The sequence below is a fragment of the Harpia harpyja genome, chromosome 6, assembly GCF_026419915.1.
Source record: "Harpia harpyja isolate bHarHar1 chromosome 6, bHarHar1 primary haplotype, whole genome shotgun sequence".
Lineage (NCBI taxonomy): Eukaryota > Metazoa > Chordata > Aves > Accipitriformes > Accipitridae > Harpia > Harpia harpyja.
Window position 1 is genome coordinate 70,770,747 of NC_068945.1, and position 141,002 is coordinate 70,911,748.

General features: G+C 48.0%; 2 protein-coding genes and 1 long non-coding RNA gene across 8 annotated transcripts; all 3 read left to right on the forward strand.

Moving 5' to 3' along the window:
• Positions 1 to 1,204: 1,204 nt before the first annotated feature.
• GOLGB1 (golgin B1) lies at positions 1,205 to 54,003 on the forward strand. 5 transcript variants are annotated; one of them, XM_052788722.1, is made up of 24 exons: positions 1,205 to 1,403; positions 5,186 to 5,322; positions 8,249 to 8,345; positions 8,979 to 9,131; positions 9,903 to 10,055; positions 13,825 to 13,977; positions 16,511 to 16,633; positions 17,074 to 17,187; positions 18,905 to 19,316; positions 19,992 to 20,083; positions 20,382 to 20,478; positions 28,090 to 28,163; positions 29,993 to 30,077; positions 30,815 to 30,882; positions 31,739 to 36,777; positions 37,855 to 39,805; positions 41,409 to 41,587; positions 42,819 to 42,984; positions 44,116 to 44,247; positions 48,151 to 48,309; positions 48,443 to 48,540; positions 49,218 to 49,352; positions 51,567 to 51,672; positions 52,279 to 54,003. In XM_052788722.1, the coding sequence occupies exons 3-24, from the start codon at positions 8,256 to 8,258 to the stop codon at positions 52,411 to 52,413; spliced, it is 9,714 nt and encodes a 3,237-aa protein (XP_052644682.1). In that variant the 5' UTR covers positions 1,205 to 1,403; positions 5,186 to 5,322; positions 8,249 to 8,255; the 3' UTR covers positions 52,414 to 54,003. The 5 variants fall into 5 exon arrangements, with proteins under 5 accessions (XP_052644682.1, XP_052644686.1, XP_052644687.1 ...); XM_052788726.1 differs by having other exon boundaries at positions 29,999 to 30,077; XM_052788724.1 differs by lacking the exon at positions 1,205 to 1,403 and adding an exon at positions 2,790 to 3,280.
• A 5,130-nt stretch (positions 54,004 to 59,133) lies between these two features.
• On the forward strand, positions 59,134 to 78,787 carry LOC128142860 (hematopoietic lineage cell-specific protein-like). Of its 2 annotated transcripts, XM_052789492.1 has the most exons (14): positions 59,134 to 59,284; positions 61,606 to 61,689; positions 63,585 to 63,658; positions 64,467 to 64,596; positions 65,812 to 65,922; positions 66,591 to 66,645; positions 69,887 to 69,997; positions 70,526 to 70,636; positions 71,287 to 71,342; positions 74,880 to 74,949; positions 75,193 to 75,329; positions 76,365 to 76,674; positions 77,432 to 77,503; positions 77,880 to 78,770. In XM_052789492.1, the coding sequence occupies exons 2-14, from the start codon at positions 61,606 to 61,608 to the stop codon at positions 78,014 to 78,016; spliced, it is 1,458 nt and encodes a 485-aa protein (XP_052645452.1). In that variant the 5' UTR covers positions 59,134 to 59,284; the 3' UTR covers positions 78,017 to 78,770. The 2 variants fall into 2 exon arrangements, with proteins under 2 accessions (XP_052645452.1, XP_052645451.1); XM_052789491.1 differs by lacking the exons at positions 59,134 to 59,284; positions 61,606 to 61,689; positions 63,585 to 63,658; ... (1 more) ...; positions 65,812 to 65,922; positions 66,591 to 66,645 and having other exon boundaries at positions 69,384 to 69,997; positions 74,880 to 74,958; positions 77,880 to 78,787.
• A 53,878-nt stretch (positions 78,788 to 132,665) lies between these two features.
• Positions 132,666 to 134,487, forward strand: LOC128143574 (uncharacterized). The gene is made up of 2 exons (XR_008235801.1): positions 132,666 to 132,935; positions 134,038 to 134,487. It is a non-coding gene; the product is annotated as an uncharacterized LOC128143574 (long non-coding RNA).
• Positions 134,488 to 141,002: the final 6,515 nt, after the last annotated feature.

A 141,002-nucleotide genomic window follows, 5' to 3' on the forward strand; every position in this document is an offset into this window, starting at 1 on the left:
CCACACAAGGATAAATAAGTAAAATAAATTACCCATAGACACCTGATAATTAGAGAAATTGCTTTCACAGCTAAGCCAAGTGAAACAAAACTGCAGGCAGGTCATGAAAAATCCAGAGCAGGCCTGGCAAGCCTTAGTCCTGAGGCCTTGCGAACTCAGTGCAGAGCCTATGGCAATACCCAATGACTACAGGGACTACAGAGTCACATCGGAAGCAGGAATACGAGTGCATTTGAATGTATATGCTAACACATGATGAAGACAGCTGGGAGGTGAGGGAGATTGCGCTTCTTAGACTTCATGAAATCTTTGTGAACTTCATGAAGTTCAAAAAAGCCAAGGCCACGCCCCTGGATTGGGGCAATGCAGACTAGGAGGTGACGGGATGGAGAACAGCCCTGTGGAGAAGGACTTGGGGCTACTGGTGGATGAAAAAATGAATATGAGCCAGCAAGGTGTGCTCACAGCCCAGAAAGCCAACCGTATCCTGGGCCACATCACAACAAGCGTGGCCAGCAACTCGAGGGAGGCGATTCTGCCCCTCTGCTCCGGTGAGACCCCACCTGGAGCACTGCATCCAGCTCTGGGGTCTTCAGTATAAGACAGACATGGACCTGTTGGAGCAGGTCGAGGCGGCCACGGACATGACCGCAGGGCTGGGACACCTCTCCCGTGAGCAAAGGCTGAGAGAGTTGGGGTTGCTCAGCCCAGAGAAGGCTCCAGAGAGACCGTACTGCAGCCTTGTGATATTGATATATGAAGGGGGCTTATAAGAAAGACAGAGAAAGCCTTTTTACCAGGGCCTGTAGTGACAGGACAAGGGGCAACAGATTTAAACTGAATGAGGGCAGGTTTAGATTGGACACCTCTAGAAGCGTTCAAGCTCAGGTTGGACGGGGCTCTCAGCAACCCGATCTAGTGGAAGATGTCCCTGCCCGGGGCAGGGGGGTTGGACCAGGTGGGCGTTCAACCTCCCTTCCCCCGCGAACCACCCCGAGACTTGGCAGCCCGTAGGACGCAACGGGGCAGGCCGCGCACGCCCAAAAGAGCCACACTACCCCAGCCACCGTCTCGCCACACCCCTAACTATGCTCCGAGAGCCTTGGCTGATTGGTTGCTTCCTTGTTAGTGGGCGTATCCCCAAGCCCTATTGGGGATTGGTGATTTTGTGCCATGTTGCAGGATAACCGTGGCGCCGACGCGGCTGCTTCGCCGCAATTAGCTGATGATCACGTCGATCTTCCTGTCTCCGTAGCTGACTGGCTATGCTCCTGCTGGGAGGCGGGGCCGCGCTGGAGGCGGAAGCCGCTGCGGAGTGTTCCGGTGCTGAGGTGGCTGGGGGCGGGGTTGACGTTACAGCCACGGAGCCGTCGCTGGGCTCGTCAGGAGTGGGTCGTCGGCAGGTCAGTGTCTCCCCTCCGCCTGTCGGTGTTCTCTTCTCGTTGTGTGGGCTCGGCGCTGTCGCCCTGCTCTCGGCAGCGGTCCCGGACCGGGCTCCTTCCGCCGTGCAGCGCCGGGACACGGCTGCCAGCCCCGCTGGGAGCGGCCCCGCCGGCCTGCGGGGCCCAAGGAACTGGGGCGGGTCCGCAGCTTCTTGGGGTCCAGGGCGGTGAGGAACAGTGGGGCGGGCTGGGCCGGCGACGGCCCTCTCTCTCCCGGGCTCCGTGGTCCGGCGGGCCCCGCCACGCCGGTGCCCACGCTGCGACCACGCTGCCTTTCGCCGGCGGTCTGACCGCGGTGCCCAGATGTAACCGGTAGCGGAGCCCGTTCTGGGAACGTTTCTGCCCTGTGAGGCCCGCCGGAGGCATTGAGGTCAACTAAGCTCTCGTGGGTAAATTTGCGGGACTGGCAGGGCAGCCGTGCGTTCCTGTAGCTGCGTCGGCGCTGGCTTCCCCTTCCCTTCGTGGAAGGTTGTTGCTAGCTCCTGAGGTCTGGGATTGCAGATGACAGCAGTGGTCAAGATGTGATGCGCTCCTTTGATCCTTGTCTCTTTCAGAGCACCTTTGCACAGCGTGAGAGGTTTGGTCCAGGGCTTGTGTACAGCAGCAGTGCCTTCAATGCCCGTTTGCCTTCAAAAGAAGGGAAATGCAAAGAATTAAACTTAATTTATGTATAATAAACTTATAATAGAATAAATCAGGGCAAAAACACTGTCAAGTCTTTCTTCCCTGTGGCTGATACCTAGATGCATGGATTTATGCACTGCTTATTACTCTGAGGCAGACAGTGCTGTGACTAGTAATGGACTTAAGCTGTTCGGGTCAGTAAGGGAATTATATTTCAGAGTAAAGGAGCCTCTTCGAGAACACCACTGGTAGTCCCAGTGTTCAAAGTAAAGTCTCACGAGCAAAAGTTCATTAGTCATAGGAATGCTGAGCGAAACATTATTTTCAACTACAGCCAGAACACAAACTATACTGGCTTACATCATGAACACAGTGCAGGTCTTCTGTGTTCTGCTATTAATTACAAAATTGGAAATCCATACCAAAGTCAGTATGACCCTGAAAGAGCAATAGTCTGTCTTGTCTCCAAGAGCTGTACTGTTTACTTTATTTGGGTGAGGCAGTGGAACAGTGAATAGCCTCTGTCCTTTTGTGTTTGTCTACTTCTGTTTATGATGAAATTGGCCAGCATTGTATAATGCTTTCCTGCTATAAGCTCAGAACTAAATACGAAGTGCAAGCACTAGGGTATTCCTGCCACAAGTCCTTGAGGCTAATTCGTATGACAGCTACCACCTTGTGCGTGGACTGTTGGCTTTGGGACAGTATTTAAAGCTATGTTATGCTTGTTCCTGGAATTATTCTCAGGGAGGGTTCAAAGAAGACTGAGCCAGGGTCTTTACAGTGGTGTCCAGTGACCAGATGAGAGGCAATGAGCACAAACTGAAACACAGGAGGTTGCCTTTGAACATCAGGAAATGCTTTTTTACTGTGTGTGTTACAAAGCACTGGCACAGGATGCCCAGGGAGGTTGTGGAGCCTCCATCTTTGGAGATATTCAAAAGCTGTCTGGACACAATCCTGGGCAACTGGCTGTAGGTGGCCCTGTTTGAGCAGGGACATTGGACCAGATGACCTCCGGAGGCTTCTTCTAACCTCACCCATTCTGTCATTCTGTGATGAGATCCTCCCTGAGCCTTCTCTTTGTTGTCTTTCACTGAATTTGCTCCAACAAGTTCCCACCTCTCTTGTTCTGGGGAGCCCAGAACTGGACACAGTACTCCAGATGTAGCCTCACCAGTGCTGAGTAGAGAGGAAGGATCGCCTTCCTCCTGGTGAAGTTCCTAATGCAGCCCAGGATGCTGTTGGCCTTTGCTATGAGGGTGCATTGATGGCTGTGGTCGGCTTGTTGCCCACCATGATTCCCAGGTCCTTTTCTGCAGAGCTGCTTTCCAGATGGTCTGCCTCCAGCGTGTACTGGTGCATGGCATTATACTTCTCCAGGTGCAGGAGTTTGCATTTCCCTTTATTGCACTTCATGAGGTTCCCATTGGCCCATTTCCCCCGCCTGTTCAGGTCCCTCTGGATGGCAGCACACCCGTTTGTGGGGCATCAGCCACTCCTAGTGTCAGCTGCAAAGTTGCTGAGGGTACACTCTGCAGTGGTATCAGCCAGCTGCCTCTGCACTTCTGGGTGCATCCTGTCAGGCCCGGTGGACTTGCGTATGACCAGTTTGTGCTCCCTAGCCCGGTCCTTTTCCACATAAGGTAAGTCGTCTTTGCTCCAGACTTTCCATCAGGTGTCAGTGGACTGGGATTCCTGAAGCCTGGTCTTGCTGCTAACAACTGAGGGAAAGAAGACAGTGAGAACCTCAGTCTTTTCTGTGATCAGGGCCACATTTAGTAGTGGGCCTATGTTTTCCCTGGGCTTCCTTTTGCTGTTATAGAATCACTTTTCATTCCCCTTCACATTCCTTGCCATATTCAGCTCACCTGAGAATACAATTTAAAAGTGAGTTCAAAAGACATGGATTTTTAAGGCTTGAGTTCAGGTTATTAAAGTCCATGCCTGTGCAAATAGGTGCAGACAGGCCTCAGTTCCTCTGTTTGCATTTTGAGGAGGCCAGCTGTGAGCCAAGCCCAGCAAGGCATATTAGCTTGAGCTCAGTATTGGGTTAATGTAGCCAGCCTGGACAAATGCCAGGGAATTTTTTCTCAACGTAGTCCATGTACACATGCTTGAAATTGTAATGCCTGTAGCATGCAGGTATGCGCTGAGCCCCATACATATTTCTGGTTACAACGGATGTCTGCAGATGCCTAGATTCTACTTTTTTTCCATATTTCTAATACCACTTCTAATAATTCATCTATTGGTTCTATCAGTCCTAAATCATGTTATCTTATGTTACCTTACATCACATCTCAAGCATATATTGTACATTTGTGACTTTAAGAAGCTGTGGCCTAATGCTCAATAGGAAGATCAGATCTATCCTCTTCAAATATTGACGACAGTCAGAAAGAGGCATTTTTGCATTTGAATGACTGTTTTCTAAAATGTGCTTTTACCACCGCCAAGACAGCAGGTTCTGTTCCTCCTTGGGGCATTGTGGAGGTGGTGGTTTACAAAACTATAAATACTTTATTATTCTTAGAATGAACCAGGGATTCCAGGTCTTTAAATGAGTCTTTTATATTACCAGCTTGGTGAATAGTTGATGTTGACAGAAGGAATTTCTCTAGTAGGAACTGTAAAACTATATTATTCTGGAATTCCATGCCTCAGTCTCACCCAGGGCCAGCTGAGAAGTAAGCAAAGTACTAGTACTTTTTTCACTGGCTATTGTATTGATACAGAATGTGGACAGTCCTGGCTTTCTGACAGTATGCTTCTTGAGTAGTTTCATCCTCTGGAACTCTTTGCAAGAGACTGTCTGAGGCCCAGCTTCTTCTCATGTCTTTTTGCTTCACTAACTGCTTCTCGAGCATTTTATTCTGTAGGCTGAAGAGACTAAGCCCATGCCATAGAGCATAAGAAACCAGGGCATGTCTCTGCAAGAACAGGAAAAATCCCCCAAACAGGGAAGACTTTTCACTTTTTATGCTTATTGCAAATGACTGACTGTAATAATCCTAAAGTGTACTGTGTAGGATGAAGAATGGGCTTATTTCTTTACTGTTGGATAAATTATTTTCCTCTTTTTTTTTTTTTTTTTTTTTTTTTTCCCCTCTGTCAAGAGTCTTGGTTCATGCAACCTGTCGGTACCCAAGAGATAAAAAAGAATGACTGAAGGATCTGCGTATGACTGCCCTGCCTTGGAAACCTCTTTACTACTGAATAAGCAGACCTACGAGTTACTGAGTGCATGAAAGAGGTTGGTGTTCACATGCCCTTTTCTGCTATTGATACTCTAATGTGCATCGTGACATTTTCTGCTACTGCAAAATCAGGTGGTTAGAAGGTGTGACTGCTACAGAAAAATAATGCACTACTGTTCTCTCCATTGTCAATATTTCCACAATTACTAAGATAAAGGAGGTCAGGAATGAGTGCAGCCAGCTTTAGAAGCCTACCTCTAGCTAAACAGAGACATCTTGTCAACAGTAAAAGGTTCCTGCAGGAGGTAGAAATAAACGGATGCCTGTAATCTTGAAAGCAGACGACGTTTATTGCTAAAACACACACATATTTATAATCACATATTCTGCAGTCACTGTACACGCGCACAAGCATAAAATATGATTGGTTATATCAACTCTGTATACGCGCATAAACATAAGACATAATTGGTTATACCAACTCCGTACACGCGCATAAACATAGGACATAATTGGTTATACCAACTAAAACACGCGAAACTTGTCTCAGTCTAATTGGTCAAGATAAACTGCCAAACTGAGGTTCTTTGTGCCAAGTTCCCTTTATCATGGAATGCGCACCTGTGTTCTTCTGATTGGCATCTTTCTTTTTTTGTCTTCTTGTTTATTCTGTTCAAGGTCTTCTAAAGGCATCTGAAATGCTCTTGCGACCGCTAGCTAAATATGTGTCCACAATTCCCCCTTTTTTTGTTTTTCGTCAATTAACACCTGCTGTATTGCCCTTTGCAAAGATCTATGAACACAATTAATTAAACACGGTAAAAGCAACATTATACCTAATAAAATACATAAGAATAAAAGAAACCCCAATTTTTAACAAAGATACAAACCAACTCCTAAGTCCCCATCCCACAGCTAAATGCTCTAAGCCGAAATGACAGCTTTCTTAATTGCGTTAAAGCTCTTGCAGCTCCTTCTTGCCTCTGCAGTTCTGTTATCTTGTTTATTAATTGCTCCACTGTCCAAGTTCCTCCTGTCCATTGTTTTTCTGGTGGTTCAAAGTCCTTTCATACTGCAGCTGTCACGTACTCTGGCCCACTCATGCTAACTGCAGCCTACTTATGCTGACTCTAAATAATCAGGCTCAAAGAAATGTCCCCCCATTTTCCATGAAATCTCCCACAGATTCCGTTTGATGGAGATAATTATTGTAATGTAAACCTGATCTTATGGCTAATGTGAGTTTGCCTAGTTTCAGTTTGCACTATTGGTGTTTCTTTTAATTTGTACAAATTATTTTGCCATTTACAGGCATGGACTTACAGTTGCGATAGATCTATAGCTTTTCTCTTAAGAGATATGTCAAGTGTCACATGTGACCCTTCTTCATAGAGTACTAGAATGATTTAGGTCTTAAGGGACCTTGGGAGTTCATTTGGCCAAACCCTCTGCACTTAGCTTGGCTAACTTCAAAGTTAGATCAGGTTGCTATGAGCCTACTCCTATTTTTATCATCTTCCCTGTGCATAGTTCTTTTTTCTGATTGAAATTTCTTATGCTGCAACTTGTGTCCACTGCATCATGTCCATCTGCTGTGCACCTCATAAGAAGTGTCTGGCTCTGTCTTTAGCTACCTAATAGGCGATTATAGGGAAGACAGCAATTATATCCCCCTCCTTACCTGCTGTTCTCAAGGCTGAACAAGCCCAGCATTCTTAGCCTTTCTGTATATCTTATAATCCAACCCCAAACCATCCTGGGGGCTTTCTGCTGTACTTGCTTCAGTTTGTCCCTGTTATTTTTGTGTATCAGGGAGCTTGAAAGTGGACCCTGTACTTCAAATGTAATCTTACAAGTGCTGAATAGAAAGGAATAATTGCTTCCCTCAACCTGCTGGCTGCAGTCTTACTAATACAACTCAGTACCTAGCTGACCTTCTCTGCTGTGAGAGCACACTGCTGACCGATGTTGAGTTTATCCACCAGCGTCCGTAGGTTGTCTTCTGCAACACAGTTTTACAGCCATTTGGTCCCCAGCATATGTTTGTTCCATCCCAGGTGTATGGCTCTGTATTTGCCTTTTCTGAACTTCATGATGTTTCTATCCATCTGTTTCTCTAGCCTGTTGAGATCCCTCTGGCTGGCAGCTGTCTGCTTAGGCTTATCAAATGCTCATTACAGTTTGATGAACTTACTAAGGTGGATTGCATCCCATTGTCTGGGTTAATAATGGAGAACTTGGATCAGCCACTCTCCCCAAAATGGCAAATTACGTATTGCTGGCTGGTACTGCTGCATTTTTCTGGTTCTTCACCTCCACTTGCTGGATCAGTTTGGCTCCTGAATTTCAAGGAAAGGAAAGGTATGCTAAGCAGCAGACGGGGAATATATGCTCTCTCCAGACTATTCCCCTATGTCGAGGTCCTGTCCTGTCACATATGTGACATGCAGAGGTCTCATCATCTCTCTAATGTGACACACTTGCATCTACTCAGCAAACATCAGGGGTGAGTTCACCATTCCCACTACTTAGTAACAGAAAGCTTCTTTTATGTACTTACAGGACATGTTTGGCCTGTAAAAAAGTGACTTCATTTAAGAATCACTTACTCTTCTTTTGAGTAAACTGAACAGATCATGGTTCTGTAATGCCATTGTTAAGAAAGATTAAGAATTACCTATGAGGGTGACTTGAAATCTGGTATAAAAATGTATTTTTCAATCATACATGTAGAGTGGTAAACGTATCTTCATGTGTCTTAACCAGCACACCCTCTGCTTTTATGTTCAGAGAGTCTGGCTGCGTTTGTTAACATGATCATTTCTTTATTCCTGAGGTTTTACTTTTGCTTATCTCTCTTAGCAGAGGAGATGTATTCCCTGTAAGCCTGGTCACCTCTATAACATTAAAGATCAGCATGAAGGGATGCTTATTCTTCTTGGCAATTTTGACTCTGTATTCTGACTTTTTCTTTTGTTTTAGTCTGAAGATGCTGAGCCGTTTGTCGGGTTTAGCAAGTACTGTTTTACAAGAGCTGTCAGGTGATGATGGAGATGCAGTTACTGAATCCTCTATTGCTGTAAGTACAGTGTTATTTAAAGACTTTCAGATCTTACTGAGCGCTAGTTTGGGGAATGTGAATCATTTGACTGCAGTGAGAACTGTTTCCTGCTTCTTCATTGCTGAGCACTAGAATGAGCTGTCATTCCACTCTGCTTCTCCTATATTCCTAACCTCTTAAGTCAGCACTTTTGTGGGGCAGACCATAATCTCCTTAGTTTCCACATCTCAAGATGATCCCAGAAAACAAACTAGAATTAAGGTGAAGAAGGACTGTTATGAGTACTAATGATTCTGTGTAGCAGAAAGGGGAGCTCTGCATGATTGCGTGACAGTGGAAGGCTTGATCTGTATGTTGCCCTTTGGCACTTGAGATGGTGGATAGTGTGTGAGTGGTAGAGTGTTTCCAGTGCCACTCTTTTCAGATTTGCTCATGTCGTGTTCATCAAAGGTGCTCTCTTTTTGAGTATTGGCTCATGGGTATCCTGAGGTTTCCTCCTGGTATCGCCTAATTGTGTATAGTTCTATAGGCTGCATGAAATGCTTGCAAGTAACAGAGTGCAGCATTTAGGAGTATGAAGATATCATCTGGATGCTATGCTGCAGTCTGTTTAGACTTTTTTCCTCCAGAGCACTCATTTCACTGTTTCAGGTACAAGCTTTAGAGCCAGAAGCAGAAAGCATGGAGGAGGCACCTGAGGAGCTATTGGAGCGCCTAGCCCAAACAGAAAAACTAGTTGTTCAGCTGAAGGATTTGATCCGAGAAAAGGATGCCCTGCTCCAGCAAAAAGAAACTGTACTCAAGGTATCATTTCTTTCACCGAGGACCTGGGAGCAAGAGTAAAATGCTGCTTCAGCTTTCTGTGCAAGCCAGTCTCTAGTTTCTTTTGAACATCTGAGACACCTGTGCTACTAAATGCATCAATTCCAGAGAAGTATTGGAATCCAAAGAATGGACCCTAACCCAGGAGATGTAGTATAGCATCTGTTCATTGTTCTGAGGGGTAATTCCTTCTAGAGTAGATAAGTTACATCCAAGTTAGGTAGCATTTTGTCTTGGAGCTCCTCAAGGCCCCTGCAGATTCCTGGTGGCTCTAATAAATACTAACATCTTTTGTGTGAGGTTTTTCTTTCCCCACTTCAGAGTGTTTGAGACAAAGAGTAGGCTGTGCTGCAGTCACCCAGCAGTCCAGTGGGTTTATGGCACATAACCAAAGATACATATTGCTTACTTTGAAGTGTGACATGAAAGAAAGTGCAGTTACTTGCGATAGTGTTGAGGGACTGCATATAGTAGAGGAAGTCAGACTGACTTTGTACTAGGTGCTAGGAGAAGTTGCTTGCGTGATCTATCCCTTGAAGAAAAAGTACTAGAGCAGAAGCTAACTATTTTGCTGTGTATAGTGTTTCAGAGCAAATTTGTTTCCTGGATGTGTTTTAATTAGCACTGTTACGGGGGAGGCAGGTTTGGACAAAGAACAGCAGACTGTCAAATTATGTAACTTTTCCAAGTGGTGCTTTCAGGGTGATAGCACTGGAATTTTAAGTGCAGTCAGTTTGTATCCTTCTTTTACAGGAAGAGCGAGAGGCTGCAGATGCTAAGCTGATGAAGCTTAAACTTCAGGCCAAAGCCAAACTGGCCTCTCTGAACAAACGCATTGAGGAGCTGACAGAGAAAGGATCACCATTGCCTGCACAGACCTTATCAGAAGAGCAAGCGTATACCAAGGTTGGGAGAACAGGGCTACTTAAAAGATGTTAGCCTCTACTGATAATCTGGTACCACCCTACAATTTAGGTCCCAGTGAGCTAGCAGGTCCTATCTCTCTTGTTAGCAGGACAGTTACAACATTCATAGTTTCAGCAAGGATGTCTATGCTGTAGGAAGCCAGTCTGTCCAGCTTCCTTGTACTGCAGATGCCCTTGGAGTGCACAACTTGATCTCCTCAAGGGTATGAGCTGGTTTCACTTTGCATACCTTCAGTAATCTGTTGTAGCTAAGTTCTTTCCTGCAGAAATCACATGTCTATCTGAGCTGTAAGTTTCAAAATGTTATCTGTCATGTGAGTACAGTGAAGGAGAAGAAGGTTGGCTGAAATACAAGAACAACGAGGTAAGGAGGTCATTAAAATTGAAAGGCAGTAACTTAAATGTAAATATATATATTTTTTTTTTCCAGCCATGTAGCTTCCTGTGCCGCCACAAAGTTTTATGGTTAACAAGCCATAATTGTGTAAATCTACGTAAAAAATGAGGGGAAGGTGTCCTGTATGAAGACATTAAAGAAGCTATTAGCTACTATCTAGAAACTCCCACTGAGGCTGGTAATTTTTGAAAACTTAAAATTGTTCTGCTGACCACATAGTTTTCTTTAAAAAGTTAGTAATATTAGGCAAGGGAAATGTGATAGAAGTCCAAACAGATTGCAGGGCATCAGATGACGTTCATTAAAGCAGAGAAGGTAAGGGTTATTTGAAACATTTTAAAAAAAATTAAAAGATTATAGGAAACATTAAAGGGTGAGTGTGAGAGCTGTCAGGTGAGAGGTGACTACTAATAGAGTAAAGATTGGTTCTGTGACCTGTGCTTACTATTTTTGATTGATGGCATCATAAAATCATAGAAATGTGCTACTGTAATTCACTTTACAATACAATCTTGAGAATCTTTCTCAATGCAAAGCAGCATTTGGTTTTCGTACAGGAAGAACTGGATGATCTTGAAGATTGACGCAATATAAAAATAAAGGAAAATTTAATAAGTGCAAGATCAAGCACTTGTGGTATCCTGCCACTGTATACTGCAAGGCCATGAAAAAAAATCCCCCAGCTGCAGAGGACAGTGAAGGCCCTGGAGGCTGTTTAGCTATGTCACTTTGCATTGCTGTCCTGCTGCTGAGGCTTTTTTTTAGCTTATTCATACGTAGCATGTGTAGAGCTGTGTGCTGTTACATTACTTTGTGTAGACTTGCTGTTAGGGACTAGTGAGTGTTCTTGCTTCAAAATTGAAATTTATCAGTTGAAGAAGGCAAAATGAGACAAAGCTTATCATCAGTTAATCAATGTGATGTAGATTTTAAACAGAGGCCTACTCTTTTTTATGTAAGGCAAACAGTTATCCTTACAACTATTGTACTAAGAGTGGCAAGGCCTCGTGTGGAGTGTTGTCATTTCTGTTCACCTGAAATTAGGAAAGATAAATTGAGAGCAGCAAAAGAGTTTCCATTCTCTGGTCATGTTAGTAGCTGCTTTTACTAGACACTCAAAATAGCTTGGCTATTTAGTCAACCAAAGGCAGAGAGGAAACATAATTTCTGTCTACAGTTGTACGAGGAAGGTAAGCACCAAGAAAGTGGGAGAACAGTTAAAGTGAAAGGACAGTACTGACAGGTGAATGGATGGAAGTAAATTAGCCATTAAGAAAAATGGCCTTCTAATTAGAGGAATGAGGTCTTGATACAGTCTCCAGTGGAAATGGTGTGGACCATTGCCTTATTGGTGTTGAGTTAGAACATCATTTAAGAGGTATGATGTTAGGGCAGTTACCTGCAATATCATGTATTTGACCCAGAAAGCACTTTTCAGATACTTTCTTTTAAGGTTAGACCTCCTGAGAAGCTATAGATTCCTTTATTTACTTATGATTATTTCCCTAAGTAGATGCTGTCTTGAGTAATGGTGATGTTTCCTAGACAGATACCCCGTCATTTGAAGATGAAAAATTTAGGTTAGGGTTGCACGTTGTGTTGAGGTACCGAGCATTAGTGTTTCCTTTTGGAAATCGTGAGGGGTAAATATAGCAAAGGGCTTTTTTTTTTTTTTTCTCTCCATGATGGGGTCCCCATGGGAAGGCTGTATTTTAAATATCTAATTGGTACTATTACTTCCTGGGCTTTTAACAGAGTGCCTCATTTTCAGCAGAATCGAAATATCAGCTTATGTCTTTTTATTAAGCAGTTGGTATATGTATACAGAACAATTGAGGCTCCTCTTAAACTTTTAAAGTGGGTAAACACAAATTATGTTCAGTGTAAGAGTATACATTTTGGAAGAACATGATATTTGAAAGCTTGGGCTCTGGGAACTTTGTGACTGTGCTACTGTCCTTAATTGTGGTAGTCCATGTAGTGGCCAGTGTGCAAGGGCTTTATCAGAAGCTTTTCCAAATCCGACTGTAAATATCAGTCCTGAAAGCTAATCCCAAGTAAGCAAACTAATCCACCCATCTTTCCCCCCTAGCAACTGCTTTGCCCCAGCCTTATAAATTATGTATATCCCTGGCTTCTTAAAGCTTCCTGCACTTCTGTTGTTTCTTTGTTTTTCCTGTCTTACTTCTAAGCTTAAGTGCAATTAAAGCTTTCCTTGTCTGTGTATTCAGCCTGCTTCCAAAGACATTGTCTGTAGGTGACATCTTTTGAGGAACAGTAGCTTCTTAATTATTACACTGACCTGTAAGTCCTTCTAAAAGCCTTCATAAATTTTTCAGAATGGGTTTAAAGGACATAGATACTCTGTAGACTCCATATGTTAATTGGTGATCTTTGATTCAATACCTGTAACAAGGAAAAGGAGAGAGATACGTTTTGTATATATTCAGTTAAAAATCCCCAGCACTAAGTGCTTGAAGTAGTTGGGAGTGCTGAGGTGATAACAGTAGAAGGATTCTTTTCTTGCTTCTCAGTGACAGTGTTGATACGCTGGACCTAATATCTGACTCTGTGTTAAGTAGGTGTACAGCTGTGGCATTAGAGAATTGCCTGCCATACAGACAGTCTTTGAGAGACAAAAAAAGAGTGCAGGCGTAGTGTGATAGTATGTCTGAGTAGACATAGCCTAAGCACGTTTTATGGGAAATGTTGTCTGAGTTTAAATTTCATGGTCATAAACGGTATTTTAGTGCCTCAGAGTGGAGTAGAACTGATTATTGTTTGCATGTTCCCTTTGCTTATTTCTAACAAGTTCATTGCTATAAATCGCTTTAGTCTAAAGAGATTTCCATGAGTGTTTTCTGTGGTCTAGAATGTTTAATGTCTGCCCCTTTGTCATGTGGAGAATATTCTTCTATTGCTAATTGAAAAATATTTCATTTCTGGTGTTAGAGAAATCTGTGAAATTAAAAAGCCTCACAAATCAAGGTGGTAATATCATAGATTACATGTTATGTTTTATTTAATAATATGATTTACCTTAGTTTATATGGTAAGCATTCATGGATAATTGGCCATTCCAAAGTGATTTGATACTTCCCAGTTAAAGACATCTTGTGCATATCTACAAAGAAATAGGGAAAATAGTTACTTAACATAGGACAACTTCATTTAAAGAAACAAAGAAAATGTAAAGTTAAAAAATTAAGAAATGTAGTAGAAATAAGCATCTGGTTAGGAGTCAAGAGTGCAGTAGCATTCTAATTTTTTTTTCTTTAATTGTCCAGTAATACTGATTAGTTTACTTTCTTCTGTTTCTTTTCTTCTCACTTCTTTCCTCTTGCAATGTCAGAATAACCAAAATACAAGTGAAGGGCATAGAGATGAAGCCGAAGCACTGAAAGAGCAGCTCAGGGAGCGAGAGGAGACTGTTCAGGATCTGAAGGAACAGCTGGCTCTAGCCAAAGTGAATCTGAAAGATGCTGAAATCAAGTATGCAACACAGGTACAGAAAAATGTTTCTAGTCATCAGTTTGTGTATGTGTCTCTGTTTCTCACCCCACCAGTTACACTAGCATGATAGAATAGAATAGTTCAGCTGGAAGGGACCTACAATGATCATCTAGTCCAACTGCCTGACCACTTCAGGGCTGACCAAAGGTCAAAGCATATTATTAAGGGCATTGTCCAAATGCCTCTTCAACACTGACAGGCTTGGGGCATTGACCACCTCTCTAGGAAGCCTGTTCCAGTGTGTGACTACCTTATTGTTAAAGATATATTTCCTAATGTCAAGTCTGAACCTCCCCTGATGCAGCTTTGAACCATTCCCACGCATCTTGTCTCTGGATAATTTAAGAGAGACAGTTGTTCCTGAGGACATGCTGCTGCTAGGGAATATGGCTAAATCCTGCAGCCTGACAGAGGCAAGGTTGCCAAAGCCCCATGCCCCTCAGTTCAGCCAGTAGCATGGCTGAGAATGTGTTCCCAGCATGCATGCATGTACAACTCCTGCATACCGGTATAGATGGCCAGCCACATATATAACACAGACAGAAGCACCTAGCACTCCCGTGAACACAAACAGCGCCAACAGCCTCATGCTGTTCCCCTCTGTGGCAGCTTGGATTAGAGAAGAGTAAAAATATATACAAATGTACATTCTGGGTCTTGCCAGCAGCTGTGCTTAGACACAGTTTACCCATAACTGGCCCCTGGATCCAAGTCTCCCCAGTTGCTGGCATGTAGACATGCAAAGCCCTGGGGCCCACAGCTCCACTCCAGCTGCTGGTACAGACACATTGTTCACACGCATGTACACAGAGCTGGCTGGGACTCCCCTGGTCCCTCCAATGACCAGCCCTCCTGTGCTGCTTGCTTTTAGAAAAATGCGCGCATGAGTGCACGCATGCGCGTGCGCACACACCACCACACCTAACCAGGGCTCCCCTGCCCCCTTCAGTAGCCAACCCCCTGTGGTCTTATCCTTGGAGAGACACGGACACACACGTGCACCCTGACCAGGACTCTCCTGGTCCCTTCTGGTAGCCAGCCTCCCTGTGTTCTCACTCTGAGACACACAGGCATGCACATGCACGCAGCTGACCAGGACTCCCCTGATCTCTCTGGTAGCCAGCTTCCTTAGAGATTCACACATACACAAAAGCAGGTCTTCTCCTTAGAGACCCCCCAAGACCCTGTGGTCTCTGGCAGCTGGCCAGAACTCCTCTTGTCCATCTAGTAGGCAAGTCTGCCTGTGGTTTCACCCTTGGGCACCATCCTGGCTCCCAGGCTACTTCACCCACTTGCCAGCTAGTCCAGCTTGATACTTGCTAGCAATCATACCTTCACTTGCACACTTGTACTTGTTTGTGTTTCTGGCACCGTGTACACACAGGTCCTCTGACCTGTGGTTGCACTGCAGTTGCTGGCACTGAAGTTCACTTGCTCTAATCTCTCCAGTTGCTGGCACCATGGACACACAGGCCTTTTGACCCACAGTCTGATTCCAGTTACTAGCACTTAGACACCCCCCCCCATACACACACAAATGCACACTGAATAGAGACTCTCTCCCACAGTGAAAGAGTTAAAAATGGTGTTCAGTAAAAGGACAGGACAGACTGCTGATCAGGTGCAGGGCATGACCAGACAAGCATATTGAGCAGCCACTGTTGACACAGGTGGCCTTTTTTAATTCCCTTATCCTCTATTTTTTTGGTTTTGTTCCTCCCCAAATCACCTAGGTCCATCCATTTCCCTGCCTTTGATTCTTCCTCTAAACATTCCAGAAGTCTTTCGCAATCCCAAAATTCTCTTCACCTGCGTCCCATAATATATCCTATAGCCCTAGGCAGTAACCACCCTTGGTGCAAAAGGTGCTCTGCTGTTAATTCATCTTAATGGGTTTCACACTTGGACAACGGGACCGGTGGCTCTCTGAGGAGGGGTGGAACAGCCCCTGGAAGGACCTGGACAGGGTGTCCCCTGAGTCAGAATTTGGGTTCTTCCCTGCCTGCCATTGCTGTTCTGTGACAGGCTTTGGAATAGCTAGGGCAGACTGTTCTTTCAGCTCCCAGACCTGCTGTTGCCTCTCTGTGTTCTACTGTGGATGTGCAGAGGGACTTTTTATCACATAATGTAACAGCTGTTATGTTACATTGTATTTATTTATGGAAAGATTTTTGTTAATACTCTGAATTGCAGGTTTAGGTTTTGATCTGTGACTTGGGCTGCGTCCTATACAAATAAAAACCCAGAAGTTTTATGAACTTGTAATTATAGTGATCGTATCTTTTATCATGCTGCATATTTGTAGATGAAATTCTATGGGTTTTGCTTTCTGGGATCTGAAATATTATCAGTTAATATATATGTATTAGTAGGATAAAGTTACCGTTTGACCAAAGTGACATATAGGATTATCAAGCTGAAGACCTCATCACACACATAATACGCTGGTGCGTGTTGAAAGCAAGCCTGCATGTCTGTCAAGCTCATAACCTTGGGTTTTTTTATTTTGTGGCTTATGTTTTCAGCTGAGCTCCTTGCAGGAAGTGATTCAGGAGAAGGAAGCTCTCCTGGAAGAGCAGGTTCACCAGCACCAAGCTGAATTACACAAGATAGTGGCCCAGTCAGATCTGGAAGTAGAGATGCAGCAGGTATATCTGATATAATAATCTTATTATGGGAGGAGAAAGGGAAACAAATTTTACCAGTCTCAAGACACCCTGAGAGAGCAGTTCTCATCAAAGTAACTGAGAAGGGGTGAGAAGAGATACGATTTGATTGTTTGGTGGTTTTGGGGATGCTAGTTTGGACTTTCAGAGTCCTGGCTTCAATCTGCTGATTTGCTATCAGTTGAAAAGAAAGCATAGTTAAAAAGAAGTATTAAAGTATTGTGCTCCGGTTCCCTGTTTGTAGAGCAATGGTGAGCTCTTCCTACTGCACCAGGGCTCCAGAATAAGTGTCAACAAAAATGAAGTTATTCAGGCTATTAAAGTAACTGTGTTATGAAAACTAGGTGTATGGATGAAACCAGGAAATCTAGCCGCCTTATGTTAGCCTCCCAGATACTGGTATAGCACTCTCTCTCTCGCAGAACCTGCGTACACTTCAGAGAAAGCTAGAGGAGCAGGAAGCAGCTCTGCTAGGACGAACTGAGGTGGTAGAATTGCTGCAGCAGGAATTACGTACTGCTGAACAACAAAACCAGGTACCTTTTCATGCTTTGCTTATTGCTTTACTCTCATGTGCAAGTGGTGGATGGGGCTTTTGTCAGTAGCTCAGAAATCACCAGATTAGCTTATTTCTGGCACCAGGTTTCCAGAATGAAATCAGCTGGGGGGCTCCCTCAGGTCAGGTTTTAGAGCTGCAGGTCTGTATGCATAGCTTGTAGTAGGTCCAGCCAAACAACGGGGATAGGGACGCTGCAGCAACCATCTCTAGTAACCCAGATTCTGGGCAGGTGGACAGGGACAAAATCTATCCATACTCCATGCCTCTGACTGATACATTCGAAGCCATCAAATACACGATGCATCACCTAAGACAGAAGTGCCTAACACAGTGCTGCTGTAGCTACACTGTTTCTGGACTGCAGTATCCAGACCAGATCAGAACATAGACAGATATACTTTGGTATGTCTTGCTAAAAACTTCCTAATATGATGACACAGCTTCTGGAGTGGTATTGGCTCTCACTTAATCATTTTGCAGCGTAAAGAGAATGAGATCAAATCTGTGCATATATGACTATATATACATGTGCCCCTTGAGACAGGGTTTAGTATGCAATCTCTTAAAAGGCTTGTTTGCAGATAAAGAGTGAGTGTATTTTTAATTTTTTTCCAATATCTGAACTTCTGAAAATAATTCTCCATCCCTTTGGAAAAGGCTTATACTATATCAGTCTCATGTTAGTAAGCTGCACAATCTCCAGCCAGTCTAGTGCCGAACCTCACTTTGATAACTTTTACGCACTCATGCATCACTCTATTTTCTTGTCCTGTGTGTCCCAGCCAGGCACAGTGGTGGGGCCTCTTACCACCAGGAAGAGGTGAAGAACCTCAGTGAGCTGACTTGTACTCACTACTGATTACATTGCTCACCAGTGTGTTTCATGGAGTGGTGGCATGGATATTTTCATGGCTTGGTTGTTGGGGTCCCCAACTCCTCCCTTGTGTCTTTGACTCCCCTCTTGCACATTATGTGGTCAGAGGGAGACCTTGGTACACATATAAGCTTGAGGCCACGTGGCTGAAGCTCTCTTCCTACCTATAACGAGAGCTCCTCATCAGCCACCTGGTGAAACTAGCTATGCTGACTGTCCACAGCTCCAGGAGAAGTTTGACAAAAGGAATTCTGGCAAGTGTAGGGTCTGTTTCTGTTCCTTGGTTGTCTTAAATCTCTGGTCAGTGTCGACCAGCTTTCTGGTATCTTTCTTGAAACAGTGGGTACTGTGTGGAGCACTCTGTTACCTCCAGTTTCCTGTTTCAGCATTTTTGACTCCCTATCACATACACGCTTTGGTTCTGTTTTTTAACTGTACTCTGTAATTGTTGAGTTCCCCTTATTTTGTTGTAGCCCTTCCTCTCCTTTTTGGGAAGCTTTCTTTCCTCCAAAAGAGAACTCATGGCCACTGTTCTATTGTTTTGTTCCTCTACATCCCCCTGCTCTAAATTAAGACTTATCTTTTCTTTACCAAAATTGAGAGTTCTTGTTTCACCCAGCATTGCTTTCTTGCAATTTGCAAATAGTAGGGCAGTTTCTTTGTAACAAATTGAGATTTCTGCCATGTTTATTTCCTCCTTTCTGCTACTTAGATGTTTGAAAAGGATTTAATGACAATTTTAAAATATAATTCGGGTACTTTGCTTTGGCAAGGTATTGAACTAGTTGAGAGTTGAGTTCATTTCCATATCCTTTTACAGATACTCCTAGATCAGTGCCAGAAGATGGAAGTGGATCTAAGCTCCCTGAGGGATGTGCTAGATGCAGAGAGACGAGAGTCTCAGGATCTCAGAGAGAAGGTGGAGCTGGAACTAGCTGAGAGGAAGCTGTCCTCCCATCGCTTTCAGGAGGAGGTGCAGTGTCTCTTGGAACAGCTGGAAGAGGCGAGAAGAGCACAAGATGAATTAGAGGTGAAGTACAAAGACCTGGAGCAGAAACAAAGGCTGGAGGTGGAAGAGAAAAACCTGCAGATCCATTGTCTTAAGGTGGCTGAGCAAGAGCTGCAATCTAGCCATGCTGCCCTTGTAGCTGAAAATGATCAGCTGAAACAGGATGTTGACCAGCTGTTGGTGTTGTCTGCTGAAAACAGTGCTACAATACAGAAACTACAGGGTGAGCAGGCACAGCAGTTTGGTGAAGCACGTTCTTAAGAGCCTAAGGATTATTGGGTTGCCTTCTATTTGGCTTTGTTTTTATAATAGCTCATGAGAAAGTCTTGGTATAACAATTCATAATTGCCTAGGAACATAGGAGTGGTTGTACTGTATCAAACTAAAGGTCTCTAGTGCGATCCCACCTTTCTGTCTTTGGCAGTGACCAAAGCCAGTTACAAGAGGAGGAGCATAAGACTAGGGCAGCATATGTGGTGCTTGCTTTGTGCACTGTCCCAGCCTATAATTTTTTGAGGCTTATGGATTTCTTGAGCCAGATGTAGTTTTTAAACTAATTTTAATAACTCATTGGATTTTTTCCATCAACTTATGTAAGTTCTTTTTAGATGTGCCATATTCTTCAGTGTCTGAATTTCTACTGAAATTATAAGTAAAACAGCCAAGGAAAGCAAAGCGTACCATTTTCTCTGTAGGCTTGTATTTGAACTAATAACATTGATCTTGCCTCAAGCTATTATTTCAAATTGATTTTCTTCCAGCTCCTTTACAGCTCAAAACTGAAGCAGTGACTAAGAGATAAGGGATCTCATATACTGTTGTGCATATGTGTAAACTGGATATATTTCAGCAAAAAAGGCAAGAATGCACCTTAACTTCCTTTTTTCCCCTCCATTAGATGAACTTGTACAGAAATGTGAAGAATTTGCCTGCTATCAGAATGAGCTGAAATCCCAGTCAGTAGTGCAGGTCTCTGAATTGAAGAAACAGGTACGATCTTTTCTTACGAGTCTCCTGAAGTTTTCCTGTATGTTAAGGAACTGAAACAGAATGAAATGTTTGGAAGTCCTTTTTTATGATGTATTGCTTAAGAAAGGCTTTTATGGGTTCTCTCAGCTGATGGGCAGACATGTTATGACTATGGAAGCCTGGAAAGAGGAGTCAATTTGAGTAATTTAAAAGTTGCCAATTGATTTGTTAAAAGGTTAACTGAAAGATCAAAGACTAATGTGTTTGCATAAACTGTACTGAAATTCATCTTTCTCCCCTCCATCCTGTGTTTAAACAGGATGGAACAAATTCACAGGAAAAAATAATAGATCAGGAAGACAGGAATGGGACTTCACTCCTACCCACAGAAAACTTGGAAAGACAGAAGACTGAAGGTAGTATGATTATCTTACCTATTTTAATATTCTTCAAATATTTAAGAATTATCCTTGCCTATTTTTAGATAATAAACATATCCATGGTTACTGGTTCATTATGCTTTTGTTGCCAAGATCTTAAAAAATACTATATAATTCTTTCCAGTGGTTAAAGTGGAATTTAATTCTAAAGGGAAAAGGAACTATTTGAATCTCAGACAGTGAACAGACTGACAGAAACAAATAAGTAAACTGTCTGGAATTATTAGAAAGACTGGGCTGTGCATCATAGGCCTGCCTGCATAGTGTTGTCTTGTGATATGAAGCAATGGTTGGTGTTTAGGCCATGAGACAGAGTGGGCAGAACTTGTTACCTGTATGGTTCACTTGCTTCATGTTCCTGCATGGATGATCCATAGTGATAGGTGCAAAGAATGCGGGGAAGACATGAAAAAGCTAGGGTGAAGGCAAGGATGGTAATATGGGATTGCAGGCTTTTCCAGAAAAGGGTGCCAAGGCTAGCTTCATTGTGATAGGGCATATTAAGTTCAAAGAATAGTTTTGGTTTATTGGATTTTTTGTTCCATTAATGTTGGTTATGCTTAAGGATGGTAGAATAAATTTTGTATTCCAGGACACTGTGCACTTGCACATTCTTAGATTGTAGAAAATAAGATATAACTGAAGTAGTAGCTCCTCCCTGATACAAAATGCTGACAATCTGCAGGTGGTGCTTCTGGAGACATTATTTTTGATAGCTTTTGCTGAAACAGTAAAGGGCCCATACATATGCCACATTAAAAAAAAAAGACAATTAATTTGGTTTTGAGTGTCTAGGCACGTAGACTGGTAGCAGTAATATCACCACTCTATCAGAATTATAGTATAAAAAGAGGGTTCCCACATTTTTTGACTTTAGGGTGTGGTGCGCTATGGCAATAGGCTGTCTTGATTTTTGCAGAAATAAGATTCCTTTTGCTTCCCATCATTCAGAGTTATACCCTCTTTGTAAGAATACTGGTGGGGGAATAATCACCAATAAACCGGATTCCTGCAGTCCTAGAACATCTCCCTTCTCTTTTTTTTTTTTTTTTTTTTTTCCCATGGACTCAGAAATGCAGGTCTTTAATGGACTTCAAGACATCATTTAGACTCATAGAATGGTTTGGGTTGGAAGGGACTTTCAAAGATCACCTAGTTCCAACCCCCCTGCCCTGGGCAGGGACATCCTTCACTAGATCAGGTTGCTCAGAGCCCCATCCCACCTGACCTTGAACACTTCCAGGGATGGAGCATCTACAACTTCTCTGGGCAACCCAAAGAGAAGAAGCCCTCTTGAAAGGCTGCAATAAAGCCTCCCTGAAGCCTTCTCTTCTCCAGGCTGACCAACCCCTACTCTCTCAGCCTTTCTTCATTGGAGAGGTGTTCCAGCCCTCTGAACATTTTTGTGGCCCTCCTCTGGACTCACTCTAACAGATACATGTCTGTCTTGTACTGGGGGACCCCAGAACTGGACACAGTACTCCAGGTGGGGTCTGACAAGAGGAGAGTAGAGGGCAAGAATCGTCTCCCATGCTTCTTTTGATGCAGCCCAGGATATGATTGGCTTTCTGGGCTGCAAGCGCACATTGCCAGCTCTTGTCCAATTTTTTGTTTATCAGTATCCCCAAGTCCTTCTCTGCAGGTTGGCTCTCGATCCATTCACCCCCTAGTCTGTATTGCTACTGGGGATTGCCCCAACCCAGGTGCAGGACCTCGCACTTGTTTAAAGCCCTTACGCCTTGTCCTGTCACTACATGCCCTTGTAAAAAGTCCCTCTCCACCTTTCTTGTAGACCCCCTTTAGGTACTCGGAGGCTGCAATAAGGTCTCCCCAGAGCCTTCTCTTCTCCAGGCTGAACAACCCCAACTCTCTCAGCCTGTCTTCATAAGGGAGGTGTTCCAGCCCTCTGATTATCTTCATGGCCCTCCTCTGGACTCGCTCCAACAGGTCCATGTCCTTCTTATGTTGGGGGCCCCAGAGCTGAACGCAGTACTCCAGGTGGGGTCTCACAAGAGCAGAGTAGAGGGACAGAATCACCTCCCTCAGCCTGCTGGCCACTCTTCTTGTGATGCAGCCCAGGATACGGTTGACTTTCTGGGCTATGAGCACACATTGCTGGCTCATATTCAGTTTTTCATCCACCAACACCCCCAAGTCTTTCCCCACAGGGCTGCTCTCAATCCACTCATCGCCTGGCCTGTATTTGTGCTTGGGATTGCCCCAACCCATGTGCAGGACCTTGCACTTGGCCTTGCTGAACTTCATGAGGTCCGCACGGGCCCACCTCTCAAGCCTGTCAAGGTCCCTCTGGATGGCATCCCTCTAGCAAATCAACTGCACCACTTGGTGTGGTGTCATCTGCAAGCCTGCTGAGGGTGCACTCAATCCCACTGTCTATGTTGCGAATGAAGATAGTAAATAGTATTGGTCCCAGTATGGACCCTTGAGGGACACCACTCGTTACTGGTTTCCACTTGGACATTGAGCCATTGACTGTAACTGTGCCCACAGCCATCCAGCCAGTTCCCTATCCATCTAACAATCCATCCGTCAAACCTGTATCACTGCAGTTTAGTGGTAAGAATGTTGGGGGGACCGTACCAAAGGCCTTACAGAAGTCCAGCTTTTAATCTGATATCATGCCCTGAGTTAAGATTGAGTATATCCAAAATGTACCTGGAAGGCTTTCATCAGCTTTCTTAAAAAGCAGGTCCTTCCTCCACTGAAAGGAATTCCACGTGAAAAATGCAGTGACTTTTAGAGCTTCACTGTCATGTTACTTAAAAGGTCTTTCCCAACGCATGCTTACCTGAATGTTTACTTCAAAACAAGCTTTTTTTGTTGTAATTCTGTTTCCAGTATGTGTGTTGAACACTTGGTTACTGACATTTTTTAACATTTTAAACACTGGGAGATGTAATTTCTTAAAAAAAAAAAAAAAACAAAAAACCAACCCAAAAAAATCATCATCTTTCAGACTTCCTCTGTAGGTTCTTGTAATGGTTTAACCCCAGCCGGGAACTAAGCACTACGCAGCCACTCGCTCACTTCCCCCCCACCCAGTGGGATGGGGGAGAGAATCAGAAAAAAAGAGGTAAAGCTCGTGGGTTGAGATAACAACACTTTAACAGGATAGTAAGGAAGAAAATGATAGCAACAATAATAATAATAATAATAGGATTGGAATATACAAAACAAGTGATGCACAATGCAATTTCTCACCACTCACCAACTGATGCCCGGTTAGTTCCCGAGCAGCGATCTCCCCCCAGGCCAACTCTCCCCAGTTTATATACTGGGCACGACGTCACGTGGTATGGAATATCCCTTTGGCCAGTTTGGGTCAGCTGTCCTGGCTGTCCCCTCCCAACTTCTTGTGCCCCTCCAGCCTTCTTGCTGGCTGGGTGTGAGAAGCTGAAAAATCCTTGACTTAGTATAAACAGTACTCAGCAACAACTGAAAACGTCAGTGTGTTATCCACATTCTTCTCATACTAAATCCAAAACATGACACTATACCAGCTACTAGAAAGAAAATTAACTCTATCCCAGCTGAAACCAGAAAACAGTTCTAAATACTTTTATACTCCTCTTGATCTCCTGATGACTTTCTAATTTGTCGGTCTTATTTAAAGCGTGATGCCTAAAACTGCCCACAGTACTCCAATCCTAACTTGAGTAGAATGAAATAAGGATTTACATATAGTTACCTTGTATTTTGATTTGTTAAGCAGACCTCAACAAATGCTTCCAAACTACTTAACTATCATTTTCTAAAATACAAGCACTTCTGAAATCTTTGTATGGTCTTTTAATTTTCATGGGCTTAGCAGTACGTTATACCATTATATCTGCTGCTCTCTTTACTAGTCACATGGATTCCTTAAACTTCTCTTGAAGCAGCTCTTTGAGTGACTGAATGTCTCTCCTCCTGCTACATAAGAGACCTTTGGATTTATCTTTTTTTACTTTGCCCTCTACACTAAGAAGATAGACAAGAATTAGGTTAACAGTTGGACTTGATGATCTGAAGGGTCTTTTCCAACCTAAATGATTCTGTGATTGTGTCATCTTCAGGAAAAGCCTATGAAGTTCAGCCAATTTCAAAGAAAGCAAACGTCTGGATTGAGAGCTAGAGATTGCTTTTCAGAGTCAATGTACAGATAATTTAACATTAGATATAAGGCTTTCCCTAGTTCACTTAGTGGAAGAAAACGTTGTTCAAAGACTATGAATTGATAAAGGAAAGCTGTTATCACAGAAAACGGACAGACTGCTTTCCAGATGTTAGAATTCACAACAACGATTAATCTGAACCTCCTCAAAATACATAATACTTCTAACTTAGCAAATACCATTTTGTATAGTCGATTGTATATAAAAAAGAGTTTAAAGGGGCACAAAAGAAAACCATATACTGTATGTTAATGCTATATTCTCTCTGCATACTCAGAATTGGAAAGTACAAAAATTCTTATCCCTAACAGAGCTGTTTAACTTGATCCTGAATTTTATTTTGCATATATATTAACATATGTTTCATATCTATCATTGATAGTTATGCGTTCACAAAAGTGGAGGCTGTTTTTTAATGCTTCTAGGTAGGTTTATATTTCTGGGGAAGAAAGACATATAAGTTGTTTTACTGGCTCTTATACTAAAAGGCTGAGGCATCACCTCTAATAGAATTAGCTAGAACTGAGATGAGTCACAGGATAATTTACATTGGAAGGGATTAAAGGCAGATTTTAGTGCAGCTTCCTCCTAGAAGCAGGATCAACTGTGAGATCAGACTGGGTTGCTCAAGCCTTTATCCAGTCAGGTCTTGAAAACCTCCAATGACGGTGACTGCACAACCTCCCTGGGCAGCCTGTTATGACACTTGACTGTCCTCATGGCAAAAAAAGGTCTTCATTACATCCAGTTGGAACCCATTTTGTTTCGGTATATGTGTGTTGTCTTTCGTCCTCCTGCCTTGCACGATTGTAAAAAGCCTGGCTCTGTCTTCTCAATAACCTCTTCATAGTTGGAAGGCTGCTTTTAGGTCTCCCCAAAGCCTTCTATTCTCCAGGGTAAGAAAACCTTGTTCCCTCAGCCTCTTCACACAGGGCAAGTGCTCCAGCCCTGTGACCATCTTGGTGGTCTTCCGCTGAACTTGCTTCAGATGATCAATGTCTTTCCTATATTGGGCGTCCAAAACTGAAGCAGTACTTGAAATGCAGTCTAATGAGTGCCCAGTAGAAGAGGATAATATCTTTGATTGATCTGCTGGCTAGACTGCTATTCATACAGTCCAGGATGCTGTTGACCTTGTTTGCTGCCAGGCACACTTGCTGGTTGATGTTTAGCCTAATGTCTAGCAGATCATCTTCAACCTTTCTTGCAGAGCTGGTCCCTAGCCTGCATTTCTGGGGTGGAACTTTACATTTTTCCTTTCTGAATTTCATGAGGTTCCTGTTGCCCCATTCTTCTAGCCTGTCTAGGTTGCTGTAAATGGCAGCCCTGCCAGTGAGGGTATCAGCTGTTTTCCCCCACTGTGCTGTGTTCTCCAAACTTCACTGTGGACTCTGCCACCTGCTGCACCACTTGGACAAACACGTCTGTGGGGCGGAATGGGATCCACCCAGGGGTACTGAGGGACCTGGCAGAAGTTCTCCCCAAGCCACTTTCAATTGTTTACCAGCAGTCCTGGCTAACTGGAGAGATCCCAGTTGACTGGAGGTTAGCAAAATGTGACGCCCATCTACAAGAAGGGCCAGAAGGAGAACCTGGGGAACTACGGGCCTGTCAGCCTGACCTCGGTGCTGGGGAAGGTTACGGAGCAGATCATCTTGAGTGCCATCATGCGGCACACACAGGACAACCAGGTGATCAGGCCCAGTCAGCATGGGTTTATGAAAGGCAGGTCCTGCTTGACTAACCTGATCTCCTTCTATGACAAGGTGACCCGCTTAGTGGATGAGGGAAAGACTGTGGATGTTGTCTGCCTAGACTTTAGTTAAGCCTTTGATGCCGTCTCCCACAGCATTCTCCTGGAGAAACTGGCTGCTCATGGCTTGGACGGGTGTACTCTTCGCTGTGTAAAAAACTGGCTGGATGGCCAGGCCCAAAGAGTGGTGGTGAATGGAATTAAATCCAGTTGGCGGCTGGTCACAAGTGGTGTTCCCCAGGGCTCGGTATTGGGGCCAGTTGTCTTTAATATCTTTATCAGTGATCTGGACAAGGGGTCAAATGCACCTTCAGTAACTCTGCAGACAACACCAAGTTCAGCAGGACTGTTGATCTGCTTGAGGGTAGGAAGGCTCTCCAGAGGGATCTGGACAGGCTGGATCGATGGGCTGAGGCCAGTTGTATGAGATTCAACAAGGCTGAGTGCTGGGTCTTGCATTTGGGTCAGAACAACCCCATGCAACGCTACAGGCTTGGGGAAGAGTGGCTGGAAAGCTGCCCGGTGGAAAAGGACCCGGGGGCGCTGGTCGACAGCCAGCTGCATATGAGCCGGCAGTGTGCCCAGGTGGCCAAGAAGGCCAACAGCATCCTGGCTTGTGTCAGAATTAGTGTGGCCAGCAGGAGCAGGGAAGTGATCGTCCCCCTGTACTCGGCACTGGTGAGGCTGCACCTCGAACACTGTCCTCAGTTTTGGGCCCCTCACTACAAGAGAGACATTGAGGTGCTGGAGCGTGTCCAGAGAAGGGCAACGAAGCTGGTGAGGGGTCTGGAGCACAAGTCTTATGGGGAGCGGCTGAGGGATCTGGGGTTGTTTAGCCTGGAGAAAAGGAGGCTGAGGGGAGACCTGATTGCTCTCTACAACTACCTGAAAGGAGGTTGTAGCGAGGTGGGGGTCGGTCTCTCGTCCCAAGTAACAAGCGATAGGATGAGAGGAAATGGCCTCAAGTTGTGCCAGGGGAGGTTTAGATTGGATATTAGGAAAAATTTATTCACCGAAAGGGTTGTCAAGCACTGGTACAGGCTGCCCAGGGAAGTGATTGAGTCACCATGCCTGGAGGTATTTGAAAGACATGTAGATGTGGCACTTGGGGCCATGGCTTAGTGGTGGACTTGGCAGTGTTAGGTTAGTGGTTGGACTTGGTAATCTTAAGGGTCTTTTCCAACCTAAATGATTCTATGATTCTACAAAAATATTCTGAGTCAAACAGCAGCTGAATTCTTGTACCAATCTTGACTTGGACTGTGGCCTTTGAGTGTTTTATTCTTCTCCAATTTTAACAATTTCTCATTTCATTTTTATCCAAATGAAAATTGAAACATTCTGCTACAATATTTCCTTCTTTTCCCTCCTTTATAAAATGTTTCTTTAAACTTGAAACTATCAGCTGTCCTTTTATTTTAGTCTGTATAACAACTGTTCTTTTCTAAAAGGTGCTTAAAACAGCATGTTGTTTTGGTGGTTTGCCTCTTAAAAAAAAAAGAAAATACATTATCCAATGACAATGTTAGATATCTCCACTATATAAGTGTTACTAACAGTCATGTGCCCTGTTCTCTAAAGCTCCTGGGAAAATATCCTGTTACTTTCTAAATCAGAGTTTTAATTTTCAAAGAAATTGTTTGTGTTTGAATATTTCAGAAATACCACACTTGCAACTTGTTCTCCAGGAGCCTCAGCAGGAAGCTGTGGTGGTCGCAGAAAATGTAAAGCAGGTAATGATTAAGTAGCTGAAATAAGCTAAAACTAAAACAGGTCAAGGACTGGCCTTAAAACAGCTAAGCTGTTATGGTCTTTTTTTAATAATCCTCTTTGGAAGGTTATTATTAACTGGATTAATGGTTAAAGACAGAAATAGCTTCCAAATACTGCTTGTACTGTGTTCTTATCAGACTGTATTTCCCTTTGCTGGCTGTGTGGAATTCTTGTGTCCTTCATCCACCCGATCCATATTTGTGCTATTTTCTGCCTCTTGTGAGTTAGTTCTTCAGCAAAACCATAGGCTAAACTGGGGCAAGACTCAGGAAATACAATTCCAAAGGCTCAGCTGTCATTATAGGATGCCTTTCAAACCAACCCTATTCATTCCCCCTGCCCTGATGGAGATCTGGCAGACTGACTGGAGGAAGCTGTGTTCTCTTTGTTAGGTGGGAGACAAGTAGATTCTATCCTTACACTCTTCCACTGTGAACAACTGCAGGTACAATTGCAGTCAGTCTATCAGTGAGAAGAGTGCAGGGTTAGATACCTGCTGCTTTGCTTTATACTCGGTCAGCAAGGTGATGGAGATGACTGCCTCTGTATATCTGTACTAAGAATTTGTTGTAGAATTGTTTGTTAGCTTAGAGCAAGGTCTGGGCTCTTTCCAGACTGCTCCACACTGTTCCAACCTGCCAGCAGGGGGAAGAAGATGATGCTGTGTTTTGTCTAATACATTCCTCTCCAACAGAGAGTTACTTGGATGCATACCATACATTCCATTTCAGTGCTTGGAGCTTGCAAAGGCAAAGTGCTCTAGACCTTGGGGCTGGAGATTGTTTCCTTATGATTGTGAGACTCGTTAGTGCCCTGTACTTACATTTAGGTAGCTACAGAAAATGTTAATTCTGAACACTTCATTTTGTTTTCAGTCTTTAAATTGTTGGGTTGGGGGTTTTTTACTTGCTTTTTTGGGGGTGGGAAAGAGTAGCTTTTTTTAGAGACATTTTACTTAGTTCTGACTCGTAGTCTCTTTGTACTCTAGTTCAAACCTTTTCCCACAACAGTAGTACTAACGGTGCCAGTTGTTTCTTGAGGTGACAGACAACATGTTTTGGGAACTAGCCAGAAATTAATTGGCCTTAATTTTAGGTGCATGTTAACTTATAAGTGGACTTAAGAAATTAGTAGATGAAGTCTTAGTTCTTGTATGGATGTCAACAGCAAACTAACCAATTTCCTGGGCTTTATTCAGCATCTGTGTGTGGGCAAAAAGGACCGCTGTGAAATAGCAAAATCTCCTCTCTCTTTCCGATGTGTTCCATCTTCAACAGTCAGGTTCAGTCCTGTCTGACAGAGAAGTGGGAGACATATAGCAGTTAGTAGATTGTTGTGGGGTGGTTTGTTTGTCTGTGTGGTAGGGCCTAGTGTAACTTTCCTGGGAAGACTGCACATTCTTTATCTGCTGGAGTAGTGAGGCATACAGTGACCAGCACATGACTTCTCACCTTCTCTGCTTGGGTGGTTCGGTGAAAGGTTATGAATCTGTAGTTAGTCCCTTTGAAGCAGTGAAGACAGAAGAGGAAGCATCTCAAGGTGGGAAAGAAGTTAATAGAATCATTGCATTCATTGATATCCTAATCTGCTGAGATGTGTCTTAGTCTCTTGCTTAACATCAAAACCAATCTTTTTTTTTTTTACTTTTTCATTAGGCATCAGAGTTGTGTCTAAAGTTTGGACTGATAGTTTTTACTTAAAGCATGGCAGAGCAGCAGGCAGCTAAGATAGCTGTCTTCTAATGCAAAGATCATGGCTCAAAACCAAGTATTTTTTCTTCAACCAATAGAATAAGAATGTTGGACCTGAGGTGAAATTGCAAGACTTGCAGACTCTGGAAGCTCCAGCCTCTTATGTAGACTGCTCTTCTACAGGTGAGGACACAGAATAAGGCATGTGAGAATAAAATTGTTGAAATTTGAGAAGTCTCAGGGTCAAATCTAAGGTGATTTGGAAAGAGGAGCTTTGAGGTCAGAATCTGAAGATGTACAGGAGATCGAAAGGGTGCACATGACATAGAAGAGAACATTCTAATGTGGGACAGATAGGATATATCAGAAGAGAAGAAAGAAGTGGTTCCTAAGATGAGAAAGAGAGAAGGATTTGAAGGAGAGTGTGTTTGTAGATGCAAAGGCTGATGTGTAAGACACAGAAGAGAGTTAAGATAAGATGAAGAATTGGGTTCCTCTCCGCAAGCTAATAAATTTCTTTTTGTGTCTGGAATTACCACCACGACCCCTGCCCCCAAATTATTAAAAAAAACCCAAACAAACGAAAAACAAAACAAAACAAAAAAAACCCCAAAACAACCTGCTACCTAGTTCACTTGTCTCTTTGCCTCTTCATTCTTCTGTAGAGGTTAGATATAGTGTAGACTTAGGGGATGTCGGCGTGCAGCAAATGCAGGAGGTTTTGCACGTGCAGAGCTATTGGGGATGTCTAGGTGCAATGCATAAAATGCATAGGCTCAAATTTTTTTGTTGTTTTTCTTTTTCTTTCTCACCTTGGAAACTAGAGAAGCTCCAGTCCCATATATTGTCTCTCCACTTACCTGCTGACTTTACATGCAACTCCTTATGCTGATGGTGACAAGTGTACCTTTTATCACTAGGTGTGTCAGGAAAGCTGGTGAATTCTGAAGTGCAAAAGCCTTTTGATGACACTTTGGTGCTCCCTGAGGTACAAATTTAGTCTGGAACTTTTTTTCCTCTCAGTATTGTATGCATCTGTGGATATGAAAACTTTTAATTTAGTTTAAAAGCCCCAAAGTTGGTTTTTTAACATCCCGTAACTTAAAGTGGTTGTTGCAACTCTGCAACAGGCTTTAAGAGATAGCTGTCTTTTAATGGTTCCCCATAAATTGTTTCTGCCCTCCAAACTGATGAACAGACAGCCTTTAAGACATAAGATGTTGACTTATTTGTGGGCTGCTGATCCATGCTTTCTGGGAAGGATTTGTGACTGCTTTTCTTTTGTAATCTGTTTTTGGGGGTGGGAGGAAACCTTAAGACAGTTATTTGGAAAAAGCCAAGCACTTTGGTCCAGATGCTTTGTCTAGTGCTGTCACTTTGGAGATGGACACAGACTGGAATATGGGCTTCTACACTGTTTCTTTGCCATGTTAAATGGACAGATAGAACAGGGGACAAAACCTGCTCGTTCAGAGACTATGGATAGGATGCCAGGAAAATGTGGCTGGATAAGTACACTGGAGGGCTTGTGAGAATCGCAGGAGAACTGAAACACTTCAGAATCATACTATCTTGTAATCAAGAGAGAATGGGAAATAAGGGAATAGGAAATTACATGTATGGTCTAATCCTAAAGCCAGGATCATTCATGCTGCAACTTCAGAAACTGAAATGAACAGAAATGACCTGAGGAGTCCTCCTGTTATTAATGAGGCTACTGTTTATTGCAATAGCCAGCTCAAGAAAGGGTATCCTTACAGTACAAAATGTGGAAAGCAGGTACTTCCAAAAGTGACCCTTTCCCAGGATTCAAAGGAAAATTGAAACCTATTATTTTCTTTTAGGCAAGAACAGATGGCTTTCCCAATGGAAGCGAGCAGTTTACTGAGGAAAGTTGTCCGCCTGGAATTCTAGAATATCTTGCTGCAGAGAAACAGAAGGAGCTGTCAGTTTTGCTGCTGGAACTAAAAGAAGCCCAAGAAGAAATAACTTTTCTGAAAAGGCAGCTAAAGGGCCCAAATGGCCAAACTTCTACAGGTAACCAAACAGGAGAAGCAGCTAACCAGCTGGAAGATAATTCCCAGATATGGTTTCTTGAGAGGGAAGAGCAAAAGGCTTCGGATACACAAAATGAATTGGGCAGTAGCTCATTACTGAGAGAAATAGAAATGCAGCAAATTGGTGTGCTTCAGGAAAACAGAATCAGTCTTCGGGAAGTGCCCCAGGGGATCACTGTCCCCTGCAGAGGGGAGATGGAGGCAATGCGGGAAGTCTCTACAGCAGATCCAGAGCCTGGCACCTCTGAATCTCAAGAACTGATAAAGTTAAAAAACCAAATTATAGAACTGCAAATAATTCTGCAGAAATCAGAAGAATCCTATAAGAAAGATCTAGGAGAAAAAGGTGCAGAAATAAATAGGCTAAACCAGTTGGCTGAGGAATACAGAAAAAAAATAGAGGATTCTGACAGTGCATTTTGTGTTTTGACTGAAGAACGCAATCAGCTCCTGTGTCAGGTGAAGGAACTTTCTACCATAACAGAACTGAAAGAGCAAGTGAAGCAACTTGAGGAAAATTTAGCTCTTTCAGAAAAGCAGAGACTGTCAGACAGTGAAAGCAGTCTTCTGAGAGAACAAATCCAGAGCCTTAAAAATGAATTTAAATCCAAGGAGATAAAAATTGAAGCTTTGCAAAAAGACTTGGATGAAGCACAATTTCAGCTTTCTGACCAGGACATGCAACTAAAAGATCTGAGAAGCCAAATCAAGAAGAAGGAATGTGAAGTACTTGATCTGGAACAACTCTTGAGGAAGAACACAGCTGAGATAGAAGAGCTTTCCCAAAACTTAGCCTCAAAGGGACGCGAAGCAGCAAGCCTAGAACAGCTTGTTGCTGAACACACCAGGTCTATAGAGAGCCTGCAACAAACCTTACTGGAGAAAGACCAACAGATGACAGAGATCAGTGTCAGCATGTCTGAGAAAATGGTCCTGCTGAATGAAGAGAAATTTTCTCTAGGAAATGAGCTGAAGAGTCTTAAAGAGCAAACAAGTCTATTATTAAAAGCCCAGGAAGAAAAAGACCAAAACATTGAAGCAAAACATATATACCTGAAATGTGAGGCATCTGAGCAGCAGTATGAGACAGATGCAGCACATAAAGAAAGTGAGGTATTAGTAAATAAACTTGAACTTCTGAAAAAAGAAAACGAGCAAGTAAAGCGGAAGCTGCAAGCAGCACTTGTTAACAGGAAGGAGCTTCTGAAGAAGGTTAGCAAATTGGAGAATGAATTAGTACAATTGAGAAGAGAACATGAATCAGAAGCCTCAGTGGCTCAAGAAGCTGAAGGGGAAGAAAATATGACAAGCGTGATAAGCAGACAAGTGAAACTTGAAAGCCAGCCCAGTGAGGAGTATCTAATACAACTGCTTTCTGAAAAGGAATCTGAGTTGCAGAGCATCCGGAAGGACCTGCTGGATAAAGAAACTACTGAAGCACAATTGCAGGCAGTGATTGAGGAAATGAGGCGAAGTTTGCAAGGTAAGACAAACATTGTTTCGATTAGAGAGGAAATCATGGAGAGTCAGCCAACTGCTGACAAAGTAACTGAAACCAATAAAAGCCCAAAAGATTACGAAGAAAAGGAAAAAAATAGTTCAGCAGCTACAGATCTCGAAGAAAACCAAAAGTCTGCTCTGAAAGAGAGGATTTCAGCTCTTGAACAAGAAAAAGAACAACTTCAAAAAAAACTTCAGGAAGCCCTGTTATCTCGCAAAGACACTATAAAAAAGGCTCAAGAAAAAGACAGGCATCACAGAGAACAGCTGAAACAGCAGAAAGATGATTACAACATCCTACAAGAACAATTTGATAAGCAAAGCAAAGAGAAGGAGAGCATCCAAGCTCAGCTCAGGCAGCTCCAAGAACAGAAAGGATCAACGGAGACTGTTCTTGGGAATCAAGGTGGGTTGGATTCTTCATGCATGGAAGCAGAAAATACAACAAATAACAAGCTTGTACAAGTTGCAGATGTTTCTGGGGAAGAGTTTGAGAAAAAACTTGAAAAATTGCAGATGGAGAAAGAGGAATTGGAATATAATGTTAGCCATATGCAAAGTGAACTTGCTTGCAAATCAGAATTAGTCTTTCATTTGCAAGAACACATAGCACGGCTGTTTCTGGAGATAGAAGGGCTGAAGAGAACCTCTGACCAAGCTGAAGCTAAGGCAGCAAGTCTTCAGACAGAATTGGAGGAGAGTCGAGCAAAAATTTCTAGAGAGGGCAGTCTGGAAGACCTGAAAACACTTATGCACCAAAAGGATGAAGAAATGGAGTTTCTTAACTTGCAGTTAAGGGAGAAAAGTGAAGCTCTCAATAATGTGCAGGCACAGTTGCTGGAAAAAGAGAATTCAGTCAAGAGACTATGTAGTCAGTTGGAAACTCAAGCTCAGGTACATGAGGAACAAAGCAAGCGACTGCAAACGGAGTTGCTTGAAATTCAGGAGAAGCAAGATGATGGTGCAGAAGCAGCTAAACAGAAGAATCAAATGCAGAGAAAGTTGCAAGCTGCACTTATCTCTAGAAAAGAGGCACTAAAGGAGAGCAAATCTCTAAAAGAGGAGCTGGCTAATGCTAAAACTACTATTGAAGACCTTTGTGTCAAGTTGACAAATACGGAAAGCCAAATATGTGGCCATGTTAAAGAAACAGATACTTTAACAGAAAAGTTAGCAGGCCTCACTGAAGAGCGAGAAAAACTTATTGCAGAAGTCGATAAAGTACTTACAGAAAATCAGAATCTTGATGGATGCTGTAAAAACCTGACATTTACTCTAGATAGGGTTGTTCTAGAGAAGGAGAAGCTGGAGAAGGAGATCGAATCCTTGAAATGCTTTCAAGCTGCTGAGAGTTCTGAGTGGCATGAGAAATACAGGGAGCTTCAGAAAGAATATGAAACTCTCCTGCAGTCATATGAGAATGTGAGTAATGAGGCTGAGCGGATTCAGCGTGTTTTGGAAACTGTTAGGCAGGAAAAGCAGGAAATTTTCATTAAGCTGAAAAATGTTGAAGCAAAAAAAGAGGAAATAGATAAGCAGCTACAGGAAGCTGGACAGGAAATTGATGGAATGAAGGAGAAAATGAGGAAATTTGCAAAATCAAAGCAACAAAAGATCCTGGAACTAGAGGAGGAGAATGAGAAGCTTAGAGCAGAGATGCGTTTTACAGATGGAGAGCTGCACAGGACTGAAGATGTCTTTACAAATACTAGCCTGAAAGAAGATCTGGAGAGCTCTAGAAGGGATTACCAGTCTCTTTCTACTCAGCTTGAGACAGTAATGGCTGAAAAGGAGTCTCTTAATCAAGAGATCACAGACTTAAAGTGTCATTTGCAGTTAACAGAATCTAAGCTTAAGGAAAGCAGAGAACTGGTAGACAAGTATGTTGCTCAGAAGACAACAGGGGAAGAAACAAATCAGGCAGTTGCCACACCACCACCAATGGAGAGGCCTGAAAACCAAGCGGACATAAGTTTTAGACCAGAGTCTCCTACTGCAGAGCTGGAACAAAAAGCATTTAAAGGTAGTAGCCCTTGTGAAGATCTTGGTACCTACATACAGCAGATAGCTGAGCTCACAAAGCGAATCACAGAACTAGAAAGTAATAGGAGGGCTTCAGAGCAACAGCTGGGTGACATCCGCATGTGTGTTGAGACTTTAGCAGGTGAGAAAAGGGCTTTAGAGACCCAAATGGAAGAGAAAGTCCATGAATTGAATGCTCTTCAGGACACGGTAGCAAAGATGGAACAAACAGTCCAAAAAACCAAAGATGACCTTGTCAGGATGACAGAACTGAAGGACACACTAGAGGCTGAGAAGGATGATTTGGAAGAAAGGCTCATGAATCAGCTGGCAGAACTTAATGGGAGTATTGGAAACTATCAGCAAGATGCAACAGACTTCCAGATCAAAAATGAGCAACTAAAACATGAGCTTCAGAGTTTGCAGAGAATGGTGCATGAACTTGAGGAGGAGAAATGTCAGATGGCAAAGGTGAAAAGTAAAGAAAGTTCAGAAAAGCAAAAGGAGTTTGTAGAAAAGCTAAAATGTAGTTGGAGGGCAGACAGCAGCACACATGTAAAGGAGCTTCAGGAACTGCTGAAACAGAAACAGCAGGAGATTAAGCAGCTGCAGAAGGACTGTATTAAAAGCCAGGAAAAGAACAGTAGTTTAGAAAGAACTGTTAAAGCTCTGGAATTTCTGCAGAGTGAGTCTCAGAAAGAGGTAGATGCAGCCAAAGAGACTTTAGCTAAAGCAGTTGAAGACACCAAGAAAGCCCAAGCAGAGCTTGCTCTCTGCAGAGTAGTATTGGATGACACCCAGAGTGAGGCAGCAAGGGTTCTAGCAGAGAGTGTCAAAGTGAAAGAAGAGTTGCAGGCAAACAAAGAGAATATTAAAATTCAAATGAAGAAAAAAGATGAGGACTTTGAGAGAAGACTGGAACAGGAAAAAGATAAGCACTCAAAGGAAATTAAAAACCTGGAAGAAAAGCTGGCAACTTTGCAGGGGGAGAAAGACCGTATGGAAACAGCTGTTGGCAATCTTCAAGACTCATTGAAGACAAAGGATCAAGAAGCTGAGCAATTGGAAGGCAGCCTAAACAAAACACTAGCCCAGCTTGCAGCCTTCACCAGGAGCATGTCTTCCCTTCAGGATGACAGGGATAGAGTGATAGGTGAATCAAAAACATGGGAGAAGAAATTCACTGAAACTATTCAAAAGAAGGAAGAAGAAATACGTTCAAAAGAGGAAACTTGTGTTGTGCTAAAGGACCAGATGAAGCACATGACCATACGTGTGGAAGAACTTCAGACTCATATATCCAGGTAAAGAAGGTGATAATGACTCAGCTGGTATTCTTGTATTTCCTTTTGACAAGGCAGCAGCCAGAGGTGAGGTAGGATTCCCCTTTCCTTTTGCGGTATACCAGAAAGAAAGAATTGTGAGTATGTAAATATGCTAAATGTGACATGTGGTTGGAAAAACTAATGAATGCCTAAGATGGAGAGCAGCATTAGTCTTCCTAATAAAGCCATAAACATAAGGCTCATCTCCTGGTTTGCTTATGTTTGGATAGAAAAGAGGTTTGGAGTTATGTTGCTGGGAGTTACTATGTACTTGTTGTCTGCACAAGGAGATTAACACTGTAAAATATTCCTTCTCATCATTAGAGTACTCGTGTTAAATCTGTTTTCTGTGACAAGCAGTAGCCGTCTGAGTACTATCTACAGTCTTTATTAATCTGCAATTTGAAATAGATTTCTTTGCATAGAGTTGTTGCATTCAGAGATTAAACTTGGCAGGCCAAGAGAACGTTGGGATACATAATTCCAATTTAATTCAAAATAGATTTTGATGGAAAGATGAAGATATGGAAACATACCAAAATGTAGATCTGGGAATTTCCAAAACCAAACTGTTCTTACGTGAGTAAAAAATAATGTTTGTGATCCAGCATGCAAAGATATAGCATTTTGAACATGAAATGAACATCAAGCATACGAGAACAGTGATTTCACTGATTTGTTTGTTTGTTTGTTTTGTTAGCTACAAAGGGTGAGAGAAGGAATTATTTTAATGAAAAGGAGGTGACAACATTCAATGCTTAACCTCCTCCATTTTTTCAATATTGACATAAAGATTTATCTCATTGGACAACTTTTAAAAAATATTCCCCCAGCACCACCCCCTTCAGACAGTAGTGCAGTCAGAACTTTAAAAGATGCCTTGAATTTTAAATTGAGGGAAAACTAATCATCTGGATATTTCTAGCTTGCTTTCTTAAAGTAAAACTAATTTTGTGGCTTTTCTAAATTAGTATAATCAATGAAAACTGTTACTGTGGTTTTGGATACTGTGATACTTCATTGATTTGTGACTGACTTTCTCTTCTCTGTTTTCAGGCTGGAACGCAACAAGAAAGACTGGGAGTCCGAATCCAGGAAGGAGATTCAGCATCATCAAAAGACATGTGAAATGTTGCAAGAGGAAAAAAAGGAGCTTCTGACGCAGCTTGAAGGGTCTCAGAAGCTGTACAGCAAGTCTCAAAATGAACAGCAGAAACTGGAGTCAGAAATCAGCAGCCTGAGAGACCAGCTTGCTGACTTACAGAATTCCTTCACCAAATGTGAAATGGTCAGAGAAAAGCTGGGGAGTGTGGTCAAACAACAAGAGACCACTATCCAGAATTTTAAATTCAGCTATGAACAGCTTGAGGCTGATCTGCAAGCTTCCAAGGACCTAACAAATAAGCTGCATGAAGAAACTAGTGCCAAGGATCAAAAGATCATTTGTTTGTTGTCTGCCAAGGAAGAAGCAGTTATGGCTGCTCTATCTGAACTACAGCAGCAACATTCTGAAGAGATGAAAGAGTTGGAGCATAGGCTAAGTAAGGAGGAAGAAGATAAAAAAGCCTTGGAAAATGAGAAGAACAAATTTCTTGACAAACTTGATCATCTTACTGAAAAGATGAAGATAAGCAGAGAAGAAAGTAAGCAGCAGAAGGCACAGCTGGACTCCTTCACCAAGTCCATGTCATCTTTGCAAGATGACAGAGACCGCATACTGAGAGACTACAAGCAACTTGAGGAACGTCATCTTGTTATAATCTTGGAAAAAGACCAGTTAATTCAAGAGGCTGCTGCTGAAAACAATAAGCTCAAGGAAGAAATCAGGAGTTTTCATAGTCAGATGGATGACCTCAACTCTGAGAATGCCAAGCTGAATGCAGAGTTGGTGCGGTATAGAGAAGACCTGAACCAAGTGATTTCAATAAAGGACTCCCAACAGAAACAACTTCTCAAAACACAGCTTCAGCAGATCCAAACTCTGGAAAAGGAGAAGGCAATCATAGAAACACAGCTGAAGGAGTCCAAGCATACTCAGGATGATCTCAGGAAGTGCATGGAAGCCTTGAGAGAGGATAAAGTCAGTATGTCTCAAGAGATTGAAACCCTTACGTCCTCTCTGTCTCGTGTGCAGAGTGAGATGACAGCATTATGTGATGGGGGTCCTATCATGGAGTGTCAAGCACAACTAAGGGCCCGAGAGGAAGAGGCACAAGAACTGAGTCATAAGCTTTCCCTCTCACAGGAAAGGATAACAGAACTTGAGGGGGAGCTAGTATGTGTTCAAAGGGATGCAGCCAAGAGAGTGGGAGAGGCTGAGGACAGGCTTCGAAAGGAACTGAAGCACCTACATCATGATGCAGGGATAATGAGGAATGAAACAGAAACAGCGGAAGAGAGAGTAGCAGAATTGGCACGGGACTTGATGGAGATGGAACAGAAATTTCTTGCAGTCACAGATGAAAACAAAGATCTCAGAGCTCAAATTCAGTCTTTTGGGAAGTCCATGAGCTCTCTTCAGGATAGCCGAGACCAGGCCAATGAAGAACTTCATGTTTTGAAACAGAAATACTCTGCAGACTTAGAGGAACAAAAGAGTCTAGTGCAGAATCTTCAGAAACAGATGGTTCAGCTACAAGAGGAGCAACATTCCACTGCCAGGGACCGAGATACAGTGCGGTCTGAGCTGACGGAACTGCAGAAAGCCACTGATGAAAGAGGTCTCTTGGCCCAGATTGAGAAACTTAATCAGAAGCTCAGAGCCAAAGATGATGAGCTTCTCCATTTGTCTTCGGAACTGGAAGGCTCTTCCAACCAAGTCAAATCTTTCTCCAAAGCTATGGCAAGCCTGCAGAATGAGCGAGACCATCTGCTGAATGAATTGGGCAAAACACGTAAGGTTGAAGAAGTGAAGCAACAAGCGGAAGGGAGCACTTCCACAATTCCTTCAGAAGTGCAGAGTCTTAAGAAGGCACTGTCCTCCTTGCAGAATGACAGAGACAGAGTAGTAAGTCCTTGTTCTCTCTTCCTGCTCTTACTTAAAGCCCCACAGGAGATTTGGATCTTCAGATCTTAAAATTCAGCACACTTAGATCTGGTATTTGCAATGTGAAACATAGATAATTGTCTTCACAGAATCACAGAATAGTTGAGGTTGTAAGGGACTTCTGGAGGTCTAGTCCAACCCCCCTGCTCAAACAAGGTCAGCTGGAATAGGTTGCCCAAGGCAGTGTCCAGTTGGACTTTTAATATCTCTATTGGTGGATATTCCACTTCTCTGGGCAACCTGTTTTTTCATGTATCTGGAAATGGTTTCCGTAATTAGTTGCTCCATCACCTTCCCAGGGATGGAGATGAGGCTGACCAGTCTGCAGTTCCCCAGTTCCTCCTTCTTGCCCTTCTTGTAGGTAGGGATGACATTTGCTTTCTTCCAGTCTCCAGGAACCTCTCCCAGTCACCATGACCTTTCAAAGGTAATTGAGTTGCCTCCCAATGACTTTAGCACTTGTGGGCGCACTCCATCAGATCCCATGGATTTAGTATGTGCCATCTATGTTATCTTCTCTGACATACGGAAGCAGTGATTTCATTGTTAATTTTGCAGTGTGGTTTCTCTTGTTAGCTTGATTTAAAATACGGAATCATAGAAATAAAATATGGGTTCCCTGTTAACCTCCTTAGTCCACAACTGTGGAAGCTTGTGCATTTGATTTGTCTTGGATTTCTAGAAGAGACTAGAGCAGACTTGGGTCTGTTTCTCCTCTTGGCAGCTGATTGTCAAGACAGCTACAAGGCATTGCAGCTTCATTTTGACATCCTCGCTTGCATACGTAATGTGTTTCTTTGTAGTCTCTGGCACAATGCAGCTCAGCAAGTTTCAGAGTTCTAGTTGCTGGTCAGGCTTTTACAATCGCTTTCCACTGTCACTTTGTCTTAGTTTTCCCTTCTGTGAATTCACAACAGACTTTGTGATACTGTCTTAAACACATCTTCCTTCTTGTCCGTTTTTTATCTCATTTATTTGTAGATTTATGTCTCCTCTACCGCTGTTTTTTTGAACTTGCATATCTGTGTAGTGGTGCTAATACTAAGATAGATCCTCAGTAGAGGGGTCTACTGACTGTCTCCAGAGTCAATCACGTCGTCTTGTCTTCAAAAACTGATTGCAGTGATGGATGTGTAATGACAACTTATTTCTAATTCCAGTCTGAGTAGACTGTCAAAAGGATTTTAGTTCCTTAGTTCCCTGGTTTACAGCAAGTATCAACTTCAGGAGTTATTCTTACCCAGCTCCTTCTGTCTCACTTTGTCTTCCTCTGAATAAGGGAATTAATGCTGTAGTCTGGCATCTTTTTGTTACTGTATGTCAAATCTTCATGGAAGGTCTCAAAACTCACTGCTCTCATTAACAATAGAATTCTCTGAGGTTTTTTTTCTGAGCAGTTTTTAGTAGACCGTTGTAATCACTGATTCAATTTCTAGTTTCTGTCATCTGAATGTGACTTTTTGTCCAGATGGCCACAGTGAGAAATGCTCTTAAACGCTTTAAAGTAATAAACCTAGCTGCTTGCTCAGTTGTCACACACTCTGATATTTCCCTTTAATTAAAGGTAAGAGAGCTGAAGAATCTGCAGCAGCAATACATACTAGTCGGGGTAGAATCAGCTGAAAATTCTCGCTTAAAGGAACAACTGCAGGAATATCGGCAAGATGCAGATAAACAGCACCGTCTCCAAGAACAGCTGAAGCAAGAAAGTATTTTCTACCAGGAGGAGCTCCAGCAGCTTAGGTGAGAATTGTCTGTCTTCTCACTGCCTCAGAGATGCAAATGTGCTGTTTCTTTCCTTCAAAGAGCAGTTGTGGGCAGAAGGCAAAGGCAGCATTGAGAACCTCAGCCTTAGCTGTGTCAGCTATCGCTAAATCACTTTACCCTGTTCAGGAGTGGCCACACGTTTCCCTTGTTCGGCTTTTGCCTTGGACTTAGGGTAAAGGATTACAGCCCGACATATTGGAAGGAAATGGCTGTGTGAAATAGATTAATGAGCTTTTAATTTTTATTTCCTTCATCCAGTGGTGGCCAGTATCATCTGTCTGAGAGGAAACTTAGGCTGTTTCTTGTATTGGAGCTTATGTATATAATTACAGAACTCTCCATTCCAAGCTGATGATGAACACCCTTTATTATCACACTGATTTCGTTGTTTAGAAAATACTCATTTTGTATGACTGTCTAATCCTTTGTTTCATTTGCTTTATGTCTTCTATTTTTAAAAAAGTCTGTAATTCAAGTCTAGTAAATTGTCATCTCCAACTGGACTAAAACTAGTCAGCCAAATATGCTCTGTTCTAAAAATGGGGGGAAAACCCTTTCGGGTACTTGAGAGATCCATCTAAGAATGGCTGAACCTGGAGTGAAAGGGGTGGGATTTTTTTGTGGAAAGATATACGGCTTATCTTTGTCCAATGTGATATAAAAACTTGTAGTCTCCTTCCCCCTCCTCCTGCCTCCAGTCTGACCCTCAAACTAACTTCAGATCTCATACAGTTTGAAGCAGCTTACAAATTCTATTTATCTCCTGATAAAAGAAAAGGAGATTTATTTCCTGTCTAGCTTCTACAATGTAAATAGGTTAAGGCCTCAAGTTTCTGTGTTGGGATCAATGCTATGGTTCTGGTGCATATTTGACTGAGGCAGTCATACTGTTATGATGATAAGTGGCATTGTCAATTACTTACTTGACAAAACTCTCTGTACAGCAAGATCAAAACAATGTCCAGGAATACCAAAAGTGTGAGCATTGAACAATCTGCAGTGTTGAGCCTAATACTGAATACTTCCTTAAACCTGCTTTTAGGTTCCTGTACTTAAGTGGGTTGGTTTGGTTTAATTATAAAACTTTTCTGGCATGGAGTAATGATAGGAAATAGAATCATCCTCAGTTCATTCTGAGATGGATACCTGGATATCATAAGTAATACTGATTACTTCCTGGTAATTTCCTTTGTGTCATACTGGGCAGACAAGAGAAGACTACCTGGGAAAAGCAGAACAGCAGCATAAAGGAGCAGTATCTGATGGTCATAGCAGAAAAAGACAAGCAACTGAGCCATTTACAAAGGATCATGCAAGAAACAAGACTGCCCCTCAGCAAGTCTCAAATTGTAGAGGAGCAGTACCAAATGAAGGTGGGTAGAAATACACAGATTTTTTTGTTGCATGGAAATGTGAGGTTTGAAATTCAGCCAAAGTAGCCTGTGTTGCTTGTATTCAGCTTGTACAGACTGCAGTATCAGATTTTGTTGTATGGCCTCCAAGGACTATACCAACATTGCAACCTGGATCATTGAAAACCTTTAGAAAACTCTGGCATACCCTTATGTGCTCTTCCCTTAGTTCATGGTTCCTAATATTTCAAGAAAGAGTAAGAGACGGAGCTTCCTAGGCACCTTAGGTCCTTCTAAGCAGTATGGAACTTCTCAGGTCTTTCTGGCTATTTTAGAATTGTTTCTTGCACTGTGTTTGAATCTAAGATCTTCTGATTTAGTTGTCCTTTTAATGTCACGTTCTAATTTTAAGTTTCCTGTTGAATTTTTATTGCTGTTTTTACCGTGACAGGGATCTACAATCCTGACTCAAGCCCCAAGAGGCTGAGGATTGAACATGGCACTTTCTGCATTCTTTCCCCTGTATCACAGTCCTAAATGTGGAGTGAAATACGTTGAGTATTTTGCTTGGTCTAGGGAAGGATGCTTGCCTGCTGCATGTACAATACCATTACATTATGAGCAAGGAAAGAACTCTTCTGCCCACATCTGTAATGTTCCAGTGGGAAGCTTTTATGTCAGTGGAGGAGGGAGGAAATCTCCCCTTATCCCTTTGACACACACACACGTATATATGCAAAGAAAAAGCTAGAACAATGTGCATGTGATGCTTTCCAGGAGAATGCTTCAGTGCTGACCTTTCAGTCTGTGTTGAATAAGAGCAGTGTGGACATTGCTTTGGTTTTTTGTTTGTTTTTCTTGTTCTCATTCATACGCTTTTTTTTCCTTCCTGTATTGTAGACAGCTTTAAGACAACTTTTGAGAAGCACTCATCGTATGTGCAAGTTCAGTGATCTTTCATAATTGTTTGGATTTTCAGATGGCTTTTAGGATATTCTTGTTCATTCCCTATTTGCTGTTTTGCTTGAGCAGATCAAGTTCCAGGCCTAGGAATAATGTTGGTTTTGACCTTGGAATAGTAAACAGAGAGGACTAATACGAGAGTGGGTTGTCACGTGTGCAGTATATTTTTCATTGTTGTTTCCCTGGCAGATTTCTTCAGAAGTTCTGAGAGGGGACTTTTCAAGCCTAGAAACAGAGACAAAACATCTCCAGGACCAGCTAAGGGACAGCCTGAAAGAACTTCACCAAAAAGAGCTCAGAATTCAGCAGTTAAACAGCAAGGTACTGATTATATCTTATACTTGCTTGCAGAGTCTGGGATGAGGAATGTGGGGAAGAGGGTAGGCTTGAATAGGGCTCAGGGAGCAGGAATGAATCTTTCTGTTCTTGTGGACATTTAGGGAAGTAACACAAATTCAGAAATATTAGTTAGAAGAGACTTCTGGAGATGATCTAGTACATCCTTCTGCTGCTCAAAGCAGTACTGTCTCCAACATTTGATCAGGTCAGCCATGACTTCACCTAGCTAAGTGGTGAAAGAATAGAGATTCCAGAACCTCTCTGGGCCTTTGTCCAGTGCTGCTCTACACTTTTCATGCAAATTTTTTTCTTAATGTTTAGTCTTGCTCTTCCAAGCCACAGTCTGTGTGGCTATGGTGCCTTATTACATTTTCTGCCCCTATAAAAAAGAGTTTGGCTCTGTCTACTTTATTAGTCCTTTTAATTTAATTGTAAGCTATTGTAAAATGACCATTTAGCTTCCTCTTTCGCAGGCTAAAGCAGACCAACTCTCATAGGCATCATCTGCTCCAATCCCTTGACAATCTCAGCAGCCTTTTCCTGCACTCCTTCCCATTTCTCTATCCATTTTAGAATCATTTAGGTTGGAAAAGACCCTTAAGATTACCAAGTCCAACCACTAACCTAACACTGCCAAGTCCACCACTAAGCCATGGCCCCAAGTGCCACATCTACATGTCTTTCAAATACCTCCAGGCATGGTGACTCAATCACTTCCCTGGGCAGCCTGTACCAGTGCTTGACAACCCTTTCGGTGAATAAATTTTTCCTAATATCCAATCTAAACCTCCCCTGGCACAACTTGAGGCCATTTCCTCTCATCCTATCGCTTGTTACTTGGGACGAGAGACCGACCCCCACCTCGCTACAACCTCCTTTCAGGTAGTTGTAGAGAGCGATCAGGTCTCCCCTCAGCCTCCTTTTCTCCAGGCTAAACAACCCCAGATCCCTCAGCCGCTCCCCATAAGACTTGTGCTCCAGACCCCTCACCAGCTTCGTTGCCCTTCTCTGGACACGCTCCAGCACCTCAATGTCTCTCTTGTAGTGAGGGGCCCAAAACTGAGGACAGTGTTCGAGGTGCAGCCTCACCAGTGCCGAGTACAGGGGGACGATCACTTCCCTGCTCCTGCTGGCCACACTAATTCTGACACAAGCCAGGATGCTGTTGGCCTTCTTGGCCACCTGGGCACACTGCCGGCTCATATGCAGCTGGCTGTCGACCAGCGCCCCCGGGTCCTTTTCCACCGGGCAGCTTTCCAGCCACTCTTCCCCAAGCCTGTAGCGTTGCATGGGGTTGTTCTGACCCAAATGCAAGACCCAGCACTCAGCCTTGTTGAATCTCATACAACTGGCCTCAGCCCATCGATCCAGCCTGTCCAGATCCCTCTGGAGAGCCTTCCTACCCTCAAGCAGATCAACAGTCCTGCTGAACTTGGTGTTGTCTGCAGAGTTACTGAAGGTGCATTTGACCCCTTGTCCAGATCACTGATAAAGATATTAAAGACAACTGGCCCCAATACCGAGCCCTGGGGAACACCACTTGTGACCAGCCGCCAACTGGATTTAATTCCATTCACCACCACTCTTTGGGCCTGGCCATCCAGCCAGTTTTTTACACAGCGAAGAGTACACCCGTCCAAGCCATGAGCAGCCAGTTTCTCCAGGAGAATGCTGTGGGAGACGGCATCAAAGGCTTAACTAAAGTCTAGGCAGACAACATCCACAGTCTTTCCCTCATCCACTAAGCGGGTCACCTTGTCATAGAAGGAGATCAGGTTAGTCAAGCAGGACCTGCCTTTCATAAACCCATGCTGACTGGGCCTGATCACCTGGTTGTCCTGTGTGTGCCGCATGATGGCACTCAAGATGATCTGCTCCGTAACCTTCCCCAGCACCGAGGTCAGGCTGACAGGCCCGTAGTTCCCCAGGTTCTCCTTCTGGCCCTTCTTGTAGATGGGCGTCACATTTTGCTAACCTCCAGTCAACTGGGACCTCCCCAGCTGTAAATGAGTGACCTAAAACCAGTCCCAGTATTCCAAGTACAGTCTTATTGGTACCATGCAGAACAGGTTATGACTTCCCTCAATCTGCTGGCCTTGCTTCTCCTAATGTAGCCCAGTAGACAGTTTGTCTTGCTCACAATGAGGATGTACTTTCGGCTTTTATTCAGCCTGGCAGCTGCTGTAACTCGCCAGTCCTTTACGGCAGAGCTGTTGCCTCGGCAGTCTCTTCCCATCCTGTATTGATGCATGGGTTTTGCCTCAGGTGCAGAAGTTTACACTTCTCCTTATTGAACTTGTGATTTCTGTTGGCCCGGTCCTCAAGTTTCTCAAAGTCCCTCCAGACTGAAGTTTTGTCTTTGTCATGTCAGCCACTCCCCAAAATTCAATACTGGCCGCAAATTTGCTGATGCTATACTCGATGTCATAACTTACATTGCTGTCAATGTTGAGCAATATGTGCGCCAGGTAGGCTCCAGGAGTATTCTGCTCATTGCTGGCTGTCAGGCCATTGATCATTGCCTTTGAGTCCAGCAGTCCAGCCAATTTTTGACTATGTAGCAGTTCATTTGTCTAGTTTCAGACATGGGAATAGGCTGCCCAGGGAAGTGGTTGAGTCACCATCCCTGGAGGTATTCAAAAAGCGAGTAGACGGGGTACTCCAGAACATGGTTTAGTGGGCATGTATGGTGGTTGGACTCGATGATCTTGAAGGTCTTTTCCAACCTAAATGATTCTATGATTCTATGATTCATAGCTCCTTCTTTTCCAAATGCAAATACTGTGAGTGATGATGTTAAAGCTTTGTGTACTGGAGCTGGCTGGGACGGAGTTAATTTTCTTCATAGCAGGCCCTAGGGTGCTGTGTTATAGATTTGTGACTAAAGCAGTGTTGATAACACACCAATGTATTAGCTATTGCTGAACAGTGCTTGCACGGCGTTAAGGCCTTCTCCATTTCTCGCTCTGCTCTCCCTGCAGTGAGTAGGCTGGGAGTGGGCAAGAGCTTGCGAAAAGTCACAACTGGGACAGCTGATCTGAATGGACCAGGGGGATATTCCAGGCTGTATATAGATCACATTCAGGAGGATCAGTGACAGTAGTGTCTGAATCAGCAACTTTTCTGCCACTGAATTTTAGTGCCCTTTCTCTAAAGTGACCAGAGGGAGAAAGGAGGAGGGAGGAGGGAAGCAGACAGAAGAGGGGAGGGAAGAAAGAGAGGAGAGAGGGGGAGAGGGAAGAGAGAGGACAGACTTGGGGCGGGGGGGACGACGACAATGGGGGAAGGATGAAGGAGAGAGAGGGAGACCAGACAAAGGGACCAGAGAGTGAGATTATGTGAAGAAAGTTGTTTCCAGGTTCCATTTCTACTGTCGGGAGTTCTTTCTAGCCTCCTGCTTTCTAGTCTCCTGAAGGAAGTCCCTCCTTCAGAAGCATGCTTGTGATCTTCAGTGCTGCCTGCGATCTTGAAAAAGTTTCTGTATTTCAGTACAGAATCACAAGCAGTCCGATTCCCACATTGAAATGGAAGACTCAGAATTTAGCAAACTTCAGAAAGAGAGCTGAATTCAAGGAGAAAGCAAGGATATAAAATCATAATTTATTGATGATGTTTCTGAAAGGTTTAAGTCAATCTCAGCACTTACAGAAATCTTGTTTTGGAAGCGTGTTATTCTGTACGCTGTGTGGATATTTTGGGACTCTGTTCTGGAAACCTTAGCAACAAGCTACTGTTGGAGATTATCACTGATGTTTGGACCTTAGTAATGTGCAGTGTGGCAGTTCCCATGTTCTCAATAGAATTCTTACCCTCAATTACACAGAGAACAATTTTGCTTTCACAAAAATATGAGTTCTTTACTTAGCAGTTGTGTTCTCTTCTCAGCTATCTCAGGTCTTTGAAGAGAAAAATGCCCTCTCCCTCCAGCTGCGTGGTAACAGTCGGAATATCTGTGAGAGCCATCAGCACTACAATGAGGTTCTGAACCGCTGCTTGGTGCTTGAGAGGCAGCTCCAGGAGCTGCAGTCTGCAGACAAGGGCATGGTAAGGGTGGTTGTCTTGGTGCAAGGGAGGGGAAAGCTTATTGCAGGTGGCTCCACTTAACTGCGCAGCATTGTAGCTACTTTCTGTCCTCTTCATTCAGTGCTATCTGCTATACATTCATGCTTTCTTTCAGGAGTTGTTTGCAACAGATGCTGCTCCAGGAGCACCCCAAGAAAAGAATGAGCCTCAGAGAGGCAGTTACACACCAGAACTGCAGGAGTTGCAGCTGAGGTAAAGAAAGCCTGAGAAAACAGGGGTGGGGATGTTAGTCGTGATGGAGGTCTTTGGGTTGGTGATGAGCCTATTTCTGTTACTCTCTGTCAGAGTGTTGGAAAAACTCAGTTCCTCACTAGGACCTTGTGGAAGTGGAGGAACTGTTATATGCACTTGACAGTTGTCGTTAGTTATCTCTTTGGATAGAACTTCAGAAAATGAAGAGGCAACATGCAGCAGCAATTCCAGTTGACCATCACCAGCCAAACTAGCATCTTTCATTTGATGGGCTGGGTCCTCAGTAACTGCTTAAGTATATCAATAGTCTGGGTCTCAAGGCTGTTAGCCTGAGAGTGTCTGGAATTGAGACCTAGCACATGATTCCTTGTAACCTTCTGGAACTAAGATCTAGCACGTGATTCCTCATACCCTTTCAAAATCATTTTCAGAAGGTGGGGCCATGGGTGACAGAGCCAAGGAACAACTTCTTGATGTGACACAGAAGCTTCAAGAGATTTATCTTCTCTCTTGCTTTCCAAATAATTTAAATCCATTAATAAAAGATAACTAAGTCTTCTCTGTGAAGTGGAAGGATATTGGAGTCTGTTCACATACTGCATCAGTGAACACAATAGAAACAGAATAGTCCATGAATTAGCCCTTTTCTTGGCATATGCTTGGTTATTTTCTGACAGGTTGTCCGAAACAGAACATTTACATAGCAGCACAAAGCAGGATCTGAGATACTTAGAGGAGCAGCTGGAGGAAGAACGGGACCGTCGTCTTGCTGTAGAGGAGACACTTTCTGCAGCACAGGATCAGATCAGGAGGTGAGTGAGCTTGAGCAAACAGGCAGTATCACCATAAAAGTATGGTGATCCTAGATCTGTGTTCATCTGCACTTCATTACATTCTTCTGTAGAATGTCACTGGGGGCATAGAAACGCCTATACCATGTCTGTCACAGAATGGTTGAGGTTAGAAGGGACCTCTGGAGGTCATCTGGTCCGACGCCCCTGCTCAAGCAGGGCTACCTAGAGCCAGTTGCCCAGGACCATGACCAGCTGGCTTTTGAGTATCTCCAAGGATGTAGACTTCACAACCTCCCTGGGCAACCTGTGTGCCAGTGCTCAGTCACCCTTACAGTAAAAAAGTGTTTCCTGACATTCAGGCTATCCTTCAATTGTAGACAAAGATAGAATGAGACAACTGAGTAGACATTAAGACAACTTCTGACTAGAAATGAGATGCCAGCTTTCTCAATGAGTTAAATTAACTACCGGAAAATATAATTTGGAGACTGGGAATTGGATGAAGGCAGAACAGGAGTTTTCATACTTCCAGGGGATTTGTCTCCTCAGTAAGCACCTATCTGTCATGGCCAAAACAATCTTGACTTGAAGAATGTCACTCAAGTTTAATGTATTGCCAATTAACATAAACTTTTAATTACTTTGGGTATTGAGAGACAATTAAACACTTAGGGAAAACACTTCCCCCCGCCTTTCCCAGGCTCAACTTCAGTCTAGACACCTCTCCTCCCTGCTTCCTACTATCCAGTCCCATTGTTTGCACTGAACATTACACTCAGTCCCTTTGGTGAGGCAAAGGGCAGCGTAGGAGGCTGGGGTTAGTATGTAGTGATTTCTCTCTGCTGTTTCTTGTTTCTTACTCATTTCTTCCTTCCCCTACCAGCTACCACCCTTTGTTAAAAGTTTGAGCAGAGGCACCATATGCTCCTCTAGTTGTAGTTTTGGCACACAGTGAGGCATCATCCATTGCCAAGCCAGCTGGAACCAGCTGTGACTGGTACAGGGCACTTCATGGCCTCCTGCCACACAGCTCTCCCTTGCAACTCCCTGTTACCAAAACCTTGCCGTTTATACCCAATACACTGTGTATCTTGGGTTACTTGACAGCTGTCCTTATAGTCAGCAGAGAAAAGGAGGCTGACCTAGACTAGATGTTAGGATTAGGATGCGTGTCAGAAATGCCTGTTTCTCCTCATTGACTACAGATGTGGGTTTTGTCACTACTTGATTGTAGGCACTTGTGCTGTGCATTTCCTGGCAGTTGAAATAAACCTCACTATTGGAGTCTTTTACGTGAAAACAGTGGCTTTCTTCTGACACATTTGCTGATTCAGCCAAAAAAATAATGGTCTGTATGGAAGAATTCTGGATGAAGTTCCCTGGTAATTGCTACACAACTCAGACAACTGTATCACCTTCTAGCATTAAAGTCTATGAAAGCCTCCTACAACTGATTTCACTTCACTAACTAATGCTAGCCTGAAGATTTGACAGTGCTGCTTCTGCATTTCATCCTTTAATAACATCTTACCAATCTTGAATATCTGTCACTAGAAAACAGTTAGCAAGAACCAGCACTATTGGGACCAGAGTTGGCTTCCAAAATAATTTCAGAGAATTTAAAATATACAGTTAAATCATTTGCCCTGGCTTCTTTCAAGTCACACACTATGAAATTTCACTTGAAAGACCCCATGTAGAACACAGAGACCTCAGTTAAGGTAAAGAGTTTGAAATTCCTGAAAGACAAAAGGAAAAAAACAGCACCAAAAAAATCATGAGTTTTGAAGTGGCGGGATATAAATTAGGTAAGAAAGGACTCCACTGCCAGCAGCTGAATTGTCCTCTCTACTGGAGAGGAATGGTAATCTGCACATCATGCAGTATGGAAGTTTTACTTTTCTCTCTGTGGCTATGGGCACAGGAAGTGGCTGGCACAGAGCAAGTATAACTTGCGTAGAGACCACAATATGCCTACTCTGTTACAGTTTCACCAGTCTCCTGGTGGAGGAAGGAGGACTACTGCTAGTTGGATCACCCAGTCCTGCTCAGCTTGAGCTCAGGAGGCACTACAGTTGTACAAATGAAACCAGTTCTTGTCAAGTGAGGCCATGGCTTGCTTGCAATGGTTGATTACTTTTTGAAGAAATATCTCCTTTCCTAAGCTTGTCTACAGTGTTGGTTTGTGGCATCATAAGAAACTGAATTTAACTTCATGGTTTTTTGTGGCAGGTTGCAGTCAAGTGAGTGGACGTCTTCCTTAAGTGCTAGCATTGATATGACTCCAGGTCATGAGCATTCCTTGCTGATTGACTCCGTGGATAATAATTTCATCAAAGTAAGAATTCACATTCATGGCTGTCAATGATGTGAGCCCTGGCTGATGCAAGAAAATGTGAACTGCAAACTGTGAACCTATAGCAGCTAAATCCTCCTGTAGGCACATTTAACTCTGTTCGGGTTTGTGTAGGTTTCTGCTCTTGTCTTGCTCTGTTTTCTATTCCAAAAGCCACATATTGTTCAGCTGCAAGGGTGAAAGAATGCAACAAATAAGTAAGAATTTTCTTCTTCTAGGCCAGAGAGTGAATCAGGATTCCTAGTAGCTCGAGGCTCTAGCAGAAAAGTACCATTGATCCGTTTGTTTATATTTCACTCGGGGAGGCTAGAAATTCGTAGGGACCAAATGTTAGGGAGTGATGTTCTGCATTCTGTTGCCCTTTCTCAAGCAGAATTGGTTCACGAGAAACCTGCAGAGAGTGGGGGAAGGGGAATGTTTCACTGAGGATTGGCTCTGGAGGTCAAATCTGACAGTGGAATGGGTTTGGGAAGGTTCATGCTGATTAGCTTAAACAAACTTACCTTCATGGTCTGGAGAGCTCTGGGTGAAGGCAGCTGGGGACATACCCAGTCCTGGTACTGACTGGTCTCTCTCTTACTCTTCCAGACTCGGAATATCCTTGGACTACGACGCCTGTTACGCTCTGTCTTCCGTTCCCGGACTCACTTGCCTCTGCTAGTGGCCATGTATTTGCTTGCTCTCCATGTCCTGCTCTTCCTGTGCTTTACAGGGCACCTATGAACAGGAATAACAGCCTTTTTTTGAGCCACAGCCCTCTGTGTAGTGAGGGCCTGCATTCCCCATCGACAGGGTAGCGCTTCACCCAGCTGCTGCCTTTTTCCTAATCAGCCCTTAAAGAGCACCCGGCAACTTGCACCTAGGTTGCTTGCTGTCTAAGTATGCAGCAGCCAGTGCTGATGCTTGGGATCTGTTTCCAGGACATCTGCCATTACTTTGGTGTTTTTAAATGAGTGGTACATTTTCTGAGCCAGGGTCCTCACGCTACGTGCTTCAAGGACAGCATCTGTTCCTGTACCTGGAGGTAGCACCACTCATTTTATATAGTATTGTGCTGGTAGGAATAAGAAAAATATTTTTGAGTTACTGCAGTACTTCAACACTTCTAGGAACTGCAGGATCTTCCCCCTCTTAGACTGAATCAGTGAATTGGGCTGGGGAAACCCTGTAGCTAGATATAAGAAAGAGAAGCTTCTTCCCTTTCTTCCATTCCTTAGATTTGCTCCATGGCTCAGTGCTGTTTGAAATGCATATCCTAAGGAAGTTGTGGACACTTCAAAGAACATGAATTGAATTTCAAAATTGTGTTTCCTGCTCAGTTGTATCTCCTGTTGAAGAAGGGCCAAAATTAGTATATCTGGACCTGCTGAGCATTCCATGTAAAAACAGTCATATGTCTGCCCTGACAAGCCTGTAAAATAATGTCAGTAATTTAGTTATTGAAAAGGAATTGGAAACAAGAAACTTTTTAGCTCTAAGATAATAACGTTGCTGTTTACAGCATTTGTGCACCTCTCACAATGGAAGATGCTTGCATATCTCTTGAAATGAGAGCAGCCATGCTCCTGCATTCTTGTCCACTGAACCCTTGTCACAAGATTAAACCTGTGCAGACTGTGTTGAAGGGTTCCATAATGTGGTATGTGGGCCCAAATCAAAGGCAGAAGCTCCAGAAATAAACTGTCCCCCCTATGCTGAGAAAGGGACTAGAGTTCTGAAACATTCTGGCATCTCTGCTTTAGGAAAAGCCTGTTGTAGAAAGCTAGTGCTGGTCATTGGACTTTTTGAATCTAAAACAAACTGATGCAAATGGACTTGATCTTATAGGATATATGGAAAGCTGTGTTTTCTAAAGAACTCCTGAATATGTCCTGGAATTGAGACTGCCCTTTTGCAAAGGGAGAATGCTGAATGCAAAGAAGATAGTTCCAGTCAAGTTCCCTGTCAGAGACCAAGTGGTCGTTCTGTTCAGAGTACTTGCCAGGATTGTATCTGCCTTTTGCTAGAGTATTAACAGTCACATTTTTCCCATGGGAAAGAGGTAGTAGTTCTTTTGATATTGCTGGTAAACTAAGATTCTCTAGCCAGTGAACAAAGCCTGTTTGAGGATGGATTGATTTCATCATGGTAGCTAAAATAACTGGATCTCTGGCAGGTCCAGAACATTGGCACTATATATTCATTTGTGCGGTACCCTTGATTACCTGTGTGGACGTCCTCAACTATATAAAATTCAGTGACCAAATACTTTGCCTATAGCTTCCTGGGGCATGTGCTTCTGTATATATAATAAAGATTATTTTTCAGATGGAATTTGTGTAATGTTGTCATGTAAATGTCAGAGGTCTCTTGAGGGCATAGTACTGCTGAATCATACCTTTTACAGGACCACCATGGGACTGTAGGTCACTTTTGTGTACGCATCCTTGTATGTTGATTGCAGAAGCTCTGTTTCTTCATATTTTTTGAATGCCTATGGAGATGACCTTTTTCCACTATCTCACCTCTCTCAGCCTTTTCCAGCTTTTGCTGCAATGACAAAAGAAGGAAATAGCACTTTAATAGTGAAATCAATTCCAATAAAACTAGATCTACTTGGGTTTACTTTTCTTTGCATTTAGGCACATTTGACTGAACACTGCATGCTGTTAAGTGTTGTGCAACCCCAGGAAAGACACAGGAGTTAGCAACAGCAAGCTGGAAGCACGCTACTGACTTAGGTGGGACTAGTTAAAACATACTGTCCTCTTCCAACTTTCTGTAGCCAAAGATGGGTACCTTTGTTCATATTCACTACTACAGTCCACCACCACCATTAGAACAAAAGCTAGTAATGGGGTATTGTAAGACTGAAGATAATGTTTCCACTGTATTTCATGGGAGCAAGAATTATGAACGTATGTTTCCTTAAAGTCCGTGATGCAGGTTTTCTTGAGCTGAAATAAGACAAGCTTCTGCTGGTTCAGATACATTTAAATATTTCATACTTTCAGATGGAACAATTACAGCTTAGATTAAATATATAAATAAATAAAATAAAACCTCAGAAGGAACTCCTGATCTGAGTCTGACCTAACAGCTTTGTGGTTTGACCTAATGAAAGATGTGGCATTTTAGCTGATGTTTCCTGTTTCAAACATGTCGCCTTTTTGTTTCTTCTCCGATGGACCTGTCTTGCCTAGTTTTTTGATCTATCTGCAATAGAGTCTGAGAAGGAGATTGACCAATGGAGCTGTGCTCTGCCATCTCTGGTACACACAAGCCAATTCAGCATGGCCACTACTGAGGCAGGTCCAGGATCTGTTTCTGTGTCAGGAGGAAGGCAGCGTTACAAGGGATAGGGAGGAGTGGAAGCAGGTTACTGCACAGAACTGTAAGAGGAACCCCTCCTTACCTTCTCGGCTACCTTTACAGAATAGGTATGAGGCTCTGGGTATGGTAGACAAAGCGCGTGGTGAGATAGAAGAGGAGGAACCTATGCAAGTACTCTCACCAAAGTCAGATCAACTGACCCCTTGCAACAAGAGCCGCATTAAGACCAGTGCTAAGAAACAACAGTGAATTACGGTCACAGGTGACTCCCTCCTGAGGCACCCATTCACAGACCACACCCTCTTTTCAGGGAAGTTTGCTGCCTCCCTAGGGCCCAAATCAGGGATGTCACCAGATGACTGACAAGCTTAGTACAGCCTTCAAACTATTACCCACACCAGCTCTTTCATGTGGGTACTAATAATATTGTAACAAGAACATTATTAGTTGGTTGTGTTTTCCTTAATCCTCCCAGCAATGGAGAGAGACATTAGAAGAAACAGGTGTGCCCAAGACATCAACACTTGGCTCCAGGACTGATGCCTCCACCAGAACTTCATTTTTTATAACCATGGGAGAGTCTTTAAAACACAAGGCATGCTGGGGCCTGATGGGATCCACCTGTCCTGATGGGGGGAAACACATCTTTGCTTGTAAACTGGTGGGACTCATTGAGAGGGCTTTAAACTAGAATCAAAGAGGGGAAGGGGATACCTACAGGAGAGCTGAAGGTAAGCCAAGGGTGAGCATGCCATCACCTGAAGGTAGCAATGCTAATGGGAGCATCTACACTGCTGCAGGGAGCACTGAGGGCTGGGGAGCACATCTGAAATACTTGTACACCAATGCATGCAGAATGAGAAAAAAGCAGGATGAACTGGAAGCATTGGTCAGTTTCCAGAGCTACGTTATCATTGGTATTAGTGAGACTTGGTGGAATGAGTTCCACAACTGGAGTGCTGGGATGGAGGGCTACAGGCTGTTCAGGAGGGCTAGGTAGGGCAGGCAGGGTGGAGGAGTCACACTATAGGTAAGGGAGAGGTTTGACTGTACAGCCCTTACAGTTAGGGATGACGTGGTTGAGAGCCTCTGCGTGAGGATTAGGGGGATGGAAAACAAAGCAGATGTCATACTGGGTGTCTACTATCGATTGCCAGCCAGGATAGCACTGATAGCACTAATTCTCTAGGCAATTAGGAGAAATCTCTGGATCAGTAGCCCTTGTCCTTGTCCAATCTATGGGAGATTTCAACTTCCCAGACATCAGCTGGGAAGTCTGTATTGCTGTGATGAGCAAGTCTGGGAAATTCCTGAAGTTTGTGGAAGATAACTTCTTGTCACAAGTACTCAGTGAGCCAACTAGGAAAGATGCCCTCCTAGACTTGTTTGTCAATAGAGAAGGGCTCACAGAAGATGTGATGGTAAGTGTCCGTCTTGGCTGCAGTGATCATGAAATGGCTGAGTTTAAAATTTTTGAGGTAATGAGAAAAGAGGTCTGCAGAGTTGCTAGCCTGGATTTCAAGAGAGCAAACTTTAAGCTATTCAGGGAACTACTGAGCGGTGTCCCCAGGGAATCTGCTTTTGAGGGCTTAGGAGTCAGCGAGTGCTGGTCAGTTTTGAAGCACCTTTTAGAAGCACAGGAGCAGGCAATTCCACTGTGTCGAAAGTCAAGCAAGCAGGGCAGAAGACCAGCTTAGCTGAACACAGAACTCCTCGTGGAGCTCCGGAGGAAAAAGGAATTGTATGATCTCTGGAAGCGAGGACAGGCTTTGCAGGAATAGTAGAGACGTGGTTCGCATATGCAGGGAGAAGATGTGAAACACCAAATCTCAGAGTTGAAACTGGTTAGTGTTGTGTCAGACAACAAGAAAGGCTTTTTTAAGTACGTTAATAGCAAGAGAAGGTCTAAAGAAAGCATTGGAGCGATCCTTGTTGAAGATGGTCACCTGACTAATAGGGATGAAGAAAAAGCAGAGGCGCTCAATGCTTTTTTTGCCTCAGTCTTCAATTATATTGATAGACATTGGGCTGCCCAGTTCCCTGAGTCAGAGGACCACGAGTGCAGGAGCAGTGATTTTCCATTTATGGACACTGAAATCGTAAGGGACCAGCTATATCAGCTGAATGTTCACAAGCCCATGGGGCCTGACGGGATTCACCCCAGAGTACTGAAGGAGCTAGCGGATGTTACGGCAGGACCCCTCTCGATCATGTACCAAAAGTCTTGGGGATCTGGGGAGGTGCCCCCTGACTGGAAGCTAGCCAGTATTATTCCAATTTACAAAAAGGGTGTGAGGGAAGACCCAGGAAACTACAGACCTGTTAGTCTAACCTCAGTTCCTGGAAAAATTATGGAGAAGATCATAATGGGTACTATTGAAAGACATTTAAAGAACAATGCAATCACTAGGCACAGTCAACATGGGTTCACAAAGGGAAAGTCCTGTTTAGCTAAGTTGATAACCTTCTGTGATAAGGCCACCCACCTAGTGCATCAAGGGAAGGCGGTGGATGTAGTTTTTCTGGATTTTAATAAGGCTTTTGATACTGTCCCTCACAGCATCCAACAGGTCCATGTCCTTCTTATGCTGGGGGCCCCAGAGCTGAATGCAGTACCCCAGGTGGGGTCTCACGAGAGCAGAGTAGAGGGGAAGAATCACCTCCCTCAGCCTGCTGGCCACTCTTCTTGTGATGCAGCCCAGGATACAGTTGGCTTTCTGGGCTGTGAGCACACATTGCTGGCCCATATTCAGTTCTTCATCCACCAACACCCCCAAGTCCTTCCCCACAGGGCTGCTATCAATCCACTCATCGCCCAGCCTGTATTTGTGCTTGGGATTGCCCCGACCCATGTGCAGGACCTTGCACTTGGCCTTGTTGAATTTCATGAGGTTTGCATGGGCCCACCTCTCAAGCCTGTCAAGGTCCCTCTGGATGGCATCCCTTCCCTCTAGTGTGTCGACCGCACCACACAGCTTGGTGTCGTTGGCAGACTTGCCGAGGGTGCGCTCAATCCCACTGTCCATGTCACTGACAAAGATGTTAAACAAACAGGGGTCCCAATACTGACCCCTGAGGAACACCACGCGTCACTGCCCTCCACTTGGACGTTGAGCTGTTGACCACAAGTCTTTGAGTGCGACCATCCAGCCAATTCCTTATCCACCGAGTGGTCCAACCATCCAATCCATGTCTCTCCAATTTAGAGATGAGGATGTCATGTGGGACAAGTGTGAAAACATTTCTTTACCAAGGGGGTGGTCACACACTGGAAGAGGATTCCTGGAGAGGTGGTCAATGCCCCAAGCCTGTCAGTGTTTAAGAGGCATTTGGATAATGCCCTTAACAACATGCTTTAACTTTTGGTCAGCCCTGAAGTGGTCAGGCAGTTGGACTAGGTGATCATTGTAGGTCCCTCCTAACTGAACTATTCTACTCTATTCTATTCTAAGCCCTATATACCTTGTCATTATGTCAAATGGAAGCGACTACTCTAGGAGCTTTTCTTGCTTCACTTATTCAGAAAGGAAGTTATTTTGGTTTGAGATGTTTATCTAGTGTCAAACTAGTGTGAGTCACGCTACTCATTCCAAAATTGTGCACTTCCCACCAGAAAGCAGTGTACCAATGTACCCTTGCAGCAAAGAGTTTGATCTGTAAGTGCTTAGGATTCTTTAACTACATGCTTTCCATCTTCCTAGTTCAAGCTATTTGCTTTTTTTTTTTTTTATGGAAGAGTTTTCATGTATGTATGTATATATATATGTGTGTGTATGTCTGTGTGTTTATAAACATTTCTAATTGTGCTGTAAAGTACTGAGTCAAATTTCACAGCAATTTCTGTAAGCAGTAGCTTGCTGCCTTCGGATCTCATTGTAATTGTCAAGCCCAGGGGCTTCAGCCTTTTAACTTTTTTGTACTTTTATGGCATAATGGTTTTTTGGAAGAGATGAAAATGGAGATCACAATCTGGTTTTGCACATGAAGAAATGTAACTGTGCCCCATCAAGCGCTATTCATGGAGTCCGCAATTTGTATCCTGGGTACGCGCCTTGTCCGTGTCCCAGAGCACCGGCAGCATGCAAGGGAACTGCAGCGCACTAGGGCACGTTCTGGGACTCAGGACTTGGGCAGTGAGCTGGGGGCTGGGGCAGAGGAAGTGAAGATAGCTGAAGTTAAAACAGGAACTCGGAGAACACAGCAGTCCAAAAGCTGCCGCGAGCAACAGGTGCCTGAGCAAAAAGCAGCCAGTTTGCCAGCAGGAGCTGGTGAGCCCTTTAAGGTAAGAAAACTGAGTGGGGTTTGGGAGTGGAAAGTGAGAAACAACAACAAAATGTCGGGTTTTGGTGGGCAGACAACTCCTTCCTGACCCAGTTTGTGTGAGTTGATAGCGCTGGGCATTTGCTTATCGGTCTGTTCTTTGGTCATTGTTGTTGCTTTTGTATTTGAGGCTCTGAAGAACAATGTTTCCAAGTCAACTAGCATGACTGTGCTAAGTGTAGTAGGCCCATATTTGTGCTGTAGTGGATGTTTTCAAGGGGGAAAAAATGGGACAAACTAAAGGGTTGAGATCCTACTCTGGCTGATACTCGTCTTTATAGAGGGTGTCTGGAGCCTTGTGGTGTGATTACAGTCTGTGCTTTGTCACGGTTCCCCAGTTGCATGGTGGGTGGCTTTGGAGAGTAGGTGGTCAAGAACCATTTACAGCAGTATTTAAAACCCTGAACAACTTGCATTTGAGCTAGCTGCTCAAATCAGCTGCCCTGTTGAACAGCCCTGTGATAGCTGGTTATTGCTGCTGTCTTATCATTAACAAAAATGAGGCACAAACTTTAAAAATCTTTGGAGTAAGAGATGCTAATAAATTAGGGAGGGGAAAAGGAGATGAAAGGTATTGTTAGATTGTGCTATGTTGTTCCACATGTGCCTTCCTGCTTCCCCTGCTTCTATTTGCAGTTAGCTATATTGAGTTTGTCATAAGATTACCGTCAGTGCATACAAGCACAGCAGAGTATGTCACAGAGCTGCTGTGTTCCGGAGTACGACAATTTTTTTTTTTCCTTCCCCCTGAGACATCCTGGGGAAGGCCTAAAGCCAGATCTTCACAGTAAATCTGCCTTGGTCCTAAATCCTCTCCCTTAGCTAACTATCTGGCTTTTGTTTAACAAAAGAAAGACTCATCCCTTCTGTGCTCTTTCAGTTTCTGTTGTCTTTGCTCCCTGGTCTTACAGTGCTGATTCTCTAGACAATTGGTAAGGGCAGTGTGAGGCTGAACTGAACACTGCACTGTGCTGAACTGGAAGGTTATTATTCACTTAACAGCTTTTTGTGTTGTACAAGTAATTACTTGTTCAGCATAAACATTTTGCTTGCACAGAAAGCAACTCTCCTGAGCACTTGGGGCGAGTTTGTAGGCTACTGTATGGTTGTGGGATTGTGGGGTTAGTGCTGTTGAGAAGCACATAATAAAAGTGTGCTGTTAAATGAGGATCCACCACAAAGCCGTTCTCTTCCCTCCTGTTGGTTTGTTCACAGGTTTATGTGATGTTTGCAGTGGTGTGAAACATGGCCCAGCAGCCCAGTCTTTGCTGCACATTCTGTTCAGTCTTTCTGCCCCAGTGAAAAGCTGCTTTGGGCGACAGTAAGAACAATTTGGGGCTCCTCAACACCACAGGCAGTAATAGGTGGTGGGACGTGAGAGCTCTGCTGAGAATGATTGCTCTGTTGTGCAGGGGCAGGCAAGCCATGTAATCTTTCTTCTGTCTCTCATTTTGTAGCAACCGTGTTGTTTGGGAGGCACTTTTTTGTCAGCTTTTTTCACAGTAACCTTGAAAATGAAATGCAGGAGTTTTAGATTTCACATTACTTTAACTTCCTCTTCCCGGGCCCATCACTTCCTCCAGGCCTCTTTGGACAGCCTGTACAAGCCCTACTACTGCAGCTTCAGCCTTTTCAGCCCTGCACACTTAATTAGTTTAGCTCCATTTCCTGTTTTTACCATATAACGGACCTAAACACCACACAGTATACTGTACCAGCACTGTCAGATCAGCGTACAGCTTTTCTGTGAACCTTCTCTAGCACACTAGGCCGTGATTAAAAGGTTGGAAAACAGACAAGAGAACTGAGGAGTCCGACCTCAGGTAGATAAGCATTGTATCATGGTAGCAGAGCAAGCCACAGCCTCTGGTGGTGTGCTGTGACTGTGCTTAACAGAAGGGAGCTTAAAGCAGGGAACAGTCTCCCACAGCACAGAAAATTAATCTCTGTTGGAAAAGCAGAATCTGGTAGTTGGATGCTAGCACTAATTTACATTAAAATAAGGTGTGCACTTTAACTGTGGAATCTATGTGCATGAAGACGGTGGTTTACACTTAAAACCCCTGTGTGTTTTGCTGAAAGAGGTGCTGGGGCTCAAGAGCAGCTATTCTGGGGTGCCCTGTGCTGTATGAGGAACAGAGAGTTCAGCAGGGCAGATGGCCTGCAAGGGTCCCTTCCAGCCCGAGTTATGCTTATGACTGCTGTGGTCTGATGTGCCCATGGCCGTGAGCCAGCAGTACCCACATGCCAAGCTCTGGGTGATACCGTGTCCTCCTTGTGCAGATGTGGAAAGCAGTCGTGGGACATGACGTGTCCGTGAAGGTTGAGGCTCAGGGAGACGACTGGGACACTGACCCTGATTTCGTGGTGAGTGTCTGGTGTGCTAATCCGTAATACTGGTGGTGGTGCTGTAAAGGGTTCACTGGCCCTAGGCATATGCTGGTCAACCGGACCGGGGCTCGGGGCTCGGCATGGCATGCAGCACCGCTGGCTGTGCAGGATCAGCCAAGTCTCACCAACCCCTCACAGGTACTGCCAGGTCATCTGTCTAAGCCATTTCTGACCCATATGTATGTCTCCAGAACTTCCTACATCAGTGTACCCCACATCTGACTACAAGTAGTAGCACTTAAGGAGTATAGAATATTCAGTTTCTTTTAAACCTGCTCCCTGGTAACTTCACCGAGTCCTCCCCATGACTTATGTTACAAGAAATAGCAAAGACTTGCATTTTCTCTTTCCCACACTGTTTGGAATTTACAGGATTCCAGCATTGCCCTCATTTTTTCCAGACAGAAGAATCCCACTCTATTTATGGTCACCCTGTGCAGATGCACCTCCATGCCTCTGAATAGTCTTGTTTTCTATGCAGTCCAGTTCTCTAGGTGAGATGTGGGAACCCCATGCATTCACACGGTGTCATGATTTTCATTTTCTATTTGATTCTCTATTCCTTTCCTAGTAAGTCATTCACACTTCAGCTTTTCGGCCAATTCTGTATTTGCTACTCTTCTACATAATCGCACATAATTCCGTATTTTGTACTCCTTCCTGAATGGTAAATATTTTGGAACCATTGTTGTGCAGATATAATTCAGTGTATTTTTTTTTTCCATATGCCTTCCTTTTGTACTTATTAACACTAACCTTCGTTTACAATTTTATCACTCACTGATTTGGCATCACAAGACTTTCCTGCACTGCTTTGTCTCCTGTATTTGGTTAACCTAGACAGTCCTTTACTATCTCAAGACTTTGACATCTCATTCTTCATACCCTTTTTCTAAACCTCTTAGGAGCACATAGCACAGCAAAAGTCCTGCTCCTTCTGGTGCCAAGGAGCGGCAGCCATGCTTTACAGCCACAGGTCTCTCTGAGCTCTGCTGAGATTCTGGTTTCCTTTGCAAGATACATTTCTTGCTGGACAGCCTCTTCCGTTACTCAAGAGTCCTGTTTTTGAGGTTCACTCTTGCCTAGTTATTTCCAGTAAGAAATTCTAGTTTGGGACAGAAAAGCAAGTCCCCTCCTCAAAGTTCCAAATTATTAATGCTTAAAGAAAATCCCAGGCTGTCAAAATTATTTTTTTGTTTTTACTTCATTTCTTCTCTTTGTGGAAGCATTTAAAATAACCCTCAACAGAATAAGGCTTTGTATTAATTTTTTAAGTTCTGTTTTGTATGTACATATTTTTAGCTTTACCTTCTACTAGGTAAGCGTTTATCGATCCTTCAGTTTATCAGATACACGTTCAGACCTTCCAAAAAGAAGACAAAACAAGTGCTCTCGGAACAAAGCTGAGGCAGAGCAGCGGACCCTGAGCGAAGCGCTCGCTTCAGCGCTCTTCCAGTCGTTTCCCAAACGACGGGTTTCCGCAGCATTTCTGTTCGCTAGCTGCTCCCCGAGGAGGAGGGACGGGGCTCCCTGCAGGCCCGCGCCCTGTCCCCGCGGACCCGCCGGCCCCGGGCGCCCGGCCCTGCAGGCCGCCGCCGGTCGCCGGCGGCGATGGGGCGCCCGGGGCCCCCGGGCCGTCCCCGCTGGGCCTTGCCCGCCGTCCGCTTCCCGCCCGCGCCCGGGAGCCGTCCTCGTCTCTTCGCTCGGCCCGGGACGTGCGGGCTCGCTCGGGGCCCGGCCTGGCCCGGCGGAGCTGCACCGGGCGCCGTCCTCCGGGAGCGCGGCGCCCGGGGCGGGGGGGGGGGCAGAGCCCCGTTTCTGCGGGGCGGGCGGGCCGCGCCGGCCGCTGACGGCTGCGGTTCGCTCTGCAGAACGACATCTCCGAGAAGGAGCAGCGCTGGGGAGCCAAAACCGTCGAGGGCTCCGGACGCGCCGAGCACATCGAGTGAGTGCGGCCCGGCGGGGCGCGAGGGGCGGTGGGCGGGCGGCCCGGGCCGCGCTGCGGCTCCGACGGGCGTCTGGGGACCGGGACCTGCGGGCGGGCCGTTACCGCGGCCGGGTCCCGGACCCGTGAGGGGGAAGCGGCAGCGCCGGCCGAAGCCAGCCAAGTAAGGGGCTCGTTGCGCAGCGGGGCCGCGGCGGGGGCGGAGCGGCCCGGGGCGGGGGGGGGGGGTGGGCCACCCTCCCGTGGGGCGCTGGGAGAGAGCTTTGCGGGCGGCGCGGGCTGCCTGGCGGCTGCCCTCGGGCTCGTCCCCCGCGGCCCCTCTTCCGGGGCTCCCCGCGTGGGGTGCACCTCCGGCCCCGGCAGGCAGCGGGGCGGCAGGGGAGTGGAGACCTCGCCCCGGGCGAGGAGCGCCTCGGGGCCGCGCTGCCCCCCCCCCCCCCCCCCAACCCGGGGGGCTGCGGGCTGCCCGGCTGGGCTCTGCCGGCTGCGTGCAGGCTCTGGGCTTGAGCTGCGGGTGTTGCACCGGAGGCAAAATTCGCAGGCCGCCTGTGATGCTGCGAGGGGTTAGCTTTCAAGTACCTCCAGACGGCCGCTGTCCCTGTGGCAAAGACTTTCTGCTCCTTCCCTGTCTGAAGCTGACCCTGTCCAGCAGATCCCTCGGTACATCCCAGTACTGCCCTGCACAGTGGGGCTAGTGCAGCGCACACGAAAAGGAAAGCGTGGGTTCCTGTTGAGGAGGGGGTATAGCCCTGAGTGGGGGCCTGCGTGATCCCACGGGCACTTGCCCTGACTCTCTCTGTCTCGCCAGCATCCATCAGCTGAGGACCAAGGTGTCAGAGGAGCATGACGTCATCAAGAAGAAGGAGCTGGAGACTGGCCCCAAGGCCTCCTATGGCTATGGGGGCAAATTTGGAACAGAGCGGGACCGAATGGATAAGGTAACAGTTGTAGAGGGCTTCCTTGGGCCTCAGTGGAAAAGGCTTTTTCTCATAAAGGAAGGAGCATCCCTGTTTCCTGGCCTGACCCTAGAGGGAGAGAATGGAGAGCTGGCAGGGCTGCACAGATTCACACATACCTAGCCAGCCCATAATCTGTCTCCAGGATCTGTTTGAACCCATTTGTATAACTTGCCTCTGCAACTTCCTTGCAACACTCCCCTTAGCTGTGAAGAAGGACTTTCTGTGGCTTGTTTCAAACCTGCTGCATAAGAATTAAATTAGGTGCCTCCCTGCTTGTGCTTGGAGAACTAATGAATAATACATTACAGACCTCTGTCACATCTCCCCAGGATGAAGCCCTAGTTCATATTCTCTGTTCTCACATCAAACCTGGTTTATGTTTTCTGATAATCATCATCACGCTTCTTCCTGTACCTTTCAGCATTTGATACTTGTTTTTTTTCAGAAGTGAGATGGTAAGATTGCAGTAGTATTCAATATATGGGGTCACTGTGGGTGTGCCTGATACCAGGATGGCAGGGGGAGAAACAGACATTTCCAGGAGGCCAAAATGGAGCAGCCATGCTCAGACCCTCCTGCCGGAGCAGAGTGAGGATGTTTTTGTTGAGCAACTCTTCGGCCTTCATCCAGTCTTACCAGGATGTTGCAAGCATTCAGCCTCTGGCCCTTCTCCTGAGGAGTGTGTGCAATACCTGGCCACACCGCCTCCAGCAGGGAGCAGCGGGACCCTGGCCTGTAGTAGGCATAAAGGGTGATCCCAGCCAGGTCTGCTGACCCTCACTCTCAGACACAGAAAATAGGGAGCAGGTGCCGGACCTGCTGCCTGTAGGTTTTCAGTTGTGCGTGCCTATCCGTCCTTTTCTCCTCAGTTTCCTCGTGTGAGTATCCACCATTCCACTGGCATTCAGGAGCAGCAGGTATTCAGCATCCCACAGTTTGCATGATGAGCTGGCAGTGGGGCCGGTTATGTCGGGTAGCTGCCCTTGAAGCTGCATCACAGGTCTCAGAGCAGAGCTGGTACTGGCAAAGGCTCTGCGGAAGGCATCGCCACCACCAGCACAGTCAGTTTGGACCTGTCACCTCACGGCCACAAGCATCTCGGCCGCGGGGCAGAGCAGCTGTGTGGTGCCTATGTCTCTGTCCACCCTGCCAGTCTGACCGTGGGCGCTCATGTCATGCTGTCTCTCTTTTCAGTGCGCAGTGGGCCACGAGTACGTTGCTGATGTTGGGAAGCACTCCTCGCAGACAGATGCAGCCCAGGGCTTTGGGGGGAAGTACGGAGTCCAGCGGGACCGAGCTGACAAGGTGTGTTGGACAGGGCAGCTGAAATACGTGCTTGCGGCCTGTGCTCAGTGCTGCCTGTAAAATACTGTGCTATCTTAGGATTGTGGCTGCAGTTTTCAAAGTGCTGGTGGGTGCAGGTCTAGGTATGCCATGCACCACGGTCTCCACTGAAGCACGCAGCTCACCTCCTGTGTGCAGGATGATGACTGATGACAAATTGCAGGGCACTTGTGAAGGCTAACTCTCTGCATGCTTGCACTGTCCTGTGTTTGTTTTGGGGGCTGTGGTGTTTTACATCTCCAAACCCCCAAGCTGTGCCATGCACAGTGACTGGCCCTGGCAGGACTGAATGGGGACAGCAGGATGCCGTCCCTCCCATGCACATCCTGGTGTGAGATGCTGCCCAGCTGCCTTGCATCATGACAGGGTGTGGGCTCAGGATTGTGGCCCTCTTACCTGGAATGCATGGGCTTTTTTGAGGGCCCATTCCTGGGCACGCTGCCACATGGATAGCAGGGGTGGTGTGAGAGGCTGAGGAGGCCTGTACCAGCCGAGGAGGGGCCAGGCACCTGCATGTTGGCAGCACAAGGCAGGGAGCAGGGTCCCAGCCCAGACCCTGGGGGAGGGAGGGTGGGTGAGACCTGGCTTGGCCCTCAGGACAACTGACATTCCTCCCCTTCTTTTTCCAGTCAGCACTGGGCTTTGAATACAAGGGTGAGGTGGAGAAACACTCATCCCAGAAAGGCAAGTCCATGTGTACGCGTGGCCCCTTGACACTTTGCCCAGCTTCTCTTCTGCTCCCAATATCCTGTGCTGTCTGCTGTGGCACAGTCTCCTTTGTTATCCCCCTCCTGTCACTTGTTTCAGATTCCTGTTCCCAGTCAGTCACCCTTGCGGCCCTATTCTCTGCTGTCCTATCACCACCCTTCTGTTGTACATTCCTCTTGTCTCTGTGTTTTGCTTTGACGGAAACCACGTCACGGCTGAGCAGAGAAGACACCCCCACACACGCACCCCCATGTATATCCTCTAAAAGTCCTTCTGAGCAACTGCTCCAGAGGGAACCCAAGCACTGTAGGACGTAAGAAGTGATTTCTGAAAAAGCAGCATAGAAGAGAAGGTACAACAATGGATATGGAAACAAAAGCCTATACAGCACCCAAACTTTTGCAGAATTCTGGAGATGATTCAACCAAACTTTGACATGTACATACAAGCAGCAATATTCATTAAGAACATTGCAAGAACTGAAACTAAAGATATTTTAAATATTTTGCAACCAAGAGAAGATGAGAGGGCAAGGTCTGTTACTGTTTCAGATAAATGTGAGGAATACTGCATTACCAAGAAAAGAACTGAATCGTGTTCATTTCAGAGGAAACTATAAAAGAAGGAAGATGTTTTGAGGCATTCTTGGTTGGCCTTAAATTAATGAATCGCATGCAGTTGTGCTACATTAACATATTCCTGTATAAGAGTTTATATACTAGATTGTAGCCATAGAAATTCATCAGGCTGTGTAAAAACACAGAAATCTCTCAGGACAAAATGAAAATATTAGAAGTAGGGTAAGGTGTTTGGATTGTTTTTCATAAAAATGTGTCCATAGTGGAATCTCCAGCATCAAGGTAACAGTCATAAAATCTATAATTGCTGAAAACAGCATCCTAAAAGGTCTGTTTCATAATGGCCTAATGGGTAAATAATAGTTTAATCAAGATAAGTTTAAGAAATTTCTAGGACTTACAGACTCATTCTTAAGTGACTGAGCTTCTATGAAGCAGAGAGCCATTCTTCAATACAAAATGTTTTCATGCATATTTCTCTAGATCACAATCTTCATGGATTGATAAGGTTGAAGTTGCTGGAGAAGCCCCACCTCATTCCTGTGAAATGCAGACCTGTACGAATAGGGTCAGGGAACAAAGAGAGGTAACTGTGATTTACTCCTTCTGAAGGGTAGGATTTGGAGCTGGCAGACCAGGTCCTTGAAAGGAAAGTGTCTCTCTACGGCCAGCGGCTAGGATAGAGGCTGAAATTTCTTAGGACATCAGCCAATAATAGCAAGGTACTCCTTAGAGAATAACTGAACACAGCTGAAGTGGTTAATACATTACTAGTTTAGAAGATGGAAAAAAGGGAGGCATAAGGAAGATGTGCTGTGCCTCTATCACATTAATGATCGAGCGTGCCAGAGACAGGCTGGGGGGAGAGCTGGAGCAGGTCTCTAGAAATGTGGGTTTCAGCCTTTGCAGCACCAAGAGTCAGTGGCTTCCTTGTAGAAGTTGAGATTCCATTACAGCAAATGTAAGCTGTACAACAAAAGTTTGCCATTTCTTCTGTACTTTCAAGGGCTCAGTATACTTAGAGACCTTTTCAGAGACTGGCAGACCACAGGTTGAAATCCTTGCTCTGGAGATGCGTGAGTGGGTGGATGCCCAGGCTGTCGGTGCCCAAGTCTTGCCTTGGCTTTGCATCCTTGGGTGGCTGAGCTCACACTGCCGGCCCAGCTGCCCTTGGCATGTCACTTTTCTTCCTTGCTGTCATGGTTTAACCCCAGCCAGCAACTAAGCACCACGCAGCTGCTCTATCACTTCCCCTCTCAGCTAGACAGGGGAGAGAAAATATAACAAAAGGATCGTGGGTCAAGATAAGGACAGGGAGAGATCACTCAGCAATTACCATCACAGGCAAAACAGGCTCAACTTGAGGAAAATTAACTTAATTTATTGTCAATCAAACCAGAGCAGGATAATGAGAAATAAAACCAAATCTTAAAACATCTTCCCCCCACCCCTCCCTTCTTCCCGTGCACAGCTTCACTCCTGAATTCTCTACCTATCGCACCCAGCAGTGCAGGGAGACAGGGAACGGGGGTTGTGGTCAGTTCATCACATGTTGTCTCTGTTGCTCCTTCCTCTTCAGGGGGCAGGACTCCTCACACTCTTCCCCTGCTCCACCATGGGGTCCCTCCCACAGGAGACAGTCCTCCATTAACTTCTGCAACGTGAGTCCTTCCCACGGGCTGCAGTTCTTCATGAACTGCTCCAGCATGGGTCCCTTCCATAGCATGCAGTCCTTCAAGCACAGACTGCTCCAGCATGGGTCCCCCGCAGGGTCACAAGTCCTGCCAGCAAACCTGCTCCGTGGACTCCTTTCTCCACAGATCTGCAGGTCCTGCCAGGAGCCTGCTCCAGTGTGGGCTTCCCACGGGGTCACAGCCTCCTTCGGGCATCCACCTGCTCCGGCGTGGGGTCCTCCACGGGCTGCAGGTGGAGATCTGCTCCACCATGGACCTCCATGGGCTGCAGGGGGACAGAATGCCTCACCATGGTCTTCACCAGGGGCTGCAGGGGAATCCCTGCTCCAGCGCCTGGAGCACCTCCTCGCCCTCCTTCTTTGCTGACCTTGGGGTCTGCAGGGTTGTTTCTCTCACATGTTCTCACTTCTCTCTCCAGCTGCAGTTTCTGTGCCCCAGCAACATTTTTTTTTCCCTTCTTAAATACATTATCCCAGAGGCGCTACCACTGTCACTGATGGGCTCGGCCTTGGCCAGCGGTGGGTCTGTCTTGGAGCTGGCTGGCATTGGCTCTGTCAGACATACGGGAAGCTTCTAGCAGCTTCTCACAGAAGCCACCCCTGTTGCCCCCCTGGCTACCAAAACCTTGCCATGCAAACCTAAGACACTTGCCCTCTCAGCCTGCTGTGTCTCCTGCAGCCCATGGCCTTCAGGTTCTCTTGTTGCCATGACCCATGCTTGCCATGTGCACCCGTTCCCATGGGCCCTCATCCTCAGTGGCCCTCGTGGTGCTCCCTGCCATCCACTCTGTCCCCTCCAAATCCCTTGCTTTTTCTAGTGTTTTCGATTGTCGCTGCTGCTCTTCCTCCTCCCTGGTGCTCCTCCCCAGTGCTGCTCCCCATCTTTACCCCCTCCCCTCACCAGCCCCATGCTCAGGGCAGCATTTCACTCCATGCATCATCTCAGATTACTCCAAGGGCTTTGGTGGCCGTTATGGTGTGGAGAAGGATAAGGTGGACAAAGCGGCAGTGGGATTTGACTACAAGAGCCAGGCAGAGAAGCACGACTCTCAGAAAGGTGAGCTGGGGGGGGGCAATGCAGCAGGCAGTGTCAGGACTGGAGCTTGGGACTATACCCACTGGGGCTGTGGGGCACTGTGCTTCGTTTTTTGCAGCCTGCTGCATGAATGGTGGAAAAGCTGTGGGGAGCTGTTGGGTGCCCACTGCTTGCAGCAAGGGAATGGGTCAGGTGAGGAAAGCCATTGCACACGATGCATGACTGCTGGAGAAAGTTCAGGCTAAATGAAGAGGAGCAGCAGATTTCTATGGGCATAGGGATCTCCTGGGCGCATGGCACCAAAGGAAGGGTACAGGGGAAGCCCAGGCAGGTGCTAATAGCAGGCGGACTGTCCCAGGGAGGAGGGAGGGCTATTGCTGCTGCCACCAGTGGGGAAATCTGGCCTTGCTCCATGTCTTTCTCCAAGTCCTGGGAAGGGAAATCTGCTGCCCCTGTGAGGACAACCTGAGCTCAGGGCGCTGCCACTTTTCTCTTTCCTTCCCTTGTCTGTTCTCTTCCATGCCATGATCTGGATCCCTGTGGCTGAAGACTATTCTGTGGGCTTTGGTGGGAAGTTTGGGGTGCAGAGGGATCGTCAAGACAAGAGTGCCCTTGGCTGGGACCATCAGGAGGAAATGCAACCCCATGCATCCCAAACAGGTACGGCAATGCCGCCAGACGTGGCAGCACAATTTCTATGGAGCACACATGGACCTAGAGCTAGTGGTTCATACTTGACAGAGATCCAGCTGCTGAAAACTGAATGCGTATAGCATGTTGTGGAGCAGCTGGGACATTGTGAACCCCCAAAGCGCAAGGGTAAACTCTGCCAGAGTAGGTGCATGCTTGGATCGGTGGGGTACATTGAATGCAAGTCCCTGAATCAGGCTTCCCAGATTATACTGTGCTTTCTCTGTGAGGTACATTCCTGATCATAAGCTCATTCAAAAGGTGAGCACATGGGGATGAGGCAAAGCAGATTCCAGGAATGGCTTGGCTACTGTATGTTTTACTTCAGTGAACAAGGCCACATTGCACTCAAATGGCATGACTGGCTTCTCACCCCAGTGCCTTGGAAGCAGATTTGCCAGCATATAGCACTGAACACCTGTGCACTTCACTGAAAGGAATGAAGGATTAGTCTTAAAAGCTACTGTCCAGAGCATTCTGCATGTATTTTTCTCTATTTAGTTCCATATGTGATAAGAGGCAGACAAAGCTAACTCATTTCACTGGTCATAGCATACTGAAGTTGGAGGTGCACGCAGAATATAAACCATCATAAAATAGCCTCATTTTTTTCCATACAGACTATGCCAAGGGGTTTGGAGGCCGTTACGGAGTCCAGAAGGACAGAGTAGATAAGGTAAGACTGCATGCTGCAGCCTGCAGTTGCTTCTTGCTAATCACTGCTCTGCACTGCTGCAAGAGAAGAGACTTCCCAGATGGAGATGAGGTCCCACTGCTCAGTGCATAACTATTGCAAGGGTGAGGGAACTGGCCCAGTGTAAATACCAGAGGGTGCAGAGGAATGCAGCCTGGGGTGACCATAATGCAAGGAAGAAAAGGTTTTTTCCGTTCTCAGCTGCTTTTGAATCATTCCACTCTTGGACTGAACAGTCATACACCTGCTTTTTTTGGGGCAGAATTTAATAGCAGAGCCAGTGAAGAGCTTTCTAAGGACATCACACTGTGCCCTCGTGGATATCTAGTACCATTTGAGATACTGGGAGTGTTCTGTCTGGCTGCTTGCCATCACTCCTACAGGCCCTGTGTGTACCAGTACCATCAGGATGAACAGTGATAGCTCCTTGGAGATGAAATTTTGTGAGAGTGCAGCCTTGTGAGAAGTCTGAGAGGCCACAGGCTATTGCACCATGCAGGAACTGTCTCTTACACAGGAGAGGTGCTGGATCAGACTGAAGGCCCATCTGGTGTCAGGTCCCCGGCACTGACTGGTAGGTGATAATAGTGCAGAAAGCAGTATGCATACAGAGTGGTTGTTGCCTTGGACTGCCTCCAGCAGGAAGGTGGTATCGCTGTGGCTGCCATTCCTCTAGCTGTTCTTACTCAAGGCATAAGGTTTGTTAGCTGTCACACCCACACACAAACAAGGCTTCCCAGAAGCTGGCTTAAATCTTTAGTCCCTGTTACGAATGCACGACTAACCAAATCCAACAGGTGTTAAAACTCAGATTTATTCTTCAGCAAAAGTTAGTTAGAAGTCCGGTAACATTTTATAAAACCACAGGCTCAATGATGTAAAGAGAATTAATACTACACGGCCGACTTAAGAATCCCCAAGATTGAAAGTGATGGCTCAAAACGCGCGTATCACTCACCTAAAAGCTGAGGGCTCTCTCCCTCGAGGAGTTACCTCGGGCGGTGCCCCGACCCGAGGGGGAGTCCCCAACTGCAGACTCGCTGCTCTGAGGAGGACTGCCAACGTGTCCTCCGGCGGGACCCCGTTTATACCCCTGTCGAATCTGACCGGTGGTCATTTAATCCTATCGGCTAGGAGGGTCACCTCGGTGTACCTGGCGCATCTCGACTGGCCAGTTCAAATTTCAACCTGCAGCCTCCAGGGTTTCCTTCCCCTTCTCCCTTCCTGGAGAAGTTTCGTTTCCTGCTGGCAGGATGGGGGGGGTGGGATGTACTGCCACAGTCCCTCAAGTAGCCAACTTGCAGACCTCCCTGGTCTCTCCAGTATCTGATGCAGATCTATGGCCTCTCTGGTAGCTGGCTCCTTGTCCTTTTATACTACTCACCAGCTGGTATGGCTTTGTGTATGAGTGACTGGCCCCATATCATTCCCCCTTAACTACTGGTGAAATCGGGCCATTCCTCATGGCGCTGTCTGTAACCTTGTTTGTTAACCTTCTGCAGGTTTTTCTGTCCTGTCCAGGAGTTTCTTATGGTCTGTTCACTTAGCCAAATCTCAGGCCAGAGCCTAGTCATCTGCCTGCAAACCTTAACAAAACCCAGCAGGGATGGGATTGGTAGGGATCAACCTTGCATGAGAAGAGGTCATCCAGTTTGCTGGTTCAAGTTTTCTGTCTGGGCTGAAACCAGGCAAAGGCTCATCTACAGTCAAAATGCAGAGTGTCTCAGACACTTGAATCAACATTGTGCTTTGGCAGGCTACCCTGCAAGCTTGATCAGGAAAGGGGGTCTTGCCAGTGGATGATAGTCTGCATGGATGGGGAAAACCTAAAAGATGAGAATCCTGGATGGTGGTGGGGCTTTGCGGCATTTGGAGGAGGAAGCGAGGGTGCCTTCCCTGAACCACGCTTTTTCTGCTGTTGGGCACAGTGCTAGGGGCACAGTGTTGTGCCTGGTACAGTACCAACATTGCCATACTCTGGAGCTGGAGGAAGCAGATAAGGACCTTTCTGCAGGGCCCTGAGCCAAGGAAGGACATAAACACATACCTGTAACCACCAGGCATGTTCCTTTCTATGCTGCACGTGTAGGCTGGGCCAGTAGCAGAGTGGGAATGGCATTCTGCCCATGGAAGAGATTAGCATGGTCTATGAATTTAACAACAGCAAATGGAGGTGCATGGTCAAAAGGCAAGGCATCATGTATGTGGCAGAAAAAGCATGCAAAATCAGATGAGCAGCTGTACAAAAGTCAGGGCTGTGGGTCATTGGAGGAGCAGGGTGCAGAGAGGGGATAAGCAGTTCTTATCAGCTCAAAGTGGAACATGAATTTGTGTATTTTGAGAATATTGAAGCATAATCAAACATGGTAAAAATAAGGATATTTGGGCAAGTACCTAAGTTCTTGATTGCCTGGTTTTCAGACACTGGAGTAGTGCTGAATTCATTGCTCCTGAGTAGAGCGCAATATACCACCAGGCAATCTTAACTCCCCTTTGATAAAGTTTTGAATGCGAAGTGTAGGATTCAGCTCTCACACTAAGACTCCTAAATTTAAATGCTGTCGTATAAACAACATGTCCAAGTCTCTGCTGTGGTCTGTGTAGACCTGGTTCTGAGCCTGTAGTGCTGTTTGCCTGCTCAGCTGTGTTTTCTTTAAGGAGAGCAGAGCTGCTCTCTGGGCTCCACTGACTGTAGTAGGAGCTCGGGCACCCAGCCCATTGGTGACACCTGCAGGTAGAACCCTAAAAGTAGCTGTATTAGTCTGAAAGCTGGATCCTGCCTGCAGTTTCCTCTTGGTATGAAATAGTTTTCTCATGAAAGTAGATGAACCCACTCTATCTCACTTTCTGCTGCAAACATCCCATCGATGCTATTACCAGTTCAGCCATCTCTTCACACTTCATAAAGCTAGCGGTATCTCACATGTTCACACATGTTTTCACTTTGATGCTTTCTAGTCTAGGCTACTGTATACACATACTGCAGGCAACAACCTGCTGAAGGGACACACGTTGTTAGTGGTTAGGCAGCTGCAGCTGTGCATCCAACAGGGAAGTGCTTCCATGCCTCATACCACTGGGAGTGCAGGGGACGGATGTATCGGGCCCCCGCACCTCAGGAAGTGATAGACTGCCGGGCATCCACTCGGCTATTTGCTGTGTTACCAGTGAGCGCTTCTGCCTTGAATGCCCAGCCTTGCTGTCCCATGCAGAAGTTGCCTTGCCACTGTGCAGCCTCCTCCGCTTGGCTCCACGTAGCCTTTTCAGCCCTCGGAGCACCACTCCTCTAACAGCAGCGGCCCTTGCCTTTGGCTGGAGGGCAGCAGGCACTCCCACAGCGCAGGGAGGCATCAGGAGAACAGGGCTGCAGCCAGCAGCCTCCACGGGGCTGTGGCAGTTGTACAGAGGACAGACACAGCTGGGAACAAAGCCTGCAGTCACCAGTAGCCAAACCCAGCAGGGGATCTCAGCACTGGCCTTGCCTAACAAGCCGGACACTTCATTCACTTTCTCTTGCAGAGTGCTGCTGGCTTTGATGAGATGGCAGCTCCCACCTCCTCGTATGAAAAAACAAGACCGCTGGAGGCAGGTGAGACAACTGAGTACCAGCCCTGGGCTTGGTGGGAAGCTGTAGGACACATGGTCCCTCTGTGGCAGCGCACTGGCAGGCGTGTGCTGTGGTGGGATGTGGATTTAACCTGTGTTGAGGGGCAGGAGAAGGTGGCTGAACTGCAGGTTCCTCTGGGAGAGGCAGATGTCTGGGTTTCTCCTGGATGCTTGGGGTGGTAGAAGGGAGCCATTGGGCAGGCTTGATCAGCTCTCTTCTCCGCAGGAGCTTCCAGTGGCACCAGCAGCCTGCGGTCACGATTTGAAAACATGGCTAAGTCAGCAGAGGAGGAGAGCAGAAGGCAGGCAGAGGAGGACCGGGTGAGGCGGCAGGCTCGGGAGTGCCAGGCGGCTCGGCAGAAGGTGAGCCATGGCCATCTTGCCATGTCCTCCAAGGCTTGCGAAGCAGACTTTTCCTCAGGGCCATGCAGCTCCATGCCCTTCTGCCTGATCTCTTTACAGTAACGTCTTGCGTAAACTGCTTCCCTGCAACTGCCAGGGATTGCCATTGAACTTCACAGCTATCACTGGATTTTCCCTTTCGGCACACTGATCAGGACGTGCCTGCACCCAGCCATGGCCCCCTGTGGTTTGGCCTAGGCTCCTTCTTGCCTCTAGTGCCTGGCAAACACAGTGCAATCACAGCTCCCCAGTATCACCATCTCAGCAGTCTGCATTCAGGGTTTTCCAAACGGGAGATTGCACCCAAACCCTCACATTTACAAGACGTCCTTCTACATTGTGCTGTTTCTGCATTCAATGTGCAGATAACGTTTCACCAATAAAGCACTCCCTGAAACGTTCCCTCCTTGAGGCTACTTTCTGCAGACCCTGTAGTCATTACAGGCCTGGTAGTGTCCAGTCCCTAGGGCAGGTTTATGGGAGATGGAACAGATTTCAGCTGGAGGAAAACAGAGTTGCTCTGTGAGCTGGCACAGATTTCAGCTGAAAGAAAATTTTCTGAGTTGCTCTGTTGGGAATGGGAATGGACATTGCTCTGGATCACATTCAAAGGGATTGAGGGGATCTGATGACTTTTTTCTAGCAATGATGGGACCAGTGATGCGCTGCACACCACCTTACACCATGAGATGGGCTCTCGGAGTGGGTCAATTCAGTAGCAGTACAGTGAGCTGTAGCTAAGTATGTGAGAGAGGTTCAAATACGTGAGCCATGAGGGTCTTCACAGCAATCCCAGGTACCAGTTCAGCACAGACCTGATGGCTAAGCTGTTTCCCCATTGTGCAGAGGATGATGCTCCATTTATGTCATGGTAGCACTAAAGGCACCTGCAGTGGAGGGGGCTCCCTTGTGTTGGGTGCTGTGCAGTCATGGGAATGCTGGCTGCAGTGGATGCTTTGCAAGTGACTTTCCTGTCACTTTCTCACTTCATGGCAGGAAGCAAAAAGGGAGGATGAGGAAACGCCACCCACTTTGCCACCGAGGCCGGCAGATCTGGGCGAAGAGCTGTGCAAGATCCCCAGCCAGGATCAGCCCACCTACAGTGAAAGTTTGGATGTTGGTGGAGACTATGAGGAGCTGCCAGAGCCCTCTGATTACTGTGACAGTACCAATGGAGGTGCTGACTATGAGGAGCTGCCAGCACCCTTGGGAAAGCTGGATACCAACTATGACCATGGAGGAGATGGAGGTGAGGACTATGAGGAGATACTTCCTGAGGAGCCCAGCCAGAGCCAGCCCCACCTGGGTGAGTACTGTTGGAAAAGCCCATGTCTTGGGGAGCTCGTATCTGTCCACTCATCTCACTGGATGTATGGGACTGACTCCAGAGGGAATTTGTATCCTGAAGGCTACTGTGTTCACAGTAGCAGCCCATGATGACAGAGACTTGGTTGTCTCCCACTCCCTTGCCTGGCTCTAAGGTGCGAGATCAGCTGCATGGGATGCTGGGCCAGGCAGCAAGTATTCTGCTGGAGCAGGACTGAGGCAGGAGGACCAGAGGGCTGCCCTGGGCTCTGAGGAAGCTGGACCTGGACTGATGTTCTTGGTGCACTGCTTCTGGGCAAGCAACTGCCAGTGCTGCACTGCAGCCTGGGGGTGCCCTCTTAATTCAGCCTGTTGCTCAAACAGCTGGTGCTCACAAGACCTGATCTGGTGGTGTCTCCTGGGTGTGAGGAGTGCAGGGTAGTCTTCCTCCAAGCACATAAGCAAACTGCATGGGCTGCTGTTGATGTTTCTGTCACAGCTTCACTGGTACTGGAGATGGTAAGTGGAGAGGCTGGAGTTATGTTGGGAGAGGAGTATGGAGAATCAGGACCCCACCTCTCTCTTTGCAGAAGGGGAGAGAAGTCATGCCTTGCTTTGAGCCATGGTACACCTCTCCCTGTTGATAGGGTTTGGATGTGATTCACCCCAAAGCTGACAGCTGGGTGGAGGGTGGCACTGACCAGATCTATATGACTGCTTTCAGCCTCTTTCTCATCTGCTTGTCCTGTCTTCTGCAGGGGAACCGGGCAATGTTTATGAGGTGGAGAGCCCTGGGACCTGTGCAGTGGCTCTCTATGATTACCAAGGAGGTGGGTCTGCCATCCAGGCTGTGGGGAGAGGCACTGGGAGCTGTCTGGGGCGGTGCGACAGGGAGGTGGTGGCTTATACCATCAGCAGTGGTGAAAAGGTTTCGACTTGGTGGTTTAAATTTCTTCCTCTTGGAAAGTAGAGTGAGACCTGACTTGGGAACAGAGAAGCTTCATATTTCATCTGTGAAGTCTTGCTCTTTCTCTGCTTTATCTGTGTTGTTTGATGGGGGTTGGATGAGATGAACTCTGAGGGGAGGGTTATCAGAATGCTTGTTCTATATTCTCCTCCTGGGGGGAGTGGGAGGAGGGATGTAAAACCAGCTCTCTCTGGGGTTATCTTTGCATTGTGACTATCTTTTCTGAACAATTTTTGCAGATGGAGATGATGAGATTTCTTTTGATCCTGACGACACAATCACGCACATTGAGATGGTCGATGAAGGCTGGTGGCGGGGGCAGTGCCGGGGCAAAGTAGGCCTCTTTCCAGCAAATTATGTGAAGCTTCTGCAGTGAAACCAGCATTATCCAAGCTGCTTCCTTCCAAACTTTTGCCTCTCTGCTTCAGCCTTTTACGTGTTACTAGCTTAATTTGGCTCAGTGTGGCGTGTCTACATGCAAGAAATACCAAGGAGCAAACTGGCAGTGTCTGAGGGAATGTTTTGTCCTGTGCCCAAGAGGACTTTGGTTCCCGTTGGCTTCCAGATGGGAAAGGTGAGATGGTTTAACAGCATGTGAGTGCAATATAAGACATCTTTTCTACCTAGGCTGTCCCCCATGTCCCACACAGCAGAAGTGTGTCCATTCCTGTTCCCAACAGGGCAATTTGCAGAAAAGAAACACCAACTCTAATCAGTCAAGGCAGAAGGGACATGAGCTATGGGATCTTTTTAAGTTGCTGTAGCCCTGGATCTCACCCTACCCAGGGGGCAAGGAAAAGAGCACTGTGACGGCCAAACTTGCCTTTGTTCCCAAGAAGGGTTTCCACTTGATACCAAAAAGCTGGTCGAAGAAACTCTCTAAGACTCGTTTTGGAGTTTTAGAAAGCAGGCATTCTTCATTGCAGCGCTGGATGCACGGGGGATAATTCCACCTAGCGTGCATACCACAGCTTTAGCACTAACAGGTTATATAGAATAACTAATTGCATATTAATCAGATTAGTATACATATACATAAAAATGATTGCAACTGATTATCATAGTACTGCCTACATCCGATCACGTGCAATGAAGGATCCATTTGAGTCGAAGGGCTGCTTTTGCGACCACCGACCCATTTGAAGTTCTCGCTGGCTGTCCTTGAAGTCTTTATTCTTGTTCTTGTTCTTTGATCTTGAAGGTTAACGCAGTTTCAATCGCATGTGGTCAGTTTCAGCATTGTTCTCATCTAGCCTACAGGAACATCTAGTCATAAGAGCAAAGAACTGCAAAACTTATGAATAATTACTAGTTAATCACTTGACTAGATTTTGTAATTATCTCCCCAGTTACCCTTTGTCTACTGTTTCAACCATTATGTTAATATACGATCATTTATCAAATCTCACTTGCACAGTCACCTAGCAGCAAACCAGTTTTCATAGAAGGTACAAAATATTAAAACCATAAAAGTTTGAACAAACCATACGAAATGTATGGACATATGCTATCAGAACAAGGCTGGGAAGTGCCCTCTCTCCTTACCCTGTATTCAGAGAAGGTGGCTGAGGCAGGACCCTGGCCAACAGCAACACAACCAGTGAGTTCTAAGCCAGAGGGCCCACCAATCCCACCTGGGAGTCAAACTACTCACAAGCATTTTCTCCCTGTGGGAACAAGAGTAAGACAAAAAGGTCACAGGTGGCCCCAAAGGCCACTCACCCTCTCATTGCTGTGCTGGCCCTTGAGCCGTGGCTGAGGAGTGGGACAGACAGAAGTGCAGCCCTATAACTGCAGCAGACCAAAAACCCAGAGCACAGCACTGGGCAGACATCCCTGCCAGGACTAAAGCAGACAGGGAGGGGAGACGTGGTTGTTCCAGGAGCCCACCCTCACCATGGACTCAAGTCAGTCCTTGCGAGTGCCCAGCAGCTGGGCGTAAGCCTGCAGGGTTCTCCTCCTCCCATGCGTTGGCCAAGCTGAACCTCGAGGGCCTGAGGGAAAACAGATCTGTCTCACAATGGGCATCTTTCTTTCCCTGACTTCCCACCCCATTGATGACATCTTCCCTAAGAGCCACAATAAAGATCCAGGTGCCCCCCTGTGTGCCTCTCTGCAGGATGGCACACCCTGCTATGCGGGGATGCCTGGTGCCTGCAGCAGGTGTCTCCCCCTGTGGCCACTTCTGTCCTACTGACAGTGGTGATGGGGGGAGGTTTGTTCAGCAGCCACTGCTTTGCTCAGGCTCCCACCACTGGCAAAGATCTCTTCCTGCCTACCAACATCCCAAATGTCTACCCGTCCTGTGCAGAGTCTCACTAAGGAGTGTAGGACCTCAGCAGCTGGTGGCTCTAGGCCCTCTCTTTAGATCTGATTTAGTTGCTCACCCACCACAGATGCTCTCCCACACCCACTGGGCATTGACACTGCTGACTCCACAGCCCAGATCTCCCCACAATCACTTCATCCTTCATCAAGATGTTTCCTCTGCAGGGATGTCCTTGCTCGAGGCTTAACCCAAGCTGTTCTCTCAGAGTTCAGAGAAGCCTCTTGGGTTTCCCTCCTCCAGCGCCTATTTCTTTGCTTGCCTTGAAAGCAGCTGTGGCCTGATGCTCCCTTCCTGCAGCTAAACCCTTTACCTCAGCCAGCTGCACAGTCATACTAGCAAGGATTTGCCAAAGCTCTGCCATGGGCTCTCTTGCAGGCCTATGCCTTGGTATGGGCAGTCACATTGACATCCCCGTCACTCCCCATGAGCAGGATGAACTTTCAAACTGCCACTTCGCCGACAGCTTCAGCTGTGGAGGAGGCCTAGCTGATATGTCAGGCTCTTAGGGATATTCTGACCTTGTTGAAATGAAGCTGCTGTTGGTAAGGGTATGTGGAAGGGGAGTATTTGCTCCTTTAAGGGTATCTGGTCAAGGACCCTTCTCAATGCAAAACAAAGGGGGGGGGTAATAAGGAAGAAGCCATAGACAAGAACATACAAGAACACCAACCCGACCACCAAACCCAGTCAGTCACTGTATTGGGTCTGGCTGAGATGGAGTTAATTCTCCCCATAGCAGCCCTCGTAGCGCTGTGCTCCGCATCAGTAGCTAGAAAGGTGGTGATAATACACCAGTGTTTTGGCTACTGCTGAGCAGTGCTGGCACAGCATCAAGGCTGTCTCTCCAACATTTTTGCGCCCCCCTCAACGGCAGGCTGGGGCAGGGCAAGATCTTGGGAGGGGACATAACCAGGACAGCTGACCTAAACTAACCAAGCAGATATTCCATACCATATGACATCAGCTCAGATATAAAAGCTAAGTAAAGGGAGACGGAAGGGGGGCATTTTTGTCTTCTGGAGCAACCGCTACACGTACTGAAGCCCTGCTTCCCAGGAAGTGGCTAGACATCGCCTGCTGATGGGAAGTAGAGAATAACATCATTTGTTTTTCTTTGCTTTCACACGCGACCTTTGCTTTCACTTTATTAAACTGTCCTTATCTTGACCCACGAGCCTTTTGTTATATTTTCTCCCCCCTGTCCAGCTGAGGAGGGGGAGTGATGGAGCAGCTTTGGTGGGCACCTGGCACCCAGCCAGGGTCAACCCACCACAGTCACACTAATTGATGAAGTCATGTGAGAGGGTGAGAACATTTATTCCACCAAGCTTATCTGATCAGGGACCTTGTCAGCTGGGAAACTACGGGAAAAAGCAGGAAGTCAGAACCAAAGTATACAGAAACACAGACCTGACAGAACATGGAGACACTGACAAGAAACAAACCTCGCCTGTTACACTAATTGATGAGCTATCAAGAAACTACAGGCGCCACTTTCAGGAGCAGACTTTGCGAACCAGGAGAGATGGTGGACACCGGACTTGCAAGGGGGTGGAAATGCTTCCAGTCAGCCATGCTGGTCCACCTGGCATGTTGGGAACTGTATTCTTTCTGCACGCGGCTGCCAGAGAGCCATGTGGGCCCACCGGGCGTGCTGGGAGGTGTAGCACTGCTGCCAAGGTTGCTACCAAGGTTTGGTGCCGCAGCTCAGCCTTTGGGCACACACAGTTCCCGGGAGCAGGCTCCGGCCCCTCCCTCATGCCGTCAGCTCAGGCGCATGTGCGGTGCCCAGGAGCAACATGAGACACGACTCACCCATTCTTTCCCTGTGGATGTCGTTGGCGGCATCTGGCTTTGGTTGCCTCAGTTGTCTCTGATTTGCCTTGTTATCATGTAAGTGTTGGTGAAAAGCGAAAAGTCTAACAGTCACTTGCTTTTTAGAGTAGCTGTCGTGGCTGAAGTTGGAGAGACCAGAAAAAGGTAAACCAGCTGAAGAATAAAATGAAGTTGACTGAATTGGAACCTGTCTCTATCTGCAGATGAGAAACCCCATCTCTCTGGGTGAGGAAGGATTCCTATTAGTAGTCTTCAGCAGACTAGATCACCAAAATATAAGCCGAGGCTATACGTGTAACCAAAACTATGATAAACCCATGTATTTGTGTGTGTTGCACCACGTATCTATGAAGCCTTATATTTTAAAAACTGTAAGACACCAAGATACTCCTTAGGTGGGTGGCAGTCAAGTGAATGGAGCTGCAGAAGCAGATGGGCGAGTAAGAAAGAGAAGAAGAGAGCACTGTCTGAATTGTAAAATTCTCCGGCCAGCGCTGAGAGGTAGCTGCAGTGAGTTTCCCTGTACCTTTCTGTCTGCTCCTCAGTCCTTGTCTTACTTTTCTGTTTATAACCCTCTGTCCTGCTCCCCATCCCTCTTTTTCCATCCCTCCCTGCCCCATCTGTCTCCCCCCATCCATTCTCTCTCTTCCTCCTCCTCCTTGTCTCCCTCTTTGTCTCTATCTCTCTGTCCTTCTTGTGTCTCTACCGCTCTGTCCTGCTCGCTGCGCCTCTTTTTCTCATTCTGTCCCAGTGTCCTGCTCCCTGACCCTCTTTCGCTCTGTTGCTTTGTCCTTCTATCTGTCCTTCTCCCCCCCGTTTCTCTCATGCTCCCTCTTCTTTTTTTATTCTCTGTTGCTCTGTCCTGCTCCCTGTGCCATCATTTCTCAATGTATCCCTCTGTCTCGCTCCCTGCCCCTGTTCTTTTTTAATCCCTCTCTGTTATTATGTCCATCCCAGTTTTTTTTCTCATCTCCAGCCTGCTCCCTGTCCTTATTTTCCTTTCTGTCCTGCTTCCACTCCCTCTTTCTGCCTCTTCCTCTGTTCCTGCTCCTTCTTTCTCCATCTGTCCTGCACCCTTCCTCCCCCACCTTGCTGTGCCTCTATCCTTTTTCTTGTCCCTGTCTTTTCTTTCTCTTGCTGTCCCGTTCCCCGCCTCGTGCTTTCTCGCTACACCCCCACTGTCCAGCCAGCTGCCGCTTTTCTCCTCTCTTCTAGTGTCCTGCTCCTCGTTTTTGGCAGCCTTCGCCTCTGCCCAGCAGCCCATCGCTCCAGGAGCCAGCCGGCCGACCGTGCGTTCCCCGACGGACCGACAAGCGTGGCTCTGGGACCGACTGCCGAGGTGTCCCAGGGGCAGGGGGAGGGCCGGGGGGGGCAGGGGGGGCCCCGAGCCCCGGAGCGGACTCGGTGGCAGGACTCGTTAGGCGCGCGACTGACCGAACGGACACCGGCCGGCCGGCCCCGTTGCCCTCCGGGCTGCGTTTGAGCTCCCTTTGCACGGGGCGAGGGGCCGTGAGGGAGCCCGGGGAGGAGGAGGTGAGGCACTGGGGGGGTCGGGCCATGCCCCACCTGTTCCTGCTGGGCTCCAGCTGCGGGCCGGGGCTGGAGGAGCCCCAGGTGCGGGCAGTGAGGCTGATGGCGACGGCCCCTCCCTGGAAAGGGGGGGCTGCCGGGGGAGGGGCGGCGGCGGGGCCGGTGGGAGCCCAGGCAGGAGCGGAGCAGGGCGGTGCCCGGGCTGCGGCTGCCCCTCGGGAGAAGGTGAGCGGGGCCGGGCGCCCCTCGGACCGCGAACGTCCCAGGCGGGGGTGGCCCGGGGGAGGTGGGGGCCGCCTGTGCCGAGGCCGGGGGGGGGCCGGGCCAGGGCCCGGGCCCTGGGGGCTCACGGGGAGCCGGGAGCACGTGGGCCGGGGGGGGGCCCGGGCCCCGTGGCGGGGCTGCGCAATCGCCCGGCGGGTCCCGGGGAAAGCCCCGAGGAGGACTGCGGGGTCCGTGCCGGACGCACGGAGCGGCAGCGGGGCGGGGCCGCGCCGTGTCGGAGCCGGCGGCGGGCAGCGGGAGGGCGCCGGAGCTGCCCAGAGCGGCGCTGGGGGCTCGGCGGGGACTGCGGCTGCGCCGGCGTGGGGGTGGGCGGAAACGGAAGCGGCGTCCCCTCGGGGCATGCCGGGAGCTGTAGTTTCCGCGGACTCGGCGGCCGGGCAGCCGCGTGGCTCTCGGGCGCGGCGTAGTCCTCGCTGCTGCCGCCGCGGCCCCCGGAGTGCGACCAGGTCAGACTCAGGAGCGTTGCCGGTTTCGCGTGGTTTTCCGCGGGCTTCCCGCTGCGCCCGCTCCCCGACCAGCCCTCCCGGGCGCATGCGCCGTCCTGCACGTGGGGCAGCCCGGCGTTCGCGCGCCGGCTCCGGCCCCTCCGGCGCATGCGCGGTCCCCGGGAGCAGCGTGGCGGCGCGCGGGTCTCGGCGGCAGCGGGCGAGCCGGGACCGCGGGTGAGGCGAGCGATCCCCTCCGGCGGGGGCGAGGGCGAGGGGTGCCTCCTGCCCGCTGGCCGCCCGGGGCTGGCGGGACGGGAAGCTGCGAATGGGCCGCCGCGGCAGGCTGCCGGTCCGCCGGAGGCGAGCCGGGCCAGGGCAGCGCCGGGGAGTTCCCCGAGAGCGAGCCGGTAGAAGGGAAGAGGGGACGGAGGCGGGCACCCCCCAGGCGCGGCCAGCGGGCGCCTGCCCGAGTCGCCAGAGCTCCCCCGGCCCCGCTCGTCCCGTGCGGCTGCCCCCAGCTCCAGCCCCTCCCCTGAAGCCTGCGCTGTAGCCGCAGGCAGCCCCCGAGCCCTGTCGCGAGGGCAGCAAGCTGGCCCTGCGGTGGTCTCGAGTCTCCCTTAACGTGGGTGCCGTTAGCAGCGGCGCGGGGAACGAGCGGCGTCTGCGGAAGGAGGGGCTCCGGCCAGGGTCGAGCTGCGGTAATAACGGTCACTGCTGCCTCTTTCCCTCTCCCAGAGGCCACGCTGTGGGTGCGGTTGTCCGTTTGTCCCCTGGGGATGCCGTTGACTGCAGCAGCCTCAGGCTTGCGTGGGCTGTCTCTGCCTGGCCTCCCTCTCCTTGCGGCGTGGGAGCGCAGAGGGACAGGCGGAGCGCTTACTGGCTGTGGGCAGGAGCTGCTGAAGCTGGAGAGGCCACAGAAAGGTAAAGAAGAAGAAGCGGAAGGCCGTCTGGCCGGCAGCTGCCTCCCGCTGCAGGCAAGAGAGAGCCTGCCTCTCCGGGTGTGGGAGGATCCCTCCTCGTAGTCCACAGGAGGTCAGACCGCCAGGGTCTGTATGCACGACCAGCAGCGGGGTACGGCCACGTAGCGAGCGAGGCTACGTGTCTAGGAGGCCTCATCTCGTAAGAGCTGTGAGACGCTCGCGTGTTCCGTTATGTGGAGGACAGCCAAGCGACGGGAGTTCCAGAAGAGGAAGGGAGGAGAGAAGGAGAAAGAAGCGTCTGAGCTGGCAAGGTCTCCTGGCAGCTCCAAGAGCGAGAGCTGTGGTGAGTCCTGGGCTCTCGAGGCCCTGTCGCTCCTCTTGTGCGTCCCGGTCCCTCCCTCCCCCTCTCCTGGCCCCCTCGCTTTCCCATGCTGCTGTGACGTTTGGGGTTTTTTGGGTGGTGTTTTTTTGTTTTTTTTTTTTCCTTCCCTGTACCTCTCCTCTTCTGTCTATTCTCTTGTCCTGCTCCCTCTTCCTCTCCCCCTTTCTCTCTCTTGTTCGACTGCCCCCCTTCCTTTTTCTCTCTGCGTTCTTGTCCTGCTCCCTCTCCCTCTTCCCCCCCCGCCGCCCCCCGTCTTTGTCCTGCAGCCAGTCGCTGTTTTTTTCCTTTTCCATCTCCTTGTCCTGATCTGCATCCACCTCTTTCCCCGCCTCCCAATTTCTCTGGCCTGTTCCCTGGCGTTCTTTTCCTCTCTGCGCCTGTACGTGCCGCTCTGTGTCCCTGCCTTCCTATCTCTCTTCTTTCTGCTTTCTCTTTCTCTCTCTATCCCTTTGTCTTGCTCGCTGTTGCTGTTTATTTTTGTCATTCTGGATCTCACTGTCCCCGTCCTCCTTCCTGTTCATCTCTTACTCTCTCTGACCCTTTGTGCTGCTTCCTGCCCCTTTTTTATTCACCCTCCCTCTCTCTGCAGGGCTCCTGATACTTGTCTTTCTAAATTCCCCAACCCCCTGTGCTTCTCACGGTCTCTGTCTCTGTCTCTCTCTCTCTCTCTCTCTCTCTCGTTGTCATTGTTCTTGTCTGTCGCTCTGTCTTGCTTCCTGTCCCGTCGTTTCTCGCTGTATCCCTTTGTCCCGCTCCCTGCTCGTATTTGTATTCCTCTCTGTCCTGAGGACCGTCCCAGTTTTTTATCTCCGTCCTGCCGCTGTCCTGATTTGTCCTTCTCTGCCATGTTCCCTGTCCCTCTTTCTGTCTCTTTTCCTCTGTCCCTGCTGCTTATTTCTCCATCTCTGTCCAGACCCCTGTCCCTTCCCCCCCGCCCCACCCTGCTGTCCCTCTGCCTTGCTTTCTTTCGCTACCTTTTCTGTCTGTCTCTCTCTGCCCCCTTCCCTCTCCCGTCCTTTCTAACTGTGTCCCCCTGTCCAGCTAGCTGTCTCTTCTTTCTTTTTTCTGTTCCTCAGTATTTTTTTCTTTTTCCGTATCTCTCTCCCACTGCCCATCGCAGTTGGTTTTCTCCCCTCCGCTGCTGGCCTGCTCTTTGTCCCTTTTGTCTCTCTCTGTCCTTCTGTCGTGCTCCCTGTGTCTATTTAATCCCTTCATCTCTGTCCTGCAGCCCGTCGCTGTTTTTTTTTTCTCTTCCGTCCCTTTGTCCTGCTCCCCGTCCTTGTGTCTCTTTCCCTTGGTTCTGCCTCCCGTCCCTTTTTCCTTTCTTGCTCCATCTCTCTGTCCTGCTCCCTATCCCTCTCGCGCTCTCTCTGTTTCTGTGTCCGTCTCCTTGCCTTTCCCCACGTTCTCTGTCTTGTTCCCTCTTTGGTTTTCTTGTTTTCCGGGTGGCTGGGCCCGGCTACCCGCGGGGGTGCTTTGGCTCGGGGGTTTGGGGTGGGGGCCTGGCCGTGCCGGCCATGGCGGGGAAATAAAGCCTGAAACGGCAATCGTGAAGCGACGCCCTGCCTGTGCTGGGGCTGCCCCGCAGAGGCGTGGGGCCGGGCCCTCTGCAGGTCCCGAGCACTCCCCAAAACTGCGCGTGGGGCCCCGGGGGTGCAGGGCTGTGGGGTGGCTACGCTCGGCGTCACCCGTGGGCGCTGCAGGGTCAGAAATGGAGAACAAGTTTTCTGTTCCTGGGGCTTGACAACAGGCTCGCGCGGCTGATTTTGGGGCTCGGAAACAGACCGAGCTGCTGCGCGGCTTTGGGCCCAGAAACAGAGGTCCGGCCCTGCGTTTTTGGGCCTTGAGAACAGGCTCGGCAGCCGGGTTTTTTGGCTCCCAAATGGGCCCCGAGTCAGCCGGCGTGGGGGCCAAAAGCGGGAGCCGGCTTGGCTGGTTTGGCAGGCGGGTGGGAGGGTGTGGGGAGCTGCGGGGGGAAGCAGGGGGCGGGCAGGGTGCGTGGACCCTCCCCGGAGATGGGGGTCTGGTTGTGTCGGATGCCGAAGTTCGGGAGGCCGGCATGCAGCCGGCCGAACTCAACATCTACGATGGTCTGTGTGGGGGAAAGGCGCTTTTCACACCCCACGTGCCCTCTTTGAGTGCAGCTCTTCTTTCTGCGCTGCTCAGAATAGTTGTTCAGTAATTAATCTCCCAAACTAACGCATATTTATACGGCGTGTAACTCTGATGTTTAATCCTAATGCTCTGGTTTTGACAGCAGTTGATGTACAACCTTATGGAAAGCCCAGGCCGTTGCACATAGCTGGAGCTTGTAAGGAGAAGCAGCTGAAATCAGCTGGAGCTTCAGTGCGGAGCTGGGGCTTCAGTGAGCCAGAACTGTAGCAAGCGGGAGCTGGAACGAGGCGGGGTGTCCGCTGTCTGAGGCGTGCGTTAGCCAGAGGCAAAAGTACCTGCGGCTGTAACGAGCAGGAGCCACGATGAGCTGGAGCATCTTTTCGCTGGAGCGTCCGTCGGCCGGACCGCACTCCCAGCACGGCCGAAGAGCGGCCGGGCGCAGGCAGGGCTGTCCGCAACGAGCGGCTCCGAGCAGCAGGGAGGTGAGTTGTCCTTCTGCCAGCGGGGAGCCCGGCCTCTTCCCTCGGGGATGCGATCCACGCCACGCTCCTCTCTCTGCGTGGAGGGTCTCGCCCGGTCCGTTCCCACGGGCGGAAGCGAGGTGGGGGTCCCCCGGCTCTCCTGGGGCAGCCCCCCCCCGCGAGGGGGCGCGGGCGAGGTGTCGTCGTCCCCTCGGTACCGGGCAAAGGGGAGAGAAACCGGCCGGTGGGAGCTCCTGGGGTGCAGAGCCCTTCCGGCAGAATCCTCCCCTGTCTTTTCACCGTTGGCTGGGTGTGACAAGCAGGTTCATTTCTTTGTCTCCTCTTTTCCCAGTGTCACCTTCCGCGTCACACGAGGAAAATCCTGCGTGGTTAATTCTGCTTGCTGCTCAGGTAATCGCACGTATCGGGCTGGGGGAGCAGAGAGAAACACTTGCGAGTTCGAGGGCACTACAGATGCTCCACGTTAAACCCACAGAAAAGGCAAATTTGCTGCTAGTGCAGAAGAGCTGATGGAAAAATTGCTGTAACAGATCGTGCCCGGTTCCTGAACTGGTCCCTTGATATGTTTGTGTTTCAGGTGAAAGAATGAAAATTCATGTCTGGTAAATTCAGAGCTGCCTGTTAGCTTCTTTAGGGTCGAGTGTTTCTCTTCTCTCTGTTCATACTGATTTTATGGGCAAGTTGGAGATAGCCTTTTATTTTTTTATGTATAACTGAATTTTTAGGAATATGTGGTGTCCCTGTAGTTCACTTTTGAGCACCTAGATGCCAGTAGAAATGTAATGGGTGAAACATGATGGAAACTGGTACTTAAACTTGATTTTTATTTGTATTTTATTTTTTTTTTCTTCCCCATTAAGAGTGGTGATGGCGTGTTGTCCCGTGGCACAATCCCCATTCCGTTCAGCAGAGTCTTCAGTCTAGGCCTTTTAAGTAAAAAAGTTTGTCCTTCCAAAAAAGGACTAGTCGTTCATCGGACCGAGGCGTAGACTTGGAGAGTCGCTTAAGTACGTGATCGGAATTAAAGCCAACTTTCAGTTACTGTTGCTGCTGTTGGTCTTTGCTTTCATTGCTTTCTCCACCACTCTGTCATGGTTGGGAGCTCTGAATCGTAATTTTTTTCAGTCTCTAGCACATTCCACCCGCCCCCCCCCCCCCCCCAAAAAAAAGGAGAGGCAGTGTCTAAAAGTTAATTAGTTTCCTCACAAATGCGTGAGTAAATAAAATCTGAGTTATGATGATTAAAACCATAAAAATGACACCAGTCCTGCAGATCTGGACTATTTCTGAACAGGCATTCATCACACACAAAAGTCATCAGGGTATGGGTCACCTGCGCTTCATGCTCTGACGAGACAAAATGCTGAGGCAGGGATGAGCTCTGAAAGAAAAAAAAAAAGGATACAGGGTCACAGTTTTGTTTTGTTGTTGTTTGTTTTTTAAAGAGTGCATTATTGACTGGTGCCAGCCTGCAGAGCTCTTCTGCTGCCTGACCTCTCCTTCTCTTTCATGGCTGTAATTGTCATGTGGATAATTGTAGAAGAGCAATTAAGTTACTTGCCTCTGTGAATGTGCTGGTAACACCAGGAAGGCAAATGCTTGAACCAGTAGTGAATAACTTGGCTACAAGTAGAATTTCTGAAGGAAGAACAGCAGCAGCAACAGGAAGCAAATAGCAAGTGACCAAAAATTTGCGTGTGTCAAACGCATCAAAGCTTTATTGCCAAATGTTGTTTGGCAATATGTTCCAAATGGCTGCTTTTTGGTAAACGTAAATTTTCAGGAAGTTCAGGGTTGTGTGTGGCAAAACGCGTCCCTCTGGGTACGCATCCTGCTACGTAAATAGCATGGGTCAATGGCAAGTCCGGCGGCAGGGCTGTTGTTCCCTACTCTCGATGTTGCCGTAGTAGTGTTGCAGTATTGAGACCTTAACGGACGGGCTGAGGAATGGAAGGAGAATGCCCGTTTTCTGTAAGGGCTCAGAATGCCGACCCTTTTCTCTGCCTGCCGCTCCCCTGTGCGTGAGATGAAGCTGTTTTATTTTTCTCCCTTGTTCCTGGTCTAAATATTTCTGGAGCTGTTGCTGCTGTGGGTTTGCAATTTGTGTTACTGCGTTTTTGTAGCGTTCTAGCGATGGGTCGTTTCTACTGTGGCGAAGCATCGAGATACGGTTTTCGGTTTAAAGCGTCAGAAACTACATTCACCGAAACCGGTAACTCACGGCGTAGGTGAAACCGATCTGGCGCGTGCAGCTGTGCTCGCAGGGATGCTCGGTGGCTCCTCATCAAAACGGCAAGGTGTGTGTGTGTGGACATCTGTAGGGTTGTGCTCTGGGTCCGAGAGCGTTAACGTATTTTTGCTGTTGGAAGATGGAATGGAGCGTGTGCCTGTTAAATCTCAGGGCAGTCAAAAGCTAGGAGGGACCCTGAGCGGGTTTGGTGGCACAAACCAGATCTTTTGTTTTAAAAGATCTTGACCATTTGGAGCAACGGCCTGGAAAAAATCATTCCTTTTTTGCGACGAGGCAGTTCACAGGGACAGATGTGTTGCTGTGCTCTTTAGCAAAAATACTCAACTTGGGACATATAGGGTAATGAAGTCTTGGCTATACTAAGGCTTGAGAAAATGTATGTAGGTCTCTATGTCTGTCACCTGCCTGTATCTGGGAAAGTGAGTTCTAGTGAAACTAAAGTTACCAATGAGTCAAAAAAAAAAAAAAAAAAAAAAAAGGGCACGGTTGTCTGAAAAATGCGAAAGCTTTAGTGGCCTGTGTCAACAACTGTACCGGAGATGATGCAAAAATACTTTTTGCTCTGCTCAGTCGTACTGTCTTCACAAACCTTCACCAAAAAAGGCAGCTTTGGATTCTTACCCAGCTTTGTGCTAATGGTTTTTTTTCTTCCCTCAGCTGGATGTCAGCTGTCACCATTTCGCCGTGGTTGCCCTTTCTTCTGCCATGACGGTAGGAGACAGATGGAAAGATTCCGTAGTGGTCTGCAAGTACAAGGTACGCCTACGATGTGTGTCTGCATTTTTTCAAAGGTACTTGCAGTATGGACTTGAACATTAAGAGTGTGCGAACTCTCCTTCTACATTTTTTTTACATGAAATATTTTAACACAAATACTAAAAATAAGTTCTGTTCTGGAGCATGTTACACCTATGCAAAGTTTACTTCCCTCCGTTTATTTTCTCTTCCTGAAAGCATAATCTTCTGTTTCTGTGCAGTTGCTCGTAAATGATACAGTGAAAATAGTTTTTTACTAAAAGAGGGAAGAAACTGTTCCTAAGAGTTCAGCTGTTCAGAAGAAACAGACTTTGTTTGCATTATAAAAGCTTTATGCTTTTGCAGTCAATGAGTTTTTGAAAATATCTTATAGGAGTACTCAAAAACCTTACTGAGATAATTAGCATCTGTGCTAAAAGCAATCAAGGTCAAAGAAGAGATGTGGACGAAACAGGACAAATTGGCGGCATCTGTGTGTTTTCCAGGCTTTCCCAGGAAGCACTAGCAAACTTGTAACTAGTGACAGTGAGTCCTGAGTGTTTTTGATGAGTTACTGCTTCAGTAATGTATTTTTTCCTTTAACCTACAGTGTGTCATTTTGACTTCAGTTGGAAAGAGATTTTCCAAAACGGAAGTCTTTCTCACTCAAAGAAGTTTTGTTTTATGAACTTCCCATCAGAGTGGATCTTCAGAGGTGATCGACTTGACAGTAGAAGTCATCAGTAACAAGACTTTTCACTCTCTTTAAAAAAAGAAAAAAAAAAAAGTCAATTTCCTTCCAAAGACCCAAGCACAGCCCATCTTCCTAAAGTTGACGGCATCGCTGGTCTTTGGTTTCTCAGTTGTAACAGTCGAGGTAACATGAAAACGTGTTGCTCTGCATGCTTCAGTATAGCCAAAAGCATTAGGAAATCTGCCGGTCCTTTTTGGTGGTCTGAGGTATTGCAGCACTGGGGATTTTACAAATTGACTTGCATTGTTTAAACTGTAACTGCCAAATAGCTGTAGTATATAATTTATTAGGTGTATGTAAGCAGTTAGGTATTTTTCTAAATGTTTAAAAAGAGAGGCAACTGAATGTTATGGGGTTTTTTTTCCTGATGTTTTGACGGAGTGCTCTGAAGTACTTTCTTTCTGTCTGGCTTTCAATGGTGCGTTTCCCTGGCAGTTCAGTAACACCTCTCTTGGGCAGCGCAGCTGGCCAGGTGTCCCTCCTCATTACGTAAAACACACAAAAACCCTAGTCAAATTATAACTGTGTACTTTGGAGATAGATAATTTAATGGTATGAATTCAGAGCTGTGCAAGTTAAGGTAATGCAAAAGGAAAATCAAATACTTTTATAGTATAAGTATTTTTATTGGATGTATATAAACGTGGGCACACCATTTTAGTGTAAAGTGAATTATTGAGATTCACTCTTTATTTTTAATTTTGCTCTTCGAAGCTTTCCACTTCACTTTCAGCTTTATTCACCAAACAAGCAAGATGCAAAGCAGCAGCAGCAGCAGAAGGGCTGTAGCTGTTGCGGTGGATCCGTAAGCGTAGATTCTGATTGTGTACGACCATCCCGCAGCCTCCCAGGGTTATCTCCCTGCAGCAGTGCTGTAAGGAAGGGAGGAGACATTTTCCAACACCGGCAAGAGTGTTTACTTGTATGCTAAGAAGGTGTTCAAAATGGTATTGATTAGCCTAAATGCTGATTTTAAGCGTTCAAATCGCTCTTAACTTTTAAAGGAGGTGGTGTATTTCGAGCTGACCTGTTTACCTGGAATCCTCCTTTAGCTCAGCGACTCTTCTTGTGCACCCCCAGCCTCCGCTGGCAGGGCGGTATGAGAAGCTGGAAGGTCCTTGACTTAGTATAAACGCTGCTTAGCAACAACTAAAGCGTCGGTGTGTTGTCAGCATTGTTCTCATCCTAAATCCAAAATGGCCCTGTACCACCTACTCAGAAGAAAATTAACTTTATTCCAGCTGAAACCAGGACAACCCCAAAGCCCCTGATTCTGGGTCTGCAACGGAAAAAAACGAACGAATTTGGGACTCCTGGGAAAGCCAAATCCGCCTGGATTTGTGCAGCTGGAAAGCAAAAAACCCACCCCATTTTCATGCACAAAACCACAACCAAAAGATCACCCCTTTTTATGTTGTGGAAAAGCACTGAAACACACCCCAAACTGAGTATTTTGAAAAAGCAGAAAACTCCCCAGTTTGGGGAAGATTGGGGGTGAAGCACAGGCAGTTTGAGGGGCATTGCTGGGGGTCCTCCCAGTGTGGATGATCTGGTGTGGATTCTCTGTTGCGGGTTATCCCAGGTGAGTTACCTGCTGTGGATCATCCCGGGTGGACTCCCTGGGGTAGGTCATCCCCACCTGTGTCCCCCCGTGCACCTTTGTACCCTCCCCTACCCTCCTGCCGTGTGTGTTTCTCCCCCATATGCCCCCCTGTTGCTCCGGCCCACCCCCTTCATCCACGCGAGTTGTTTCCCCCCGCATCCCCTGCTCTCCTATCTCCTGCCCCCCCCCCCCTTTCCCTCCTCCGTATTCCACCCCCCCCCCCCCCCATCATCCGTCAGGCTTCAGACCCCTGGCATGCTGCCTGCACCCCATTCTCTGTCATTTTTTTTCTTCTTTTCCTTACAAGTTGTTGTTGTTGTTTCTTTTTAATGATTCAACTGTTTTTGTTTCAAGCCACGAGTTTTCCCACTTCCGCCCTTCCGATTGTCTCCCCGTCCCACTGGGGGCGGGGGAGCGAGTGAGCGGTCGCGTGGGGCTTCGTGCCAGCTGGCGTTAAGCCACGACACGAGGTGAGTTGGAAGCCCTGCCTGGCTAATGCTGGAGGCTCTCTGTGTTCCTCCTGCCGTCTTGACGGGCCGTCCTTGTTCTTCGTTGCCGCTTTATAGCGAGCGCCTCTTGCTCCGTAAGCAGCAGTACTTGGGCCGTGCAGGTACTGCGCGTTGCAGGCAGCAAAGGGCAATTGTGACGCTTGCTGGCGGGAGCGGCAAGGAGTGCGGAGCCACGCTCCTGTAGGGAGCAAAGATGGAACCTCGAGGGCTCTACGGTCATCTGCTGAGGACATCTAATATCCCGACGCGCCTCTTTTGCTTTCCCTGCTTCCCGTCTAATTACTTTGCACGCCGGAGGGCAGGGCGGTAAGTAACACCGTGCAGCGTCTCTTCGATAAGAGACAAGCCCCGCCCAAGAAGCCTTGCGTGCGTGCAGGATTAGGAGAGCAGAGTTGTGATAGCACAGAGGTGAGGAAAGGTGCGCCCACCCCAAGAGAGCCCCAGGATCGCCAGGGTATCGCTCACTTGCAGGTCGGCCGCTCGCATCTGGTCCGCTGGGACGCGCCGTTTCCTGCTGAACAGAGCTGCCCCTCTGGCAGGAAGCAGCTTTGGGTCTCTCGTGGCCTGCCTTCAGGCTGTCACCTGAACCAGGCGTTATTTTTTTTTTTTTTTTTAAATCTCTCGCCAGCATCTGTTGACTGGCTGCTGTCCCTCCCACAACCCTGATGCCACGTGCAGATGGATACAGCAGTCCCTAGGGCTTGGTCCAGGGCAACCCCCCCTGCTGTTTGCAGGTTCCCTGTGCTGCTTCTCCTCTCTAGAGAATGGGGTGGGGGGGGCAGGGACAGAAGCGACCGCCCGCATTGTCTGTTGTTTGTGCTTGACTGCTGTAAAGGCTCCAGCCACTCGGGTGCTTTTTGGAACGGAGGCAATGAAGAGGACTGCCCGGGCTGCGAGTGGGGAAGGGGCAGGGAAACGTAAGCCCTGTGCCCCCAGTAAGTAGTTGCCGCCTGTGGCTGGTCTCTACTGGGCTGAGCTGTCAGTGGTGTCTCATCCAGCTGATGCTCAGAAGAGGATCGTTGCGGGGGTGCTGCTGCCCGGCGAGCGCAGGTGGGAACTGGCGTTGGGGAGGCGCGCATGCGCGGTGGTGCGTGTGGCCGGGCCCCCGCTGTTGCCTGGTAAGGGAGAGGCTGTACGGCAGCTGGGGAGGCGCGCATGCGCGCTGCTCCTTTTACGGCGCTCGCCGCTGTTGCCTGGCAACCGTAGCGCGACACGACGCCGCTGCAACCGCGCATGCGCGATGGCGCGGTTTACGGCGCTCGTGCTGCTGCCTAGTAACGAGGATGCTGTAAGGCAGGTCGGAAACCGCGCATGCGCGGTGCGCCTTTTAGGGCGCTCGCCGCTGTTGCCTAGCAACCGTAGCGCGACACGACGCCTCGGCAAACGCGCATGCGCGGTGGCGCGGTTTACGGCGCTCGTGCTGTTGCCTAGCAACGAGGATGCTGTAAGGCAGCTCGGAGGCGCGCATGCGCGGTGCGCCTTTTACGGCGCTCGCCGCTGTTGCCTAGCAACCGTAGCGCGACAGGACGCCTCGGCAACCGCGCATGCGCGATGGCGCGGTTTACGGCGCTCGTGCTGTTGCCTAGCAACCGAGATGCTGTACGGCAGCTCGGAGGCGCGCATGCGCGGTGCGCCTTTTAGGGCGCTCGCCGCTGTTGCCTAGCAACCGTAGCGCGACACGACGCCTCGGCAACCGCGCATGCGCGATGGCGCCGTTTACGGCGCTCGTGCTGTTGCCTAGCAACGAGGATGCTTTACGGCAGGTCGGAGGCGCGCATGCGCGGTGCGCCTTTTACGGCGCTCGCCGCTGTTGCCTAGCAACCGTAGCGCGACAGGACGCCTCGGCAACCGCGCATGCGCGATGGCGCGGTTTACGGCGCTCGTGCTGTTGCCTAGCAACGAGGATGCTGTAAGGCAGGTCGGAAACCGCGCATGCGCGGTGCGCCTTTTACGGCGCTCGCCGCTGTTGCCTAGCAACCGTAGCGCGACAGGACGCCTCGGCAACCGCGCATGCGCGATGGCGCCGTTTACGGCGCTCGTGCTGTTGCCTAGCAACCGAGATGCTGTAAGGCAGGTCGGAAATCGCGCATGCGCGGTGCGCCTTTTACGGCGCTCGCCGCTGTTGCCTAGCAACCGTAGCGCGACACGACGCCTCGGCAACCGCGCATGCGCGGTGGCGCGGTTTACGGCGCTCGTGCTGTTGCCTAGCAACGAGGATGCTGTACGGCAGCTCGGAGGCGCGCATGCGCGGTGCGCCTTTTACGGCGCTCGCCGCTGTTGCCTAGCAACCGTAGCGCGACAGGACGCGTCGGCAACCGCGCATGCGCGATGGCGCGGTTTACGGCGCTCCTGCTGTTGCCTAGCAACCGAGATGCTGTATGGCAGCTCGGAGGCGCGCATGCGCGCTGCGCCTTTTACGGCGCTCGCCGCTGTTGCCTAGCAACCGTAGCGCGACACGACGCCTCGGCAAACGCGCATGCGCGGTGGCGCGGTTTACGGCGCTCCTGCTGTTGCCTAGCAACCGAGATGCTGTACGGCAGCGGGGAGGCGCGCATGCGCGGTGCGCCTTTTACGGCGCTCGCCGCTGTTGCCTAGCAACCGTAGCGCGACACGACGCCGCTGCAACCGCGCATGCGCGGTGGAGCGGTTTACGGCGCCCGTGCTGTTGCCTAGCAACGAGGATGCTGTAAGGCAGGTCGGAGGCGCGCATGCGCGGTGCGCCTTTTACGGCGCTCGCCGCTGTTGCCTAGCAACCGTAGCGCGACACGACGCCTCGGCAACCGCGCATGCGCGGTGGCGCGGTTTACGGCGCTCGTGCTGTTGCCTAGCAACGAGGATGCTGTAAGGCAGGTCGGAAACCGCGCATGCGCGGTGCGCCTTTTAGGGCGCTCGCCGCTGTTGCCTAGCAACCGTAGCGCGACACGACGCCTCGGCAAACGCGCATGCGCGGTGGCGCGGTTTACGGCGCTCCTGCTGTTGCCTAGCAACCAGAAGGCGGTCCTGGCGTTCGGGAGCCGCGCATGCGCGGTGGCGCGTTTTGCCGCCCTCCTGCTGTTGCCTGGCAACCAGAACGCGGCACAGGAGCTCGGGATCCGCGCATGCGCGCTGGCGGCGCCTTTCGCCGCCGCTCTCTTCCGCCACCTCGTGACCAATGTTCGGTACTGCCGCTGGGGAGCCGCGCTGGCGCCTCGTGCCAAGCGCTCGCCGCTGCCACCCTGCGACCAATGTTCGGTACTGCAGCTCGGAGGCTGCGAGTGCGCGGGGCTGCCCCCGTCCCGCACGTGCCGTCCGACGGTACCGGCAATGCGGCGCCGGCGGGAGGTGCCGCCGCGCCCGTTGCTTCCTCCCGGTAAGGAAACGCCGCTGGAAAGGAAAGCTTGCATGGGCTGCCTCTGCCTGGCCTCCCTTTCCGCGCGGCGTGGCGTGGGAGCACAAAGGGACAGGCGGGGCACTTACCGGCTGTGGGCAGGAGCTGCTGCGGCTGAAGCTGGAGAGGCCAGAGAAAGGTAGAGAAGAAGAAATGGAAGGCCGGCCGGCCGCCCGGCCAGCAGCTGCCTCCCGCTGCAGGCAAGAGAGAGCCTGCCTCTCCGCGTGTGGAAGGATCCCTCTTCGTAGTCCACAGCAGGTCACACCGCCAGGGTGCACCGCAGGGTCCGTGTGCAGCACCGTCGGTGCGGTACGGCCGCGTGGCGTGCGGGCGAGCGAGGCTCCGTGCCCAGGAAGCCTCGTCTTGCAAGACCTGTGAGACGCGTGTTCTCCTAGGGGGAGGACGGCCGTGCAGCCGGAGTTACGGAAGAGGAGGGGAGCGGGAGAGGAGCCGAAAGAAGCGTCTGAACTGGCAAAGTCTGCTGGCAGCGCCAAGAAAGAGAGCTGTGGTGAGCCCCGGGCCCTCGGGGCCCTGTCTCTCTCTCCCCTCTTCTGCGTTCTGGTCCCTCCCTGACCCTCCCCTGGCCCCCTCTCTTTCCCACACCGCTGCTTTTTTTTTTTTCCTTTCCTCCCTTGTACCTCTGATACTGAAAAGCCGGTCCAAGAAACTCTCGAAGGCTCGTTTTGGAGTTTTAGAAAGCAGGCATTCTTCATTGCAGCGCTGGATGCACGGGGGATAGTTCCACCTAGCGTGCGTGCCACAGCTTTAGCACAAACAGGTCATATAGACTAACTAATTGCATATGAATCAGATTAGTATACGTATACATAAAAATGATGGCAACTGATTATCATAGCACTGCCTACATCCGATCACGCGCAATGAAGGATCCATTTGAGACGAAGGGCTGCTTTTGCGACCACCGGCCCATTTGAAGGTCTTGCTGGCTGTCCTTGAAGTCTTTATTCTTGTCCTTGGTTCTTTGATCTTGAAGCTTAACGCAGTTTCAATCGCATGCAGTCAGTTTCAGCATTGTTCTCATCTAGTCATAAGAGCAAAGAACTGCAAAACTTAGGAGTACCTACCTCTGCTAGTTAATTGCTTGGCTATACTTTTGTCTATTGTTTCAATCATCGTGTTAGTGTAAGATTTCTAATAATTATTTACTAAATCTCACTTTTACAGTCACCTAGCAGCAAACCAGTTTCCACGGCTGGTACAAAATATTAAAACCATCCAAAACTATTTAGACGTGCCATACAGAATGTATGGAAATATGCTATCAGAGGTGTCCCAGGGGCAGGGGGAGCGTCGGGGGGGGCCCCGAGCCCCGGAGCAGACTCGCTGGCAGGACTCGTTAGGCGCGCGACTGACCGAACGGACACCGGCCGGGCTGCGTTTGCGCTCCCTTTGCACGGGGCGAGGGGCTGTGAGGGAGCCCAGGGGAGGAGGAGGTGAGGCGCTGGGGGGCGTCGGGCCATGCCCCCCCTGTTCCTGCTGGGCTCCAGCTGTTGCAAATATTCTGGTAAAGAAATCAAAATTTAATCACATAGAAGAGTTAGGTTTGATTAAGAAGTAAAATTGTGAAGCATAACGTATAGGATTGTTATGTTTGAAACGTAGCCATAGAAACTTTAGGAACTGCGTTACGTGTGACTATCGGAGCCTTAATATTGTTGAGGTTGGAAATAGCTAACCCTAGAAACCTCACCAGGAAGTTACAGGTTTTTCTATGTTCCGTTTCAAGAAACGAAGGAAACCGTCGTGGACGCCAGTTTGCTGCTTGGAAACCCCCTTACCCTTCCCATCTTGATTTGAGTATCGAAGATTCCAGGCAGTAGAGCTAAGTGTAACTGACCAATGATTGTTTTTAAATAAGAATATTGATAAGGTTATATAATCAAAGGACCAATCCTTAGAAAGGTTAAATTTAAGAACGAGCATAGTATGCCTTTTTATGGAAAGAGCTTACGTAACAATGACCTGACAGAAAAAGTCTGTAAAAACTGACGGATTTTGATACTAAGTGGGACACGCCTTTGGAGGAGCGATCCCCCGTGTCCCCAGCGCTGCGATAAACGAAGTGCCCGCTTCTTAACTTCACGTTGGTGTTAAGGAGTTCTATTCCGGATTTCGGTAACGGTTTTGGCGACCCAGACGGGACCTTGCGAGTGAGACCGGACGAGATCGAGTGTCGATCAAACTCCGGCCGGCGCCGAGGTATTCTCGGGGAGAACCATCGCCCTCAACTCACAAAGCTCCTCGCAGCGTTCCCTGGAAAAAAGGTAAGGCGCTGCTTCTTTGGAATTTGTTTGGAAAGCCTGCCCGTGAGGCGCGGCGAAAGCTTCGCAGGGTTGGGGCTTGGAGGGTACCCGTTTGCAGTGGAAGCCTAGGCGTCTGCCCCCAAGTCGTAAGCGAAAGCTATTGCTGGGTTGGACTTTGTGTATTATTTGGGACAACTGTCATTTGCATTTGTTTGGTATTTGGGATTTGAATGTATATAAGTATAATGGCATTAGCAAAATTGTTTAAGAATAAGAGTGCAGGAAATAGAACTGCTGATGAAAAGACACCAAAAACATCACCGTTGGGATGTTTATTGGCACACTGGGGTGAATTGCAGGAAAAATGGGAAACAAACAGAACTTTGAGTTATAATACTATATTGCAATTACTGTTGTTTTGTAGGAGAGAGAGTAAATGGAATGAAGTGCCATAGGTAGAGTTGTTCTTTTTAAGTGAACGCAGCTGACGGGGACCGGAGGGGACTCTCCCAGCAGAAGCTCTGGTTACAGCTAAACTGGGAGAACAGAAAATTGAATATGAATTGACGCTAGAGTCACCTTTTCAGTTTTAAATACCTTAGAGGGAGAGTTAAGTTTTGAAGAAATTGGTGGTGTTGGCGCAACAAGTGAACGAGAAACTAGACCCTTCTTTAAATCTTTAACAATGAAATTAGGAAAGCAATGGGTCACTCAGCAGTTTTTGTATGTGCCAAATTCTCCTAAACTCCTGTTAAGGGGAGATCTACTGGAGAACTTAGAGGCAGAAATTAAATTAAAAAATGGAGAGATTAAAATTTTAATTCCAGAAACTAAACGTATCGAAGCAGTGGCTTTGTTGTTACAGGATGGTTACCGAAAGCAGAAGATCATACCAGTCAAAGTATATTGCTGTAATTCCAATCGTCTGGACTGGGAAGTTCCCGGTAAATCCAAAAAGCAGAACCTGTGAGACTTGATGTAAAGCCAGGATCGAATCCGCTAAGAATTAAGCCATACCCCCCAAAACTGGAAAGCCGGAAAGGGTTAGTATTGATAATACAAAAATTTTTAAGATATAAATTGTTAACAGAATGTGAATCCAAATATAACACCCCGACCTTGCCTAATTAAAAGGCTAATGAAAAGGCTAAAGTTAAAAGGCTAATGAAAAAGATTATAGATTAGTTCAACACCTCAGAGCAATAAATCAAATAGTACAAGATATTCATCCGGTAGTAGCAAATCCTTATACTTTGTTAACAACCCTAACAGAGAAACGAGAATGGTTCACAGTGTTAGACTGAAAAGATGCCTTTTTCTGTATTCCCTTGGATCCCAACAGTCAAGAGCTTTTTGCTTTTGAATGGGAAAATCCTGAGACTGGGAGAAAAAGACAGTATACACGGACAGTCTTGCCTCAAGGCTTTAAGAATAGTCTTACCATTTTTGGAAATCCATTGGCACGAGAATTAGAGCTTTGGAAGAAAGAAAATAATCAAGAAATCTTGTTGAAATGTATGGATGATCTGTTAATTGTAGCTGAGATGGAAGAACAATGCACAAAGTTAACTATTAACTTTTTGAACTCTTTGGGAATCAGTGGATAGCGAGTGTCAAAAGAAAAAACCCAAATAACCCAGAAAGAAGAAACTTATTTGAGTTTTAAAATCCTAAAAGGACAGAGACAATTAGGAACTGAGAGCAAAGAGGCAATTTGTCGTCTCCCCGAACCTAAGACTGACAAATTAATGACGAGCATTTCCGGGAATGGTTGCGTGGTGTCACCTGTAGATTATCAGTTGTGGCTTGCTGGTCCGACCTTTATAGGAGCAGCTCAAAACCTCAAACAATGGATTGGACTGATGAGACAAGGGGAGTCAAAAGAATCTCAGTAGACATAATAAAGGGGGATGAGAGATGATGTTTAGCGCTTACATTGTTGAAATTAGCTGAGGCAAAGACAGTCTTTGATACGAAGAGCTGGTCCCAAGGACCAGCCAATGAGGTAGAGACAGCTCCCGATACGAAGCAGGAGCAGGCCCCAAGAGCCAGCTAAGACCGGTCTTGCGGCTTGGGTGAATACCAAGAAATCACTGAGCCTGCGCAAGAAAAAAGGTTACTAGCGGTGACGAAGAGGAGTCATCTCTCTTCATCTCTGCGACCACCAGACGACCACCATAAAGAGGCACTGCGCAAGCGCAGTTGAGAGGAGACTATGGCAATGACCTCTCGGAGCTAATTTTAATATGAAGCGGGGATAGGTCACGCATATGTATAGGCGTATTGTGAATATGTAACACTTGACTGTATAAACTTGAGACAAACTGCCGAGTCGGGTGCGCACGACTTTGGAGGGACTACCCCCCGTGCTGCCCAGCGCTGAATGAACATACCTACTTTACAATCTCACTGACTGTGGAGTCTGTTTTCCGCACGTCAGTTTGGCGAGCCAGCCAGGAGACTCTCTGCTCGGCCGCGGGACCGACTGCGGAGCGGACGCCCCTCGGCGCGCCCCGAGCACTTTCCTCGGAGGAGCCTCCGCTGCCAGCCGCTCACCGCGGGAGCAGACGACAACCTCCTGAAGCCGCGGACTAAACGGTATGCTTACAAAGGTAGCCTGTAGAAATACGGGCCGGGGCAGCTGGTAAATCGCGCAGAGACGTCTGGCGTGCAGCGTAGTCCCCGTATGGGAGGAGGGTACCCTGTATGGTAAGGGGGGGATTTGCTGACCGGTAGAGCGGCCGCTAGCGATCTTGGGGGTAGATTGAGCAAATCCGGGGTGACTGCTGCATCCCAGTATCGGGAGCCAGGACGGACCTGTCGATGACTGGTATATAAGAGGCAGGAGAAGGGTAGGCGCACCCCCTCGCAATTGTGCTTGGTTTATTTTTGCAGCTGCTGAAAGGTTGTCAACTGGAGCGATGATTGCGTGATGTGAATGTTTGGAAATTTACGTTAAAGATTTTGTGTGGGTGTGTGGAAATGATATGTTGAAATTTATAGGTTTATGTATGTTTGTTAATGTGTGAACGTCTTTACGTATTAATAGGGGTGATTCCCTGCTTTGTATGTGGGCTTGTAACTGGACTATATAGCAATTAGCATCCGGCTTGGGTTTTGTTGAAGTGTACATCTTGTGGGAGAAGGTGGTACTGTACATCTAGCAGACGGAAACTAGACTGCCTTGAGTGTTTTCCCCAAATTCCACGCTTTTATGATTGGGAAAGAGTTCACTAAGAATCCGAAAAAGTGAGACTGGTGTGTAAAGGAAAATTTAATTCCAGAAATTTGGGACGTGTGGGAGGGAAACTGGGGGAAGACTATAAAGAAGTGTAAGGAACGATTTGCATAGAAGCTTATTAAAAGGAGAAGCCAAAATCAAACTTAAGAATTATTAGGAAGAGTATTAAAATGGGAAACAATCAAGGAGGAGTATTGAGGAAGAGTCCTCTGGGTTGTGTAATTGCCCACTGGAAAGATATTGTTGGGACCGGAGGTACGGAAAGTAAAAAGAACCTTATTAAATATTGCAATCAGCGGTGGCCGTTGCGTAAGTTAGAAGGTGATGCTAAGTGGCCACTTAATGGGTCAATAGACTATAATACTTTATTACAACTAATGCTGTTTTTAAGGAGAGAAGGAAAATGGGCTGAGGTTTCGTATGCAGACGAGTTTTTCACCCTCCGAGATCATCCGGAGTGGCAAAGGGACTGTGGAATGGTACCCCCGCAGGACCCCATGGTGCTTGCACTTGAGCGAGAGAACAACAAGGAGTTTAGAGGTAAACTGAGGCGGTGTCGTTCGGCATGTAGTATTGGACAAAGATGTACAAAGACAAATAAAAGCCATCAGGCACCAGAACAAGATCTAACTGATTTGTTTAAGCCTCCCCCTCGACCACAGGAACAGGATGCAGACTCGGATAGAACTCCGAGCCCCCCGACCAGCCCTGTATCTTCCCGTACTAGGAAGAAAACTACCCCAACAGCTTTACAAGTACCTCTCCGAGAGGCGGTGGGGCCGGGTGGTGGGACGATGTTAATCAAAGTACCCTTTTCTACTGCTGACCTAGGGGAATGGAAAAAGGTTGCAAAAGATTATAGGAGAGATCCGATAGGTGTAACTAAGCATTTCCAATTTACTGTAAAACAGCATAACCCTGATTGGAAGGATATACAGCTATTATTGGAATATATGACTGAGACAGAGAAACAGCTGATTTTAAAAACAGCAGGGAACCTTGCTGAAGATCATTATAAGATTACAGGAGGGGACGTTAAGGAATATTTCCCTCTCCAAGACCCAAAGTGAGATGTTACTAGATCTGCACATATGGAAAGATTGCAGGGGTATCAGGAGTGGATTACAAAAGGAATAGAGAGCGCAATCCCCAAAACTATAAATTGGTCAGCTTTATATGCAGTTAAACAGAGTCCTTCCGAGTCTCCATCTGAATTCCTGGATCGATTCAGGGATGTAATGCGCCGCAGCACACCGCTGGATCCTGGGTCAGAGGTAGGAATACAACAACTAGTCTCCCTGGTTTTGGGTCAATCTACAAGGGATATAAGGCGCAAACTTCAGAAATTACGGCCTACAGAGAGTAGGAATTTAGAACTATTGTTGGGTGAAGCATGGAGAGTATTTAGTAACAGAGAGGAAGGATATAGGCAAGGGCAAAGGAAATTAATGGCTGTTATCCAGGAAGAAAGAGGAAGAGGGCCTAGACGAGACTTGCCCCGACTGGGCAAGGATCAATGCGCTTTGTGTAAGAAATTCGGTCATTGGAAAAAGGAATGCCCAAGGAACAAGGAGGGTCAGAGGGCTCAAACAGGAAGAACGGTAGCCCACGTGAAGGGAGATTGACGGGAACCTGGGGAATCTACCCTAGCGGATCCACTGGTTATAATTAAGCTAGGGAAAACACAACAAGAGGTAGAATTTTTGGTAGGTACAGGAGCAACATACTCGGTTCTGAATCAAGCTTTGATGCCCCTGGGAGATGATTATGTCATGGTGAAAGGAGCGACTGGCCAAAGTGAAAAGGCATATTTTTGTAAACCTTTAGAATATAAATTAGGAAAACAGTGGGGCATTCATAAATTTTTATATATGCCCAACTCCCCAAAGGCGCTTTTGGGAAGGGACTTGTTGGAACAATTGGGAGCAAAAATTGTATTCAAAAAGGGAGAAATTACTCTGGAGGTAAAAGATCAGCAATATATTCAAATATTGAGCCTAAGCTTAACCAGTCTCCCCCCTAGAAGGAAGCATTAACGAGGACATCTTAAACCAAGTGTACCCGGGGGTATGGGCTACCGATGCAGCTGGAAGAGCGAAAAGTGCTCCACCTGTTGAAGTTAGGATCAAGGAAGGCCGAAAGGCGGTAAGAATTAAACAATATCCCCTAAAGAAGGAAGACAGAGAAGGAATCCGGCCGGCGATAGAAAAATTTTTGCAGTTGGCATTATTAAAAGAATGTGAGTCTGAATTCAATACCCCTATATTACCTGGTCGGAAGCCCGATGGGTCATATCGGGTGGTCCAAGACTTACGGGCGGTGAATAAGATAACTGAAGATCTTTACCCGGTAGTGGCGAACCCATATACCCTGTTGACCGTATTAACACCTGAATTGACTTGGTTTACTGTTTTAGATTTGAAGGATGCTTTCTTTTGCCTCCCTCTCCATGAAGCCAGCCAAAAATTATTTGCATTTGAATGGGAAAACCCCAAGAGTGGTCGAAAGACCCAGCTCACTTGGACGGTGTTGCCACAAGGATTTAAGAATAGTCCTACCATTTTTGGCAATCAGCTTGCGAAAAGACTTAGGATCCTGGGAAGCCCCGTCTGAGGAAGGGAAGCTGTTGCAGTACGTGGATGATATCCTGATCGCCACCAAAACAGAGAAAGATTGTATGACATGGACAGTGAGTCTGTTGAATTTCCTGGGACTCCAGGGGTACCGGGTATCCAAGAAAAAGGCACAGGTAATGCAACGCAAAGTGAATTATTTGGGCTATGAAATTAGTGCGGGACAAAGAACTTTGGGACAGGCCCGTAAAGAGGCAATATGCCAAACTCGGAGACCTCAGACAGTAAAAGAGTTACGGACCTGTCTTGGAATGACGGGGTGGTGCCGATTGTGGATCTATAATTATGGATTGCTTGTTAAACCACTGTATGCATTGACAGCCACTGAGCAGAAACACCTTGAGTGGAACAAGGAGCCCGAACGAGCCTTTGAGCTACTGAAAAAGGCTTTGATGTCGGCCCCGGCCTTAGGACTCCCGGATGTGAGTAAGCCGTTTCTTCTTTACTCCCACGAGAAGCAGGGCATTGCCCTGGGAATATTAGCACAAAACCTGGGTCCGTATCGACGGGCAGTTGCCTACCTTTCTAAGCAGTTAGACACGACTGCAAAAGGTTGGCCTGGATGCCTGCGGGCGGTTGCGGCTGTGATATTGAATATACAGGAAGCCCGAAAGTTTACTCTGGGCCAGAAAATGACTGTTTTGGTGTCTCACACAGTATCAGCAGTACTGGAAGCGAAAGGTGGACATTGGCTCTCTCCGCAAAGATTCCTGAGATATCAAGCTATATTGGCAGAGCAGGATGATGTGGAGATTGTAGTCACTAACATTGTCAACCCAGCTTCTTTTCTCAGCGGGAACACAGGAGAACCGGTACATCATGACTGTTTGGAAACCATCGAAGCAACATACGCCAGTCGCCCGGACCTGAAAGACAGCCCCATGGAAAACGGGGAAACTTGGTTCACAGACGGAAGCAGTTATGTCCTAAATGGTAATCGACACGCGGGATACGCCGTCACCACCAGCCAAGAGGTAACAGAATCAGGGGCTTTGCCTATGAACACCTCTGCACAGAAGGCAGAAACAATTGCTCTAACCCGCGCCCTGGAATTGGCCCAGGGCAAAGTTGTGAACATTTATACAGACTCAAAATATGCCTTTGGAGTTGTACACGCACATGGAGCAATTTGGAAGGAGAGAGGACTATTGAGTTCTCAAGGGAAAAATATCAAACACGCAGAAGAAATTCTGAAGTTACTGGAAGCTGTCCAGCTCCCTAAGAAAGTAGCAATTATGCATATTAAGGCACACCAGAAAGTGAGCTCAGATTTGGAAAGAGGGAATGAGCTGGTGGACAGAGAGGCAAAACAAGTGGCCAAAACAAAGGTAAAAATGGAAGGGGCCTTAATTCCTGATAGGCAGATTTCCCTAGAAGGTAAGCCAGAATACACCAAGGAAGATCAGAAGCTCATTACAGATTTAGAAGGGTCATATAATGAAGAGGGGTGGGCTCATACCCCACAAGGAAAGCTAACCGTTCCCTCTTGCTTATTATGGCATTTGATACGGGAGGAACATAGGAAAAGACATTGGGGAACAGAGGCTCTGTATAATCATTTGATAAGAGAAATTGTGGCTAGAAATTTATACACCACGGTGAGGCAGGTGACTCAACAGTGCGATCTTTGCCTCCAGACTAATCCTAAAAATACCCCAAAGCCGGAAATGGGCCAGATTGGAAAAGGGAGTGGGCCTGGACAACAATGGCAAATTGATTTTACAGAACTTCCAAGAAAAGGGGGGGGTATCGATATTTATCGGTACTAACTGATACCTTTTCAGGTTGGCCAGAAGCATTCCCAACAAGAACGGCTAAAGCTCGAGAGGTAACTAAAATGTTGGTACAAGGGATAATACCACGTTTTGGGGTTCCAGCAACCATATCCTCTGACAGAGGACCACATTTTGTCTCAAAAATAGTACAACAAATTAGCCGCCATTTGGGTATAGATTGGCAGCTTCATACTCCATATCACCCCCAGTCGAGTGGTCAAGTGGAAAAAATGAGCCACTTAATCAAACAGCAAATTGTGAAATTAGGACAAGAAGCAAATTTGACATGGCCTCAGTCTCTCCCTTTAGCCCTTCTGCGTATACGAACAAGACCAAGGGCGAAAGAAGGACTGAGCCCCTTTGAAATTCTGTATGGACAACCCTATGGGATACAGAGAGGGGTGTCTGTACAAGCGGGGGATGAAATTATGACTTCTTACATGGTAGCATTAGGTAAACAACTTAATAAAATCAGGAAGCATGTGGTAGGGACTCGAGGGAGAGGTTTGGATGGGCCTGTACATAATATACAACCAGGAGATTATGTGTATATAAAGCCTCTTACAGAAAAAACTCTGGAGCCGCAGTGGGAAGGACCATTTCAAGTATTACTTACCTCCTTCACCGCGATTAGGATCAAGGAACAGAGCGCCTGGATCCATCACACTAGGGTGAAGAAGGCACCCAAAGGACAATGGACTTCACAAGAAAAGGCACCTTTGAAGCTCAAATTTGTAAGACATTGATTGTCATGCTCCTGAGTTGGACCTTGCCTAAGGGGCAGGCTTGGGATCGAAATACTTATTTAAATATGACAGAGAGTATCTCGAAAGTACTAAATTTATCAGATTGTTGGGTATGTAATCCCCTTCCTCAGGGGAACATGGAACTCCCCTTTTTAGGAGTCCCAACCACAAATTGGACATCTCTTATTAAAGACGGGCCAGACAGGAATGGATTATGCCTTTATGGAAAGGGAAATACCCAGCGGGGACCCAGCTTTGATCTGGAGGTACCTGACCCTAAAGAGGTCTTAATTACTGGCCGTTGCTTAAATATTACTGATAATATTTGGGGAGACTCTTACAGTGAGTGGAAAAAGAATCAGTTACGACGAAAACTCGAGAGCAACAAATACTTTGAGAGGATGCTAGATAGGGAAACAATGTATTAGAAGTACTAGGATTAGATATAGTAAAAGAATTTACTATTTTCTAGAAAAGGGGGGACTGAGACAAGGGGAGTCAAAAGAATCTCAGTAGACATAATAAAGGGGGATGAGAGATGATGTTTAGCGCTTACATTGTTGAAATTAGCTGAGGCAAAGACAGTCTTCGATACGAAGAGCTGGTCCCAAGGACCAGCCAATGAGGTAGAGACAGCTCCCGATACGAAGCAGGAGCAGGCCCCAAGAGCCAGCTAAGACCGGTCTTGCGGCTTGGGTGAATACCAAGAAATCACTGAGCCTGCGCAAGAAAAAAGGTTACTAGCGGTGACGAAGAGGAGTCATCTCTCTTCATCTCTGCGACCACCAGACGACCACCATAAAGAGGCACTGCGCAAGCGCAGTTGAGAGGAGACTATGGCAATGACCTCTCGGAGCTAATTTTAATATGAAGCGGGGATAGGTCACGCATATGTATAGGCGTATTGTGAATATGTAACACTTGACTGTATAAACTTGAGACAAACTGCCGAGTCGGGTGCGCACGACTTTGGTGGGACTACCCCCCGTGCTGCCCAGCGCCGAATGAACATACCTACTTTACAATCTCGCTGACTGTGGAGTCTGTTTTCCGCACGTCACTGATGCCGAGAAAGCTACTTTCAAAGAATTGAAACAGGCTGTAGTAGGGGTGCCAGCCCTAGGCCTGCCAGATCTCACAAAGACATTTGAACTTTTCACTCGTGAAAGAAGAGGTATAGCTCTGGGCATCCTGGCCCAATATTTAGGGCCAAGTCGGCGAGCTGTGGCCTACTTCTCAAAGCGATTAGATCATGTGAGTCTGGGATGCTCTGGTCGTCTGAGAGCCGTCGCTGCAACTGTGCTACTGATCCAGGAAGCTCGTAAGTTCACCTGAGGACAAAGGATCGCTGTACGTTTCCCATACGATAACTGTTGCGCTAAAACAGAAAGGGGGGCATTGGTTATCCCCTAGCAGAATGCTGAAATACCGAGTGGTGCTGCTGGAACAAGATGATGTTTACTTAAGAACTACTACCACCGTTAACCCTGTTGCGTTTTCAACAACTGATCAAGTTAAAGGAGAACTGGAACGTGACTGCTTGCAGACAATCGAAAGAGTTTACCCCAGCTGACTGGATCTCTGAGATGTGCCGCTAGAAGAAACAGACTGGGAACTCTATACCAACGGAAGCGGTTTCATCTGTGAAGGAAAACGTTTATCGAGATAGACAATAACAACCGAGGAGATAATTGCGTTGCGAACTTTGCCTTCGATGATATCTGCCCAAAAGGCTGAATTGATAGCTCTTATTCGAGCTCTGGAACTAAGTCAAGGAAAGCGAGTCAACATTTGGACAGACTCAAAGTACGCTTTTGGAGTAGTACGTGCGCATGGAGCGATATGGAGAGAGAGAGAGGACTGTTATCTGCACAAGGAACCACCATTCAGCATGCAGAACAAATACCGAAATTGTCAGAAACCGTTCAAAAACCAACAGCAGTCACAATAACGCGCTGTAAAGCGCATCAGTTGGGTAAGACTGTTCCTAACGCCGGTAACCGACTGGCTGATAAAGCTGCTAAAGAGGCTGCAGAAAAAGGCATCCCAGCGCTAGTTCCAGAGAAAAGTATAAAATTGCCTAAAGAAACTCCAAGTTATAATGAAAAAGATGGAAGAATTAATTGTTAGATTGCAGGCTAACAAAATGAAACAGGACAGGCTGTAACACCGACAGGTCAAATAATAGTCCCGCCCACAATAATAAGAGAAACTGCCCGAGCTGAGCATAACAAAGGCTATCGGGGAACAGAAAGTAAAATACGACAAAGATTGTTTAAACATTTATAAGCGGATGTGAAATTTATATATAAAATGATCCCCAAATCAGTAATAAGATTATCTTTGGAATTATTAAATAAGGAAATCTTTTAGGGGAATACTAGCAAATTGATTTTACAGAATTGCCTTGAAAAGAAGGATCTATCCTAGTTTTAGTTGATATCTTTACTGGGTGGCCCGAGGCTTTCCCTTGTCGCACCGACAAAGCAAGAGAAGTAGTTAGAGTCTTGCTCAAAGAGATAATACCAAAATATGGGGTGCCTGTAAGAATGTCATCTGACAATGGCCCTCATTTTATAGCAAAGATGATGAGACAAGTTGAGCAAAGTATTATCTATAGATTGAGACTATCACACCCCATATAGACCACAAGCAAGGGGGGGCAGGGGGGGGGGGGGGGAAGAAAAGAGAATGAACTATACCCTTAAGCAACAGCTGAGTAAAATTTGTCAGGAAACCTCACTCACACGGGTTAAAGCCTTACCCATGGCTCTATTAAGAATCAGAGTATAGCCAGAAGAGAAAGAAAATTTAAGTCATTATGCAATGTTATACGAAAGACCGTATCAAGAGACCTATGTTCTGAGTATCTTGAGTGGCTTTGGAGATATGTTTTTAAAAGGTGTTATGATTTCTTTAAGAAATTCTTTTCAAGAACTTCGTCAGTATGTCTCCGCAGCTGGACCCTTAGAATTGGACATAGCAGCGCATCCCTTCCGACCGGGAGATTGAATATATATAAAATCACTGAGAAGTGGAAAGGACCGTATCGAGTCATTTTAACAACACTTACAGCAGTAAAGGTCTGGGAGAAGAACCTTGGCTTCATTATTCAAGACTAAAGAAAGCACCAACAGGGAATTGGAAGTCTAAAGAAACTGGCCCTTTGAAACTGAAAACCTGTAAGTAAGTTTCACGTTATGTATTTGGGAAAACAATTGTGTAAAGTTTATAATATTGGGGTTGCTATTAGGAATATTGTCAAGGGCAGTAATCTTTTTGTGTGTTATAGGGCTTGAGTATTTTTCTTGAGGGGTTCTAAACACAAGATAAACAAAATGAAACAATTATTGTTTGAGCTATTAATCTTGATATTAACCGTTTCTGTAATTTTGATTAAAAAAAATAAATTCTAGTTTTGGAATTGATTCAAAGTTTTGTAAAGACACAAAATTTAACCTCGATAACAGCCTGCCTTCCGATTCCAAAGTCAGATGAAAATCTAGTTCCGTGGAGAATACTGACATTGAATTTAACCAAAACTTGAGAAAAGACGTAGAACAATGAGAATCATTTTAGCAAATTAAATTGGATGGATTTAAAAGGCAATTATTTTTTTAAATTTGAAAGAAGGAATTATAGCATTTTGAATTATAACATTACCAAACCATCCACCTCACGGACAAAAGAATTAATTTATCGCCCTTCGGGAGAGACTTGTACAAACACCCCTTGGGGCTGTCAGCTGCCAAAACCGTAGAGACAAGTGCGAAAAGGAACTTGGGATCCTATTTAAAATATAAAACGATGTTTGGAATTTACTGGAGTTCCAGGATCCTTGTTAGATCCACCCAGAGTCAGGACCATCTATGGAAATTTAGATTGGTTTAGACAAAGAGAGAAGAATCACACATCCTAAAGAGAAGGGTATGAAAGTTTAGACTCGCAACTCCTCTGACCCCAAAATCCAAAGATTTTCTCTAGTAGCTAAAGCTCTAAGATGGGGGATGTATTTGTAGAAAGTAGAATAATATTTTAAATGATCCTGGGTCCCCTCTTAATAATGGAAAAAAATTAGCTTGGAATTGACTGTAGTAAAGGACAGGTGAAAAGTTTAGGGTTAACTGTTTGGGTGAATAGTGATGATATACCATCCACTCACCTTTTCCTGAAGGACAAAAGCAAATAATGGACTTTAGACTTAATAACTCTATCCTCTCTCTGGAAGAAATCTCCCTTGTGGCCTCGACGGTGGACCTGGGTAAATCGAAAAGATGATACCTGGCAATTGCCAAGTCTTAGAACTAAAATAAGACGGGTATTAAAATCTGTATTTTTACCCCAGTGAACAGCTCGTCAAGAGTCATCTTACTTTGGCATCTTTCATTCCATAAACGAAGCGCCTGCTTCTGAACTTCCCATGGGTGTTGTGGAGTTTTATTCGGGCTTTCGGTACCACAGCTGCGGGCCGGGGCTGGAGGAGCCCCAGGTGCGGGCAGTGAGGCTGATGGCGACGGCCCCTGCCTGGAAAGGGGGGGGCTGCCGGGGGAGGGGCTGCCGGGGGAGGGGCCGCGGCGGGGCCGGTGGGAGCCCAGGCAGGAGCTGAGCTGAGCGGAGCGGAGCGGAGCAGAGCAGAGCGGTGGCCGGGCTGCGGCTGCCCCTCGGGAGAAGGTGAGCGGGGCCGGGTGCCCCTCGGACCGCGAACGTCCCAGGCGGGGGTGGCCCGGGGGAGGTGGGGGCCGCCTGTGCCGAGGCCGGGGGGGGGCCGGGGCCCTGGGGGCTCGCGGGGGGCCGGGAGCACGTGGGCCGGGGGGGGCCCGGGCCCCGTGGCGGGGCTTGCGCAATCGCCCGGCGGGTCCCGGGGAAAGCCCCGAGGAGGACGGCGGGGTCCGTGCCGGACGCGCGGAGCGGCAGCGGGGCGGGGCCGCGCCGTGCCGGAGCGGCGGCGACGGGGACTGACCGGAGCCGGGCGGGGGGTGCCGCGCCGTGCCGGAGCCAGCGGCGGGGACCGTCCGGAGCCGGCGGCGGGAGCGCGCCGGAGCTGCCCGGAGCGGCGCTGGGGGCTCGGCGGGGACTGCGGCTGCGCCGGCGTGGGGGTGGGCGGAAACGGAAGCGGCGTCCCCTCGGGGCATGCCGGGAGCTGTAGTTTCCGCGGACTCGGCGGCCGGGCAGCCGCGTGGCTCTCGGGCGCGGCGTAGTCCTCGCCGCTGCCGCCGCCGCGGCCCCCGGAGTGCGACCAGGTCAGACTCGGGAGCGTTGCCGGTTTCGCGTGGTTTTCCGCGGGCTTCCCGCTGCGCCCGCTCCCCGACCAGCCCTCCCGGGCGCATGCGCCGTCCTGCGCGTGGGGCAGCCCGGCGTTCGCGCGCCGGCTCCGGCCCCTCCGGCGCATGCGCGGTCCCCGGGAGCAGCGTGGCGGCGCGCGGGTCTCGGCGGCAGCGGGCGAGCCGGGACCGCGGGTGAGGCGAGCGATCCCCTCCGGCGGGGGCGAGGGCGAGGGGTGCCTCCTGCCCGCTGGCCGCCCGGGGCTGGCGGGACGGGAAGCTGCGAATGGGCCGCCGCGGCAGGCTGCCGGTCCGCCGGAGGCGAGCCGGGCCAGGGCAGCGCCGGGGAGTTCCCCGAGAGCGAGCCGGTAGAAGGGAAGAGGGGACGGAGGCGGGCACCCCCCAGGCGCGGCCAGCGGGCGCCTGCCCGAGTCGCCAGAGCTCCCCCGGCCCCGCTCGGCCCGTGCGGCTGCCCCCAGCTCCAGCCCCTCCCCTGAAGCCTGTGCTGTAGCCGCAGGCAGCCCCCGAGCCCTGTCGCGAGGGCAGCAAGCTGGCCCTGCGGTGGTCTCGAGTCTCCCTTAACGTGGGTGCCGTTAGCAGCGGCGCGGGGAACGAGCGGCGTCTGCGGAAGGAGGGGCTCCGGCCAGGGTCGAGCTGCGGTAATAACGGTCACTGCTGCCTCTTTCCCTCTCCCAGAGGCCACGCTGTGGGTGCGGTTGTCCGTTTGTCCCCTGGGGATGCCGTTGACTGCAGCAGCCTCAGGCTTGCGTGGGCTGTCTCTGCCTGGCCTCCCTCTCCTTGCGGCGTGGGAGCGCAGAGGGACAGGCGGAGCGCTTACTGGCTGTGGGCAGGAGCTGCTGAAGCTGGAGAGGCCACAGAAAGGTAAAGAAGAAGAAGCGGAAGGCCGTCTGGCCGGCAGCTGCCTCCCGCTGCAGGCAAGAGAGAGCCTGCCTCTCCGGGTGTGGGAGGATCCCTCCTCGTAGTCCACAGGAGGTCAGACCGCCAGGGTCTGTATGCACGACCAGCAGCGGGGTACGGCCACGTAGCGAGCGAGGCTACGTGTCTAGGAGGCCTCATCTCGTAAGAGCTGTGAGACGCTCGCGTGTTCCGTTATGTGGAGGACAGCCAAGCGACGGGAGTTCCAGAAGAGGAAGGGAGGAGAGAAGGAGAAAGAAGCGTCTGAGCTGGCAAGGTCTCCTGGCAGCTCCAAGAGCGAGAGCTGTGGTGAGTCCTGGGCTCTCGAGGCCCTGTCGCTCCTCTTGTGCGTCCCGGTCCCTCCCTCCCCCTCTCCTGGCCCCCTCGCTTTCCCATGCTGCTGTGACGTTTGGGGTTTTTTGGGTGGTGTTTTTTTGTTTTTTTTTTTTCCTTCCCTGTACCTCTCCTCTTCTGTCTATTCTCTTGTCCTGCTCCCTCTTCCTCTCCCCCTTTCTCTCTCTTGTTCGACTGCCCCCCTTCCTTTTTCTCTCTGCATTCTTGTCCTGCTCCCTCTCCCTCTTCCCCCCCCGCCGCCCCCCGTCTTTGTCCTGCAGCCAGTCGCTGTTTTTTTCCTTTTCCATCTCCTTGTCCTGATCTGCATCCACCTCTTTCCCCGCCTCCCAATTTCTCTGGCCTGTTCCCTGGCGTTCTTTTCCTCTCTGCGCCTGTACGTGCCGCTCTGTGTCCCTGCCTTCCTATCTCTCTTCTTTCTGCTTTCTCTTTCTCTCTCTATCCCTTTGTCTTGCTCGCTGTTGCTGTTTATTTTTGTCATTCTGGATCTCACTGTCCCCGTCCTCCTTCCTGTTCATCTCTTACTCTCTCTGACCCTTTGTGCTGCTTCCTGCCCCTTTTTTATTCACCCTCCCTCTCTCTGCAGGGCTCCTGATACTTGTCTTTCTAAATTCCCCAACCCCCTGTGCTTCTCACGGTCTCTGTCTCTGTCTCTCTCTCTCTCTCTCTCTCTCTCGTTGTCATTGTTCTTGTCTGTCGCTCTGTCTTGCTTCCTGTCCCGTCGTTTCTCGCTGTATCCCTTTGTCCCGCTCCCTGCTCGTATTTGTATTCCTCTCTGTCCTGAGGACCGTCCCAGTTTTTTATCTCCGTCCTGCCGCTGTCCTGATTTGTCCTTCTCTGCCATGTTCCCTGTCCCTCTTTCTGTCTCTTTTCCTCTGTCCCTGCTGCTTATTTCTCCATCTCTGTCCAGACCCCTGTCCCTTCTCCCCCGCCCCACCCTGCTGTCCCTCTGCCTTGCTTTCTTTCGCTACCTTTTCTGTCTGTCTCTCTCTGCCCCCTTCCCTCTCCCGTCCTTTCTAACTGTGTCCCCCTGTCCAGCTAGCTGTCTCTTCTTTCTTTTTTCTGTTCCTCAGTATTTTTTTCTTTTTCCGTATCTCTCTCCCACTGCCCATCGCAGTTGGTTTTCTCCCCTCCGCTGCTGGCCTGCTCTTTGTCCCTTTTGTCTCTCTCTGTCCTTCTGTCGTGCTCCCTGTGTCTATTTAATCCCTTCATCTCTGTCCTGCAGCCCATCGCTGTTTTTTTTTTTCTCTTCCGTCCCTTTGTCCTGCTCCCCGTCCTTGTGTCTCTTTCCCTTGGTTCTGCCTCCCGTCCCTTTTTCCTTTCTTGCTCCATCTCTCTGTCCTGCTCCCTATCCCTCTCGCGCTCTCTCTGTTTCTGTGTCCGTCTCCTTGCCTTTCCCCACGTTCTCTGTCTTGTTCCCTCTTTGGTTTTCTTGTTTTCCGGGTGGCTGGGCCCGGCTACCCGCGGGGGTGCTTCGGCTCGGGGGTTTGGGGTGGGGGCCTGGCCGTGCCGGCCATGGCGGGGAAATAAAGCCTGAAACGGCAATCGTGAAGCGACGCCCTGCCTGTGCTGGGGCTGCCCCGCAGAGGCGTGGGGCCGGGCCCTCTGCAGGTCCCGAGCACTCCCCAAAACTGCGCGTGGGGCCCCGGGGGTGCAGGGCTGTGGGGTGGCTACGCTCGGCGTCACCCGTGGGCGCTGCAGGGTCAGAAATGGAGAACAAGTTTTCTGTTCCTGGGGCTTGACAACAGGCTCGCCTGGCTGATTTTGGGGCTCGGAAACAGACCGAGCTGCTGCGCGGCTTTGGGCCCAGAAACAGAGGTCCGGCCCTGCGTTTTTGGGCCTTGAGAACAGGCTCGGCAGCCGGGTTTTTTGGCTCCCAAATGGGCCCCGAGTCAGCCGGCGTGGGGGCCAAAAGCGGGAGCCGGCTTGGCTGGTTTGGCAGGCGGGTGGGAGGGTGTGGGGAGCTGCGGGGGGAAGCAGGGGGCGGGCAGGGTGCGTGGACCCTCCCCGGAGATGGGGGTCTGGTTGTGTCGGACGCCGAAGTTCGGGAGGCCGGCATGCAGCCGGCCGAACTCAACATCTACGATGGTCTGTGTGGGGGAAAGGCGCTTTTCACACCCCACGTGCCCTCTTTGAGTGCAGCTCTTCTTTCTGCGCTGCTCAGAATAGTTGTTCAGTAATTAATCTCCCAAACTAACGCATATTTATACGGCGTGTAACTCTGATGTTTAATCCTAATGCTCTGGTTTTGACAGCAGTTGATGTACAACCTTATGGAAAGCCCAGGCCGTTGCACATAGCTGGAGCTTGTAAGGAGAAGCAGCTGAAATCAGCCGGAGCTTCAGTGCGGAGCTGGGGCTTCAGTGAGCCAGAACTGTAGCAAGCGGGAGCTGGAACGAGGCGGGGTGTCCGCTGTCTGAGGCGTGCGTTAGCCAGAGGCAAAAGTACCTGCGGCTGTAACGAGCAGGAGCCACGATGAGCTGGAGCATCTTTTCGCTGGAGCGTCCGTCGGCCGGACCGCACTCCCAGCACGGCCGAAGAGCGGCCGGGCGCAGGCAGGGCTGTCCGCAACGAGCGGCTCCGAGCAGCAGGGAGGTGAGTTGTCCTTCTGCCAGCGGGGAGCCCGGCCTCTTCCCTCGGGGATGCGATCCACGCCACGCTCCTCTCTCTGCGTGGAGGGTCTCGCCCGGTCCGTTCCCACGGGCGGAAGCGAGGTGGGGGTCCCCCGGCTCTCCTGGGGCAGCCCCCCCCCGCGAGGGGGCGCGGGCGAGGTGTCGTCGTCCCCTCGGTACCGGGCAAAGGGGAGAGAAACCGGCCGGTGGGAGCTCCTGGGGTGCAGAGCCCTTCCGGCAGAATCCTCCCCTGTCTTTTCACCGTTGGCTGGGTGTGACAAGCAGGTTCATTTCTTTGTCTCCTCTTTTCCCAGTGTCACCTTCCGCGTCACACGAGGAAAATCCTGCGTGGTTAATTCTGCTTGCTGCTCAGGTAATCGCACGTATCGGGCTGGGGGAGCAGAGAGAAACACTTGCGAGTTCGAGGGCACTACAGATGCTCCACGTTAAACCCACAGAAAAGGCAAATTTGCTGCTAGTGCAGAAGAGCTGATGGAAAAATTGCTGTAACAGATCGTGCCCGGTTCCTGAACTGGTCCCTTGATATGTTTGTGTTTCAGGTGAAAGAATGAAAATTCATGTCTGGTAAATTCAGAGCTGCCTGTTAGCTTCTTTAGGGTCGAGTGTTTCTCTTCTCTCTGTTCATACTGATTTTATGGGCAAGTTGGAGATAGCCTTTTATTTTTTCATGTATAACTGAATTTTTAGGAATATGTGGTGTCCCTGTAGTTCACTTTTGAGCACCTAGATGCCAGTAGAAATGTAATGGGTGAAACATGATGGAAACTGGTACTTAAACTTGATTTTTATTTGTATTTTATTTTTTTTTTCTTCCCCATTAAGAGTGGTGATGGCGTGTTGTCCCGTGGCACAATCCCCATTCCGTTCAGCAGAGTCTTCAGTCTAGGCCTTTTAAGTAAAAAAGTTTGTCCTTCCAAAAAAGGACTAGTCGTTCATCGGACCGAGGCGTAGACTTGGAGAGTCGCTTAAGTACGTGATCGGAATTAAAGCCAACTGTCAGTTACTGTTGCTGCTGTTGGTCTTTGCTTTCATTGCTTTCTCCACCACTCTGTCATGGTTGGGAGCTCTGAATCGTAATTTTTTTCAGTCTCTAGCACATTCCACCCGCCCCCCCCCCCCCCCCCCCCCCCCCCAAAAAAAAAGGAGAGGCAGTGTCTAAAAGTTAATTAGTTTCCTCACAAATGCGTGAGTAAATAAAATCTGAGTTATGATGATTAAAACCATAAAAATGACACCAGTCCTGCAGATCTGGACTATTTCTGAACAGGCATTCATCACACACAAAAGTCATCAGGGTATGGGTCACCTGCGCTTCATGCTCTGACGAGACAAAATGCTGAGGCAGGGATGAGCTCTGAAAGAAAAAAAAAAAGGATACAGGGTCACAGTTTTGTTTTGTTGTTGTTTGTTTTTTAAAGAGTGCATTATTGACTGGTGCCAGCCTGCAGAGCTCTTCTGCTGCCTGACCTCTCCTTCTCTTTCATGGCTGTAATTGTCATGTGGATAATTGTAGAAGAGCAATTAAGTTACTTGCCTCTGTGAATGTGCTGGTAACACCAGGAAGGCAAATGCTTGAACCAGTAGTGAATAACTTGGCTACAAGTAGAATTTCTGAAGGAAGAACAGCAGCAGCAACAGGAAGCAAATAGCAAGTGACCAAAAATTTGCGTGTGTCAAACGCATCAAAGCTTTATTGCCAAATGTTGTTTGGCAATATGTTCCAAATGGCTGCTTTTTGGTAAACGTAAATTTTCAGGAAGTTCAGGGTTGTGTGTGGCAAAACGCGTCCCTCTGGGTACGCATCCTGCTACGTAAATAGCATGGGTCAGTGGCAAGTCCAGCGGCAGGGCTGTTGTTCCCTACTCTCGATGTTGCCGTAGTAGTGTTGCAGTATTGAGACCTTAACGGACGGGCTGAGGAATGGAAGGAGAATGCCCGTTTTCTGTAAGGGCTCAGAATGCCGACCCTTTTCTCTGCCTGCCGCTCCCCTGTGCGTGAGATGAAGCTGTTTTATTTTTCTCCCTTGTTCCTGGTCTAAATATTTCTGGAGCTGTTGCTGCTGTGGGTTTGCAATTTGTGTTACTGCGTTTTTGTAGCGTTCTAGCGATGGGTCGTTTCTACTGTGGCGAAGCATCGAGATACGGTTTTCGGTTTAAAGCGTCAGAAACTACATTCACCGAAACCGGTAACTCACGGCGTAGGTGAAACCGATCTGGCGCGTGCAGCTGTGCTCGCAGGGATGCTCGGTGGCTCCTCATCAAAACGGCAAGGTGTGTGTGTGTGGACATCTGTAGGGTTGTGCTCTGGGTCCGAGAGCGTTAACGTATTTTTGCTGTTGGAAGATGGAATGGAGCGTGTGCCTGTTAAATCTCAGGGCAGTCAAAAGCTAGGAGGGACCCTGAGCGGGTTTGGTGGCACAAACCAGATCTTTTGTTTTAAAAGATCTTGACCATTTGGAGCAACGGCCTGGAAAAAATCATTCCTTTTTTGCGACGAGGCAGTTCACAGGGACAGATGTGTTGCTGTGCTCTTTAGCAAAAATACTCAACTTGGGACATATAGGGTAATGAAGTCTTGGCTATACTAAGGCTTGAGAAAATGTATGTAGGTCTCTATGTCTGTCACCTGCCTGTATCTGGGAAAGTGAGTTCTAGTGAAACTAAAGTTACCAATGAGTCAAAAAAAAAAAAAAAAAAAAAAAAAGGGCACGGTTGTCTGAAAAATGCGAAAGCTTTAGTGGCCTGTGTCAACAACTGTACCGGAGATGATGCAAAAATACTTTTTGCTCTGCTCAGTCGTACTGTCTTCACAAACCTTCACCAAAAAAGGCAGCTTTGGATTCCTACCCAGCTTTGTGCTAATGGTTTTTTTTCTTCCCTCAGCTGGATGTCAGCTGTCACCATTTCGCCGTGGTTGCCCTTTCTTCTGCCATGACGGTAGGAGACAGATGGAAAGATTCCGTAGTGGTCTGCAAGTACAAGGTACGCCTACGATGTGTGTCTGCATTTTTCCAAAGGTACTTGCAGTATGGACTTGAACATTAAGAGTGTGCGAACTCTCCTTCTACATTTTTTTTACATGAAATATTTTAACACAAATACTAAAAATAAGTTCTGTTCTGGAGCATGTTACACCTATGCAAAGTTTACTTCCCTCCGTTTATTTTCTCTTCCTGAAAGCATAATCTTCTGTTTCTGTGCAGTTGCTCGTAAATGATACAGTGAAAATAGTTTTTTACTAAAAGAGGGAAGAAACTGTTCCTAAGAGTTCAGCTGTTCAGAAGAAACAGACTTTGTTTGCATTATAAAAGCTTTATGCTTTTGCAGTCAATGAGTTTTTGAAAATATCTTATAGGAGTACTCAAAAACCTTACTGAGATAATTAGCATCTGTGCTAAAAGCAATCAAGGTCAAAGAAGAGATGTGGACGAAACAGGACAAATTGGCGGCATCTGTGTGTTTTCCAGGCTTTCCCAGGAAGCACTAGCAAACTTGTAACTAGTGACAGTGAGTCCTGAGTGTTTTTGATGAGTTACTGCTTCAGTAATGTATTTTTTCCTTTAACCTACAGTGTGTCATTTTGACTTCAGTTGGAAAGAGATTTTCCAAAACGGAAGTCTTTCTCACTCAAAGAAGTTTTGTTTTATGAACTTCCCATCAGAGTGGATCTTCAGAGATGATCGACTTGACAGTAGAAGTCATCAGTAACAAGACTTTTCACTCTCTTTAAAAAAAGAAAAAAAAAAAAGTCAATTTCCTTCCAAAGACCCAAGCACAGCCCATCTTCCTAAAGTTGACGGCATCGCTGGTCTTTGGTTTCTCAGTTGTAACAGTCGAGGTAACATGAAAACGTGTTGCTCTGCATGCTTCAGTATAGCCAAAAGCATTAGGAAATCTGCCGGTCCTTTTTGGTGGTCTGAGGTATTGCAGCACTGGGGATTTTACAAATTGACTTGCATTGTTTAAACTGTAACTGCCAAATAGCTGTAGTATATAATTTATTAGGTGTATGTAAGCAGTTAGGTATTTTTCTAAATGTTTAAAAAGAGAGGCAACTGAATGTTATGGGGTTTTTTTTCCTGATGTTTTGACGGAGTGCTCTGAAGTACTTTCTTTCTGTCTGGCTTTCAATGGTGCGTTTCCCTGGCAGTTCAGTAACACCTCTCTTGGGCAGCGCAGCTGGCCAGGTGTCCCTCCTCATTACGTAAAACACACAAAAACCCTAGTCAAATTATAACTGTGTACTTTGGAGATAGATAATTTAATGGTATGAATTCAGAGCTGTGCAAGTTAAGGTAATGCAAAAGGAAAATCAAATACTTTTATAGTATAAGTATTTTTATTGGATGTATATAAACGTGGGCACACCATTTTAGTGTAAAGTGAATTATTGAGATTCACTCTTTATTTTTAATTTTGCTCTTCGAAGCTTTCCACTTCACTTTCAGCTTTATTCACCAAACAAGCAAGATGCAAAGCAGCAGCAGCAGCAGAAGGGCTGTAGCTGTTGCGGTGGATCCGTAAGCGTAGATTCTGATTGTGTACGACCATCCCGCAGCCTCCCAGGGTTATCTCCCTGCAGCAGTGCTGTAAGGAAGGGAGGAGACATTTTCCAACACCGGCAAGAGTGTTTACTTGTATGCTAAGAAGGTGTTCAAAATGGTATTGATTAGCCTAAATGCTGATTTTAAGCGTTCAAATCGCTCTTAACTTTTAAAGGAGGTGGTGTATTTCGAGCTGACCTGTTTACCTGGAATCCTCCTTTAGCTCAGCGACTCTTCTTGTGCACCCCCAGCCTCCGCTGGCAGGGCGGTATGAGAAGCTGGAAGGTCCTTGACTTAGTATAAACGCTGCTTAGCAACAACTAAAGCGTCGGTGTGTTGTCAGCATTGTTCTCATCCTAAATCCAAAATGGCCCTGTACCACCTACTCAGAAGAAAATTAACTTTATTCCAGCTGAAACCAGGACAACCCCAAAGCCCCTGATTCTGGGTCTGCAACGGAAAAAAACGAACGAATTTGGGACTCCTGGGAAAGCCAAATCCGCCTGGATTTGTGCAGCTGGAAAGCAAAAAACCCACCCCATTTTCATGCACAAAACCACAACCAAAAGATCACCCCTTTTTATGTTGTGGAAAAGCACTGAAACACACCCCAAACTGAGTATTTTGAAAAAGCAGAAAACTCCCCAGTTTGGGGAAGATTGGGGGTGAAGCACAGGCAGTTTGAGGGGCATTGCTGGGGGTCCTCCCAGTGTGGATGATCTGGTGTGGATTCTCTGTTGCGGGTTATCCCAGGTGAGTTACCTGCTGTGGATCATCCCGGGTGGACTCCCTGGGGTAGGTCATCCCCACCTGTGTCCCCCCGTGCACCTTTGTACCCTCCCCTACCCTCCTGCCGTGTGTGTTTCTCCCCCATATGCCCCCCTGTTGCTCCGGCCCGCCCCCTTCACCCACGCGAGTTGTTTCCCCCCGCATCCCCTGCTCTCCTATCTCCTGCCCCCCCCCCCCCCTTTCCCTCCTCCGTATTCCACACCCCCCCCCCATCATCCGTCAGGCTTCAGACCCCTGGCATGCTGCCTGCACCCCATTCTCTGTCATTTTTTTTCTTCTTTTCCTTACAAGTTGTTGTTGTTGTTTCTTTTTAATGATTCAACTGTTTTTGTTTCAAGCCACGAGTTTTCCCACTTCCGCCCTTCCGATTGTCTCCCCGTCCCACTGGGGGCGGGGGAGCGAGTGAGCGGTCGCGTGGGGCTTCGTGCCAGCTGGCGTTAAGCCACGACACGAGGTGAGTTGGAAGCCCTGCCTGGCTAATGCTGGAGGCTCTCTGTGTTCCTCCTGCCGTCTTGACGGGCCGTCCTTGTTCTTCATTGCCGCTTTATAGCGAGCGCCTCTTGCTCCGTAAGCAGCAGTACTTGGGCCGTGCAGGTACTGCGCGTTGCAGGCAGCAAAGGGCAATTGTGACGCTTGCTGGCGGGAGCGGCAAGGAGTGCGGAGCCACGCTCCTGTAGGGAGCAAAGATGGAACCTCGAGGGCTCTACGGTCATCTGCTGAGGACATCTAATATCCCGACGCGCCTCTTTTGCTTTCCCTGCTTCCCGTCTAATTACTTTGCACGCCGGAGGGCAGGGCGGTAAGTAACACCGTGCAGCGTCTCTTCGATAAGAGACAAGCCCCGCCCAAGAAGCCTTGCGTGCGTGCAGGATTAGGAGAGCAGAGTTGTGATAGCACAGAGGTGAGGAAAGGTGCGCCCACCCCAAGAGAGCCCCAGGATCGCCAGGGTATCGCTCACTTGCAGGTCGGCCGCTCGCATCTGGTCCGCTGGGACGCGCCGTTTCCTGCTGAACAGAGCTGCCCCTCTGGCAGGAAGCAGCTTTGGGTCTCTCGTGGCCTGCCTTCAGGCTGTCACCTGAACCAGGCGTTATTTTTTTTTTTTTTTTTAAATCTCTCGCCAGCATCTGTTGACTGGCTGCTGTCCCTCCCACAACCCTGATGCCACGTGCAGATGGATACAGCAGTCCCTAGGGCTTGGTCCAGGGCAACCCCCCCTGCTGTTTGCAGGTTCCCTGTGCTGCTTCTCCTCTCTAGAGAATGGGGTGGGGGGGGCAGGGACAGAAGCGACCGCCCGCATTGTCTGTTGTTTGTGCTTGACTGCTGTAAAGGCTCCAGCCACTCGGGTGCTTTTTGGAACGGAGGCAATGAAGAGGACTGCCCGGGCTGCGAGTGGGGAAGGGGCAGGGAAACGTAAGCCCTGTGCCCCCAGTAAGTAGTTGCCGCCTGTGGCTGGTCTCTACTGGGCTGAGCTGTCAGTGGTGTCTCATCCAGCTGATGCTCAGAAGAGGATCGTTGCGGGGGTGCTGCTGCCCGGCGAGCGCAGGTGGGAACTGGCGTTGGGGAGGCGCGCATGCGCGGTGGTGCGTGTGGCCGGGCCCCCGCTGTTGCCTGGTAAGGGAGAGGCTGTACGGCAGCTGGGGAGGCGCGCATGCGCGCTGCTCCTTTTACGGCGCTCGCCGCTGTTGCCTGGCAACCGTAGCGCGACACGACGCCGCTGCAAACGCGCATGCGCGATGGCGCGGTTTACGGCGCTCGTGCTGCTGCCTAGTAACGAGGATGCTGTAAGGCAGGTCGGAAACCGCGCATGCGCGGTGCGCCTTTTAGGGCGCTCGCCGCTGTTGCCTAGCAACCGTAGCGCGACACGACGCCTCGGCAACCGCGCATGCGCGATGGCGCCGTTTACGGCGCTCGTGCTGTTGCCTAGCAACCGAGATGCTGTACGGCAGCTCGGAGGCGCGCATGCGCGGTGCGCCTTTTACGGCGCTCGCCGCTGTTGCCTAGCAACCGTAGCGCGACAGGACGCGTCGGCAACCGCGCATGCGCGATGGCGCGGTTTACGGCGCTCGTGCTGTTGCCTAGCAACGAGGATGCTGTAAGGCAGGTCGGAAACCGCGCATGCGCGGTGCGCCTTTTACGGCGCTCGCCGCTGTTGCCTAGCAACCGTAGCGCGACAGGACGCGTCGGCAACCGCGCATGCGCGATGGCGCGGTTTACGGCGCTCCTGCTGTTGCCTAGCAACGAGGATGCTGTAAGGCAGGTCGGAGGCGCGCATGCGCGGTGCGCCTTTTACGGCGCTCGCCGCTGTTGCCTAGCAACCGTAGCGCGACACGACGCCTCGGTAACCGCGCATGCGCGGTGGCGCGGTTTACGGCGCTCGTGCTGTTGCCTAGCAACCGAGATGCTGTAAGGCAGGTCGGAAACCGCGCATGCGCGGTGCGCCTTTTACGGCGCTCGCCGCTGTTGCCTAGCAACCGTAGCGCGACACGACGCCTCGGCAACCGCGCATGCGCGGTGGCGCGGTTTACGGCGCTCCTGCTGTTGCCTAGCAACCGAGATGCTGTATGGCAGCTCGGAGGCGCGCATGCGCGCTGCGCCTTTTACGGCGCTCGCCGCTGTTGCCTAGCAACCGTAGCGCGACACGACGCCGCTGCAACCGCGCATGCGCGGTGGAGCGGTTTACGGCGCTCGTGCTGTTGCCTAGCAACGAGGATGCTGTACGGCAGGTCGGAGGCGCGCATGCGCGGTGCGCCTTTTACGGCGCTCGCCGCTGTTGCCTGGCAACCGTAGCGCGACACGACGCCGCGGCAACCGCGCATGCGCGGTGGCGCGGTTTACGGCGCTCGTGCTGTTGCCTAGCAACGAGGATGCTGTAAGGCAGGTCGGAAACCGCGCATGCGCGGTGCGCCTTTTAGGGCGCTCGCCGCTGTTGCCTAGCAACCGTAGCGCGACACGACGCCTCGGCAAACGCGCATGCGCGGTGGCGCGGTTTACGGCGCTCCTGCTGTTGCCTAGCAACCAGAAGGCGGTCCTGGCGTTCGGGAGCCGCGCATGCGCGGTGGCGCGTTTTGCCGCCCTCCTGCTGTTGCCTGGCAACCAGAACGCGGCACAGGAGCTCGGGATCCGCGCATGCGCGCTGGCGGCGCCTTTCGCCGCCGCTCTCTTCCGCCACCTCGTGACCAATGTTCGGTACTGCCGCTGGGGAGCCGCGCTGGCGCCTCGTGCCAAGCGCTCGCCGCTGCCACCCTGCGACCAATGTTCGGTACTGCAGCTCGGAGGCTGCGAGTGCGCGGGGCTGCCCCGTCCCGCACGTGCCGTCCGACGGTACCGGCAATGCGGCGCCGGCGGGAGGTGCCGCCGCGCCCGTTGCTTCCTCCCGGTAAGGAAACGCCGCTGGAAAGGAAAGCTTGCATGGGCTGCCTCTGCCTGGCCTCCCTTTCCGCGCGGCGTGGCGTGGGAGCACAAAGGGACAGGCGGGGCACTTACCGGCTGTGGGCAGGAGCTGCTGCGGCTGAAGCTGGAGAGGCCAGAGAAAGGTAGAGAAGAAGAAATGGAAGGCCGGCCGGCCGCCCGGCCAGCAGCTGCCTCCCGCTGCAGGCAAGAGAGAGCCTGCCTCTCCGCGTGTGGAAGGATCCCTCTTCGTAGTCCACAGCAGGTCACACCGCCAGGGTGCACCGCAGGGTCCGTGTGCAGCACCGTCGGTGCGGTACGGCCGCGTGGCGTGCGGGCGAGCGAGGCTCCGTGCCCAGGAAGCCTCGTCTTGCAAGACCTGTGAGACGCGTGTTCTCCTAGGGGGAGGACGGCCGTGCAGCCGGAGTTACGGAAGAGGAGGGGAGCGGGAGAGGAGCCGAAAGAAGCGTCTGAACTGGCAAAGTCTGCTGGCAGCGCCAAGAAAGAGAGCTGTGGTGAGCCCCGGGCCCTCGGGGCCCTGTCTCTCTCTCCCCTCTTCTGCGTTCTGGTCCCTCCCTGACCCTCCCCTGGCCCCCTCTCTTTCCCACACCGCTGCTTTTTTTTTTTTCCTTTCCTCCCTTGTACCTCTGATACTGAAAAGCCGGTCCAAGAAACTCTCGAAGGCTCGTTTTGGAGTTTTAGAAAGCAGGCATTCTTCATTGCAGCGCTGGATGCACGGGGGATAGTTCCACCTAGCGTGCGTGCCACAGCTTTAGCACAAACAGGTCATATAGACTAACTAATTGCATATGAATCAGATTAGTATACGTATACATAAAAATGATGGCAACTGATTATCATAGCACTGCCTACATCCGATCACGCGCAATGAAGGATCCATTTGAGACGAAGGGCTGCTTTTGCGACCACCGGCCCATTTGAAGGTCTTGCTGGCTGTCCTTGAAGTCTTTATTCTTGTCCTTGGTTCTTTGATCTTGAAGCTTAACGCAGTTTCAATCGCATGCAGTCAGTTTCAGCATTGTTCTCATCTAGTCATAAGAGCAAAGAACTGCAAAACTTAGGAGTACCTACCTCTGCTAGTTAATTGCTTGGCTATACTTTTGTCTATTGTTTCAATCATCGTGTTAGTGTAAGATTTCTAATAATTATTTACTAAATCTCACTTTTACAGTCACCTAGCAGCAAACCAGTTTCCACGGCTGGTACAAAATATTAAAACCATCCAAAACTATTTAGACGTGCCATACAGAATGTATGGAAATATGCTATCAGAGGTGTCCCAGGGGCAGGGGGAGCGTCGGGGGGGGCCCCGAGCCCCGGAGCAGACTCGCTGGCAGGACTCGTTAGGCGCGCGACTGACCGAACGGACACCGGCCGGGCTGCGTTTGCGCTCCCTTTGCACGGGGCGAGGGGCTGTGAGGGAGCCCAGGGGAGGAGGAGGTGAGGCGCTGGGGGGCGTCGGGCCATGCCCCCCCTGTTCCTGCTGGGCTCCAGCTGTTGCAAATATTCTGGTAAAGAAATCAAAATTTAATCACATAGAAGAGTTAGGTTTGATTAAGAAGTAAAATTGTGAAGCATAACGTATAGGATTGTTACATTTGAAACGTAGCCATAGAAACTTTAGGAACTGCGTTACGTGTGACTATCGGAGCCTTAATATTGTTGAGGTTGGAAATAGCTAACCCTAGAAACCTCACCAGGAAGTTACAGGTTTTTCTATGTTCCGTTTCAAGAAACGAAGGAAACCGTCGTGGACGCCAGTTTGCTGCTTGGAAACCCCCTTACCCTTCCCATCTTGATTTGAGTATCGAAGATTCCAGGCAGTAGAGCTAAGTGTAACTGACCAATGATTGTTTTTAAATAAGAATATTGATAAGGTTATATAATCAAAGGACCAATCCTTAGAAAGGTTAAATTTAAGAACGAGCATAGTATGCCTTTTTATGGAAAGAGCTTACGTAACAATGACCTGACAGAAAAAGTCTGTAAAAACTGACGGATTTTGATACTGTGGGACACGCCTTTGGAGGAGCGATCCCCCGTGTCCCCAGCGCTGCGATAAACGAAGTGCCCGCTTCTTAACTTCACGTTGGTGTTAAGGAGTTCTATTCCGGATTTCGGTAACGGTTTTGGCGACCCAGACGGGACCTTGCGAGTGAGACTGGACGAGATCGAGTGTCGATCAAACTCCGGCCGGCGCCGAGGTATTCTCGGGGAGAACCATCGCCCTCAACTCACAAAGCTCCTCGCAGCGTTCCCTGGAAAAAAGGTAAGGCGCTGCTTCTTTGGAATTTGTTTGGAAAGCCCGCTAGAAGAAAAAGACTGGGAACTCTATACCAACGGAAGCGGTTTCATCTGTGAAGGAAAACGTTTATCGAGATAGACAATAACAACCGAGGAGATAATTGCGTTGCGAACTTTGCCTTCGATGATATCTGCCCAAAAGGCTGAATTGAGAGCTCTTATTCGAGCTCTGGAACTAAGTCAAGGAAAGCGAGTCAACATTTGGACAGACTCAAAGTACGCTTTTGGAGTAGTACGTGCGCATGGAGCGATATGGAGAGAGAGAGAGGACTGTTATCTGCACAAGGAACCACCATTCAGCATGCAGAACAAATACCGAAATTGTCAGAAACCGTTCAAAAACCAACAGCAGTCACGATAACGCGCTGTAAAGCGCATCAGTTGGGTAAGACTGTTCCTAACGCCGGTAACCGACTGGCTGATAAAGCTGCTAAAGAGGCTGCAGAAAAAGGCATCCCAGCGCTAGTTCCAGAGAAAAGTATAAAATTGCCTAAAGAAACTCCAAGTTATAATGAAAAAGATGGAAGAATTAATTGTTAGATTGCAGGCTAACAAAATGAAACAGGACAGGCTGTAACACCGACAGGTCAAATAATAGTCCCGCCCACAATAATAAGAGAAACTGCCCGAGCTGAGCATAACAAAGGCTATCGGGGAACAGAAAGTAAAATACGACAAAGATTGTTTAAACATTTATAAGCGGATGTGAAATTTATATATAAAATGATCCCCAAATCAGTAATAAGATTATCTTTGGAATTATTAAATAAGGAAATCTTTTAGGGGAATACTAGCAAATTGATTTTACAGAATTGCCTTGAAAAGAAGGATCTATCCTAGTTTTAGTTGATATCTTTACTGGGTGGCCCGAGGCTTTCCCTTGTCGCACCGACAAAGCAAGAGAAGTAGTTAGAGTCTTGCTCAAAGAGATAATACCAAAATATGGGGTGCCTGTAAGAATGTCATCTGACAATGGCCCTCATTTTATAGCAAAGATGATGAGACAAGTTGAGCAAAGTATTATCTATAGATTGAGACTATCACACCCCATATAGACCACAAGCAAGGGGGGGCGGGGGGGGGGGGGGAAGAAAAGAGAATGAACTATACCCTTAAGCAACAGCTGAGTAAAATTTGTCAGGAAACCTCACTCACACGGGTTAAAGCCTTACCCATGGCTCTATTAAGAATCAGAGTATAGCCAGAAGAGAAAGAAAATTTAAGTCATTATGCAATGTTATACGAAAGACCGTATCAAGAGACCTATGTTCTGAGTATCTTGAGTGGCTTTGGAGATATGTTTTTAAAAGGTGTTATGATTTCTTTAAGAAATTCTTTTCAAGAACTTCGTCAGTATGTCTCCGCAGCTGGACCCTTAGAATTGGACATAGCAGCGCATCCCTTCCGACCGGGAGATTGAATATATATAAAATCACTGAGAAGTGGAAAGGACCGTATCGAGTCATTTTAACAACACTTACAGCAGTAAAGGTCTGGGAGAAGAACCTTGGCTTCATTATTCAAGACTAAAGAAAGCACCAACAGGGAATTGGAAGTCTAAAGAAACTGGCCCTTTGAAACTGAAAACCTGTAAGTAAGTTTCACGTTATGTATTTGGGAAAACAATTGTGTAAAGTTTATAATATTGGGGTTGCTATTAGGAATATTGTCAAGGGCAGTAATCTTTTTGTGTGTTATAGGGCTTGAGTATTTTTCTTGAGGGGTTCTAAACACAAGATAAACAAAATGAAACAATTATTGTTTGAGCTATTAATCTTGATATTAACCGTTTCTGTAATTTTGATTAAAAAAAATAAATTCTAGTTTTGGAATTGATTCAAAGTTTTGTAAAGACACAAAATTTAACCTCGATAACAGCCTGCCTTCCGATTCCAAAGTCAGATGAAAATCTAGTTCCGTGGAGAATACTGACATTGAATTTAACCAAAACTTGAGAAAAGACGTAGAACAATGAGAATCATTTTAGCAAATTAAATTGGATGGATTTAAAAGGCAATTATTTTTTTAAATTTGAAAGAAGGAATTATAGCATTTTGAATTATAACATTACCAAACCATCCACCTCACGGACAAAAGAATTAATTTATCGCCCTTCGGGAGAGACTTGTACAAACACCCCTTGGGGCTGTCAGCTGCCAAAACCGTAGAGACAAGTGCGAAAAGGAACTTGGGATCCTATTTAAAATATAAAACGATGTTTGGAATTTACTGGAGTTCCAGGATCCTTGTTAGATCCACCCAGAGTCAGGACCATCTATGGAAATTTAGATTGGTTTAGACAAAGAGAGAAGAATCACACATCCTAAAGAGAAGGGTATGAAAGTTTAGACTCGCAACTCCTCTGACCCCAAAATCCAAAGACTTTCTCTAGTAGCTAAAGCTCTAAGATGGGGGATGTATTTGTAGAAAGTAGAATAATATTTTAAATGATCCTGGGTCCCCTCTTAATAATGGAAAAAAATTAGCTTGGAATTGACTGTAGTAAAGGACAGGTGAAAAGTTTAGGGTTAACTGTTTGGGTGAATAGTGATGATATACCATCCACTCACCTTTTCCTGAAGGACAAAAGCAAATAATGGACTTTAGACTTAATAACTCTATCCTCTCTCTGGAAGAAATCTCCCTTGTGGCCTCGACGGTGGACCTGGGTAAATCGAAAAGATGATACCTGGCAATTGCCAAGTCTTAGAACTAAAATAAGACGGGTATTAAAATCTGTATTTTTACCCCAGTGAACAGCTCGTCAAGAGTCATCTTACTTTGGCATCTTTCATTCCATAAACGAAGCGCCTGCTTCTGAACTTCCCATGGGTGTTGTGGAGTTTTATTCGGGCTTTCGGTACCACAGCTGCGGGCCGGGGCTGGAGGAGCCCCAGGTGCGGGCAGTGAGGCTGATGGCGACGGCCCCTGCCTGGAAAGGGGGGGCTGCCGGGGGAGGGGCTGCCGGGGGAGGGGCCGCGGCGGGGCCGGTGGGAGCCCAGGCAGGAGCTGAGCTGAGCGGAGCAGAGCAGAGCGGTGGCCGGGCTGCGGCTGCCCCTCGGGAGAAGGTGAGCGGGGCCGGGTGCCCCTCGGACCGCGAACGTCCCAGGCGGGGGTGGCCCGGGGGAGGTGGGGGCCGCCTGTGCCGAGGCCGGGGGGGGGGGGCCGGGGCCCTGGGGGCTCGCGGGGGGCCGGGAGCACGTGGGCCGGGGGGGGCCCGGGCCCCGTGGCGGGGCTTGCGCAATCGCCCGGCGGGTCCCGGGGAAAGCCCCGAGGAGGACGGCGGGGTCCGTGCCGGACGCGCGGAGCGGCAGCGGGGCGGGGCCGCGCCGTGCCGGAGCGGCGGCGACGGGGACTGACCGGAGCCGGGCGGGGGGTGCCGCGCCGTGCCGGAGCCGGCGGCGGGGACCGTCCGGAGCCGGCGGCGGGAGCGCGCCGGAGCTGCCCGGAGCGGCGCTGGGGGCTCGGCGGGGACTGCGGCTGCGCCGGCGTGGGGGTGGGCGGAAACGGAAGCGGCGTCCCCTCGGGGCATGCCGGGAGCTGTAGTTTCCGCGGACTCGGCGGCCGGGCAGCCGCGTGGCTCTCGGGCGCGGCGTAGTCCTCGCCGCTGCCGCCGCCGCGGCCCCCGGAGTGCGACCAGGTCAGACTCGGGAGCGTTGCCGGTTTCGCGTGGTTTTCCGCGGGCTTCCCGCTGCGCCCGCTCCCCGACCAGCCCTCCCGGGCGCATGCGCCGTCCTGCGCGTGGGGCAGCCCGGCGTTCGCGCGCCGGCTCCGGCCCCTCCGGCGCATGCGCGGTCCCCGGGAGCAGCGTGGCGGCGCGCGGGTCTCGGCGGCAGCGGGCGAGCCGGGACCGCGGGTGAGGCGAGCGATCCCCTCCGGCGGGGGCGAGGGCGAGGGGTGCCTCCTGCCCGCTGGCCGCCCGGGGCTGGCGGGACGGGAAGCTGCGAATGGGCCGCCGCGGCAGGCTGCCGGTCCGCCGGAGGCGAGCCGGGCCAGGGCAGCGCCGGGGAGTTCCCCGAGAGCGAGCCGGTAGAAGGGAAGAGGGGACGGAGGCGGGCACCCCCCAGGCGCGGCCAGCGGGCGCCTGCCCGAGTCGCCAGAGCTCCCCCGGCCCCGCTCGGCCCGTGCGGCTGCCCCCAGCTCCAGCCCCTCCCCTGAAGCCTGCGCTGTAGCCGCAGGCAGCCCCCGAGCCCTGTCGCGAGGGCAGCAAGCTGGCCCTGCGGTGGTCTCGAGTCTCCCTTAACGTGGGTGCCGTTAGCAGCGGCGCGGGGAACGAGCGGCGTCTGCGGAAGGAGGGGCTCCGGCCAGGGTCGAGCTGCGGTAATAACGGTCACTGCTGCCTCTTTCCCTCTCCCAGAGGCCACGCTGTGGGTGCGGTTGTCCGTTCGTCCCCTGGGGATGCCGTTGACTGCAGCAGCCTCAGGCTTGCGTGGGCTGTCTCTGCCTGGCCTCCCTCTCCTCACGGCGCGGGAGCGCAGAGGGACGGGCGGAGCGCTTACTGGCTGTGGACGGGAGCTGCTGAAGCTGACGCTGAAGCTGGAGAGGCCACAGAATGGTAAAGCTGCTTGAAGAATAAAATAAAGAGGATCCAGCCACCAGCTGCAGACAGGAGATAGTCTGCCTCTCCAGGTGAGGATGGATCCTTCCTAGTGTAGTCCTCAGCAGGTCTGATCACCAATGTGCACGGCAGGGTCTGTATGCATAACCAAAACCACAGTACAGCCGTGTAGTGTGTGTGCATGTGAGGCTGTGTTTCTAGGAAGCCTCATATTGTAAGAGCTGGAAGACACCAATCTATTCTCTTAGGTGGATGACAGTCAAGTGAGTGCAGCTACAGAGGAGGAAGGGAGAGGGAGACAGACATGTCTGAACTGTCAAATTCTCCCAGCAGCTCCAACAGCGGGAGGTACAGTGAGTCCTGGACCCCTGGGGCTGTGTCACCCCTCTTCTGCATCCCAGTCCCTCCCTGCCCCCACCTTCTCTTTCTCTCACTGCTTTAATTTTTTTGTTTTTTTTTTTTCTGTACCTCTCCCTTTCTTGTTCTCTAAGTCCCCCTCTTTCTCTGTTGTTCTGCCTCTGTTTTCTTTTTCTCTCTGCACTTCTGACCTGTCCCATCCCTCTTTTTTTATCCGCTGTCTCTGCCTTGCAGCCCATCACTACTTTGTCTTTCTCCATCTATCCGTCTGTCTTCTTATCCCAATCTTGTTAATTCCTCCCTGTCTGCCCTTTAGCCCTTCACAATTCCCACCGCTCTCACCTGTCTGATGCTGTGTCTCTATTTTTAAATTCCTTTCTCTGCCCTGTATTCTGGATACACTTTTACTTTCTTAGATTCTCTTGTTCCAGGTCCCTGTCCCTATGTTTTAACTTCTTCCCTCACTGTCCCATAGCCCATTTTTGTCTATTCTCTCTCTGTCTGGTTCCCTGTCCCTATTCTTTATTTTCCCTCTCTCTCCCCTTTAGATCATCAGTGCTTTTGATATTTCTCAGTCTCTCTCATCTACCTCACTGTCCCCTTTTTTAATTCTTCCTTTTGCCCTGTGGCTCATCATTAATATTTGTTTTTATCCATCTCTCTGTCTGGTACCCTCTCCTTTTTTATTAGTTCCTCCTCTCTGTCCTGTAGCCCATTGCTATTTCCCCACCCCGTCTCTCTCTGTCTCCCTTTCCTTACTTTTCAATCCCGCCTCTCTGCCCTGTAGCCGATCACTGTTGTAGTGAGTTTGTGTGGCAAGCTGGGGCAGGGGAGTGGATAGGGGCTGCAGGGGTGGGTTCTGTGAGAAGACACCAGGACTTGCCCCCATGTTGGGCACAGCCAGTTCCAGCTCCAAGATGGAGCTGCTACTGGTCAAAGCTGAGCCAACCAGCAACGCTGGTAGCACCTCTGTGATATTTAAGAAGGGCTAAAAAAAAGCTGTGCAGAAGCTGTCAGTCCTGCAGACACCAAGGTCAGTGAAGAAGAAAAAGGAGGTGGTGATCCAGGTCCTAAAGCAGAGATTCCCCTGCAGCCTGCAGTGAAGACCATGGTGACACAGGCTGTTCCCCTGCAGCCCACGGAGGTCCATGGCAGAGCAGATATGCACCCTGCAGCCGATGGAGGACCCCTCGCCAGAGCAGGCGGATTCACCCGAAGGAGGCTGTGACGCTGTGGAGAGGAGCCCACGCTGGAGCAGGTTTTCTGGCAGGACCTGCGGCCCCATGGGAGTGACACCACACTGGAACAGAATAAGAGCACAAAGAAGGAAGGAGCAGCAGAGACAACTTGTGATGAACTGACTGCAACCCCCCGCTCCTTCTCCCCCTGTGCTGCTCGGTAGGAGGAGGTAGAGAAGTCAGGAGTGAAGATGAGCCCAGGAAAAAAAGAGAGGGGTGGGGGGAAGGTGTTTTTCAGATTTGTTCGTATTTCTCATTATTGTACTCTGATTTTGACTGACAATAAATTAATTTCCCCAAGTCGAGTCTGTTTTGCCTGTGACAGTAATTGGTGAGCGATTGCTCTGTCCTTATCTTGACCCACAAGCTTTTTTGTTGTATTTTCTACCCTCCGGTCTTGTTGAGGAGGGGGAATGGTAGAGTGGCTTGGTGGACGCTCGTCAGCCAGCCAAGGTCAACCCACCACAGTTTCCTTCTCTCAGGCTCCCTGTCCCTATTTTTAAAATCTGGCCTATGTTTCTTGTATGTCGTCACTTTTGAAACTTTCTACCTCTCCATCCTTATTTAAATTCTTGCATGGTTCTTAAACCCAATTGCTTTTTAAATTTTCTTGCTACTTTTCCTTCTCTTTGTCTCCCTGACCTTATTTTAATTTCTCACCTGTGTTTCTTGTACCCTGTTGCTTTTCAAATTTCGTTCTTATGTCTCCCTCTATGCAGCTCCATGTACCTACTTTTTGCTTCTTGTACCCTGTTGCTTTCAAAATTTTCTGTTTCCTTCTATCCATCTCCCTGTCTCTAGTTCTTAACTCTTCCCTCTCTGTCCTGTACCCTGTCACTTCTTAGATTTTCTTTCTACGTCTCCCTCTTTCTGTCTCCCTGTGCCTATTTGTTAGTTCTTGCCTATGTTTCTCGTATGCTGTTGCTTTTTGAAAATTTTCTCTCTACCTGGCTCCCTGTTTCTGTTTTCTAGTTCTTGCTGTTTCTTCTGTATCACTTGATAATGTTTCCCTGTCCCTTGTCCTGTCTTTATCTTGTTGTCCTGCCAGTCCCTTCACCTTCTCTCCCCCACTTCCTATTATTTATTCCTCCATCTCCATCCCTGTTGTTTTGCTCAGTCTCTCTGCGCTTCTCTCTCTACACTGTTTTCCTGCTTCTTGTCCCTCTCTTGTTCCCAGCATCCCATTTTCTGGCTCCCTGTCTTGCACCTCTGTGTCCCTCTGTCCTTCCTCCTGCTTTACTCTTCCCTTTTATCACCCCATCCTGCTGCCTTTGGGCACTGAGCCTTGTAGCCAACTCGTTGCCAGGATTTCTTATATGCATTAATGAATAAATTTTTCCTGCCTCTGTGTTCCTGGATGTGGGTAGGTGCAGGGGCAAGGATAATATGCTGTGGGGCTTTGGCAATGGCCCCTGTTCCTGATGGGCTCCAGCTGGGGCTGGGATGGCCCCAGGTGTGGCCAGTGAGGTTGAGGATGGGGCTGGCCCTGCTGTGTGAAGGGGCTCCAGCTGTAAAGGGGGCTGCCTGGGCAGGGGAACTGGCTGAGGAGGGAGTCCAAGGGGGTCTGGCTGGTAGGTGCCTGCAGCAAGGAATGGCCAGTCCCCGTGGCAAGGAAGGATCCCTCTGAGCCGTTCCTGGCCTCTGTTGGCTACATGCGTGAGCTGCCATGTATCAAGGAAGCCTTGTGGATGAGGAGCATTGAGGCGTCCGCTGCGTGCTGCCGAGTGGGTGAGGGTCAGGCAGCCGGCACTGGGGAGGAGGAAGGGGCAGAGGCAGAGAGAGAAATGTTGGGGCAGTGAAGGTCTCCTGCCGGCACCAGGAGCTGTGGTGAGTGCACATCCTCTCTACATCCTGGCCCACCTCTGCCTCCCTTCCTCCGTCTCCCTCTCTGCCTGCCCACCTATGTGTATGGCTCCTCAAAACTTGTTATTCTTCTGTCAACTCTGCCCAGTACCCTGTTGCCTTTTAAATGTTTAATGTGCCTCTCTCTAACCAGCTGCTTCTCCCTGTTTTTTATTTTTTCTGCACCGCCTTGTACCCCATTACTTTTAAAATTTAATTTCTATGTTTTCCCCTCTCTGTCTCCATGACCCTATATTTTAATTCTTCCCTCTTTGTCCTGTACCCAGTTGCTTGAGACTGGCTGGGCATCGGTCAGTTGGTGGTAAGCAAATTTGCTGGTTTTTTTTTTCTGTTACAACTTTTAAAAAAAAGTCTTTTTAATTATTAAACTTTTTATATCAACCCATGAGTTTCTCACATTTACCCTCCTGATTCTCCCCCTATCCCACTGTAGGAGGGAGTAAGTGAGCAGCTGTATGGTACTTAGTTGCCAGCCAGCGTTAAACCACGATGCTACATCTACATTTATGAAGCTGCCTATTGCTATTTTTTAATTATTTCCTGTCTGTTGTGTACCCTGTTGCTTTGAAAATTTGCTTTCTATGTCTACTTTTATCCAGTTTACTGTCTTTATTTTTTATCTCTCTGTCCTGTGCCCCTGTGATACTTTTAAATTTCCTTTATATTTCTCAGTTTTAGTTCACTGTGGCTATTTTTAAAATTTTTTCTGTCCTGTACCCAATCACTTCTTAAATTTTCCTTCTATGTCTACTTCTATCGAGCTGTGTATCACTGTTTTTTAATTCTTTCCTCACTATTGTGTACCCCGTTGCTTTTTACTTTTTCTTTCTATGTCTACTTTAACCTATTCACTGTCTTTAAGTTATTCCTGTCTGTCATGTAGCCCATCACCTTTTAAATTTTCTTCCTATGTCTGTTTGTTTAGTTAGCTGTCCCTATTTTTTAATTCTTTTGTCTCTGTCATGTACCCTGTTGTGCTGGTTTGGGCTGGGATAGAGTTGATTTTCCTCCCAGTAGCTAGTATGGGGCTACGTTTTGGAGTTGTGCTGAAAACAGCGTTGATAACACAGGGATGTTTTTGTTATTGCTGAGCAGTGCTTGCTCAGAGTCAAGGGCTGTTCTGCTTCCCACCCTGCCCCACCGGTGAGCAGGCTGGGGCTGAACAAGGAGCTGGGAGGGGACACAGCTGGGACAGCTGACCCCAACTGACCCGAGGGCTGTTCCAGACCATACGATGTCATGCTCAGCATATAAAGCTGGGGGAAGGAGAAGGAAGGGGGGACATTCAGAGCGATGGCATTTGTCTTCCCACATAACCGTTACGCATGATGGAGCCCTGCTTTCCTGGAGATGGCTGAACACCCGCCTGCTGGCGGGACGCTTCAAGGAATGAATTCCTTGTCTTGCTTTGCTTGTGCGTGTGGCTTCTGCTTTACCTATTAAACTGGCTTTATCTCAACCTGTGAGTTTTACTTTTTTTCTGGTTTTTCTCCCCCATCCCACTGCAGGGGGGCAGCGAGCAAGCGGCTGGGTGGTGCTTAGTTGCCAGCTGGGGTTAAACCATGACACCTGTCACTTTTTTCCAATTTGCTTTCTATGCCTACTTTAACCTATTCACTGTCTTTGTTTTTTAATTTTATCATCTCACTTTTAACATTTTCTTTCTGTGTCTGTTTGTTTGCTGTCCCTATTTTTTAATTCTTTCCTGTATGTCCTGTAAGCAGTTGCTTTTTAAATTTTCTTTCTATGGCTAGTTTTATACAGTTCACTGTCTATATATTTTTAGTTTTTTCATCTCTGTCTTGCACCTCATTGTTTTAAAAATTTTCTTTCCATATCTCTATTTATCTATTTTTCTCTCCCTATTTTTAAATATCTTTCCTGTCCTGTATGCCATAATTTTTTAAATTTTCCTTCTATGTCTACTTTTATCAAGCAGTGTATCACAGCTTTTTGATTCTTTCCTGGCTGTCGTGTACCCTGTCACTTCTTACATTTTCTTTCTCTGTGTCTCTCTATTATTCACCCTATCCTTATTTTTTATTTTTTTCCCTAGCCTTTCTTTAATGCTGTCACTGTTAAAATTTTCTTTCTGTGTCACCTTTTATCCAGTTCACTTTGTTTTTTAATTTTTCCACTGTCTTGCACTCCATCACTTTTACATTTCCTTTCTATTTCTCTATTTAGTGTGCTGTCACTATTGTTTAATACTTTCTTGTCTGTCCTGTAGCCTGTTGCTTTTTAGATTTTGGTTCTACATCTTTATTTCTTTAGTTCGCTGTCCCTATTTTTCATTCTTTTCCATTTTTCCTTATTCCCATCACTTTTTAAAATTTTCTATCTCTGTTAACCAGTTCTGTCCCTGTTTTTTAATTCTTTCCTGTCCTGTACCTCATCACTTTTTAAATTTTCCTTCTATGTCTACTTTTATGATGCTGCATATTACTGGTTTTTAATTCTTTCCTGCCTGTCCTATACCGCATCACTTTTAAAATTTACTTTCTATGTATCTCTCTCTTTTTCAGCCTATCAATATTTTAAAATTTTTTCCTTTGTCTTAGACTCCATTGCTTTTAAAATTTCCTGTCTCTGTTTTAGTTTGCTGTCCCTATTTTTTTCCCTTTAATTCCTTAATGCTGTGCTTTTAAAATGGTCTTTCTATGTCTTCTTTTATCCAGTAACTGTTTCTATTTTTTAATTCTTTCCTGTCTGTCATGAACTGCATTGCTTTTAAAATTTTCTATGTCTACTTTTATGTAGTTCACTGTCCCTATTTTTCAATTTTTTCTCTCATAATTCTTTTACTTTTCAAATCTTTTTTTCTAGGTGTACTTTTATCTTGTTTTCTGTCCCTATTTTTAATTTTTTCCTGTTTACTGTATCTTGTCGCTTTTAAAATTTCCATTCTATGTCTACTTTTATCAAGATGTCACTCCCTTTTTTTAAATTTTCCTGTCTGTCCTGTACCCCATCTCTTTTAAATTTTCTTTCCTCGTCTATTTTTAGCCAGTTTGCTGTCTTTATTTTTTAATCCATTCTAGTATGTCCCATACCCCGTTGCTTTTAAAATGTTCTTTCTATGCCTTCGTCTGTCACATCTCACTTTCTCAGGGTGACAACTCAGGTTTGCTGATTCCCAGGTCAGGATTAAAGTGAAACGACACTAGGGATCCTTTAACTCACAAAACTCAACTTTATTCGCTCACCACAAAAATTGGCATGAAACTACATCAGTAAACTGTGTAACCTGTGCTAACCCTACATCACCAGACATATACTACAGGCCTTGCTTATTTTGGGATCACTTCAGGGAAGACAAGAAGGAGAGCCCTCCGGTCGAGTCACGAGGTTCAGAGCAGACCCCTTTGCTTTCTAGACTCCTTCTCACAGAGGAGCCTAGGGGCAGCTGGATTCACTCCTAGTCCCAGACTTGGTCAACGGTTTATGTTTACAGGATAAAATGTAGGGATTATAGAAAAGGAAAAAGAAAGAGAGATACAAGACAGAGAGAGAGACAGAGAAGAGAAAGATTTCACCAGTCCTGGGTGCAGCATTGGTTCAGTCAACTGAGGGGTCCAGTCCTGCTGGGCTTGCACACCTGGGGCTTCAGTTTGTGTCCTTTTATTGTCCTTGCCCCTCCTTCGGGCAGGCACTCAAACTTGTTAGGTTAATTAGGTGTCATGAGTGAGTGGTGTGTGAGCCTTTGGGACTTGGGGGTCGTTTGGGGGGTAACTTCCCCTTCCCTGCAGATGTGATCTTTTGTCACGCATGGTGAGCTGTCCTGCTCAGCATATCAGAACAGCATTATCAGAACAGGGAGCTGTGCACCCTCTGGCATGCCCTTCCCCTCCTGTTGCTGATGGGTGCTGATCTGCTTCTTTTCACCTGTGGTTCCTTGCTATGCAGGGTTCCTTATTATGCAGAGTTTGTTGTTAAGCAGAACTTGCCCCACCATGATGTTTGAGACATTAACTCTTTCAGCCTCTCACACCGTCTATTTAGGGGTTTTTTTGCTATTTTAAATAATAGGTTGGAAAGAAACAGTGTTGGAAACACGTGGTGTAAAAATACGTTTTGTGAAGCTTTAGGGTTGCTACTGTAGAAATGTATTGTAAAAGTATTGTAAAACTTTAAAGTTGCTGTTTCAAAAGTTTGCTGTGTAAAAGTTTGCTGTGTAAAAGTTTGCTGTGTAAAAGTTTGCTGTGTAAAAGTTTGCTGTGTAAAAGTTTGCTGTGTAAAAGTTTGCTGTGTAAAAGTTTGCTGTGTAAAAGTTTGCTGTGTAAAACTATTGTAAAACGTTGAAGTTGCTGTTGTAAAAGTTTGCTGTGTAAAAGTTTGCTGTGTAAAAGTTTGCTGTGTAAAAGTTTGCTGTGTAAAAGTTTGCTGTGTAAAAGTTTGCTGTGTAAAAGTTTGCTGTGTAAAAGTTTGCTGTGTAAAAGTTTGCTGTGTAAAAGTTTGCTGTGTAAAAGTTTGCTGTGTAAAAGTTTGCTGTGTAAAAGTTTGCTGTGTAAAAGTTTGCTGTGTAAAAGTTTGCTGTGTAAAAGTTTGCTGTGTAAAAGTTTGCTGTGTAAAAGTTTGCTGTGTAAAAGTTTGCTGTGTAAAAGTTTGCTGTGTAAAAGTTTGCTGTGTAAAAGTTTGCTGTGTAAAAGTTTGCTGTGTAAAAGTTTGCTGTGTAAAAGTTTGCTGTGTAAAAGTTTGCTGTGTAAAAGTTTGCTGTGTAAAAGTTTGCTGTGTAAAAGTTTGCTGTGTAAAAGTTTGCTGTGTAAAAGTTTGCTGTGTAAAAGTTTGCTGTGTAAAAGTTTGCTGTGTAAAAGTTTGCTGTGTAAAAGTTTGCTGTGTAAAAGTTTGCTGTGTAAAAGTTTGCTGTGTAAAAGTTTGCTGTGTAAAACGTTGAAGTTGCTGGTGTAAAAGTTTGCTGTGTAAAACGTTGAAGTTGCTGGTGTAAAAGTTTGCTGTG

Excerpts from the sequence above, each read along its gene's own strand:
- GOLGB1 (XM_052788722.1), top strand. The coding sequence starts at position 8,256 with ATGCTGAGCCGTTTGTCGGGTTTAGCAAGTACTGTTTTACAAGAGCTG. Across the intron at positions 30,078-30,814 it reads TGTAGACTGCTCTTCTACAG|GTGTGTCAGGAAAGCTGGTG; the intron begins GTGAGGACACAG and ends TTTTATCACTAG. Across the intron at positions 42,985-44,115 it reads AGGAGCAGTACCAAATGAAG|ATTTCTTCAGAAGTTCTGAG; the intron begins GTGGGTAGAAAT and ends TTTCCCTGGCAG.
- LOC128142860 (XM_052789492.1), top strand. The coding sequence starts at position 61,606 with ATGTGGAAAGCAGTCGTGGGACATGACGTGTCCGTGAAGGTTGAGGCT. Across the intron at positions 71,343-74,879 it reads AGAAGGACAGAGTAGATAAG|AGTGCTGCTGGCTTTGATGA; the intron begins GTAAGACTGCAT and ends TTTCTCTTGCAG. Across the intron at positions 75,330-76,364 it reads GCCAGGCGGCTCGGCAGAAG|GAAGCAAAAAGGGAGGATGA; the intron begins GTGAGCCATGGC and ends ACTTCATGGCAG.